Here is a 121,527-nt window from a genome sequence, read left to right as displayed (position 1 = left end):
ACAATTTGACGTCGCTAGTTCCACAGGGTATAAGAAAATTATCCCAGGCAAGAAGTTCTACCAACTAAATTGGTTCAACTTCTATAGGTGGTTCATCTTCTATAAACAACTAAGAGTGGTGAGTGGTGAACCACACATGAGATGGATTACACTTTTCAACAGCCAAGACACCCCAACAACCTAATCACTCTCTACCTATATTATATACTAATTATATCTTCATTAATATGTTTTCCAAGTTAAACATATATTCTCCCCCATGCCATCCATGTATTTGTTCCAACTCAATGACAACACACCCCACCTAAACTCTCCATCTCATCTTTACTCTCTCTCTCTCTCTCTCTCTCTCTTTTAATGATATCAGCTTTTTAATCTCTATTAGATATATTCCTTTCTCATGCATCATTCAATTTAAATCGGTTAAAATGATTTGAACATGTGAACCGACAACTTACGAATGTTCCGGTTAGAAAATGCGATTAGAAGACAAAGGCTCGAGGTTCAAGGGGTAGAGGAACACTTGGAATGAGACTTTAAGAAAATACATGGAGTAATTGGAGTAACGGAAGACTTGACGGAAACCTGAGCGCAATGACATTCTAGAATTCATGCAGCCGACCTTACTTAATAGGGTAAGACTTTGTTGTTGTTGTTGTTTATGCTTCATTAAATTTCAAGGTTTTTAGTAACACTTCAATTTCTTTGATCGCAGATTCATAAATATGTGTGTCAGTGTGTGTATATACGTAAGACGTTCTAAAGTGTGAGAATATTGAGATGGATTGTATGAAGCCATGATAGCAACCGTGGTGAGTAGATTTGACACATTTCTTCGCTTATTCTCTCTTTGTATCTTGGGTTTTAGTTTCATGCCTATAAATAGGTGTAACAGAGTACAAATAAATTCTGCACCAATACCAACTACAGAGCAAGCACGTTGTATCTCTTTTCCTGCATAATTAATTGGTTTGTTTCTGTAAGAAAAATAAGCACTGCTCCTTTCAAATATGTATTTACCAAATATCAATTTCTTAGGTTTTGTTTCCACAGAAAATTGAGACAGTTTTTTCTGACTGACAGAAAATCGAAGTTTGGTGAGATATGTAGGAACGTTCATTAACATAGACCTCTAGTGTATTTAAAAAAATTCGTTGTTTCCTCGACAGTGGGAGATCCAATATTTTTACTTTACAGGCTTAACACGTGAACATTTTTTTAAGAAAATTTTAATGAAAAGTTTTCTGTATTATTTATTATAACGAAAAATTATATTTTTACATTAGAAAATCAATCATAGTATCATTCACTTTATCCTTTATTTTGTCTTTATCGATAAAACTCAAAGTTTCCAAGCTATTTTCATTAATTTTTTTTAATTATCGATACACTAGAGTCCGCTTCTCATGGATGGCTATCCGAGAGGATCACAAGGTCATTTGAGATTCTCCCTAACCATCTTTTCAGCGTCTACGAGGTCAACTGACTCACATTAACCCCCTTGTGGATCCGTCATTGGTCTTGGTCATCTGAATACAATGTCTTGTGTCCACACCTTCAGGCATAAGGCAAGACATAACCAATTTGAATTCGGGGCCCCTACTTGAAATGTTAGTGAAAATAGTGCATTTGTTTTTCATGTTTGTTTTTTGTTGAAAATAGTATAAATTGAAGCGGAAGGTTTCTTCAACCAAAAAAAGCTTTGATCAAATGAAATGAGCCCAGTTTTCATCTGTTCTCGAGAAACAAGCGGAGTATGCAAATTGTTGGGTGATGAGTACTATAGACACAATTAGATATAGGAAACTTTAATGAAAAGCTTCCGATACTGTTCACTCTAACGAAAAACCATATTTTTACATTAAAAAGTCAATCTTGATATGATACTATTTATTTTATCCCTTATTTTGTCCTTATCGTTAAAACTCAAAGTTTTCAAACTCTTTTCATTAATTTTTCTTTAGATATATCCTCAGTCATAGGGCAGAAAGTCTTGATCGTGTGCATTGTTCCAGTTAGGGACTATATGTAATATATTTCCGTAACTATAATTAAGGTATTGGTCAAGAAAAAAAATCCAAACGTAACCAAAATGAATATAAACAATGGAAAATAATATATATACATCTGAGTTCAAATTTCCCACTATAAAAATACCGCCCCAATAAAACAAAAAAGTTACACAAGGATACATGCATTATTTTACAATCTATCATATAATAAACTTAGTTTAATATATTGCTAAAAGCATGTCTTTTTTTTATAACATGGAAGAAAAACAGAAAAGAAACAATAAGGGACAATTAGTCTAACTCTAACAACGCCAGAGCAATCATCAGAAAAAGTTTAAAATAAATAAGAAAAGGCTCCGTAAGCTCTTGAAAATTCATCTCACTATTTAAACCAACTCGAAGAGCCCGGCAGTTTAATATACTGCTAAATGCACTTCAATAATAATTGAGAGCACAAAACAAAAGGGTCTAAATTCTAAAAGAACTGGGACATAATAAAGAGATAAAAAGAGAGGATGGCTTTCAAGATTCTAATACAAGGGATTGACACATCTGGTCACATGCTGCCTTCCCCATTTGGTTGGCCATGCACAATCGTCATCGAACCTGTCTGTGATCATATTAACCACTTGATTTTATCAATTTTTTTTTTTTTTTTGTGATGCTTGATGGCTTGGTGGGGACCGATTAAATTCAGAGCAAAACGAACAACGCTTTCTTCAATATATTGGTATCTCACTCATTTTTTTTAGCCTACTGTAAGAGGCTGAATTAGAGCTCAAATCATGAGGATTTGTATTTTATTTTGAACTTTTCACGTATGAAACAATACAAAATAAATTTAAAAAATTAAAGTACAAAATAAAAGGAGAAAATATATTAGCTGGGGTAGCTGAGGGGAACAGTATGATTTATGCCATGTGGCTTCAGTGGCTGCCAAACATTATGATTTTGCTGGACTTGGTCTCTGCTGGCCTTATTTCTTATGCATGCGCTTTGCTGGTTTATTCTTCTTTCGGATTAATAAAATATTAACATATTTTAATTATCTTGGAAAAAAAATTATTCTCAACCATTTCTAAGTCAAATGAAATATTGAAATTATAATTCCTGGGAAGAAAAAAAAACAGAGAAAAGTCTTCTTTTTTTTTCTTTTTTTTTTTCCACGGGATAAATGCTGGCATTCTCTTAACTTTGTAATATAATTAATTATGCACTTATTTTAATCAGATTTCTGGCCTAATAACACCACAATCAGTGATATAAACTATTGTTTCACAAAGTAAGCCTATCACACGGCCGATTCTCTACTCGTCAGTAGTAGCGGATTTAGAATATGAACCTTTGGATTTTAGTGTTAAATGTCAAAGTTTTTTGGATGTAAATAGAGCGCATTTCGTCGAACACTTGTTAGACTTGTTGTTGTTAGCCAAATTATGTTGCACACATGTCAACATATATCGACGTATGCCGAAGCAATTTGATAAGTGATATTAAGAGAATTTATTGAGCGGTGTCGATACAATTTGTCGAGATATGCGTAACATGCATTACATCAAGACACTTGATAGACACAAAAAGAACTCGTACCAAGCATTCGAAGGTTCTCTGAAGATCTTCACATGTATATTTTTTTTACTCAAGGTGATCTTAGAACCACTTTAATTCCAATGTACATCCATCCCTGCTTGTGTGACGATAAGTTTTCTTTTGTCATTTGAAATGTAGCTTCATAAGGTCATAAGGTTACAACACTCACTACTTGTATTTGATTGGATATTGAAACTGTGCCTTATGCACAATCACTTGTTGAAAAAGCAGCTTCAGCAAATGCTCTGTTTTATCACTGCTTACTCTGCCCAATTTAGGGTTTACGTGGAAGCTTTATTTGTCATGATTTGTTTGATTTACACTGTACTGGAAAAATCTCCAGTTGTGTGTTTGGCAAGAAGTGATTAGTTAATACTTCACTTTACACAAAGCGAAACAACTTCTTTTTCCTGTTTCTAACTTTCTAATGTCCTTTTCCCTAGAATTCCTCCTCATGTTTGTTTTTCTTCCACAGAAGAGGAGCTTACATAAATTGAAAGATATCGTTAGGTATATCAAAATTTTAAACTAAATTTGTAAACTAGTTAAAAAATGTGTCACGAATATGAAATAAGTATTTTACTTAAAGGCTCATTTGGAAGTACTTTTAAATGACTGAAAGTATTGTTAGAGAACATATTTTTAAGTTTTTGCAAAAAACACTAGTTATGTTCCCCGTTACCATATCATGGAAGCATTTAAGTGTTTTTCTAATATTTATTTGCATTTTTACTAAAAACGACAATGTCCCCCGTTACCATATCGTGGAAGCTCCTGCCACTGACAGGGAAAGGGCCAGAAAGCGGCTTTCTATTCTAGGAGGGAAGTGGGCTTCATTCAACGTAATGCCTTGTTGGTTTAGCGAAAATGGTAGTTTACTTGCTTAGTGTTTGCGCTAAGAGCTTATACCCAAAAAGTATGACACGCATTTGATGTAATGGGACGGGCTTTAGCGTTTGCCATCTCCAACTGCAAAGGGGATATTCTATTTTGCAATTTCAACCATTTTAAAAGCACTTTCAAACGAGCCATAAGTAATTTCCCTAATTTACTCTAAATGAAAATGTCACAATTGTGATAAAAGTGTTACGAGTGAGTTGCTCTTCTTTTAAAAACTCCAATGGAAACAGGATTGATCAATATTAATTTATACCGTATTCATTTATCCAGCATTTCATACAGCCAAATGGTATGAATATTACTATATTACCTACCCATTTCATCTGTTTTTAATGCACATAACTACTTATTATTAGGTACATAATAAAAGTTTTGTTGCCCTTAGTTAAGAGTTTAACAATTGTTAATATTTTGCTTGGAAATTAGTTATAAAACGGGAGCTTAGTATGGTAAAAGGCATAGAGTGCCTGCCTTGAGTTGGTGAGCAGCATTGGCAGTTGAGATGGATGAATTATTTACTCGAGACTTGGAAGCATTATTATCAGATAAAAACGTTAGGGAAACCAAATGTTTAGAACATTTTTTATATATCACATGATGCAGCGTTTGATGGTTGGACTCATTTTTAATGATCTAACGAAAGAGTCCAACCATCAACTGCCACATCTTATTATATAAAAAAAATCTAAAAATTTAGTCTCTCTAGTATCACCTTCAATTAAAACGAGAAATTTTGCAGTGTATTTGAAATACGGGTTGTTACACCGCATGTCATTGTATAATTGGAGGAAAGTTGTTTTTTTTTAAGTATCCCTTCAATTGTATAATAAAATGCGGTGTACCGCTTTATGTTCTGAACACATTAAAAAATCTCTTGAATCAAACCACATGAAAGAGAAAAAGAAATGTTAAATTTAAGAATACAATCGATTGCCATACCAAACATACGTGAAATGGCAAATACTCTTAAAGGTGAAATACAAAGGATGGATAAAATCATGTAAAAATCCTAGTTCCTCCTCATCCGATAATTTATAAAAAGCAATATAATACACCGATCTGAATTTAGTTAAGTTGGTTAAAAGAGTTCAGCTCTTTGTAATTTTAATTAATTTAGTGACTAAAGATATACGTAGGAAACCACCAATTTTATAAGTTAACACAAAGTTGCAAATTGAGTTGGTTCAATTATATTGTGAATGTTTTTAGGTCATTGGAACAAAATATTGAACTGCATTGGATTTGTATTTCGATTAGTTAAAAGTGTTTAACTTTTATACGTAAAGTGTATTTAGGGTTGTCTTGCGATTATGAGCCTATCAAGTTTGCTTGAAAACTCGAATTCAAAAACTTTAAGTTAATCAAAACTTAAGCATCTTAATACTTAGCTTACATGATTAATGATTTGCATCCTCTCCACAATTCACCTTTTGCTTCCTCTCATCAATAAATAATCTACAATTATTCACTAATTTATTTTCTTACCAAATGCTAAACCCATATATGACAATTTATGATATTTTCAGTCCAAGAAAAAGAAAAGGAATGCGATGATATTTGATTACAAAATTATTAGAAGATGTGACACTTAACAGAAATCAAGAAAATACGACCGTCTGATAACACTATCACTCTCCTAACCTTTCCTCACATGCAATTTAGGAATCGAAATTTAGAGCAGACAAATTGAGTAATTCAGATAGCTCATTTTAAATTTTATGATCTCCATTAATCTATTTCATTGACCATGACAAAAATTAAGAATCCTAATCTACCTCTCCTTCTTTTGAACAGTTCGAATTACGCAATCTACCGGCTCCAGACGGCGAGATTTGAGAAGGATTTAAATTAATCTTAGCCTGTTTGCAGAGTCAATAATCTACGACCCGTCGTTTTACCTTCACGAATTTGCTCCTTGATCATAGAATACAACCCATAAACGGCGCGTGGCCGCCGTTCCTTCCTCATCATACGGTCAAGCAAAAATTGTCGTAGGCCTGACTGCATAAGACAGACGCCTACGACTTTCAACACTTTCATATTTTAAATCTCATTTAAAAATTCACGAAAAGTACATACTTGTGAAGAAAATTCAAATTATTCAAAGTTTCATAACTCGTCTTCCAAAAAAAAAATTCCTCATAACTTAAATCTATTTTAAATTGCATTTAAACAGTCAAAATATAATATAAAAAAGTTTCGTGAAATGAAAATTTATTTTTAAAGACTATATACTCAGGTCAAAATATAATATCAAACGAGACATATACATATTTGAAAAATATATATATATATACGTATGAGATGATACAATGCACTAAATTGATTTTTTTTGAGTAAACCTGATTTGTTATGAATTAGAGTTGGTTTGTTAAGCTCGCATACTTAATTCAATGTTTTTCCCTTTCTCATTTCTATGAGTAACGTACAAATATGCTTATCATACTAAGAACTTAAGGAGTTAAGTTACTTGATATTTAATTACTACCTTTTTAGAGATGACAAAAATAGGTAACAATTCTAAACTTGCAATTGTTTTCTCCGACTATTTTGAAAACTCTCATTCTCTTGCAATTTGATGCAAGAAACTCCAAAATTTTTGAAGAGTTTCATTATTAATAAGTCCATGTTCATCATTTTCGAGATCTTATTTGGAGGAATTTAAGTCATATCAAATGAGTCGAAGAAATGATTTTGTAACGAAATTAAAATAGTTTTGGTTAATTTAGAAGTGTGATTACTTTTATTTTTTTAATAAATACGAATTTTCAGCTGTCTTCCATATTTTGTTCTTCGGGCAGGCCAAGCTGAATACTGTCGCCAAAGCTGCCACTCGTGAGTGCCGCCAAAACCACGCGCCTACAGAAAACCGTAGCAAAAAACTCCAAAACCCTTAACGAAACGTTTTTATTGATAAATAATCCAATAAATTCAGCCCCATAAATTAGTAATAAAAACGTTTCCAGTCCCTGACAGCGCACCAATCCACACCACACCACACCATATGAGCTTCTGTTTTCTTCCAGCTTTACTTTCACTTTTCTCCCTCGTGATACCTCAAATCCCCCATCTCTCTCCTCCCTCACACCACTCACTGCTCTCTCTCTCTCATGGGTATTCGCCGGAAACCCATTCACCGCCGTCTACAGAACCGCCGGCAAACGACCTATTGCTTCGGTCCAAACCACTGTTGAAACAACGCCCACTTTTCTTCTTCCTTTTATGTGTATTTTATTTTTAGAAATATGATGGCAGTGAGTTTTAGTGCTGCTACTGTGGTGGGTTTTGTTCTGATTACGCTTCTGTCACTGAGTGGCGAGCGAGTCAACTCGGAGCCGATTCAGGACAAGCAAGCCCTCCTTGCGTTTCTGTCCCAGACTCCACATGCGAACCGGGTCCAATGGAACGCGTCGGTTTCGGCCTGCACCTGGGTCGGAATCAAATGCGACGACAACCAGTCCTACGTCTACTCCCTCCGCCTCCCGGGTGTCGGCCTCGTCGGGCCCGTCCCGCCCAACACGCTCGGCCGGCTGACTCAGCTTCGGGTTCTCAGTCTCCGTTCTAACCGACTCTCCGGTCCCATCCCTGCCGATTTCTCCAACCTAACTCTGCTCCGCAGTCTCTACCTCCAGGGGAATCAATTATCGGGTGAGTTTCCGACCGGGCTGACCCAGTTGGAGCGGTTGAACAGGCTCGTTCTCAGCTCCAACAACTTCACCGGTCCGATTCCATTTGCCGTCAGCAACCTGACCCACTTGACGGTACTCTTTGTTGAAAACAATGGTTTCTCAGGCAAGCTGCCGAACATCCAGGCTCCCAATCTAACCAACTTCAACGTTTCAAACAACAAACTCAACGGCTCGATCCCGCAATCGCTATCAAACTTCCCCGCCTCTGCATTCTCTGGAAACTTAGATCTTTGCGGTGGCCCGCTTAAGGCGTGCAACCCGTTTTTCCCTGCTCCCGCTCCGTCGCCCGAGTCCCCGCCCATAATCCCAGCCCACAAAAAGTCCAAGAAGCTCTCTACCGCCGCCATTGTCGCCATCGCCGTGGGGTCCGCTCTAGCCCTGTTCCTACTCCTCCTCGTACTCTTCCTCTGCCTCCGGAAACGGCGCCGACAGCAGCCGGCGAAGGCGCCAAAGCCACCTGTGGCCACACGGTCGGTAGAGACGGAGGCTGGAACATCATCCTCGAAAGACGACATCACGGGCGGGTCCACCGAGGCGGAGAGAAACAAACTTGTGTTCTTCAACGGCGGAGTTTACAGCTTCGATTTGGAGGACTTGTTGAGAGCGTCGGCTGAGGTTTTGGGGAAGGGAAGCGTGGGGACGTCGTACAAGGCGGTGCTGGAGGAAGGGACGACGGTGGTGGTGAAGCGGCTGAAGGACGTCGTGGTTACGAAGAGAGAGTTCGAGATGACAATGGAGGTTCTGGGGAAGATTAAGCACGACAATGTGGTGCCGCTGCGCGCGTTTTACTTCTCGAAGGACGAGAAATTGCTCGTCTCCGATTACATGTCCGCCGGCAGCTTGTCTGCCCTTCTCCACGGTACGATTTCGATTCCGAATTTCCTCTTAATTTTCCATTTGTCAATTATACAATTTAATGCTGATTATTTTTTATATAATTAAAACTTAATTGGTTTAATCCGAGGGAATAAATGTAGTTCTCGTAGGTATAATTTCATAGAAAATTAGCATCTGGGTTTTTTTTTTTTTTAAATTCTTCAGTTTCTGGATTTTCTAATCGGCGGTGAGTGCGCTGAATTCACTGGGATATAGCCGTTTCTGTACAAACATTCTTAGGCCGGTTTCCTATTTGTTTTTTTCACCAAAAACGGCTTTATAAATTAGCAATTAAAAAGGGTTTTGCAAAAATAAAATATGTGCTTATTTTAAAAATTATAATCTCTAGACATTAACTTTTAAATTTAGCAAAATTACTTTAATAAAAACCGGATAAAAAACGGAGTTAATTTTTGATAAATATTTTTAATTTCTATAATACGTTTTAAAAAATCATTACTTAATGCACGGCAGAAATAAGTTGTCGAACAAACCGCAGCAATTTAAAGCCATACGCATAAATGTTTTTATTTTTCGTTTTTAGAGCAAAATAATAAAAAAAAATGGATATAAAAAGAGAAACATGAAGTTGCCGTCATGATTCACCATGGACCATGGTGGTCTGGTCACCGACATTATTTCACTTTTCTCTTTTATTTTCTGTGCAAAGGCTTTTACTTCTTTTTAGGAAAGGTAAAAGATACCTAACAAAATAAAAAAATAAAATTAAAAATAAACAAGCAGTTCATTAAAGTTACGAACAATTCGATGCAAATATGCGTTAAATCAGTTAGTCATGCGAGTTTGCGCTTTTGCCCTCTAGATTTCATTCGCCTCTCATAAATTAAGAGAAAAATTTACCTATGCTTCACACGTCAATGTAGCGGTCTAAATCAATTTTGCGTGCATATGATAATATTTGAGAATTGTTATTAGTATTCTAAAAATTTCATTCATTACGTTTCTTTTTAATTATCAAAAACCTGGAATGCTAAATAAAATTTTCTTAATAATTTACAGGGAGTAGAGGCTCGGGCCGGACGCCACTAGACTGGGACAACCGTATGAAAATAGCGCTGAGCGCGGCAAGAGGAATAGCGCACCTCCACGTGTCAGGCAAGGTGGTCCACGGCAACATTAAATCCTCCAACATCCTCCTCCGGCCGGACAACGACGCTTCCGTTTCCGACTTCGGGCTCAACCCGCTCTTCGGGACTTCCACGCCGCCGAACCGGGTGGCGGGATACCGCGCGCCGGAGGTGGTGGAGACCCGGAAGGTCACGTTCAAATCCGACGTGTACAGTTTTGGCGTGTTGCTGCTGGAGCTGTTAACCGGGAAAGCGCCCAATCAGGCGTCGCTGGGTGAGGAGGGGATCGATTTGCCACGGTGGGTGCAGTCGGTGGTAAGGGAGGAGTGGACGGCGGAGGTCTTCGACGTGGAGCTGATGAGGTACCACAACATTGAGGAGGAGATGGTGCAGCTTTTACAGATCGCCATGGCGTGCGTGTCCACGGTACCCGATCAAAGACCCGCAATGCAGGAGGTGGTCCGGATGATCGAAGATATGAACCGGGCCGAGACCGATGACGGGTTACGACAGTCGTCCGATGATCCTTCGAAAGGATCGGACGGTCATACTCCTCCCGGTGGGTCGAGGACCCCACCCAGCGTCACACCCACGCCTTAGAGAATAATCTCGATTTAAAAAAGAAAAAAAAAAAAGAAGAAAAAATTGTAAAGGATCGGAAACGGAAGGACATAAGGCAATGTTGTGTATTTGTGGTGGGCCCAATATCTGTTTCTTTTTTTGGAATTTTTATTTTTTTAATTGTGGCAATTATTTTTACGGGTGGGACGTGGGAGGGAGGGTTTAAATTGTTTATGAAGTTTTCGGGGGTGGGGCCCGTGAGGGAGTTCCATGAGCTGATTGGAACTGACCATTCGATGGACTTTTGGTTTTTATTTTTATTGTTTTTAATTTTATGATTCAGAATTTCTGTCTCGTTACACATGGCTCCTTGTTGTTTTTATGTGTACTTTTTTATTGGTCCTTTTTTTGTTTTATTGGAATCCAGCTCCTGCAGCCAACTTTTTTTGAAAAATTCTCCTAAAAATATTCTTATTGAATTCTGGCCCATTACTCAAAACAAAAACGCCCTTATCTGATTAACAAAGTTCTCCGTTTTAAGAGGGATGGGAGATAAATATCTATCGTAAAGAGTCTTACGATTGTTTTAAGATATTTTCACGATTCCAATCTGTAATCATTAAGTCGCAAAGAAGTAATTTTTCTGTTGCGTCAATGTTCGCGCTGGAAAGAAAATTAAAGGACAGTATTTGGTTACAAATTACGGAGCTATTCTTCTTTTCTTGGTGACGTAAGACGCTTACGTCATAATTGGGATTGTTAATCATCTTTGTAGTGAGTTAATCAATTCTTATTCATTTTCAAATTTGTTTTGTTATCTATGTGTGTAAATTAAATCGTTGGTAACAAATAACACCTTCACAGTTGATCGTTAAATTGAATAAATTTTTTAGATATGACATTTGTACAGTAATAATGTGTCCTTGTAGAAAGATTAACTTTTTACATGTAAATAGTCAAGTAGTGTGCAAAAAAAAACAGGATAGTGCTATTCACACACCTTTTTTTTACTTCTCACATCTTTTTTTAAATTTTTTTTATTGATATTTTTCAATTCATTTTATCTGACGGTTATATATTAAGAGTGGTGTGTAAGAAGTGAAAATGGATGTGTGGATAGCACTACCAAAAAAAAACTTATAGGCCATTATGACTTATTTCAATTCAATAACATTACAATAGCGCATCCATCTTACAAAAGTGCTGATTAAGGAAGAGGCTCCATGATTGTATGATTAATTGAAAATAGGATTTTTATCTTACATAGTCATTAAATTTGGCTTAACTCCTCGTTTTAGTCTCTGAGATATAAAATCGATAGAAGTCGTCTTGAAATTAGTCACCGACAATCCTTTTGGCTTTTATGTGTGAAATCTCCATTAAATTAAGAATATTTGTGTCGAATTAACCCCACCTCTTGAACTAGTAGTTTCTTCAACTTAACTGATATTTTCACATAATGACCAAAATGATCGAAGGTGGACAATCTCAGAAATCATTTCTATCGATTTAAATCTCAAAGGTCAAAATGAAAAATTATATCAGTCGCAGTTACCATTTTTGAACTAAAAAAACCTTGAAAATGTTGTTATAATGGAATGCCGTAGCTCTATGAATACTCTCACAGCGGCATCGCATTCTCTTCATAATTGTATGCCACACCACCTACGGTGTGCCAAGTGGTTATTAATGAAGCAGCTCAATGATTGAAAATCAGCACCGTCGAGTCCGGAATCGGCGGTGTAGGAGGTCGCTGTGATGGTATATGGGGGGATAGTTTGCCACGTGGCTCAGCATTTGTCCCTTTATCTGTGGGTCGTGTGAAGGAATAGTGACAGCCTGGCCAGCTTTCTCTTTTTACTTCTTTTTATTGCCTGACCGACTGAGTAGAAGAAAAGAGTTAGTTTTGACCTCTAGGAAAAATCTCAGCCGTTGATTCGCATGATAAACAGAGGCCCCACCTCTCCCATGCGTCAATCTCCATCCGTCCATCGGGGTCGAGGGTCCTTTGGGACCCAACTTTGTTCATTAATCCTCCTTTCGTCTTTTTCTATCTTCCTCCAGAAGCCCCACGCCTTGCTCTTCACGCGCCCTTGTGTTTCGTCACTCGCCTACTCGCTAATGTAATATCTCTGTATAAAACGGGTGTATTTAAAAACGTTAGACCATTGCTTTCATTGGAAAAATTACTCTTAAATTAATGAAATTTCTAACTTCTATCTTTCATCAATATGTTTTATTGATCATACAAAATAAAAAATAATGATAGTACTTATGCAACTTACCACTGCGTGACATCATGTTTGTACAAAATGTGAGAGGTTTCAGATTTGATGTTCTGAGTTGGTGCGTTTCCTTGATTATGATCACAAGTAGGATGAAATTCTCTATAACATTTCCGAGCTACAAAATAATGAATAACCATAACTTGCTATTAATTGTTCATTTAAAAAAAAAGAAAAAAAAAGACATATTTTTCGTACTCAATGACGTGAATCTTGAACAAAAATTCTCCAATTTTAAATATCTTTGACAAATAAACATTAATTTACACGTTAAGAGACGTTTTTTATCATGTGCACTCACTACGACTTAAATTGAAAAGGCTCTACCAAAATCCTTTACACTATGTTTGAATGAGGGAAATAATCTTGGAATTTAGATTAAAGACAGAATTTATAAATTGACATCATCAATTTTCTTGTTTTGATTCATAAACATAGAAATTTAGAATTTCCGCATGGAAAAAAAACTTGGAATTTGGAACCTCCAATTCCCAAGTTTAAATTCCATATAAATAGGTGTCATTTTCCAATTTCTATGATTGAGAGTTTAAAAACAACAAATTCCGTATTCAATTCAATTGTTCTTTTAGGTTAACCAAACAAGAAAATTCACAAATTCTATAGAATAAAATTCCATCATTTAAATTTCCGTCATTTTAAAATTCCTTAGTAATCTTAAATTTTTTCATCCAAACATAGTGTTAGTTTTCGTACCAATTCGTTTCATATATATGATTATACCAATTTTACTTCGGCTATTGACTTAAAACAAATAAAAAATATTTACTTTGGCTATTGACCTAAAAAATACAAGAGAAATGCAAAGAAAACTCTCTCAAAGTTGAACTCTGTGTCACTCACTGTTTTACGTCAATTCCAGTGCCAACCTTATAATTCTTTGTGTCAAAAAACATGAATGATGGAAAGTTTATGAAGAACCCCACTTTTAACAGAGTCTCCTTAGCATTTCTCAAATACTATATGCCTACTCAACTCATCCATAATCCACTGATATTCTAAAGAATCCTCAACTGCTAATCTTCTTTGAGAATTGCTAATTGGTCAACTATTGAGAACTAAATATGATTACTCTAAGGGCTGGTTTGGTATTTTAAAAAAAAAACCGATTCTGCCGTCCTGTGAGAATAAGTTCATTTTTACTGCTTCACATTTTCAGCTTTTTTTCATTCAAAACAGTGAAAATAAGTTGTTTTTATGTGTTTACCAAACACATTTTTGAGCTCAGCTTTTTTTTATACTTTTTTTTTTAAATCACCTCAGTACCAAACTAGTACTAACTCAACCGTTAGAACAAAATTACCGTCCAAATATGTGTAGGTCAAAGCACGCACGTGCCTCCTTCGGAAAGCCACAATTTTCATGGTTTTGATGCACCGAAAGTTGGACGCCAGCAGCTTGTGGTCGCAAAAAAAAATTGACATTTTCCTTCTAATTTTGTCTGGTGTTAATGTAACGAATCAATCAGAAGATTAAGTTATCTAAGTGATAATTAACTTGATAATAACATGCATAATATACATCTCGTTTTAAAGTACTTTTAAAGTGGCTAAATGCGTTTTTGATGAAAATGTTTTTAGAACCAATCCTTAGTAAAAATGCAAATGAACCCTGAAAAAGCACTTTAGTGCTTCATGTAAGTGGCATATAACTGGTGCTCCTTGCAAGATTCACGTTAAGCGCTTTTAAAACTCCAATTATTTATTTTCTAAAAAAACACTTTCAATTATCTTAAAATTCAATTATTTCAAAGCAGTTTCAAATAAGCCCAAATGTGAACATATATGCATCAGTTCTTGGAGTTCCTTATGGGTGCGTTTGGTACGTGGGACGGGACGGGACAGAACGGGACGAGGCGTTCCGTCCCGCGTTTGGTGCGCCAAAAATGGGTGGAACGGGCTGTTCCACGGGACAGATTTTGGGTGTTTTTGCGTTCCACCTCTCCCCCCTGGAACGGGTTTGTTCCACGTCTGTGGAACACAATGTTTTACCATTTTAAGACAAATATACCCCATGTTTTTTTCAAAAATTACACCTTCGTTCCGTCCCGTTCCGTCCCGTCCCGTCCCGTCCCGTCTGCGTACCAAACGCACGACATTGACTTGCCACTTTTAATTATTAATTGGATTTTTAGGGGAAAGACTATTGACTGAGATTCTTCAAAGATTATATGCTTGTGTTATTGTGGATAAAGTTAAACAATATGGTTTAAGACATGACTCTTTGTTTAATTCCAACTGATTGTGAAGGTTGCAGTGAGGGAGTGTACCAATTGGGTAGCATGATATGACCCAATTTTTGTTTCATTTTCCTTGGATTTTCATTCATGTCAACACTTGCAAAATAAAAGGGATATCTCGCATTTTCTATATTCAAGCGACATGGGAGTTATACATGACACACATGTTTTACGACAAGTCTTTTTCTTTACTTAACCCTCGTTTGGTCTTTAAAATTATATTGGGATAGATAATCCAGGATATTAGAAGAATAAATAAGTTTATGAACAACTAACTCAAGCGATACTTAAGATGTGAGGAGGGGAAGTGTGACACCAGTTTTTTTTTTTTTTGGGAAACGTGTGACACCGGTTAATGAAGCTTGAAAATGATTAGCGACAGTGGAAAAAGCTTGGTCTTGTGTGGTCCATGCAAGATGGAGAGGGGTGTGTGTGTAGTTCACACAAGTGGTCATCTATTACAGTAGTGTAAAAGAGTGCTGTTCTTAACCATGGCGTGTGTTCAAACCTTGCTGACTTTCTAATCTAATATCTAATCTAACAAATCTATCGTTTGACAAAAAAAAAAGCGTGCAATTCACCAAACACTGTAGCCATAGACACAGATGAAGTACCTAGTTGGAGTTACAAGATATTGGATAATGCTCAATAGTGCAAGGAATGCATTACCATTCTTTGATCACACACGTGATATTCTGAATTATAGGAAGAGAATCTGGAACTTTGATGCCAAAGGCCAGCATACACGCTTATCAAATGACTTAACTCGCATCTGCAATATATGGAGAGAAAAGAGAAAACAAAAAAAACAATTGTTGACATATTTTTGCGGAGGCAGATTGTCTGCCCTCCTGTTTGGGTGTCATTCCCATCCCCTCCTATTTATGTGGTCACGATTAAGTCATGTCAACATTTTATATTCTTATTGATTTTTGTCTTATTATTTCTATAAAAAAAATTAATATAAAATATTGACGTGGCTTAACCATGACTGCACAAAATAAGAAGGGATAGAAAAGGCATCCAAACAGGAAGGTAGACAATCTGCCTCCTATTTTTGCTCCTCAAGGAAAGGAAATGTAGCAATTAAATACAAATGAGAAGTGGATGACAATGTATGATTGACCATTGCCTACCTACAAGTTCAACATTATATATATTTAGAGTGGGTGGTGTTATCCACACACGTTTTTTTTTTATTTCTCACACACTCCTATTAATTTTTGGCCATCAAAACTGATAAATTAAAGAAAATCAAGCGACATAAATTAATAAGGAATGTGTGGAAAGTAAAAATGTGTGTGTGGATAGTACCACCTTTACAGTTACTTGCCTTCAAAGTAATACTTTGAAGTTACTAAAAACAAATACATGGTTGTAACTTACAAGGTTTAAATTTGGGCTGTAGGAACAAAATTCAAATAAATAATCATCTTAACAGTTGAATTTAATATCAAGAGTACACTACCTATTTTGTGTCCACCTACAACATCAGATTGATGAACTATGAATGATATGCATGTTTAGGTCATCTATCAAGAAACAAGAATCTTCAAATTATTAGAAGTTGTTCTCAAGTCATATCCAACCCAACCAACCAAATTTAATAGCAAATTAAGGTAACGGCTAATATTCGGAGAGCGGGGAATTAAATACATATGTTCAAATGCGATAAAAATTGCTCTTAATCACTTTAGCTGTACGTCCCTAATTCTTATTCATGTACATGACGAAGCAAATAGTGAAACAACTTTGATCTGTTTGGAAAAATAGCATGACATCTTACCCATGTTCCCACAAGAAACAAGGTCCGTACTACTTCGATCTGTTTGGAAAAATAGCATGACATGTTACCCATGTTCCCACATGAAACAAGGTACGTACTAGTGACTGAGAAAGCACATGTTTTTCCCCTAAAAATTACACTTGGGGAGCGGAAATTCAAGTACACAAGTTCGGATGTATCTGCAAATGCGCTTAATCAGTTGAGGCATGAGCTACACGTTCTTGCTCATCTTCACGTACTTGAAGAAGTAAATAGTAAAACCCTGGAAAAAGTTAATCAACTGCTCAATTCTCTGCTTTGCTCTTCAGTTGTATTAGTTTCCTGCCTTTTTCTGCTCAATAATTAAAGAATAGTTACGTAAAAAGCAAGCATCACACCCAACTCATCACATTTTTTTATTGAATTGTGGGTCTCGTTGCTTCAACGATTCAAGCATTCCATCAGTTCTTTGTTCTTCTCAGTGCGGTGAAAGCGATAGCCAATACAGCGGACGATGATCAGATGGTTTAGCGGCCCTCGGTCTTTACTTGATAAGAGGTGGTCTCCGGTTTAATATTAAGTTAGGAGACATTGGGCTTGTTGTGGATAGATAATGACCTGTTGTAAAATTATCTTTCTCGTTCTCCTATCATTTGTTGAAGAAATACAGCATACAATCGGTCACAGAAACTGTATAGTTTTCAAACGAAATACACATAAGATTCAGTATTTTGTATTTACAGATCCCACCAACCCAGGGAAAACAGCAACGTTCAAAATGACGAGTGTAATTTGAAGGAAAACATCAGCGAAAAGACATTTCCATTAGCAACAATGCCAATGTCGTATAGATTTCTTCAGTTTCAGGGTGTGACTTGTCACCAGCAACAAACACATTAAGTTCTTCTCCGACTTGAATCCAGCTGCATCCGGGAATTTTTCGCAAGCCCCTTTCTTTCATTAACTGCCTCACCTTTTTTACCTCATCCCATTTTCCTGCAGCTGCATAGGCATTTGACATTGCTACATAGTTTCCGGAATTGTCTGGCTGTAATTTCAGTAGTTGATTGGATAGATATTCTTCGAGTTCGATCTTATTGTGTTCCCTACAAGCAGCAAGTAATGATCCCAATATCTGCACATCAGGCTTGTAAGGCATCGTGCTAATGAGCCTAAAAGCTTCATCCAGGTCTCCACACCGTGAAAGAAGACTAACCATACAGCCATAATGCTCTATACTCGGATTTATATTGTGATTGGACACCATATCAACGAAAAGCTCCAATCCTTCGCTAACCATCATGGCATGGCTACATGCGTATAACGCATTGGTAAAGGTTATGTTGTCGGGTTTCAAACCTTCTTCCCTTAAGCACCGATATAGTGCAAGAGCTTCCACAGCTTGACCGTGTAATGCAAAACCGGAAATCATTGCATTGTAGATAGGTAACTCCTTGTCTGGAATCATATCAAACACCCTCTTCGCTTGATCTCTGTTGCCACATTTAGCATACATATCTACCAAAGAGGTCGCGATTGGAATTGACAAGTAGAGTGAATGCCGTATCAAATATCCATGTAAGGCTCTTCCAATCTGTAATGATGCCACGTTTATGCAAGCCAAGAGTACACCAATAATGCTAACAACGTTCGGTTTAACTCCAGCTTCTTGCATCCGCTGGAATGTTAGAATCGCTTCATAGCCAAAACCATTCCTAGCCAGACCCGAGATCAGGGAAGTCCAAGTAACCAGGTTAGGTTGGACTCCAAGGGACTGCATTTGCAAAAACATATCTTTAGCCTCATTGACCTGGCCACTATTCAGAAACCCTAAAATCAGAGAGTTCCATGATATCACATTTGGCGGCACGCTTTCTAGCTGCATCTGATAGAACAAATTTAAGGCCTCACCACTGTGACCCAATTCTGCAAAAGCAGCCAGCATTGTGTTCCACAGAATAAGATCTTTTGTTATCGAAGAATTGAAAACTCGTCTTGCACAACCAATTTTCTCACATTTGGCATACATGTCTACAATGCTACTCACAACAACCACGTCAGATTCAAGGTTGTTCCTTATACAATAGCAATGTCCCTCCTTACCCAACTTTAAATTACGCATATCTGCAAAAGCAGACATTAAGGTTGCAAGAGTCACAGAGTCAAACCTCAAGTTTTCGAGTCTCATTAGATGGCACATATTCAGTGCTTTGTCAACCTCTCCAATTTGCACATATCCAGATATGAGCAAATTCCATGTGACCACATCTTTCTCAAGCATCCTACTAAAAACCGATTCTGCATCCTCAATCAAACCAACCTTGGAATAAAAGTTTATAAGAGAACTCCCCAAATTGGTCGTCATTTCTATTCCACATATCACGGCAATTGCATGACCTTGCTTACCGTCTTGTAACGCGCCTAAATTAGTGGAAGCCGAAAGAAAGCTCGATAGAGTAACTTGAGTGGGCTCAACACCCTCCTCCCTCATCTCATAAAACACCTCAATAGCTTCCTCATTCAAACCGTTTTGTACATAACCCACAATCATCGAATTCCAAGCCACTGCATTTCTTTGGGGCATACCATCAAACACCTTTCTTGCATCCTCCACCTCCCCACATTTTCCATACATATCCACAAGACTACTAGCAACAAACACACACCCACCACAACCCAACTTCACCACCAACCCATGAACCACTTTTCCAATCCGAATCCACTCCAAACCACCACAAGCCTTCAATACATTCGGAAGCACAAAATTATCCGGCAGCAGCCCATTTTCCTGCATTTCCTTAAACCCTAGCAAAGCCTCTTGATAAAAACCCTTCCTGCAATTCAACCCAATAACAGCAGCCCAAGAAAACACATTTTTCAACCTCACCCTCCTAAACAAACTATTTGAAGCCTCCGGATTATCGCATTTCGCGTAGAAAATCACTAACTTGGTTTCAATGTACTCATTCATCGCAAAGATGGCACCTTTCTTGACAATCTGAGCGTGAATTTGCCTACCCGTATGAAGAGCTCGCTCGTAGACGCACCCCTGGAGGAGCTCGCCGTAGACTTCAGGCCCGATGCGGAGATTTTTGAGCTCCATTTCGGCGACCAAGTCCACAGCCTGTTGAATTTGGCCTTGCTTGCAGAGAGATGACATGCGACTGAAGTACGATTGGTACAGAATTTGATTGCTTTTCGCATTTTCTGGAGCTTTTGTGAATTGGGTTTGTGAGATTTTGTGGGGTTCTGTGGGAAGAGAGTGTTTGGGGAGAGAGATATTTGGGTTTGGAATTGTGGTGTTTGGGAAGAGAGAAGCCATAGCCAAAAGCTTGAAGAAGAGAGAGCAGAGGAAGGAAAGGAGCAGGATATGGTTGGCCGTTAATGCCACATAAAGCGGGAAGGGTATTTTCGTCAATTTATATTTTGTTTGGGTCAGAAGTTCCAATTTGGGCCTTAGATTGAAACCTGGGCTACAAGCACGAAGATCCATCGGTCCATATAACTAAGGGCTAACTCTTGTTTTGTTGTATTGGGGCCTTGGGCTAGACGTTACAATACGTATATGTGTTTATGTATATATAAGATAAGAAAAATAATTTCCGCACATTCATCTTATCCTTTTGCCCCTTTCATTTATATTCCATGCCAAAATCCCTACTAATGTTTAAAAGTACTTCGTAAAGAAACTATAAAAAAACCATGATTTTCTTCAAAAATGCTAATCTTATCATTTTTTTCGTACCATATTTGTACCACCTCTCTAACAGATATATGACCCACATGTATTGATGGACCTTACCTCTATTAGAGAGGTGATATAGAAAATGTGGTAAGTGTAACACTACTCATTCTTATTTTCTTGGAAACCAAATACAACATAACACATCAAGAAAGTCTGAAGCGATCAATCAACTTACAGTGAAACCGACCAAAGTGAGAAAGAGATTATATCGATGATGTCGAGACAATATCAATAATGTTGGTGGTGGATCATGTTGGGCGTATAAAGTTGATCATAAACTAGATATTTTACGACTTGTCGTGATGCATGTACCTACATGATGAAGATATTTTTTTTCTCTCTCTCTAAGAAGAAGACTTGATTGGAGAATATATTTATTGTGTCCGGAAACATGGCCATGTATACTAAGTATCATAATATAAGTAGTTGGGTACCTAGAAAAAGAAATGTCTAACCACTTGTATTATGACACTAAGTGTACCAGACAGTGTTCCCAACAAACTGAAAAAAAAATCTATTGAATACCTTTTGTTGATTAAGCCAATAATAGGTCAACATCATAATATATATTTAAGATATATGTTCGCATTCGTTTCTTCATAAACACTCTAACTGTGCCTTCTTATAAGTATTATTAATTAAGTAGTTCATATCTTTTCATAAGAGGCCGACCAATGTGATTCTAATTCCATACTCCACTCTCTTGCTTATTCAGATTCTATGTGCACTCAGTTCTTAATGTTTTTGGTCAAAACTCCAATTCCTTCAAATTCCAAGAAAAGATAAGTGCCAGTCTTCCGGAAAGAAAAATCAGAATTTCATTTTTGACCAATTAAATCCCAAGATGGTTTTAATTTCTAGCTAGGAAATTCTTAAGAAGGCTTGAAAAAGTATAATTAATTTGCAAATTAAATACTTTATTTTTGTAATTTTTATACAAAAAATATTTTATTTTAAACTAATCTAAAGTGAAGGAATGCGGATTCAAACTCAAATGCATAGAAAAAAGAACATCCACTCTAGCTAATGTCTACGCTTACGTCCGCCACTGTCTTCTTCCCTCTTCTTTTCTATATTTGTTTGCTTTTTAAGGACTAAGGAAAAAAATTGTTCTCGTTCTTGAAGTAGTACTTTGTCATTTTACAATAAAAAGGGTAGTGCTATTCACACATCTCTTTTTACATTTTCTCACGTCCTTGTTATTTTTGTCCATTGACATTTTTCAACTTATTCAATCCGACAACCTAAAATTCAAAGAGTTGTGTGAGAGGTAAAAATGTACGTGTGGATAGCAGTACTCTATAAAAACAGATTGAGAGAGGGCACAACCTTTTTGTTGAAGATAGGAATAATGAAGTATATATCCAAATATAATTCAAATGATCTTCTCAACAGCTAGATTGCAATATTAATCATCAATAAAACATGAAATTCTGATGCCAAAGCGTGGAATCCATAAATCTGAAGTGAATTAGGGAATTTAGTAGAACAAATCGTCTTTCTCATCAACAATTCTTAGTTGATGATTCTCATTGACAAACTTACAGCCCTTAAATGTAGCTTTCATTTGCCTTTCCGCAAAGTTAATTACAGGAAATAAGAATATTTCATATAATGCTTCTTAAAGCTTCTTAGTATTCCCTTTTGTTATATTTCGGCCTTTAATTTGAAACCAGTTGCAGCAACTTTGACATTATAAATGCACATATATATAGGCCGAAAAGTGGTGGCCGGATACGTGACACCACTCTTTTTTATACAATTTTTAAAACATGTTTTTTGTGGGCCCATTCCGTATTGTATTTTAACGGTTCAAACCGTTTTCTTTGGGAACATCATTCATAGATGATTTTTGCAAAAAATTAGACAAACTCAAAACCATTAAAACATTCATTTGTACTAAGGAAAATCGACGAAGAGGTTCTATAAAGAAACCCTAATCCAATGGTTATATGGGGATTCAGATTAGGGTGATTTTTGGTGGACATGACTTTAAGGGAAGACCTAAAAGATAGACGGTTCGGATCGTTGAAATACATTTAAGTGGGCCACAAAAACATACGTCAAAAATTATGTAAAAAAAATTGGTGCCACCTATCCGCCTCAGACGACACACACACAAGTATATAATCAGTTCCAGCTGAAAGTAAATTTAGATAATCAATTAGTGGATATAGAATAGAATAGAATAGAATCTGACAATGTCGTATTCCTATTCAAAGCTTAACTATACTGAAGACTGGTACTGATCTTGAAGACTCCTTGTGGCGCATTTTAAAGCATATACTAAATCAGGTGGACTTTATATCTACAACTAGCTGGTATAATAATTTGCTGTGTGTGTATATACGTATATAGGACATATATATACCACCTTTCAGATAGTATTTAGAAAATTAGAATCAAACTCAGATTGTCCCGTCATTGTGAAAGACCTAACTAGCTGGTATAATAATTCGTATTCCTTCTTTGAACATATTATCTATACAAGCATTATGTCATGTTCAGTATGGTATGTAGTATGACATTTCCTGGCATAGATGATTTAAAAGTTAATTACGAATGGAATCAAAGAAACACCTTTCTGAACATCTACTTTTTTAACCTGAATTATCATCCAGCATCTGAGAGAGCGCTTTAAGTATGCATGGCATAGAGCATAGGAAAAGTTTAGCCTTGGAGTTAGTGGGGATTTCTGTTAAAAAATAGTGGTCCTTAACTAGTAACTACGGCTTTTGTTTATTCACAGTAAAGTTTATTTCCAAAGGCTAGCAAAAAATATAAGATAGGCTATTTGTGGTATCACACCTTTTTGCCCATGTGAAACCCATTAAAAAACCGGTGGCAACTATATATTATCTTTAGTTGGAGAAATTTTTTAGTGTTTCAAAAATATGACCCAGTATATCAAGTGTTATAATATAAGTGGTTGGAAATTTTTTATTCAAGTATCCAATCACTTATATTATGACATTTGATGTATAAACCGTGTTTCCGACACACTGAAAAGTTTCTTCTATAATTGAATTAGGGCATGCATGCATGCATAGAGAAAACGTTGCCCCGGCCCGCACCTTTCCAACTATATAATTAAGGGACCGTTTGAAAGAGAGAATTCTTTCTTGTAATTGAAATATAATTTTAATGACGTTAATTATATATTATTATGTGCTTAAAAGATGAACCACTCGTTTGAATGACGTTTACATTAATCTAACTTCAACTCAAAATATCAATCAATTACAAGCTACAAGTTGCTGTAGCCTGTAGTGTCCGCAGACAACCTCAACAGAGACTACGAAAGCCTAAAGCATTACATGGATTTCAGCAAAGGGCCAATTGGGGCGGGGCGGATAAGGATTGTCTGCCCTCCTAGTTATAGTGCCCTTTCATGCTCTCTTATTTTGTGCGGTCACGGTTAAGTCATGTTAATATTTTATATTTTTATTGTTTTTTGTCTTATTATCTTATTAAAAAATTAATATAAAATATTAACGTAACTTAACCGTGACCGCACAAAATAGGAGAACATGAAAGGACACCACAACTAGGAGAGCAGACAATCCTTATCCAATTGGGGCAGAGCCATCCCACCTCGGTTTCTGTTTATTACACAATTTTAATCTTCTAATATGAAGGCAATGCAATTTTAATCGTAAAACGGGAAAGTAAAAGATAATGAATATTCCTTAATTTTTGCGCCAGACAAAAGGGATATTCAGAGGGGACGATATGGGGGAATATCATGACAGTTGTCACCAGGAGAATCCCTTTGTTTTCCTTTGTTTTCCTTCTTTTCCTTTGCTTTGCTCTCCTTTGGAAAACCCTAAACAAAAACAAAACAAAGAAATTAAGAGAGAGAGAGAGAATCTGCAGAAAAGGTTAGGGTTGGAGGCTTGTACGAGAAGACTGATTTCAGAAAGCGACCAACCATCATTATTTGCACATCTCTATCTATCTTTCTCTTTGGAACAGATAAAAGAGAATTCGATGCAATGCTATCATGTCCCCTCCCTCTCTCTGCGACTTTGATCATTTTCTAGTAGAAAAAGTATCTGTCTCTCTTACTGCAAGCTTAGGTCTTTCCCTGATAATTCATGGACCTGCATTTGGACTGACCGTTTTTCATTTTTTTAGTTGCATGCCAAGCCATGCAGCAACCAGATTATTTATAACAAAAAGCTAATTAAATAGTGTACAAAGTTCATATGATGGATTGAAGAAAGCCTAGAAAGCGCATGCATTATACTGCAGTATCAATACTAAAAGCTTGTTGTGACCTGAGAGGGGGAGAGACTCAATCAGTATGTAATTCTTTATTGGTATGCATCATGATGAATGCCTATAACTCTTTGTATTATGCATTAATCTTGAGAGTTTAGTGGTATCTCTCCGTTTTCCACCCCTACTTAAAAAGTTAAATTCCCTTTTCACAAGTTGTAATCCATTCAGCAGTTGAGTGATCGACAATTTTTCGATCATCCTCGTCTTATTTAAGGATTAAAATATAATACACATTAGGGTGAGGATACAATACTCTATGAAGTACTGTAGAATTTTGCTAATTGAGTATTAAGATAACTGAGTCATTACATGTCCATTCATGTAATTGCTTGTGTCAAACTAACAAGCTATATATCGAAGTGGGTACCTCTAGATCTTATCCACAAACTATTTGATTTTTTTGCTACAGCCCTCAAACATTGGGAATATTTTTGCTCACCATCCTGTTTGTATAGCGGATAGACACAAAACTCAAAATTTGAACTCATCCAATAATAACAAATAGGGTGGTGTGAGCACTACCACCACTTGATGGCAGCGAACAAAAATGCACCCTCAAATATATTTCTTTTGGTTCAAATATATAAAATTCATTTCATTCAAAGGTGAATCGAGATTAATTGTTATGGAGGTTCAGAACCCTAGGAAAATCCCCTAATTTTTATAAAGAATCTTCTTACCTTCCAACCCACTTCATTAAAGTGAGTAGCAGAAGAAGATTCCCATCTCTTAGGCTCCTTTATTATTCTTTTTTGGGGTGGTAATGGTTTTCCTATTCCCTTTAAGCTTTGTGGGTTTTGTTCCCTCAATTTAGAGTCGTAGAATTGGAACGAAGATATTCCTTTTCCTTAGAGGCAAAATATTATGTTCTTTTAACATGAATGTTTCATCTTTTTATTAGATATTCCCCCTTCCTATCTCTGAATACACTCATTTGCACAGCACTTATGCAACTTTTGAAACCAAAAAGCAAGTTTCATGCAATTGCAGCATGGTGCTTGGAATATTGATGCTAAATATCCAGTTTGAATATGTCCTCTTTTTCTTCCTCCGATTCTTTCTAGCTCATATTCCATTTCGCTGGTAAAAAATTAATATATATGGATCATGGATGTGGATGATATATAGTATATGCTAGCTCCTCTCCCAAGGGCCTTTTTTTTTTAATATTTAATCATCATAGAATCATGAATACATATAATTATATGTAAATGATTGAATACTTTGGTAAGGGTACCCTCTGTCTCTAATACGTAATACTTGGCCGTACACGTGTCCAGTATCTACAATCTGCTGCTGCTTTGGACTTTGGTATGGTGTCATTGGTGTGAGAGCTTTTCCCTGGTTAGACTTTAATGTGATACACGTACATCACAACCATGGAATATATCCTACATTTCTAACAATATGTGATTTGATAGGTTATTTTATTTAACGTTTGCTAACTATATGTGTTTTCATCACATTTCTAACAACAGTGTATAAGATAAACTTTCTCCAAATAGTGGTTAATTTATTTAAGAGGTTGATTTTGTCAATTCAGTTGTGTATTTTAAGAGTTGTCCCATATTGAAAATAAAATTTTTGCCTTACTAGTTCAAATATTTTGACCTCTCTCAAGTTATTTATTGATTTTAGGTTGAATGTTCACGTTCTAATAGTGTGTAGTCATTGGAATTTGACGATTTAACGGATTTTAATTTTGTAAACCCTAATTACTGCGAGGCAATTCTTCAATTTGCAGTACCTAGTTTTGAACATTCCATTCCATGGTCATCATGTCAAATATCACGGGCGATGTGTGTATGCACATATGTTAGACTAAAACAAAACTAGGTGAAGTAGAGTACATGAATGGAAACAAGAACTAATTTTTGTAGGATGGCTTGAATATTAATACAAATATCTTAATTTTGGTTGAGTAGAGAATAAGAAGTTCATAGCAGAGTACGATTCGAAGGACCAAAGAAAAGTAAGGGAAATAATTACTAAAGAGAGAAAGGGAGAAAAAAAAAAAGTTAGAGCAGTAGTAGCAAGAAGAATCAACTTTTATTTTGGTGAATTTGAAATCGTACAGACTAGACGGACAGACTTAGAGAGAGAGAGAGAGAGAGAGAGAGAGAGAGAGTATCAAGTCCAAGCAAAGGCTCTTAGCACATGACCCTCTTCTGTCAGACGCCTTGATTCCTTCTCCAACACCCACAGCCAAAGACCAGTAGAGAGAGAGAGAGAGAGAGAGAGAGAATACTTATTTTTAGCTTTTGTTCATTTGCCTTTGTTCTTTGCAAGAAGTTACCATCCCTCTTTATCCCCTCTTTGCTTTATTTTCTCTTCCTCTCTCTCTCTCTCTCTCTCTCTCTCTCTCTCTCTCTCTCTCTTAAATCTCTTCCAGCAAAAAGCACTTTATTCCCTTGAACTCACCTTAAAAAGAAGACGATCCCACCTCGATCCTCCTTGTTTTCAGAAACCAACACCCCCTCACTTTATTTCTATATCTATCTCTCTCTCTCTCTCTCTCTCTCTCTCTCTCTCTTTCTCTCTAACCTTGTTTTGAAAAACTTCTCCATCCTATCTAGAGTTTCTTAGAAAGAGCCAAAGACCTTCTTTTGCTCTTGTTTGTTCCCGCATAACCCTGTTCTTGTTTTTGCTTGAGCATCGACATTTTCTTATAAAAACAGTAGTGAGTTTTCTGAGGAAGTTACAATATTTAAGTCAAATGGCATCGTCGCCTTCAGAGCTGAGCCTGGACTGCAAGCCCCATAGTTACTCCATGCTCCTCAAATCCTTTGGGGATCTGCAGGCGTCTCACCTCCACGACCAGCCTCAGACTCAGAAGCTTGAAGAATTCCTCTCCCGCCTCGAAGAAGAACGTCTCAAGATCGACGCTTTCAAGCGCGAACTCCCTCTTTCCATGCAACTCCTCACCACTGGTATGCATGCACCTAGATAGCTTTCCACCATCGTACTAGGTCTCAAGATTCATGTTCTTCTAACTTCCTTCAAGTTTTAATTAATTTTTTAGGTCCAGCTCCCATTCCCGACCCTTTTTCTTTATCCCTTTTTATTTATAGAAGGGAGAGCTATCTCAAAGTAGCCACTCACATACATATGAATATCCAACATATTTTCTAAAGAACTAAAGCAACCACAATTCGGAAAATAATAATACTAGAGATTTAATTTTTTTTCTTTGTTTTTCTTTTTAAAGCTGTGGAGGCTTCAAGGCAGCAGCTACAGGCGTACAGAACAAACAATATCCAAGGCCAAACCAGGCCAGTGCTTGAAGAATTCATACCCCTTAAACATTCAACCTCTGAAGGCTCAGAAAAACCTACCAACCCTACTTCTGATAAGGCAAACTGGATGACCTCCGCCCAACTCTGGAGTCAAGCAACTGATCATAACCCTAGTGCAACGTCCAAAACTCAATCAACTATAACATCTGGCCCGAAAGAAGCCGATATCGGCTTCAGCGTCAGCCCCAAGCTAGGGTTAGACACCAAGCAACCTAGGTCCTACGGTGGAGGAGCATTCCTTCCGTTTTCCAAAGACCGCAGCCCTACTTTGCGGCCTCTTCCGGAACTAGCTCTTGCCTCTCCGGAGAACAAGGCAGAGATTATCTTGGAGGACCATCATGAGAATGGAAATAATAATTCATCATCAGCTGCTGGGAACTGTAATGAACAAGGTAAATTATTAGGAGCTGGTGGAATTAATAATAACTCGGAGGGACAAAATGGACAAACAACTACAGCCGCCGCGGCCGCTCAAACCCATAGAAAGGCAAGGAGGTGTTGGTCTCCGGACTTACACCGTAGATTCGTCAATGCCCTTCAAATGCTTGGTGGTTCCCAAGGTAACCTAACCCTAGCTACGTCCTAATTAATAGCTCTCAATCGTTATTTATTTGTTACGATGATTAATTTTTGCTTGTTTTTTATTGCTATTACTATTTGTTGTGATTTCTGGTCAATTTCAATCTTATTTACATATGTTTTGTTTGTTATGGTCAAATTTGCAGTGGCGACCCCGAAACAGATCAGAGAGCTGATGAAGGTTGACGGTTTGACCAATGATGAAGTTAAAAGCCATTTGCAGGTACAATATATATGGGTCCATGGCTTGCTCTTTTTCTGATCCATGCAGGCACGAAAAACCTATGCCTACCCTTTGCTTCCTTACCCTTTGTCCTATTTACAAGTATATTGTCTATTGTTCTCCTGAACTTGTATTACGTTGTTGATTTTTTTATTTTATTTAGGCAAATTTTGCTATGAACTATTACAAACAACCAGTTTCCCCCCTTCAGTCATATTTTATGACATTTCATATAACTTTTTGTTATAAATCTCAAGAAATAAAAAGTAACAAATGATTATAATTAGAAGAAAAAATAACACTTAATGATGATGTTTGTTTTTCTTAAAAAAAATGGTGACTTTTCTGAATAAAAATTAGATGGGAAGTGCATAAACATGACTATAGAGGGAAATTGGCCATTTATAATAACTTAGAAAGAAAACTTAATTTAAATAAAAGTTTTAATTAAGGAGAAATCGACTATGAAGTACTAGTTTAGAAAGAAATCCGCAAAATACTCATATTTTAAACATATCCTTTTTTTTTTCTCTTTTCTCTTTCTTAATTGTTAATTTTGTTATATTATTGTGAAAATTACAGAAGTACAGGCTCCACACAAGACGACCGAGCCCAAGCCCCCAAGCAGGCGGAGGACCAGCGCCACAGCTGGTAGTCCTAGGCGGCATCTGGGTGCCGCAGGAGTACGCTACTGCAACCCACAACGGTCCCACGGCTCTTTACAGCCCGCACCCGGGCTCCCATGCACCAACGCACTATTGCGCCACCCCAATGCCACAAGATTTCTACGCCACGCAGCAGCACCAGCAGCAGCTGCACCACCACACTCTCCAACACCAGCTCCACGTGTACAGGACGTCGACCGCCTCCCACACCCAGAGCTCCCCCGAGTCTGATGGCCGAGGAGCCGGGGACAGGTCAGAGAGCATCGAAGACGGCAAGTCGGAGAGCAGCAGCTGGAAGGGTACTGAGAGCGGTGATCATGTCCATATGAACGGCGGAGATCAGAGAAACGGAGGAGTGTTGGCTGCTCGGAGATCGGAAGACGGCGGGGACAGTAACGGAAGTCAGATCACGCTCAAGTTCTGACCTTTTGATGATTAATTTTCATAGGGTGAATAGGAGACAGATTAGGCTACCCATATGTATGTTCTATGCGCTAATTATGTTTAATCTAATATTTGTCCATTATTTATGATGTGATATGTACCCATCGGGTTAGAATTAGAGGAGAAGATTTTCAGTGTATCGGAACACAGAGTCGTACGTTACGATCCTGTGTTCCGGAGATACGAAAAATCTCTCAGACAGTAGAAAGGGGTAAAAAGGTCATAACGGGAAAACTGAGTGTGTTATTTTCCCCTTTTCCTTTTTCTTTTGTAGATTGGATTCTATTTGAAGGAATAATTCACATCTATTTCCATTCAGATTTTTTTAATATTCATACGCATGAATTATAGAGACAAGGAGGTCCTTGAATTAATAATTAAAAATATTGAAGTATATGGTAAAAATTTAGTGACATGAACTTGTAATACCTCTTAATTATATCTTGAACGGCAAAGGTATATTTCGTCACCTTCTTCGACTAAACTCGCCTGACACATGGCAGCATCAAACAACGACTGTCACTGTTCCAGCAAGCAAGATAACAACGATTACGACGGTGTACCCGCTGACGCATCTCTTTTTTGTTCGTTCTCCACATAAATTTTTAAAAATTTCCCCCAATCATCAAATTGTTCACATTTTTTGTGACTTTTACCTATAGGAAAATTGACAAATTTAACTGTAAAAGACAGATTCGCACATTTTAAAAATACTTAGGATTCAAAACATATGAACAACAAACATTTTCCCATTAAATGGGGTCGGCTAGGGTTCAAAACATAATGCAATAAAAAATACATGGGCAATGTAGGAAACTTGTTGGTTGAACTCACTTAAACCATGTATCGTGGTGTTGTTACCCAGAAAGAAACTAAAAAGAGGAAGCACCGAAAGTGTGCGTGTGTGTGTGTTTTACTGCCTGACTAAGACTTCTTTCCACCCTGATGATCTCTCTCAAAGGCATTCACAAAAAACACACAACAGCCACTTTATGGCTCACCCTTTTTCTTTCTGTTCCTTTGCTTTATACAGTTCTGAGGAAGAAGGTTATTACATTTTACGTTTGCACAATCTTTCCATCTTCGGCGATAAAAGATGCATATTCGACACCCCAACAAAAATTCGATAATGAACCGCTTTCGTGGAGCTAGATAAATATCAGCAGATAAGACCTGTCCTGAATCACACACATGCAATTCTAACCCAAAAGAGTTCCACTTCTTAGGAATGAAGAAGCAATGAGTTAATAAAGCGTTAAAGTGAAAATGCATATCACAAGACGAGAGTGTTGTACCAACACGAGACAAACCACCAGCTTAATCGGGAAACATGATGTAGGATATATGTCTCAGATACAATCAGCTGAATCTCTACTTACTTTTAAGTAAATATCTACAGATGCTTCATAATCTCCCACCCAAAAAAGGGGGCAATAAATATACTTTGTTACATGTTACTCTTCTTCCAGATTTCATCACGATGTACATCATGCATTACCAATTGTCAAGATTTCATCCCCTAAGCCAACATCTTCACTACCATGTTCCAATAATTCTGTATCGACGAGTGACTGCAAGCAAAATGGTTTAATGTTAATTTCTCTCGCAACATTTACCCTACCACAATCTAACAGTGCAGAATGTAAAGATAAAAGTTTTCCACTTGGTACATATGCTAGAATAGACTTTTGTGGGAAAACGAGGGTACGAAGATCTTAAGAAGACCAAACTTAGGGGGTTTGATTGGACAAAAGCGTTAATATGCCAACTCCAATGAAATTTGAATTCAATTCAAGAAAGGCAAATTATATTCACAAGAAAGACAGACGAATGCAAACTAATTTGACTTCAATTCAAGGATGAAGAAAACTGTTCTTTCTCATTTGCAAATTTTCCAAATGGTTCATTTCTTTACGAATTTATGTGCATTAATCAAAAGGAAATGTATCAGCATTGTTTTCCTTTACAACTGTACAAGTTTCAGAGGAACGAAAACACCAACCTGAAGTTCGCGTTCACAGATTTTAAGTCTATCAGTGTAATCTTTTACTTGCATAAATGATTTATGTAGCTGCAAATAATTTAAACAACATGCATTAGCTCCATTTGATGGCTATTTGTCAAGCAGAGTTTACTAACAACAAATCCTAGAGATTGAAAATACCTTGGTTAGCTTCAACTTCTGGTGTGAAGAGTTCTTCTTTGCATTTATCAAGGCATCCTCCAATTTCTGCATGAACAGATTCTCAGTATGACGCACCGCGTTTAGCATGTAAAACCAAAAGAGTTGCAGTAAAATAACATTCAGATTACAGTCAAAGACCGCACAAGATAAAAAAATGACCTTTAACCAATAAGAAAAAGTACCTTAGATTTCTTCTGTAAATCCAAAACAAGTTTCTCCTTCTCCTCTAAGCTCTCCTCCATCTGAATAGTCTGACATCATGCAATAAAACTTACTCTCCTAAAAGGCAGTACAAGACTTCATGCATTTGAAAGTATGTTGAACAACCAGAAAATGTGCCTCTTGCTTATTGACATCTAAATGACTACTGGATGCTGCCTTGGGTGTTTCTGAATAATCAAAGAAATAAGGGTAAATTCTTATGGGGAGACAAACCTCATTTTTTATTTCTTCAATCTTTTGCATGGATCTCTCAAGCTGTTCTTTTACCTAATGTTTTTAACAGAACATATGAAAGCAAAGAAACTCCTTAGTTAAGATGACAAAAACTTACAAATGCATGGCACTATCCTAGCAAGAAAAGCTAAAAAAGCTGAACTTGCCTGAACATTGTAATCATCACTTGGATGAGATATGCGGTCCCGACTTTGTCGGTCAACTGTACTTGAACTGCAGGAAAGCAACGAAAACATAGTGAAGAAAGGTCTAGTTCTTATTGGAGCAATAAAAGTCTGTTTAATTGAATTTGCGTGATCATCTCCCAAGAAACACGATTGCTACTGAACTGATAACGTGATACTGTAATGATAACCAACAATTAGAAATAAGAAGGGTATCTTACCCGTTCCATCTCCTTGACTGGTCATCCCTATCCTTGTCACTGATGCTATCATGGCTTTTGGTTTTGTCCATCTCCCTATCTCGTTCAGACTCCAAAGCTCCATCTCTTTCCCAACCCTGATCGCGGTTCCTGCTCTGTCCTTGCTCGTTATCTTCCGCATCCCTGTCCCGATGATGATCTCTATGCAAAAAATGGTCCCCTGCGTGATCATAATCGTGTTCCCTCTCATACCGTCTGTCCCGCTCTTCACCATCATCATCAAGGGACCTGTCACGGTCACGCTCCCTGGACCGATCACTGAATCTATCCTTATACCGGTCCTCCCTATCCCGATCAAAATCCCTCTCATGGTATCTAACCCTATCCCAATTCCTCCCCCTCTCAGCATTCCACCGGAAACTCTCCCTCTCTCTCCCAAAACTCAATCTTCTACCTCTACTCCTCACTTCATTTACTCTGATCACTCTTCCATCAACAGTCTAATTCAAATAAAGCACCAAAATTCACTCAATAATATAAGATAACAAACCAATCAAAAAACCCCTAATTACAAACGTGTTCAATCAAATGGAAGAAGAAAGCAAAAATTACTTACCCTCCCATCCATCTCATTGATGGCGAGAATCGCTGACCGGGGATTCCTGAAAGTGACAAAGCCATAGCATTTTCCGCGCGTCGAAGCGTCGTTGATAATCTGCAACAAGAAGAAGCAGATGAGGGGGAGAAAATCCCAAATGCTAAAGAACCCTACAAAGTAAAATAAAAAATAAAAAATAGCGGCAAATGGAGGGAGGAGGAGGGATCTGACCTTAACGGCAATGACGTTTCCGTACAGCTCGAAGACTCTGAGGACGGTTTCCTCGGTGGCGTCGTACGGAAGGCCGCCGACGTAGACGGAGCTCTCGTCGTCTATCGTCATCTCTCTCAGTCTTCAAGTTCTAAATTCTTTTCTTTCAGCGGAGCTCTTAGAAGAAGGACGTGCCTTTTGGACTTTGGACCCGGAGGACACTCTCTCCCTTTGGGCCTGCCCATTCAAATTGTTGACTCAAAGTCCTGAAGCAAATTGGGTTTGAGGCCCGTTACTTTTATGGAATTTCGTAGCGTGTTTAATTACTTGGAATGAGAGAAGACGTAAATTGACGAATACAGGAATAGGGGAGAAACAGAATGAGAATTGGCTCAACTACGTCCCTTTAGTATATGTGTTAACGATCAAAACTTATTTGTTAGCAAATTAGAACAATTAGCTCTTGATGAGCCAGATTTTAAAGTTATGAAATAATGGAATCAAGATTTTAAGTGGTTCACCTCTCAAAACTAAGATACATCCACTGTAATGCTCGGAATATATAAATTCAAAGATTACAGTAGGGGATTGGCTATGGTCTTATCCTTTTTCTCACTGCTCGTCCGACCCATTATAAAAGGTACCTACCCTCTTATAGAGGCCCTTAGCGAGCCCAAAAAGTTTCGGACTCACCTACTTTACTACTACGGTATTAAATGAGATACCCACTAAACTGGCGAGCTGGCTATTTTTTCGTTCATAAGTCGATATGTGGCGGTGAAGCGGTAGTCGTTTAGTCGGGATTACATGTTTTATGGGCCAACGCGTATCAAGCACTAAGCATGCCCTTGACTAGTCAACTGTGTTGCTTTCGAGCAATGATCTCACAACCTTTATGTCCTGTTCTAGGCTCTTGTCTTTGATGGTGACCGACACTTAGCCTGGGTTGATGTTTGAGTAGACTTGTTCTTAGAGCCATGTGCTATAAAGCTGTCTGTTTGTCTACATACCTTTGTTAGTCGAATAGTGCTTTATGCTACTTAGTCAAGCCAGACTGGTGAACTATCGGCTATAGCGCTCAGAAATACTCTTCCTAATTCCATTAGGCTTTGAACTTCCATTCCTTCTTTGGACCTTGATCTTTCTTGGGCTTTACTCGGTCTTTTTCCATGCCTATACTTTTTTGAAGGTCGAAAAGGACCCTACGTTAACAATATGCTTCCTAGTTTTTCAAGTATTGAAATGATGAATTTTGAATGTGGGAGTGATATGTTTTAAAACGAACAGGAACTCATGAATCTGATCATAATCAGCACCTATGTGTTAGTAGATACAAGAAAATTCATCAATGGTAACATTTCAATACCCATTCCAATCAATTTTTTCCAAGTAAACGGTCATTATATGTTGTTAGATTTTTGATAATTTAGTCTAAAGTTGAGCATCCACATCATGGAAAATTCATTGTGGGACCCTAGTGTTGATAGCTCATGATCATAATCATGCAGGGAAATGCTAAAACGACTCTCTTAAATTAGAAATTTTTGTGGACTCTCTGTCACTTCACAGTTCAAATCGTACCAACATTAAAACATTGTTATAAAAACATGAGATGACAGAAAGTCCATAAATAGTCTCCTTAACACTTCTCAATCATATAATACGACTCTTAATACAACTTCTTAATCTATTCAACTCTTGATTTTGTAAACATTTAATAATAAACCATGATACGCGTTTTCGATAAATGAACGTACGATTAACAGGAGAATCAACCGTCGACATCGGGGCGAATTCAACGTGGGACCCACACGTCGATGGCACATGATCGTATGATGTGGTCCTTAACTCCAAGAGTCGTCCTCCTCGCCCAAAAGTATTGACCTCAGAAAGATGAGAAGATTATGGTTACACAGATAGGGAAGGTTATATCGTTGTCAACACGTGGGAGGTGACTGACACGTGAATATCCTGCCCCTCCCAACCCCCCTCCTGGTTTGGGTTACGTTTTGTGGTCCTTCTGAAAAGAAATATATAGTGTGGGCCCAACTTTGGCCCACTTTTTCCACAACTTGCTCTGAAGGTTCCGTAACGGGGATCACGTGAAGACATAAAAACAGGCCAAGTTGGTGGGCCTTTAAGGTTCTAGGACGACGCACCCGCCCGTTTTTAACGGTTCTCAACGACTCGGCCAACGGCTCTGCTATCCCAACTCCTCCAATTTTTCCTTTTTTCTTGAAATATTTAAAGATACAGTTAAACTTCTAAAATTCATGAATTTACTTACTTTTTTTCTGAAAAATAAATTGTAAATTATTCTAGTTTATGAGCAATTAAATCAAGCAAAAGCATTATCTATCAAGTAATTATTAATTTATATATTCGGGAGACCTATCTGCATTGTTTATAATATATTATCTAATTAATTTAGCAACTTTTTACTTTATCATGTATTCCCAAGTCGGGACCGGTTGAGAATTTTATCTAACCGAAGTTATTAATTTATCGGGTGTTAAATTATCGAGGTTCTAATGTATATATATTTTATCTTTGATTCTAACATTTTTGTTAGTTGACATAAGAGCATCTTCGATGGATTAATTACTCTCAATTTTTTTGTTGTACAAGTTTTATCTTAAATTATGCATAGAATCTAACTTGGATTTTAAAAAAGAGCATGTTATTTTAACTAACTTGACTAAGTTCGTGTCTACAACCACTCTCGATTATTCAAGAGAGAACGTTTTTGCCAAAAAATAAAAGGAAAACTAATGAAAAGGGCTTGAAAACTTTGAGTTTTAATTATAAGGACAAAATAAAGGGTAAAGTGAATAGTACCAAGATTGACTTTTTAGTGTAAAAATGTGGTTTTTCGTTAAAGTGAACAGTACCGGGTGTTTTTCGTTAAAGTTCCCAAAAATAAAAGGAAACTTTAACGAAAAGCTCTCGGTACTATTTATTTTAACGAAAAATCACATATTTACACTAAAAAATTCATCATGTTACTATTCATTTTACCCTTTATTTTGTACTTATCGTTAAAACTCAAAGTTTTCATGTCATTTTCATTAGTTTTCCTAAAATAAAATCTATTGCTAGAGTAGTGTAATGATTCATAACAATATTTACAATATCTCACGTTGAAAATGAAAGTATTTTGTACGTACTCAAGAACTTCCGCCTATCTACTCATTAACAATTCGTTTCGAGCTGAATGCTCACGTTTTAACACAACATTCAAATTCACACATGCAATAATGTTCATCTAATTGTTGGAGTACTCAAGAATATTATCTACCTAAACCTAATCAAAATATCAGAAGAATGAATTTAGGTCGTTGTATTTATGAGTCAGCAGAGAGGGGGCCATTAGTCTTTAAACATGGAGAGGTGGCAAAAGAGGCATATCGAGGAAATATTTTTCAGTATGCCAGAAACACGGTCATATACATCAAATGTCATCATATAACTGAAATGTATAATAATATATAATGTACTGCCACGTATTCTGAACACATTAAAAAATCTTTTCAAATCGAGGACACTGGTGTCGTGTGAGGCAGGCAATATTGAGCCCCTCTTGACAAATTATTACGTCCGGAGGGTCCCGTTTTGTGCCTTGTTTTCCCGTTCTTAGCAAACCCACATGCTGCCCATCTGCATTATTAATCAAAAAACCTCACAACTACGTCGTCCTTTGGAATGCCAATTGCAATTGGGGATCGATCATCGATCTCTCTCTATATATCCCTTGGTTTTGTGCATGCGTCGATCCATTTTTTTATTATCTTTTGATAAAAATCACAATCAACGGTTCAAATCAACCCCAACAACTCAATTGAGAAGGTAGAGATGGTGTTTCTGCATTTATGTTTCTATGCGTCAAAAGTTGGTTCCCCCCATGCTATTTTCATTTTATTGCACAACTTATTAGCTCAATTCAATGATGGGATTGTATCGTTCATGGCCCCATTGACGCTCCACCATGCTCCCCATTCCTATTTCCCTTTGCTTCGATGGAAGATCGAGTCATTCACAGGTTTAACGACACTCTATCGTTACTTTCTTAAAAGATATCTAAAATTCAAATCTAATGAATAAACAATAGTTGAAACCACTCAAATTGAATTCGCCGGTTCCCATCTACTCATTGCACTAGTTCACCTCACACAAACCAAGGGATCTTATTTCTCTTTCAAACAAACCAAGAACTCGAATTTGTTGACCCTTAAGCTCCGAACATTAAAATCCAGAAAAGATCCAATCTGGACAGTCGAGTGACAATAAGTCAATTATTAATTTGTTTAGTTTATCAACGCCCAATCTTTTTTTTTTCTTCAAAAAAAATCTTAAGTTCAAATCTAATAATGACCGTCATTAAAAAAAAAAAATTTCTCGATATAACATGAGATACCACTTTACTTAACTCATCCACCTCACTCTCTCCTTCCCTTTTCACTTTTTTGATAGGCATCGATCACATCTCGATCAATGATGGGAAAATGGCATCGAGAATTCCACTTGTGATTGTGGTTACTTCCTTTAAGTTTCGCATGTGCAAGTGTAAAGTAGACATCTCTATTCCATTTCCATTTCCATTCACGTGGGGATACCCAAAAAGAATTTGTCTCCACCCTTTCCACGTATTAGATAACGTGTTAAATCCTCTATTTACTATTAATAACCCTTGAAAACGACATCGTTTCATTTATTTTGCATATATATATATATATACAGGCCTTTTAACCATAGAGATTCTTATTTTATTTTTTTAAAATGAGGCATCATTTTAATTGTTGGATTGACTTTAATGAAATTGTGTGTTTGAAATTAAACCACATGCTACACAATCTCAACCACACAATTTCATTAAAATCAAATCCAACGGTTAAGAAGATTTTTCTATTTTTTGAGAAAAATGAGGATGTCTCTTGTTAAACGATTCTTTTATATATATATATATATATATATATATATATATATATGTATATATTTAGGGTTCGTTTGATTTGACAAAACATAAATACGACTTTCGTTTTTCTACAGCGTACTGCATATTACGCGTAAACCTTATCCAGTGATCAGTTCTGATGTAACCTTTGTACTCAATCCGAGCTAGTTGTACGTTGACGATTATATTAACAATGAAATAATAATGTGAATTAAGAAACAAAACTAGTTTATTCAGTGGCAGAGTGATGAGTACCAAAATTTCATATGAGGAGGGGACCCACAATATGAAAAATTGGAGTAAATTGCACAAACATTCAAAGACCCATCAAATTCGATACAGCGGACTAATAACATTGTACAAACTCAAACACTTCAATTCGAAGTAAGAGTGAAGCAAGAAAATTTTGAAAATATAACAAAAGGACTAAAGAAAATACAAAGAAAAGTTAATAGCAAAAGGAGGGAAATGGAAGTCAGCACTGAAATAAGAGAGATGAAGTGAAAAAAGAAGGCCTGCAAAGTAGACCTGGCATTTTGGACCCGATCTGACCCGTTAATATTAATATTTGGATGAATGCTTAACGGGTCAGGTCGTCAACGGGTCATTTTGGGTCAACGCGTTAACACCCGTTAGTTGATGATGTTTTAGTAATTTCAGTAAAGTCTTAACAACAAAATATAAACTCTATGCAAAATAATAATAATAATAATAGTTGTTAACGGGTGAAACAGGTGAAACGGGTGATACGTTAGCTTAACGGGTCGGATTCGGATGATCCGTTAACTTAACTGGTCGGGTTGAACCCGATCCAAACCTAATAAAACCGACCCATTTACAGATCTACTGTAAAGGAAAAGAGTTTGGATTGAAAAGAAACGTACTTGAATCTAATGGTATTCGAATAATAAGAACCAACAACAATATGTTATGGTAGTACGAAAACAAAAAAAGATGAGCCCGAGTCCATTGATGGACACAGATGCTTGAGATTCACAATGTTGATGATGACAGAAAGAGTTGGAATCTTAGACCAACCAATGCTATTGCGTTTTACGCGTAGAGGTCAAAGATATAAGGAAAAATGGTAATTTAAGGGATGTGATATCCACACATTTTTTTACTTCTCTCACATCTTTTTAACTTTCGACCGTCGGATCAGATGAATTAAAGAATATCAAATGATAGAAATTAAGAAGGGATGTGGGAGAAGTAAAAAAGGGTGTGTGGATAGCACACCCCTAATTTAATTGGAGGGCTAGGAATTGGACTAGAACTAGAAGGCATTTCAGCTATTAGTCTGACATTGCATTAAACATTTTATTAAATTAACTTAGTTTAGTATATGAAACTAATCTAATCTGTAATAATTTAATGCAACAAATGCACTCTTAATCGTTCCGCCTCTGGGTTTATTGAACAAATTGATAATGAAATTAGGTGGATATAGATGCAAAAATACATATTTGAATTCCATGTAATCAGTCATCACACCAAACATTGCGTACGTAGGCAGAATTATTAGTGCTTGGTTGCAGGTAGCAGTCATGAGGCTAGACCCTAAACCTAGCTAGCACAATATAGGCTGAGGGTGTCGTGAAAATCTGTACCCTCTGAAAAATGGTCCTAAATTTAGTAAAGGTCAGACACCACTCTGTTTTCCTTTTCCAATTTCCTTTTTGTATATATTTTTTTCATTTTTTATTTTTCCCTCGAAAATTCTACATCAATCTTGGAGAACACCAAGGGACACTTTCCAAGACCCCTTTCCTGCGTTGACTGCTAATAGACCATACAAACAACCATGCCATGTTTTTTCTAAATTGTAGGGGTAGCTTTTAACTTTAATTCAATTGAAACAATGATTATTTAATTAAAAAATCATTATTATTGATCATTCAGCTCATCAAAATATGTACCTATGGTTTTTTTTGTCAACTCCGTTAGAATTCTATCAAAATGAGTTATGTTGGAAGGATCATTGTTACAATTAGATTAAAGTTGGATCATTGCTCCAATTGAATTAAAGTTGAAGGACCATTTCTCCAGTTGGATTAAAGTTGAGGGACCGTTAATACAATTTTTCTTATTTGATTTTTCATATTTGCCTCTTGATTTAACCTTACGTGCATGACATTTAACTCATTTTGATGGAAGTTTGAAAGGAAACGAAAAAGATAATAGCTGCACGTTTTGATAAGTTGAAATACCAATAATAATAAATTTTTAATTGAGAGATCATTACTCTAATTGAGTTAAAATTAAAAGATAATTGCTACAATTTACTCTAATGTTTATGGTTATGTCTTTCCTACTCACCCCACAAGTTTTGTTTTGAAAAACTGATAATATAACATGTTAATAAGTTTAATGCGAGTCAAATTTCCTATAAGTTGCCCCTTCCATGAAATGACCTAGTTGTTATCTAGATTCCGATGTGAATTGTTAAGGGCTCATTGGTATAATTTATGAGAATTTTAACGAAAAACTTTAAATACTGTTTATTTTGTCTTATCCTTAAAACTTAAAATTTTCAAGTCATTTTCATTAGTTTTTCTATAATTTAATCCTAAAAACCGGCTTGTAAGAGCGTTAAAAGAGCTAATCGTTAGGATGTAACCCTAAAAACCGGCTTATAAGAGAATAATGCACAAGAGTTTTAAGCCGTCCCGAACTATGCTATTCTTGTATGTGGGATATTATCCTAATATAAAGGAATATGCATTCCAAGTTTGAAAATTTAGACCATTTGCATCCATATTATTTGCAGTAGGATTAATCATATTATAAGCATTTTCTTGATCATTAAGGTAGAAGTAACACAAAGAGCAAGAAACTCATGGTAAAATTAAGAACACTAAAAGAAGCTAATTAAGGTGGAAATTTAGACATGATTGGCATTATTATTCTGATTAAGAATCCCAACCGTTTGGTGGTTGATTGTGGCTTCGGCCACAGGCATTACTTGCCAGGCCGAAGCCGCAATAAGAGGACGGCTGTGCCAACCGAGAGTGAGGCAGCCTTGATTCTCCTCCACGCGGTACCCTTCAGCCGAGAAGAGAGTAAGAAGCATGCTCGCCTGCTTAAACGCATTCGACCCCAAATGCAGCGGGCTGAACCCGGCTTGACCGAGCCGGGTTCTCCACTTGCTCAGCGGTTCGTGCCTCTCAACTCGAGCCGCTCCCTCGCAGCACACAACGTTGCATATCTCCCTCTGTATGTACATCTCCGCCAACGTCTTCTCCGGCTGCATCGGGCAAGCCTCCAGCGAGTCGAACATGGTGGAGTAGTAGTACAGCGCTTCCGTGAACCGGTCCAGGAAACCAGGTTTGTTATGGTCCGCTTCCTGCTCCACAACCGTCACTATCTTCGGGTTGAGGTTCCGGATCCAGGACAGCATCATCTCGATTGGGGAATTCCGGTTCGGGTCAGATCCGAGAAGCCGGTGTAGCTGCATGATCGAATTCACTGCCACCGCCTCTTTCGGGCTCACCTGGAGCATCCACGGCTTCACGTCCTCGAGCCGCGAAGCTGCCACGCCGCGGAAGGCGAAGCGGACGTTCACGGACCGGGCCAACTCGGCAAGTCGGAGCCCGATTTCTCTCAGCGAGTCGCGGCCGTCTGGGGACGGCGGTCCAATGCCGGTCAACCGAAGCAAGGGGGGCCCGCCGGGGCGGAGAGCAAGGGCCTGAATAAGCGCGGGCCATTGTAAGCCGTGCATTAAGTTGAAGTCGATGACGTGGACACAATCGTGACCGTGGAATGCTTCCAGGATGGCCTGATTGGCTGTGAAATGCGCGAATTTGAGATAGGGGCAGGCCTCGTAGAAGTAGTGGTAGAGCAGCTCGTTCTCGTGTGTCGAGCCGGCAGCCGAGCCGACGCTCTGCGGCGAGAAGATTCGGCGGCTGAGGGCGTCGATGAAGTATCCAGCGACCTTCCCGATGCCGCAGCTGGTGTTCACACGTGTCATCAGAGCCTGCATGTTCTCGATCAGGGAGCCAGCCAATGCGAGTTCGCCACGCTGGACGGATTCGGCGCACGTGACGAGCAAGTGAACCAGCCTAATTCCCGAATCTTCCTCCATGGCGGTGACGACGGTGAGCTGGTGGTTCTGCTGCGGCACGGCGGAGGCGAAGGAGGAATTGTCGGTCCATGTTTCCCCGGAGAGGGCGGCGGGGTTATTGATGACGGCGCTGTCGGGGAAGTCGAGATCGGATGGGAGGGACATGAGGGGCTGGTGGTTGAACTCGGAGAGGAGGGAGTCGACCCAGGTGGCGATGTCGGAGGGGTTGTAGAGGACGGCATCGGAGGCGAGCTGGGAGAGGTCGCTGGGAGAGTTGACCATGACGGTTTCGAGGCGTTCGAGTCGCTGAGCGACGTGTCGTAGGTCGGAGGAGCGGACCTTGTATCCCGCATCCGCCAAATAGCCATCGATTTCGGCTGGGGATTTGGTGACGGAGGAAGAAGAAGAGGAGCTCGCGCTGCTGCTGACGCCTGAGCAGGTGGTGGAACCGTACGGCCCCATAGATAGGAATTCGAAATGGGTTTTTTTTTTGGGCGGGTGAGGATAAATATGGATTCAGATACGTGGTGGGAGTTTGCTGATGAATCTTCTTCTTCCCATGAGGAAGTTAGAGAGAGAAACTTGTGTAGAGGGGGAGAGAGTGAGAGTGAGGAAGTGAGAGAGTGGAAAGAGATGGATGAAATACTGAGTAGGAGAGAGAGAGGGAGAGTGACAACTGACAAGCTACAGTGGTCCACACTAGCACCAACTGTATAGTGAATAATACACGCCTCTCTTCTCTTTTATTTATTTTTTTCCAAATTTAAAATACGCATGATTTTTTTAATTTTTTTTATTATCGATCAATACGTGTTTATAAATTTATTTTTTTTTTGTTGAGAAAATGTAAACTTAACTTTTATTAGTTTTAGTTTCATAAACTTAATTTTGGAGCCACGAAAGACCGCATTTATTTTGTATGTAGAAAATTGAATCTCCTATTTTATGTATAATTTTTTGGATTAATTGTAAGCTGTAATCTACTAATCTCTTTGCTAATGGTTAGCGGGGCCAAGGGCCTATTTTTGGTCATCCACTAAATCATTGGTTCGTGTTTTTGTGAATTTGAATGTTGAATGTTGAATCTTCAAGTGAATGGAAGATATAAGTGAGAAAATGTTTGTGTGTTTGAGGGTCATATAATTGCAAAGATGATGGTGTTATAAATTCACGTACTATAATATGAAGTATGATTTTCACACATTAATTTTTCATTATGCATATCACTTCTTATATTTATCTTTTGATTTCTTAAATTTGAAATTTTATAAATGAGATGATAATGTGTAAGGAGGATAAAAAAAAAGATGTGTAAGAGCATCTCCTTTTGGAGATGCCAAATTTTAAACATCAAAATGATAGTTGATGACTTATGTGACAATTTGACATTTTATAAAATATTTTGTCCTGCCTGATATGTTAAATAATAATGTCATTTAATAATTTTTTTTAATCTTTTTGTGAAGTCAAATGATTAAGACAACCAATCAAATATTTGAAAAACATAACAACATTTATTATATATTATATTAATCTATTAAAAATCATTTAATAAATAAGACAACCAATCAAATATTTGGAAAGAGTTTGCTGCCATTTTTAATATTGTATGCATACATGGCAGTTTTGACATCTCCTTTAGACATGCTCTAAAGCACTTCTCCGTAGTATTTGCAAGCAAATTAGGTGATACTTCAGAGATTTAAGGTACAATAATAATAAAAAGATACGGGTGCTACAAGCAATAGTGGATCAATGTAGTTTACGGGTGCCACAAGCAATAGTGGATCAATGTAGTTTATTTTGTTCTTTGTCATGAAATTTTGTTTCTTTGTTGTTTTTATTTGTGTTATTCTCTTGTTCATCAAATGAGAATTTCATTATTTTCTATAAAATCAAAAGTTAACTCCATGAAATGACGTATGTAATAGTATGACAATCACATTGAAAAATTTCCCGTCAGTGTACGTAGTGTGTCACATTGAAAACTTTCTCATCCATATAATGATCCAACAGTGTGTCCAAATCTGCTGGCAGAAAATAAAGAGATTGGGTCAACTTGGCTTCAACGTTTGCTGATATGAAAATCTGCACTTCGATTGAAATTACTCTGCAACAGATGAATTATATTAGATAATAGATATACACTGAACCCTTCATCGGGAAACTTATATATATAATAATCACATGAACCCTGTCTATTAAAAAAATTATTACGATCTCTAATTTCTTTAATTATCTTTCTTTTGGTTTGATAAGATCTTTAATGACGTTCTTAAATCTGATATGATTCTCCCTCTTACATGTGCTGAGCAGAGAGAGAAGAGAATATAATTAAGCCCGATGAACCAAGATTCGTTGATCTTAATTTGGTACTAATCTCTGTTGCAGGTGATTAAACATTTAAATAAATAATATGCATCTAAGTAAATGATCGAAGCAAAGAAACGTAGAAATTATTTAGTACTTGGATTTACGTCAATAGTAATAGGGCATGTTAACGCTCAAAACTTGCATGCTAACAAATTAGAATCATTAACCCTGATGGGCTTGGGATTAAAACTTTGAAATAATGGACATTTAAGTGATTCACTCTTTCAAAACTGGGTTACATCAACTATGATGCTCGGAATCTATTGATTTAAAGATTACACAAGGCGCTCAACTATAGTCTAGAATCTCTCATTTCTCAATCGTTCGATCCGTTTACAAGAGGTGCTCACCCCTTTATAGGCTGTCAGTGAGCTTAAACAATCATAGATTCACCTACTTTACTATTCTAGCATTAAATGAGCTAATTACATAGACTAGCGTGTTGACGACTTTCTTGTCCATCAGGCAACATTTGGAAATGATGTGACATTTTCTCAATCGGGATTACATGTTTTTCTAGGCCAAGAAATACCGAGCAACATGCTTGGCCTTGACAAGTTAATGATATTCCTTTCGAGCAGCGACCCGACTGCCTTTATGTCCCGTCCTAGACTTCTGCTTTTGATTGGTGTTCGACACGTGGCCTGAGTTGGTGTATGAGTAGGCATGTTCCTAGAGCATTGTGCCATAAAGTTGTCAGTTTACTCATATGTTATTGTTGGTTGAAAAGTGCTTTATGTTGGTTTAGTCAAACCAGACTAGTGAGCGCTCGACAAATCCCTTTTATTATTCTATTGGCCTCGGATTTTCCTTTCCTTCTTTGGGCACTTATCTTCCTTGCGCCTCTCTCGGTCTTTTTCCCGACATGTACTATTTTGAGGGTAAAAAATGACACTGCGTTAACAAGGCCTTGACAATGTTATAAGTTTATAACAATGTTACACTTATACCTAGTTCATGACTTGTCATCGATCTATACTATATTACACATATATGACTATCACCATGTAGTAGTGTGACCGTGACTCTAAATTTTTTGTTATCCGTTTACCGTACAACTTTCTCTATATTAATTAATTGTATTAATTAATTGTATGAGATGAATCATGATTTACAGTGTAAATAGGTCATTTCATTATCTACTTGCTTATAATTAAAGGAAAACTAATGAAAATGGCTTGAAACCTTTGAGTTTTAATGATAAGGACAAAATAAAGAGTAAAATGAATAGTACCAGGATTGACTTTTTAGTGTAAAAATGTGGTTTTTCGTTAAAGTGAACAGTACCAGGTGCTTTTCGTTAAAGTTCCCATTAGCATTTGATCCTTTTTGCTGTTGATTAGTTAAATCCACTATTTGATCTTCAACCCTTAGCAATCGCTTTTAACCCATAATTAATTATTTGAATAGTGAGCTTAAAAAATGAATTATTTCTTAATCTCCATAGAGTTAACGGGTGTGTTGACAACAACAGTTAGTTAATTATTAAAACCCTAGCCTCTCATTAGGCTCTTCCCCCTCCCCAACATAAGATTACACAATAATTAAGGATCACCAATTCTCTCTTATGCACATAATTACATATATGATTGGCTCCCACCTGTAGAACCCATCAATGGGACCACATGACAGAGAAATTTTTCAATGTATCAAAAACATTGAGCGAGTATACAGGTGAAGGGAATTTTTTTTTTTAAAAAGTGTTTATCCACTTATATAATGATACATATGACATATATACCCGTGTTTCGAGTACAATGAAAAATCTCTCAACCTGAAGATGAATGTGAGAGAAGAAAGAAATAACTCTCTCTTCTCATTATAGTATGAATAAATTAAGGGATACTTTGGATGCGGTCCCTAGCTATCAATATTCTTTGATTGAAACCTTGTTAGTTTTTAGTTTTTGATTGAGGTCCCTGACATTAATGTAATAATGAAAGTTACTATATTTTTTAAATTAAAAATTAAAAATTGAAATTTGTAATTGTTTATATTAATGAGATTTTAAATAAAACCCATAATTTATGGGATTAAAAATAATAAAATATAAATTATACTCTCTATTATATATTGTGTGTGTGTGTATACATATATGTATGGGTACATTAACCAAAATTAACAAAAAAAGTTATTGTACCAAAACATGGATACATTCTCAAATCAATGAAAAAGAATGTACCCATATAAGTTTAAACATGGATTTAAAAATTTGAATGGATTTTATATTAAAAAAGGGTACATTTTACATATAACAAATTGATATATATGAGAATGGGTACATTGATGATTAAAAAAATTGAAAAATTATATGAATGGGTACATTTAAGATTAAAAAATTGAGAATCTTTATATATATATATATAACTAATAGGTACAAACTTAATTTAATTTAATTTTTTATTATTTTGAAAATGTTTGAATTGAAAATTAATTAGAAGTTTAATAGAGGTGTGAGTATTAAACCCTAAATTAATTACTAATTTTTATATTAAAAAATTATATAATAAACATGTAAATTCATTATCACATTAATGCTAGGGACTTGAATCAAAATTTGAGAACTAATAAGGTCTTAGTCAATGAACAGTAAAAACTAGGGATCAGATACTAATTTTTCCATAAATTAATTTATCATCTGAATAATTTTTCAACAGTTCGAGAAAAATCTCATAATCTAACCAAAAGGCCTACAATTACAAAGTTGATTATATCATATCATACTTTTAGTTGATCACATTAAATATTTGATTCATTCTTCTTACCAAATTTCTAATACTACACATTTTCTTATATATGATTTTTATTTAGCTAGTTATATAAATTCAGTCGCTTTTAAATGATGTTTCAAAACCTAAAAGTATCGTTACTTTGGTTTAAAAATTTGGATGTACCTAGGAACAACAAGATGATGACTTATAGGGAACATATTCATCATTGTTATAGTATCTCGGTCCAATAATGCAAGATCATGTGTATATTTCTCTCCACATAACGTTGCAATATTGAATTGAAAAGTTATGTGACGATAAACTCGTTCAATGCAAATTGCTCTCTATGAAAAATCTCAGGAGAGTTATTGAATTTACATAAAAAAAAAATTAAAAAAAACTCAATGCAACTTGTTTGGTTATAGGTAGCCTAATATTGACAGTATATGTTTGTGTATATTTTCCTTGTACATTATACTGCCGAATATTCCGCATAAATGGGACACGTGTCGTATGAAGACACTAGAAGGTGTCATTGTAATCAGTTTTATTTTATTTTTTTGTATTTTACTAATAGGTGTCGTTGTTAATGTGAATCATATTATAAATCCATGTCATGAACATATAATAGATTAAAATCAGGACAAGGAAAGATACAATTTTGATCCACAACTTGGGCTATTAATCTTTTTTTTGGGCTATTAATCTAAACATATATCAGCATGGCCTAAATATAGAAAAGTAAGATTAAATTATAGGGAATGCACATCCTTTTAGGATCTCGCTATTAGCAGATGGTCGAATAATTCGGACAACTTATTTTAAATCTTATGACCTTCGTTAGTTCATTTTATTGGCTCATCTCGTACAAACCAATGGTCTAGATCTCTTTCTCGTTCTCTTAAACGGTCCTAATTACTCAACCTGTGGTATCGAACTACGAGATCCAGAGAGGATCTGAATTCAATTATATGGAGAGGATACTTTAGTTTATTGATGGACCAACCGATCAAGATTCAAACTTAGTTAAACGAAAATCGAACAAGGCTAAGCTCTTGGGGTTTGCTCGTGTAGCAACGAGAGAGGAGGCGATATTAAGTTAAGATTAAAATAAGTTAAGAATTCGATTGCTTTTGGTATAAGGGAAAAAGTTTATGAAGTCTTATATTGTAAGTGGAGGATGTACGTGTGCTTTAGTCCAAAACCCTTTTAGAGTGGAGTGCAACATATCTGATCTGCGCACGCTCCGGCAAGAAAAATTTAAATGGGAACCAAGACAAAGCTCATGCAAATACGCAATGGCCATTGAAAAGCTCAACGAGTCAAATTCAAGACATGCGTCTCTTCATAATTCTCAGGACCTGTGAACTTCGTGGCCATCAAGGCAACACTGTACAGTATAATATATAATCAAAATTTACAAATACCATGCATGTATGTGCGTGCGTATATATATTTATGTATATAGATTATATTTTGTATGTTATCTCTCCCACAAAAGATGAAAGGTAAAAGAAAACGGGCAATTATTGGTAGAGAGAGAGAGAGGTCGATGGTTTTTATTTCGATCGATGATTCAATAATTTGCATGAAATACGTAAAAGTTCATTTTTCCTAGTATAGTTAGGGTTTTAGGTGGATCCTTAGATTATGGACAATATGGGGACCATTTCACAAGCCTAAATAAGGGTTTAACTAAGATTTACTATTACGGTTTGATTATAGTTAAGAGGAGTTCTTTTGCACAACATTTAAAAAATCAAAAGTTAAATCAGTTGATCAAAATAACGTGTTCTGCACTTTTCAAATTTAAGTTCGAGACTTGATCTTTATACAGTAGAAGTAAGAGTTGGGTTTGCATGCATGCTTAGACTTATTTATTACTTTTATATAAATTTTATAATAGTTAGGTCAGTTGACTACGACAATATACACCCTCTAAAGTCTGAGGTTGATTGAACCCTTAATATATTCTAAATGGAGCATAGGGGACACATAGATAATAAAAAAATGGAGTGGAACAACTGGATCTCCCGAATTAGAAGTAAGAGCCTAATAAGGAGGTGGTCCAGTAGGTAACATGGAATTTGGGACCAGAAAGCAATCACAGAGCCCTAAAAAGCATGAATTTAAGTGAAAACCGTGTGTAATGCTCGAGGACGTGGGACTCTGTAGAAGGAGGAGGAGGAGGACCCAAATTTTGAGTGGGAGGGAATGAGATGCCGACGCGTGTGGGACTGAGTCACTGTGGGAATCAAAAGTAAACTTCAATATCTCCTTCGCTGGCATTGGCCATTCAGAAGGCGAGGAGAGGAGGGGCGGCAGTTGCGGTGGTGGTGGGGTGAGAGACTTTCAGACTCACTGCTGCTAATCAGTGATCAGACTCTCTCTCTCACAGCAGATGATCGGTCTCAGAGAGAGGAGAGAGAGGGGGTTGGGGTCCGTTGGGACCAGAGCATTCCTGTGAGAACATGTTGTGTTTGGGACAGACATCTCAGGGTGTGTCCCATTCCGTTGTTTTTGCTGACACTATCACGTTATATATTGCACCCTCTCATGCATATCATAATCATATATCACACTTTTACACACACACACACACACATATATATATATATATATATATATATATATATATATATATATATATATATATATATATATCTGCACTTTCCCCTAGTGCGGTAAACTACGTTAACGTTGATACCGTAATTGTCCAGATATGTTTTTGACGTCGCTAGTATTGACACCGTAATTCTCTTGTCTAACGAGGCAGAGTTTTGCCAAAGTTAAGGGTTTGTTGCTATACGTAAGATTGGATTCAAATAGATGAGTTGAAGGTGAATTAGTTATGAAGGAACTGATATGTTCCAATCTTCTTCAAAATGGTAAGATCAGACATGAAGTAAACTTCTGCTTTCTAATTCTCTTTAGTAATTCACTTTCTACCTCCAAGTTGCCACAAAATTTTCATTATTTCCTTTCAATATACCATAAAAATAGTTGTTATCGGTTCCAATCCAATCGTCTCTATATCTCACTTGACGAGCCTTGGCCCCTGGCCCCTTCGCCAGCATTTTAAATTTTGGCCTCTCAATTTAAAAGTCATACTTCCTTTCTTAATTGTCGTTATGTTCTTCATATGATTATCTATATGCATGTCATTGAAGTGGCGTTAACTGTTTAAGAAACCTCAATATCTTGCTTTCCCATCTCAAAATTTCTGAGTTCTGAATCTCTGATTATCTAAGCAATATATATGTATATATGTTAATCAATATCTCAGCAATGTTAAACAGCAGGGAAAACACTGCGAAGTAATAATTGAAAGACACACATGGCACCACCCCTCTTTTTCGAACCAAATTTGGTCCAACCGATACATGTGAATAAAGCACATCACTTAGATTTTGGCGCAGCAATCAATCCAGCTCAGCAGGACCAACCAACCTTACCATATTTTGCAGAATGAGAGCCGAGCAATGCTATAATACTGGAACAGTTCAGTGTAATAGGTATGTAGCAACTGTAACACCACCTTCCACAATGTATTGAATGTTGGATGGCAGTACTATATATAGAGTATGGATCAGAAAAGGGTAAGGCCAGTGGAGTAGATAAGAAGACGTAAGAAGTTTCATGCAACGGAGATGCCACTGTAATGGTATTTCAAGTCAATTATGTACTATCACGTGAGAAAGTTAAAACACATGACAATACGTTATTGACTTGAAATACCGTCACAACGTCGTTTGAGTTGATGCCTTGTTCTATCAACCCTTTCACCTTGAAAATTAGGGACTAGACCTTATAGAGCAGCTCGAATTATGCTCCAAAAACCCTACAAGATTAGCCCCATTTGAACCGCCATGGTGAATCCATTTTTTCGTATAATGATGTAGGGCATGATTGGGGTCAGTTAAAGCGAAGAAAATTAAAGAAAATAGTGCGGCACAAAATAATGAAAAAATATTGCAGATGTAGGCCTAGGAAAAACTAGAAACATTCATATTTTCGAAGAACTCGTGTTGCAGTTGTTCAAGGGCGCTTCAAGCAAAGAGGTTTTGAGTTTCAAGATTTGGTAGAAAACTAGGTGAATCGTTTTCAAAATGCTTAAACAACTTGCAAGTCTCGACCAAATTCCAAAAACAAGTAAGTTGTATAGATTCTCTGCTGATTTCGAGATTGGCCACCAAATTAACGGCGAAAAACTGCCTGCTGGGTTTCGAGGCAAAGTGATGAACATTATCACCAGCACTACTCGCTGTCGAGAAAAACATATGAGTTGTGGTGTCCGACGGAACAAGGCATGCAGATGCACGCAGAATGGCCGACGCCATTTCTTTGGAATTTCGCTGTTGCTAATGTCATATTTATGAGTGACATGTCGCGTCACCGGTTATCGGACACCACGAGAAAATTTTAATTGGGACGGAAATATAAGTGGTATGCCACGTGTTTTTATGTAAGTAATGAGAAATTTTATTTTTTAAGTTATTAACTTTTTAATACACATATCCCACAATTTGTATAATGATACGTGATGTACCACCTCGTGTGATGGTCACACTGAAAAATATCTCAAACAACACGAAGATAATCATGTGGTGCTTCAGAGTATAATATATTTCGGAATTTTTAACGGCGAGATCAAAGTCATTATTTTCTTAATTAAGAATTTAGCTGTTAAAAATCCGGAATATAGGATAGCTGGAGCATCCGTAACCACAATTTGGTTTTGGAAAAAATAGCATTATCCACAGTGGAAGATATTCTACGTAAACAGTTAAAAGTAAAGCTTCTTCAACGGTAATAACTAACAAAACTGTCAGCCTCACAGTCACAAAGCAGCCAGCAACAATGGCGGCTCCTCTTTCCCTCCACCACATTAGACCGCCTTTCAATTCCGACATCCCAGTCTCGTACACCAAACCCACCACAGCCACCGCCATCGCCGCCACGGCCGCCGTCGCGACCGTCACCAAAAACCCAATTGAACCGCACCCATGTCTCACATTACTAGACAAATGCTCTACGATGTCCGAGCTCAAGCAAATCCACGCCCAACTTCTCCGAACCGGGCTCTTCTTCGACGCCTTCACCGCCAGCAAAGTCGTCGCCTTTTCGGCTCTGGAAGGCTCGGGGAGCCTCCGTTATGCCCGTTTAGTCCTAAACCAAATCCCCAATCCCACCACTTATACTTGTAACTCGGTTATCCGTGGTTATACTAACAAGGATTTGAACCGGGACGCCATTCTTTTCTACCAAGAAATGATTTTGCAAGGTTGGGTGCCTGACAGTTTCACATTCCCATCTCTGTTCAAGTCGTGCGGGGATTTGCGTGAGGGAAAACAACTGCATTGCCACTCTACGAAGTTCGGTTTCGCTTCGGATTCATACATTCAGAACACCCTGATGAACATGTATGCGAATTGTGGTTGTTTGGTCTCCGCTCGGAAGGTGTTCGACAAAATGACTGAGAAGAGTGTGGTTTCTTGGGCAACCATGATTGACGCGTATGCGAAATGGGATAAACCCGTTGAAGCTTTGAAGTTATTTGAGAGGATGGAGAGTGAAAATGTGGATCCTAATGAGGTTACTTTGGTTAACGTCTTGACTGCATGTGCGAGGGCGAGGGATTTAGACATGGCGAAAAGGGTGCACCGATACATTGATGATTACGGTTTTGGGAGCCATTTAAAGCTCAATACGGCTCTCTTGGATGTTTATTGCAAGTGTGGATGTGTATCGCTTGCTCGAAATTTGTTTGACACGATGCGGGAGAAGAACTTGTTCAGTTGGAACATCATGATCAACGGACATGTTGAGGACAGTAACTACGATGAAGCGTTCCTCCTCTTTCGTGAAATGCAGCTCAAAGGAGAAAAGGGAGATCAGGTGACTATGGTGAGTTTGTTGCTTGCTTGCAGCCATTTGGGTGCTTTAGAGCTTGGTAAGTGGTTGCATGCCTATATAGAAAAGGAGAAAATTAAGGTTGACGTTGCCCTTGGGACGACGCTTGTTGACATGTATGCAAAATGTGGGAGCATAGACGATGCATTGGAGGTTTTCCGAAAGCTGCCTGAGAAGGATGTTATGACTTGGACAGCGTTGATTTCCGGTTTTGCGATGTGTGGACAAGGAAGGAAGGCTTTGGAGCATTTCCATGAGATGCAGAAGAGTGGGGTGAAACCAGATGCAATAACATTTGTTGGGGTATTGGCTGCTTGTAGTCATGCTGGATTAGTAGACGAGGGGATTTCGCATTTTAACTCAATGTCTGAAGTGTATGGCATTCAACCTAGCATTGAACACTATGGTGGTATGGTTGACATATTAGGCCGAGCTGGTCGCATTGCCGAAGCAGAGGAGTTGATTCGGAAGATGCAAATGCCGCCGGATCGTTTTGTTTTGGGAGGGCTTCTTGGTGCCTGCAGAGTCCATGGCAACCTTGAGGCTGCAGAAAGAGTTGCTCGACAGCTTCTAGAACTTGACCCGAACGATGATGGGGCGTATGTGCTTCTATCAAACTTATATAGCTCTATGAAGAAGTGGGATGAGGCCAAAAGAATCAGGGCACTCATGGCAGAAAGAAATGTAAAGAAAGCTCCAGGTTGCAGTCTGATTGAGGTTGATGGCATTGTCCATGAATTTGTGAAGGGCGATTCATCTCACCCGCAAACAACAAGTATCTATGAAATGCTGGAAGATATGATCAGCCGGTTGAAGAAAGCCGGTTATGTTCCTGAGAGATCCGAGGTGTTGTTGGATATAGATGAGGAAGAGAAGGAGACTGCACTCAGCCTCCACAGTGAAAAGCTGGCAATTGCATTTGGGCTCATAAGCACAAAACCGAGGACAACAATACGAGTTGTGAAAAACCTCAGAGTATGCAGCGATTGCCACACTGCAACCAAGCTCATCTCGAAAGTTTACAACAGAGAAATAATCGTGCGGGACAGAAACCGCTTTCATCGGTTTAGGGACGGATCTTGTTCTTGTAAGGATTTCTGGTGATGCAGCTTTGAATATATTAACAAACTTCAAAATTCATGTTCATTGAAAAGTCACAAAGCTATGGTGTCTATTGTAATCCAAGAATCTCCCGAAAATATCGGATCAATTAACTATTAGAAAAACATGAAGTTCTACATGGAAATGTTTATAGAAATGAATCAGATACAACATAATTTTGAGATAAAAATTATGGCATTGTCATTAATCACAGGTGATAAGGTGAGCTGACGTGCTCCAAGATATCAAATTATAATAACATAATTTAACAAATCATTGTCGATATCAAACACAGAAAATTTCCTAATTTACTAATTGCTAAAGATAAAACTTCAAACATGCACTGCAGCTTCACCAGTAGCTACGAAATGACAAAGTAGAATGGAATTCTCACTTGGAAGCAAGTCTTCCGGAAATTACCTTCACTTGATTTTCTTCGGAAAAGTCATCACCATCACTCTCACTGAGAGCCTGCTTAGATGCTGTTGTTTCACGTGGTGATGGAGCACTGCTTACTCCAGTTACGGACTGCTGATAAAGAACACCCCCTACGATTGTTAAGAGGAGACAGAGCAAACCGAATGGACTAGCATGCTTATCCCAAATTAGCACATTGATTGCAACCGTAAGAAACTTGTTCACAACACCAGTCACGGTAAATGCAGTAGCAGAGATTGCCTTCCTTGCTGCAAACCCAAAGAAACTGATGAGCAATCCAAACACACACGACAATGAGACCGCGAAAAGTGCACCAGGTTCAAAGAAATCCGCAGCATTCGACCCCAAGGCAGCAAACACATCAGAATACTCTCCGGTAATTATCCAAAATGGTGGAGCCATCATCAGTGACAAAAGATTGTTGTACAACACAAACCCCCAAGTGTTCAACCCGAGATTCGTGACCATATGCTTAATATAAACCATCTCAGTGGTAATGGTCACCAAGTAAGCAAACGCCCATGAATACGCAGTTAAAGTAAAACCCGAATCTGTGGCCACATAACCAACAGCTCCACCCAAAATGATCAACAACGACACAAAGGTAAGCTTCGACGGGATAGGCTGTTTCCTAAACGCAGTATCCGCCAACGCAACCAAAAGGGGTGTGCAGGATCTAAACACTATAAAAGTATCCACATTGGCATGGCGAAGAAGATTGGTGTTGGTAAAGATGGCAAGGTAGAACACAAGTGCAGCAGGTAAAAACTTCTTCGCCGTCTGCCATGTGAAGGGATCGTGGTGCAAAAATCCCGACTTCCCCAAGACCCAAACTCCCAAAGCAGAAGTAAGGTACTGCAATGCAGTCAAAAGGCCAGGGTAGTTGAATTTGGTAATGGCAAACTTGTTTATCACGGCTAATAAGCTAGAACAGAGAGCATACCCAATCACTAGACTGCTCGTAGCGAAATACGGCTTAGCGGAATCGACTCTAATCGCAGACATTGTCACTAACTAGAATACCAATTCGAATTCAGAGCAAAAAATCCAGTAGATCTTCAAAATTTCAAGAGCTACACGGACGGTGAAAGGCTACACTAACAAAGGCAAGCGAGTAAAATCGAAGAGGTGAACACTTCATAGAGAAATCTGAGATATGGATTTTGAAAATTATGCCGATCTACTATTTGGGTATGAAATTAATGCATTAACGACGATTGATTCGACTGAAATTTAGAGTTATGGAAGAAATTGTACATCACCAACATACAGAAAAGCTCGGATCTTTGAAGCCAAAAGAGCAGAGGGCGGGCTTGCGGCGGAGGTTGAGATCTCGGAGGGAGCTCCGGCGAGCTCAGAGGAGGCAGAAGAAATTTCTACGGCCTTGAGATTTTGTTCATATAAGGGGAGGGAGAACGCGTTTTGAAGACTTTTTAGTCTTTTAATCGGGTAATTGTGAATGTAATATCCCACCAAAAATTGACAAAATTGTGAATATTATTTGCAGACTTTTCTCTCCTTTTTTATTGATTAAAAATATTTTGTTTCTACGTTTTGAAAAAGAGCTACCTGATATGGTAGTTGATTATTGTATTTTTTTTCTTTGAATTATTAAAAGAGTAATAGGAGACTAAATTTTTTAAACCAAATTTGCAAATCAAATGATGTGATCATAGATGATTAGATTATTAATTCAGTGCCGATTAACATGTTTATTTTTTATTTGTGACACATCATTTGAGTTGCAAATTTGATTTAAGAATTTAGTTTTCCTAGCATTACTCTTATTAAAATAGAATTCCACTACCAACAACTACATAATGTGGTTTACAAAATATGGTCTAAAACAACAGCCTCTTCAGTTTTTCCCTTCGGTCAGATTATATTTTGTAAACCGAATGATGTGACATTCGATGGTTGAATTCTTTATTTAGATTACTAAAGAAGGAATTCAATCATCAATTGCACATCATTTGATCTACAAAATATAGTTTAAGTAAATGGCATCTCTAGCATCACTCTATGCCTAATTAGTTTCTAGGGTACAAACGTTTGTTTAGTGCAACACTTATACGATCCATCGGATTGGGTATTCCTCCAATCAAATTGTGTACTTGACGTTAATTGAAGTTAGTGTGTCTGTGTTAATTGTAATTTATGGGTTGATTTTGTTGATTAAGATTCTAATTTTGTGTTTGACAGTTTCATGAGGCTAATGGAGGAGCAAACTCAGATTTGGGTCTCGCTTTGTTTGTCAATTTTCCTTCCGGTACTGTGTAAAGTAAACCATCAATTCTATGTTGTGGGGAGGGTCAAATATCTTTAAAGAATTAGACTACGTGCTTGTTTATGTTTTGAAAAAGAGCTACGTGATAAGTTTTCAAAAAAAAAAAAAAAAAAAAAACAGAGATACGTGATATGATGGTTGATTGTTGGATTCTTTCTTTAAATTATTAAAAGAGTAATGAGATATCAATTTTTTTTAAACCAAATTTGCAAATCAAATGATGTAGTGATAGATGATTGAATTATTAATTAAGTGACGATTAACATGTTTGTTTCTTCAAGATTGTTTTTTGCTCGTATGTATCAAATTAGCTGCTCACTCTTTGTTCTATGCACTGTGTCCTATTTCCAATAGTGATCAATTTCTATATCCCATGGTGGTTTATTCACTTTGTGGATCGCTTCTTCTCTCCAATCCATGCTCAACTTGGAATCGACATTTTTGGTATGAAGTATATTCTGAAATGCATTCCTTAAACCCCATTATTTGATTGGTACATTCTACCTTGCATTAGCTATTGGTCTTGGGGTATGACGTTGCTGAGCTAAGTATCTAGTCCATTTTCTCTCTTCATCAAATCCTAGACACAAATTTTGGTGCGATAATCCGAATTCAGTAAAGACAGTTTCTATCCTTAGAGAAAGGAAATCCAGATGCTGGCGAAGCTAGGGGTTTGATTTTCATTAACTTGGATGCTTAATTGTCTTATTCTTAAAGTGAACGTACTTCGTAAATAGTTCGATCCTTAACAAAAAATTTCGAAGAGATCAAGCAATCCTACTAGCACGTTATAATTCCTCAATTCATCAAAGCTAGTTAGCCTGCATAAAAACATGAAAAATAAACTACTAATTTCTTATGTAGCGGGTGCATAATCATAACCACCATCATCGTTGTTGCCGTCATCACCTTCTATAGATGCTGCTGGAGCATAATCATAATTTGAATCATCGTCATCGCCATCACCTTCTATGCATGTTGCTGGGGCATAATCGTATCCGTCATCACCATCGTGGTCATCATCCCCATGCTTCTTGCACCATGAGGCACCTATCAAAGGGGAAACAAATTGCCAACAAAGACCTCTCTTATCTCAATATTTCTTTGTTAGGGGTTGTTTGGGAGCACTTCTCTATATTTCATTATTATTAGGAAGCAATATATATAAATCTAGACGAATACTGGATTGTTTGAGAGCGCTTCTCTATAAAACATTTTCGTTAGTATCACGTTTACGAAGAAGTAGTTTGTTATTTGGCAAACAACCCAATATGTGCTTTTATGTTATAAAGAAGTGGCTTTTACAACGTAAAAGACGTATTTTGATATTGAGTAAAGTGTTTGGTGCGAGTATTTCTTAGTTTATGATGTTTGATTTATGTTATATGATGTTCAAAGTTCAACACACAAACTTTAAAATATACTTTTCAACTTCTTTAGGCTTGCTCAAACTTCAACTTTCAAAAATGTTGGAATCATAAGAAAATAAGATGTCCAAGTCTAGTCCCATGCCATTTTTTGTCTTTCCTTTCTCTTAACAAAAACCAACTTAAATTCTTTTTTTTTTCCTTCCCTTTGTCCATCTACAAATGCTGTCTCCAATAAGATGAGATCTTTTAATTTGTAAAAGTTATTTATGTATCTACATTGAGCTCCACTTTAAATTTAATGGTAGAAATAGGTGGGCATGGTGTTTAAAAAAGAGAGAAAATACAAAAATGATGTTAAAATTGGCAGCACTTATTGAAGCCATTGTTTCATGTGACTAAGGGCTGGTTTGGTATTGCTATGCTTTGAAAAAAAACTGCTGTGAGAATAAGCGGCTGTGAAATAAATCAGCAGAGTGTTTGGTAAACTTTTTTGTAAAAGTGCTTTTGGAAAAAAAAGCAGTCTAATAGTGGGTCTTTTCATTAAAGGAGCACTGTAGTTCTGTGTGCTTTGAAAAAAAACTAGTTTTCCAAAGCTACAAATTGCAGCTTCAGCTTTTTCCTTTGATTTCAGCTTATTCTCACAGCAGCTTCCAAAATAAGTCATTTTTTTTAAGTTTACCAAACACCAAAAACACTCCCAGCTTTTTTTCATATGAGTTTTTTTTAAAATCACCTCAATCCCAAACTGGGGCTAAAACATTTCAGTTAAAGCCAAACTCAATTGTGTTCTCTAAAAGTTAATGATGTTACTATAAATTTGACATGTCATTTAAAATGCTCTTATCATTTTTCACTTTAAGCTTGGTTCTCCTCATTCTAATCCGCTCTTAAGAATCCAAAACTGAGTTGAATAATTTAAAAGAGCATCCAAATTACATTCAAGAAGCGTGTATGTATAAATATTGAACAACTTTCTTATCTAAAGATTTCATTGCCAAAAAATTGAGAAACAATGAGATATTAAGCATTAATTAATCCGCCCCCTGTTTAATTAGCGATACAACAAAACACAACATTTCCTTCAACTCCTCACACGTAATAATCCGGCTAGCAGAGACAGAGAACCGCGATCGTGAGCTTCTCATTCCGGTGGCGGACTACGGCGACGAAGATGCATCGTCCAAACCCTCCTCGTCTTCCTCCTCCTCCTACCGCACCGGCCGCGAGGTGAGTTTCGATTGCTGTTTGTTTTCATTGCTTTGCGTGTTGTGTTGTGTTTGGTTGCTGAGAAAATGGAGGAAAATTCGAGGGAAAAGCTGAAAGTTTTTGCATAGATTGCGAATTTATGTTAGTATGTGTGTGTTAATTGTGATGTATGGGTTGATTGTGGCGATTAAATTTCTAATTTTGTGTTTGACATTGTCTGATTTAGTGTTTCCTGAGGCTAATGGAGGAGCAAACTCAGATTTTGGTCTTGTTTTGTTTGTCAATTTTGCATCAGTTCATTTGGACTTGTAATGTGCTAATTTGGATTTTCGGTATTACTTTCCGCTCTATTTCTCTGCTCGAGCTTCCAAGTAATGTGATAAGAAGATCAAACAATTGATTCGGGTATATCTAAACATTTCTACAAGAAATTTAGTGACATCGTTGCGTTCTACTTTTAGTCAGTTTAAAGGTGTTCCTGCTGCATTATATACTGGTACGCACGTAAAAATTTGTCTTGTAAGTCAGCAGTAATTTATCAAGAACCGGTTAGAGTGTGTCAAAGTTGGTTGCTTTTGGTGGCCTAAGTTGCTGCCGCATAAGTTCTCATACTTTTTGAGTGTTTGTGCTCCTTTTTCTTAATCTTCACAACAATCATTCTTATCTCTTTTATCTGTGCGCAGACGTTTTCCTAAGTTGTTAGATGTTGGTCATCAAAAAAGTTCATGATAGGATGATGGCCATTTCTTTCTTCTGGCTCCTATTTTGTTCAAATCATGTTCGTATGCAATACTATATCGATACTGTATGTGTCAACCATCAATCCTATGCTGTGGGGAGGGTCAAATATCTTTAAAGTTGTTGGATTTCTGATTATTCTTAAGATATAGAGCTGAGAGTAAAATTTATTAGCTTGAGCCATGAGGTATGCTGAAAGATGGAATGCTTTAGTGGTGACAGGAACTTAAACTTAGATTGTTGGCATGCATTTATAATCTATTTTTCTCTATTCTTTTCTCATTTGTTTGAACTCTAGGAGTTTTGTTACAGGCAAAGGAATAGTTGGATAAGATAAAGAAATAGCCTCTAGCTAGATGAATTCAAGAAATGCACAACTTAGCCTCTTATAAGTTTTAGACCGAGCCAATTTCATGTAATTTTACGCTAATCATGTTGTGTGCATGGATTTTTCTTGACGCATCCGTTTAATCTAGTAGCTAATGAGATCAAGGCTTCGTTCTCTTTCTTAGAGATTGCTTTTTGATCATATATATATATATATATATATATATATATATAAATATTAGCTGCTCACTCTTTGTTCTTTTGCAGTGTGATCCTATTTCCAGTAGCGATCACTATCTATATGGTGGTTATTCACTTTTTGGATAGCTTCTTCTCTCCAATATATGCTCAACTTGGATTCAACATTTTTGTTACGTCATATTCTGGAAAGCATTCCTTAAACCCCATTATTGGATTGGTATATTCTAACTTGCAGTAGTCGGTTTGATTTTCTTCAACTTGGATGCTTAATTGTCTTATTCTTAGAAAAAGGTTTTTGATTGCACGAGTGACCATATATCTTATCTAGAGTATGTAACAATAAGAAGAGATGGGAACAAAAGAGAGATCTGGAATCACTCTGGCCTTTGGCATCACACCAAAGGTGCACTGGAAATCAACTCAATAGAGCAATTAGATAAATTCAGGCACCACAGTGAAGGTGACGAAATTTGGAATCACTCCAAGTCATCCTGTGCCTCACACATAAGCAGGAAATCCAAAAGCTTACAAAGTAGTTCCTTTTTCATCTATGTAATCGGAGGAGCCTCATGCACCATTGGGTCGAGGAGAGGAAGCTTTCTACACCAAAAAGATGCCAAAAAGTTTGGAAGCAAAAGAAGGAGCTTTGAAGTCTTAAAAAATGCACTGAAAAATGGAAGCAGAAGAGATTCCAAGCAAAAGGTTTGACAAGGAAGAAAAAGCTAAAAAGTGGAAAGTGACAGCAGAGAAACCTGAAGAATGAGAGGCCAAGACGAAAGAAAAGGCTTTGAGATCTGCAGAATGAGAAGCTTTCAACTTTCTCGAAGATAGAAAGGAGGCAATTGACAAGAAGGTTGATAAGATCCAAAAGGTGACTTCGGTTATTAGGAACTCACCAGAGACAGATATAGTGAAATCTAAAAATGTGTCAAAGTGTCCAGAGGATCTCATAAGCTAAACCACACAATTGATTCCTGGTCGAAAGAGATGAGTTTCGAAGGGCAGCAGTAGAAGGACATTGTGAAAGACTACTTGGAAGGAGCTCTTGATCGGGAGAGTTCTCTTGTCATGCTTAGCAAGTTGCACAGGAAGCTTCAGAGTATGTCTCACTTGAACAAAAAAACACAAGTCTGTGATGGAATTTGAAAAACCGAGGCGTTCTGCTGATGGTTTTCGAGGAATGGAAATCAAGAGCTTAAGAAGGTGATCAGAGACAGCCTTGCGAGGCAGAAACTGATGGAAAATAATCTGTCGAAAAGGGTAAACTATTTTCGATATATGGATTCGTGCTTGGATACTCCCTCCACCGGCCCAACCCAGAGTTCTATGTTTCATACCACCAGTGACTCCACCATTGCAGCAACAACAGCTGCTTCGCAAAAGGAGGGGAAAGGGCCGAGTCTGATTGCCAAGCTCATGGGAATTGAAGAGTACCCCTCGAGACCTTTGCAGGCTGCTCTGAAGAAACAGTTTGAGGAAGGTGAGAAGACTGTTTCAAGTCAATATCTTGGCAACCAATTACTGCGACAATCACAATCTCGAAACGCTCATCTCAGAAATGTAGCATGTAACTCAACTGAGCGGAAAAGAAATCACTTAAAGAAGGAAAATCCAGCCAAAAATCCTGAAGTAACTAAATCAGTTGTAAGTCTTCCTTGTCTCAAAATCGTTTTAGAAAATTTCTGCTTTTTTTTTCACCTTACAAATATAACTTTACGAAGCTAAACGTAGTAATGTTCTTTATGCAGACCAAAAATGTTGTGAGTGAAGAAAGTGAGATGAGAATTATTACGGACTATAAAAGTGACGCTTCCCCAATCAAAGCTGGTCTTGCAGACGAAAACCCTAGGGAAGAAGAAACAGATGCCTTTGTATCTCAGAGTGAGTGGAGGTATGGCCTTCTTGAATTACAAGAACTTGATTATGTAGTGTCCAGTGTTGAACATTAAGTATGGTTGCACTCGTAAAATGAGAACGTGCATTTGACAAGAAAACGTTGGTGCATTTGTATTTCTGCGATTTCGAGTGCTATTTCTCGAACCATTAGATGCATTTTATATCGGTTCTTGTAATATTGAAATGTTTCTGAATGCAATATATCTTCAAAATTCAATACAACTACTCTTTGGAAAAACCATAGGAATCTGCATGCGCACAATAGGAAGGCAATTAGAACTTAGGGGAGAGAGGGGGAGGGGGGAGAGAGATACCTGTATGATGTTCTTGCCAAAATCAACTGTGAGATTGGTAAACCTTTGCATATCAGTCCATGTCATGGGGTTTAATAACTTATCCAAGCGTGGAGCCTCAATTGAGTTTGGGAGAATCACTTGCTTCCAGTTCTCTCATATTTGACATTTCCGAAAAATTGGGCATTGTTTCCAATGCAGGGCAATCAATGGCATACAGAATTTCAAACTTCTTGGTAAATCACGGATTGTATGAAGATATATGCATCCATTCCCTCCAAGCTTTGAAAGGCCACTGAGGCTAGGTAGGGTATGAACATCATTCCCTCCAAGATCCTTAGGGATTGCATCATCAGGTAATTTGGGCAAATGACCAGGCACAGTACGCAGAGATAAAAGTGAGATTCTTCAATCCTACTATGGAAGGTGGTACTTGTCTTATGGCTGTAGAATCTGCTTCAAGAGCCCCAAAGAACCTCAAACTCCAAAGTAAAAGCTTGAAAAGATAGTCTTCATATTGCACGCATCAACCTCAGGATATTACACAAGCTGAACTTCCACATTTGGTGGTATATCAGGGATTGTACGAAGGTTAAAGCAATTATGTAACCGCAGAGTTTCAAGCTTTGAAAGACCACTGAGGCTGGGTAGGGTATGAAAAACATTCCAAGAAAGATCCAAAACTTGTAAAGAAATTAGACTCCCAAGATCCTTAGGGATTGCGTCATCAGCTAATTTGCACCATGAGAGATTTAATTCCCTTAAAGAGTTTAATCCCAGTAACGAATGGGGCAATTGAATACCGCTCAAATTACACTCCAGAGATAAACGAGTGAGATTCTTCAATCCTACTATGGAAGGTGGTACTTCTTTTATGGCTGTTTGCTCTGCTTCAAGTGTTCTCAGCGATATCATCTCCCCTATATCCTCATGTAGTTCTCTGAATTTCCAACATCCATTAAGAAGAAGAGTCCCAACAGATTTCAATTTATAGAAATCCATTGGAAGAGAACGAAGATTGGAACAACTTTTAAGGTTCACCAAAGAAAGTCTTTTAAGATGACCAATGGAGGGGTGAATCTCGGACAAACTAATACAGTATTCCAATATCAACTCTTCAAGATTTGGGATTTGTGAAAAGTCCGGTGATTTCTGTAAGGAACGGCAACAGCGGAGATCAAGGATTTTCAAGTTATGTAGTGACTGTTGCAGAAAATCAAAAGAAAATTGAAATTAATATCCGAAATGAAGATGTTATAAAAATAAAAAAAGAGAAGAAATCCAATAAACAAATAGAAACAGAACATCATCAGGTGTAATTCATTGTACCTTGGAACCTTCCCAAACTTGTACCAGTTGGCTCCACCGCATATCTAAAACAACTAGTTTATCTTGATTAAAAAAGTCATCCGGTATGGACTTTAAAGGGCATCCAAACCAACGCAACCGTATTAACTCTTTGGGAAGATGTTTGTATTCTCCATTAAGCTCTACGTAGCTCATGCGGTCAAGGGATAATCGAATACCCGTAGTACCGTCCAGAGATAAACGAGTGAGATTCTTCAATCCTACTATGGAAGGTGGTACTTCTCTTATGACTGTACCATCTGCTTCAAGTGTTCTCAGTGATATCATCTCCCCTATATCCTCATGCAGTTCTATGAATTTTGAACACCTATTAAGAAGAAGAGTCTCAACAGATTTTAATTTATAGAAATCCCTTGGAAGAGAACGAAGATTGGAACAACTTTTAAGGTTCACCAAAGAAAGTCTTTTAAGATGACCAATGGAGGGGTGAATCTCGGTCAAACTCTCACACCCTTCCAATATCAACTCTTCAAGATTTGGGACTTGTGAAAAGTCCGGTGATTTCTGTAAGTCATAGGAACGGCTGAGATCAAGGGTTTTCAAGTTATGTAGCGACTGTTGCAGAAAATCAAAAGAAAATTGAAATTAATATCCGAAATGAAGATGTTATGAAAAAAAAGAAGAAATCTAAAAAACAAATAGAAACACAACATCATCAGGTATAATTCATTGTACCTTGGAACCCTCCCAAACTTGTACCAGATTGCTAAAACTCATATCTAAAACTACCAATTTATCTAGATTAAAAAAGTCATCTGGTATGGACTGCAAAGGGAAGGAACTCCAAGACAACCATAGTAACTCTTTGGGAAGATGTTTGTAATCTCCATTGAGCAGCACGTTGATGGGCTGAAGCAATCTCAGTTCCTTCATATTGGCAAATGCTTCGGTACTGAAACTAGTATTGTCATAAGGAAAATGTAGAGCAAGTCCTTCTTTAGTTCCCTGTTAACAAAAGGTTATACTACGTAAGAAAGGGATTGCATATGTTTACATGTATTATTATTTATTAGGCAAAATCACGTACGGTGAATATATGCAAGTACTATTGTTGCCTAATTAAGCTTTCCTTGCGCAACCGCATATATTTACACATGAATGTTGTTTAAAGTATAATAGACATATGCTTTTTCTTGTACGATGCAAAAATCCAAAATTTTATTGGGAGTGTACTTATAAATTTATATGTCAATACATCTTCACGATTCCATAACTTGCTCCATTTTCCAAGGTCACTAGGAGATTTTTCAGAAATGATTACTCTGGCCATTTCTCGAAGCAAATCATGCATATTCAACTTGTTGCCTTCAACAGTTATAAGGCATCGTTCACAGAGGACGTTGATTCCTACTGTTGCTGAAAATCCACATACATCTAACAATTTTGCAACACGGTCCTCTTCCTCTCCAATAAAGAAACAAGATATGTTAAGAAATGTAACCTTCTCCGTATCATCTAGCCCGTCAAAGCTCATTCTTAGTGGTTTTATTATTTTTCCATCAGGAGTTCTTTCTAATTTCTCCAATTGACCATTCCACACTTTTTGGGGTCTTTCACACAAAAAAGAACCTAAAACTTCAAGGGCTAGTGGCAAACTTCCACAATAAGAAACAACCTTTTTTGAGACTTCAAGATATTCTTCATTAGGGCAACTATTTCCAAATGCATGCCAACTAAACAGTTCTAGAGCTTCTCCTTTATTCAATATCTGAGCCTGATATACTTTGTCCACTTTTAGTAGTAGATGTTTATCTCGTGTCGTTATGATAATTCTACTTCCTGGACCAAACCACTTGTGATTTCCAGCTATTGCATTGAGTTGTTCCTCTCCATCTATGTTGTCCATAATGACAAGTACCTTTCTATGTGAAAATTGCTCTTCTATCCAAGAGATACCTTCATCAACAGTGCTTATTTTAATCTCTTGATCCATGATGTCAAAACTAAGTGTTTTTTGCAAATGAACCAGGCCATGTTTACTTGTAGCGTCGCTAACGTCGGCAAGGAAACTTTTGAGTTCAAACTCATGATGAATTTGGTTATAAATGGCTTTGGCAGCTGTTGTTTTACCCAATCCACCCATCCCCCAAATTCCAACCATGAGAACCTTATTTCCTTCACCACTTGAAAGATAAGTGATAATTTCTTGAACACGAGAATTGATTCCAACTGGGAACTTGGCCACATGTAATTTTTTTGTTCTGGGGAGCCATTTCCAAAGATTCTCATAAATAATTTTCTTAATAAGCTTTGCTTCATGCCTGAAAAAACAATTTGTAAGAAAATATAAATGGCGGTGCAAACTTGCAGTGACTAACTATTTGCAAGGATTAACTAATTAGAAGAAATATATCAACAAGTGACCTATTATTACTTAAGTTGTCACATAGAAAAATAAGTGACCTTATTATTAAAAATTATTTACAACTTATACCAGTAACACCTATTATCAAATTTGTTCTTACGCCATTAGATAACCTACACAATCTAGACAATAAAAGCTAATTATTTTCTTGGGTAAAAGACTGTTTATGACCTTCATGTTTTGTGGTTTTCAATATTTAGTACATCAAGTTTTTTTCGTCTCAGATTCATATCTAAAGTGTAAATTTTGAGACAGTCTCATACATCCATTAATCAAACTGTTAAATCTGTCGTTAATTGTGATGTGGCGCAATGACTGGGCACCACGTGTCATCCACGTTTTTTTTTTCTTTTTTTCTTTCTTCTTCTTCCTTCTTCTGCAACTTTTTTTTTTCTTCCTCCTTCCCCCTTCTTCTTCCTTCTCCTTCTCCTTCTTCTTCCTCCGAATCTGAGGAAGTTTTTTTTTTTTCTTCCTTCTTCTTCTTCTTCTTTCGAATCTGGGGAAGTTTTTTTTTTCTTCCTCCTTCTCCTTCTTCCTTCCTCCTTACTTCCCCTTCTTCTCCTTCTTCCTCAAATCTTGGGAAGATGAAGGTTTTTTTTTTTTTTTTTTTTTTACGGAAGAAGAAAAAGAAGAAGGAAGAAGGAGAAGAAGGGGAAGGAAGAAGGAGGAAGGAGAAGAAGGAGGAAGAAAAAAAATAAAGTTGCAGTCGGAGGGAGAAGAAGAAGAAGAAGGAAGAAGGAGGAATGAGAAGGAAGAAGAAAGAAGAAAGGAGAAAAAAAAAAAAAAACCTTCCATCTTCCCCAGATTCGGAGGAAGAAGAAGGAAGAAGGAGAAGGAGGAGGAAGAAAAAAAAAAAAAAACCTTCATCTTCCCCAGATTCGGAGGAAGAAGAAGAAGAAGAAGGAAGAAGAAGAAAAAAAACAAAAGTTGTAGTCGGAGGAAAAAGAAGAAGAAAAAGAAAGAGAAAAAAGGAGGAAGAAGAATAAAGAAGAAGAAGAAGAAGAAGAATAAAAAAAAAAAAAAAAAAAAACTTCCCCAGATTCGGAGGAAGAAGAAGAAGAAGGAGAAAGAAGAAGGTAGAAGGAGAAGAAGGAGAAAGGAAGAAGGAGAAAGGAAGAAGGAGAAGAAGGAAGAAAAGAAAAGAAAAAAAAAGTTGCAGAAGAAGGAAGAAGAAGAAAGAAGAAAAGAAAAAAAAAACGTGGATGCCATGTGGCGTCCAATCATGGCGCCACGTCACAATTAACGGCAAATTTAACAGTTTGACTAACAGATGTATGAGACTGTCCCAAAATTTACACTTTAGGTATGAATCTGAGACGAAAAAAACTTGATGTACTAAATGTTGAAAACCACAAAACATGAGGGTAGTAAATAGTCTTTTACCTTATTTTCTTTGTGTGTTTTAAATATTGTATTGCGTGTTCAATAACTATAATCTATGCATTTTGAGCTTCTCGTAATCTGCAAGACTGTATATTGTGTGTGTGTGTGTGTGTGTGTGTGTGTATATACATATATTCACTAATTTAATTAGATTGCATAGTCACTAATTTACCTTTTAAATTTGTGGATTGTGGGCTTATTGTAATTGTACAATTTGTTTTTTGAGTAATTTACCTATGAGAGGTGTTATTCCCATCCCAATGTCTTATCTTTGCACCCACCTTTTTATAAAATTTTTAATTACAAATTTGTCCATTTATAAAATGACTAATAAAGACCTTAATTACCCCTTTTTGCATTAATTTTTTTTATATAAAAAATAAAAGTTTGGGTGTGATAACTCTTACGCTATGTTTAGAAAATTTGTCTCCCTTAAACCCTAACTCATCATTTTCATCTCATTTCATTCAGAGAAAGCAAAATCATTCAGAGAAAACAAAAATAATAAACTTAGAAGATGACGTTTCTACGGAAGAAGTAGATGTTTATGTTTCCATAGAAGAGGTAAAAGATAATTTTATGTGGGTCATTTTGATTTGTCGACATTGTACAATTGAAGCATAGCTCTGTAACTTTTTATTTGAATTTGCATTAGATCAGGATGCAATTTGTTTCACGTTTTCCTATGAGAATTTTTGAAATTCGTTTTTATTAGGTTAGGGTAAATTTGTTTTTAATGAGTTTTCCCTTAATAACCGTTTCCCTCTTTTCCTTTCAACAGTATTGTTGAATTTTATATAATTAATTGCCCTTCGAATAACCAGAAGGTGAAACACAAATCTCATACCATTTGCTTCATATTGGGCACACATTGTTTGAAAGCCTTTTGATGGTGATGAACTCCATTTCTTCATCCTTGGTTCGTTTTCGAACATTTGGTTTCAGTTAATTATTCTAATTTTGAAACCGAAGTGAACTCTGAAAACAAATATATTCCTGTTTCTTTATTTTTGAACTTTTCCTTGGATGGCAAAAAATGGAAAATGCATATGAAAAAGAAAACAAAAGGGGAAAAGCAAAGAATGAAAACCCAGAATTCTTCATTCCCACCCCAATTGGAATTTGGAAAGGAAACGGTTATTTATTTATTATTATTTTCTGGTTTTTAGAAGAGAATAACATTATTTATCTCTAATTATATACGTATAGGGTTATTTTAGGGATAATAGTGGGTGAGAAAATACATTTAACTTTTTATAATAGATGTAAATATAACATAAGTGGAAAAATAAGACACCAGAATGAGTCTAATAGCTCTCTTTACCTATATATTGCATATTCACCTGGATAGTATGGGCAAGTTATTTACCTATAGGGCACGTTTGGTGGAGTGGTTAGGTTACGATTGCCTGGGATGGGTTGGGCTATTCATCTACTGTTTGGTGTAGACTATCCCAACTAGATTAGGATTGGATTGAAAAGTAGAAGTGCAAAGAAAACACAGAAAGATCGACCCCACGCACTAAACCCAATATTCCAGAAACGGAAACAAAGCAATTGAAATCAAGGAAAATGCAAAAAGGATAGCAGAAAATTACTGGACGGGGGAGGAGGCGAAGGAGAAGACAATCGAAGACAGGTGGGGATGGCAGTAATTGTCATCGTAATCGACGGTGGTAGAAGAGTCATTGGAGAAAGTTCATTTCTAGAATGTTGGGTCTGTGCTTACGACGACCCCACGCCGCTGCCCGCGACGACCATCCCCACCTTGACTCATATCCCATGTTAATGAACAGGTTAAGAAACCAGCCCTTTTCTGGACTTGTAACCAAAATTGGAATCCCATCATCCCTAATGCTCATTATTCGCATCAAACACCCGGCAATGGACTCTTGAGTCCATTTTAACGGTTGACAGCCTATCCCTATCCGACCCACAAAACAAGCCCATAGAGTATTATCATGTACAATTTACCTAGCATCAATAGGTAAATTATTATCATACAACTTTGAAAATCTCACCTACTAATGCTTATGCACGTTAAATTAACACGAAATTTTAATTCTTATGGAATTTAAAACAATAATTAATTAGTCAAATTTACAAACAAACATAACTAAATGTATCATCACATAATAAGGGGCTTTCGGACTACAAAATTATGTAATCAGAGTCATAAAGCAAATTTAATTAATTTTTCTAGTTAAAGCCCAGTCAATGACCAAGGGTCTGCTGTCCCTAGTTGCATGTGTCTTTTTACTATTTTTATTTACATATGTCATTTCACTTAATTTTAAAGTTAACATTGTTAACTATTAGTCGTCACTTATTATTACGATATAGTGATATTCTTCTTCAATTGTAAGTGACAGGTCTTAAGTTCGATTATCGCCAAAAGCAAATTTAAACAACATTATTGCTAGCCTATTATGAGACTAAGCCAAGATAAAATCGTTTAATCAACATAAAAATAAAACTACTAGTCATATGCCCACACGTTATACATGTGTAATTCAATTTGTCCATTAATTGTTATAAAAATATTTCTGTCACTTTTTTTTTCAAACAAAACTTTGTAATTAAATTCGTGTATTATTTTTATAAAAATATTTGTCACTGTTTTTTATGAACAAACGATATTATCTACACTGAAGAAGAAAGAATGAGCTTATCGTCACGATAGATTAGCAATAAAAACAATTTTAACCTTTACTTATCACTATTTACTATACTTTTAAAAAGACATTTTCGTTAAAAAGAGAAGTTATTTTGAAGTTTGACCATCTCTCTGCGATTTTCTCACTGAGAGACCCCAAACCCTAAACCCATTCCGTTTTTCATCTCCTTTTCAACCAAAAAAAATATTAATACACAGCACAAGCAGTCCCGAGCGCTAATCACTCCCAAATCGCCGTTACATCAGGTCTTGATAGACGGATTCGATGCCGAGCAGATATGGCAACAAATCGACCTTCAATCGCAGCCGCTCATCTCGACCCTTCACCGCGATTTGAAGCCGGAAATCATAGGCTTTGACGACGACGGTGAAGGGAGTGAGTGTGAGGAGAGAGATAGAAAGGATGAAGAGTAGAGGAAAATGAACGTGTGAAAGTGAAAGTGAAGGTGAAAGGGAAGGTAATAAAGCGATAGAGGATGGGTTTTCGGTGTTTGGGTGTGGTTGTCGGGTGTTCGTGTTTATTTACTTCAATTCCTAGGTTTTTTTTTTTTTTATTAGTTACATTATTTACTTCAATTATTATATGTAACTTACATATAATAATTGACAGTGTTAATTCTAGAGTTAAGTGGAGGGGAAGAGACACAAATACGACGTGCAGTCTGGAAAAATATATATGATGGGTTAATCGCAAAGAAAAAGGAGTTCTATGGGGGAAAGCTAAATTTTCAGTTAAATAATCAAAGTTGAATAAAAAAAATAGTTACCCGTTCTCAGTGTTTTTAAGATCGTGGCCAGACAAGTTTGCAGCTTCAGTAAGAGCCTCTCTCCATTGCTTTACCCTTTCTCTCTTGGCTTCCCGTTTTTTGTCATCTTCTTCTTTACAGATGTTGTCTTCGTGCTTCTGAAACATTGGGGCTAAACTACCTTCCTGCTTCCTGATGTCTGAAGCTTCAACATCATAGAATATTGGCAAAACATGTTGCTTCAGTTTGGATCTGCACTCCATGATCTTCACCAACTCGTCGAGACACCAACTCGAATCCGCGTACCTCTTTGAGAAGACAATCATAGAGATCCTTGACTCTTCGATGGCTCGCAACAGTTCGGGCTTTATTTCTTCCCCTCTTTTCAGATCGTCCTCATCAATAAAGGTCTTGTAGCACTTTCCTTCCAATGCTTGATGGAGATGGCCCGTGAAGCCCTTACGTGTGTCTTCGCCTCTAAAGCTCAAGAACACGTCGTACTTCCAGAGTTTTGAGGAGCATGATGAAGATGAGACTCCGTGGGCTGCCATGGCTATATCCACTGTATAGCACTGTAGTGGTTCAGATTACGACTGAAAAATGTAGCAGTGGTTGTGTTTGTGTTGCCAAACCGATGATACTGAAACACCTAAACCCAAGTCAAGATCTTTTAATCCACAAAAACAGAAGTTTATAATGTAATAATCTTTAGGTATTGACTTGAGAAACAACATACCGTTGGGCGAGAAGGTGAACAGAGGAAAAGAGGAAAGAAAGGAACACAAAAGGATAAAGACTTTCTTAAAAATTCTTGGAAACTCTGAAAGATGCTTTATTCACGTTAAAGAGAGAAGCTCCGCGTGTGCTTTTCAAGACAACGAGGGCAGAAACAATTAAGATCTACCTTATTATATTTCCTCTTACACTACTTCCCAACCAATGTTAGTCACATTCTATTAAGAAATAGGATTTGGATTGTCTGCCCTCCTAGTTGTGGTGTCCTTCCATGCCCTTCTATTTTGTGCGGTCACGGTTAAGCCACGTTAATATTTTATATTAATTTTTTAATAAGATAATAAGATAAAAAATAATAAAAATATAAAATATTGACGTGGCTTAACCGTGACCGCATAAAATAGGAGGGTATAGAAGGTCACCACAACTAGGAGGGCAGACAATCCTTATCCTAAGAAATATTTTGTAATATATTTACCTGTCAAATCCCACCAAGAGAGGGATACGATTTTCTAGGACATTGATGAAGGGTTAATTGTTTGCCCCAATTGTGTATATATTGTATTTGTACTGTAAAGATTATCAATGAGATACGAAAATTCATTCAGTCTGTTCTTTCAATTGCTTTGTCATTTAGCCATTTTAATATTCAAACTTTTTAAGACATTCTCATTTAAATTTTCTCTCTCTATGTTTTATTTTGTTTTTTATTTTGCAATGTTGTAATTTAAATCTTTTATTTTTGTTATTACTCTTTAAATATCAATTATGCTAAAGTTCAAACAAACTCAATAATCTAAATATTATATATAATAAAGAGAAATCCTAAGAAGATTCTTCAAAGTGAGACTCTTGATGAATTCTCCGCCACCTCATGTTTTTGGCAAAATTTTTATGTCAACATTATCAAAATATTGTGTAAAAAATATGAGGTGACAAAGAGTCCATAAAAAGTCTCATTTTTGAGCAAATCTCCTCAGCATTTCCTTATAATAAATAGACAAACCATATTATTAGAATAAAATTTGAAATTAATAACGTTAATCAATGATTAAACTAATTCTTATTCAAAGTAAAGCACCTTCAGCCTTAGGGAGACAAAAGTAGAGGTGGGCAAATGGGCCCTGGGCCCACGGGTAGGGGCAGGTAGTGTAGGTTTGGGCTGGGTACGGGCCGGGCCTTGTTTATTTTGGGAACAGACGGGGCGGGCCGGTTCCTAAACCTTAGAAAAATGAGGCCCCAGACCGGCCCATTTCTAATTATAATCAATGGTTGAGATTGATTGATAACATATCATGCAATCTGAACCATTAATTTCTAACCTAGGGTTTCACTTCCAGAGATTGTTGTTTCAGTTTCATGACTTTCACGACTTTCACTCTCTCTCACTCCCTCCCACCATCCCTCGACTCGACTTGACTCCGACGACAGAGAACGCCCATCACCACCGCTGCGACCAACATATCGACACCACCACCACCCATTCAACCATCCTCAGACCTCAACGACATCTGTTACTTCGTCGTCTATCGTAAGTCTAATTCTGTCTTCTCCGAATTTTATTTTTGTGGATGCGGAGGATCAGTAGCACTAGAAACTGTAGGTGGGAGTTGATGAATGCATGAACATTTGGGTGAATGATTGGATGGGAGTGGGATTTGGGATTTGAGATTTCGGATTTGTGTTGCGATTTGGTTATTGATTGGAATTTGGGATTGGGATTGGGATCGGGATTTCAATCTGTGTGTTTACTGCATTTTTTAGATTTGTGTTTACTGCGTTTTTCAATCTATGTGTTCCATATATGTGCAACTACCCTGGAAGTACACCATTTCACTTAGCTGCTTGTGGTGGATCAGAGAGTTGCTTGCTTGGAGAGCGGATTGGCTTAAAAAAAACTCTTCTTCTGGGTAACTTTCTTTAATAGGTGGTGTAATGCCTTTGAATGATGCCAAACTGCAATCTATGCAAATTGCAAGCTGCAATCTATGCAAATTGGAAACTGCAATATGTGCAAACTAGAAACTGCAATCTGTGTTCTGTGCAAACTGCAATCTGTGTTCTATGCAAAATGCAATATGTGCAGTTTGCAAACTGCAAACTGCAATCTGCAATCTGTGTTCTGTGCAAAATGCGATCTGTGCAGTTTGCAAACTGCAAACTTCAATCTGTGTTCTGTGCAAACTGCAATCTGTGCAGTTTGCAAACTACAATATTCTGTGCAATTTTTTTAAACAGTGAAAAAAAAAGAGGACCCGTGGGCCCGGACCGAACCGGCTCGTTTCAACCGGACCAGGTAAGGTCCGGTTCCTATTTTAAGATTTGTAATGCCTGGCCCGGCCCGACCCGACCCATCTCCCTTTATTTCGGGTCCGGTCCGATCCTTTCAAAAATAGGCCCGCCCCTACCCATGCCCACCCCTAGACAAAAGTGTACCGACACATAATAGGGGTGGGCACGGTTTGGTTTGGTGTGGTTTTGAGTGAAACCAAAACCAAAACCGCAAGTTTTTGCGGTTTGGTTCGGTGCGGTTTTGAGGCTAAAACCGAAATGAAACCAAACCATTTGATTCGGTTTGGTTTGGTTTCAAACGGTTTCGGTTTGGTTTCATTGTTTGAAAAAACTATTATGGTTACCTAATTGATGACAACAAAATTCACATCCATAAGGACCACAACAAAATAATTCAACTTGAGGCAACTAAGAGCACATCAAATCTCCAATGCCAGTACTGCAAACCCAAACATAAAAAAGATTATAATAAGTAATAACTCTGGTTTTGGTAGAACCTACCAATCAAACTATGTGAAATTTTTTTAACAACAAAAGGTGGTAGATGTGTTTTAGTAAAGTTGCAAACACACAGAAAGTGTAACATAAAGAAAGTCCATACTAAATGTACTTGAGAAAGATGAATAAACCTGAGAAACTTGAGAAAGAGAACACAAAGTCTTAGTCCACGGACTACGGGACTAGAAGAAAGAAAATAAAATGGTATGTTATGTGGCCATGTTATGATGTGGTTGAGTCCATACTAAATGTATGGACTCAATGAAAATAATCAATTAAAATTTAACATTTAATAAAGGTATGCGGTTTCGGAGGGCCGAAACCGAAACCAAACCGTTTTTCTCCTATTCGGTTTGGTTTCAAACCGAAACCGTTTTGAAACTGCAAAACCAAACCGTTCGGTTTGGTTCGATTTGGTTCGTGTTTCGGTTGCAGTTTTCGGTTTCAAGTGCCCACCCCTAACATATAATAGGACGGTGGAAACAAAAAACTAAAGTGGAAAAGCAGAGCTGCTTTTTGAAGTACAAAACAAAATGGAAAAGCATGAGTTGCTTTTTGAAAAAAATTATTAAGGGAAGGACGTTTCCAGTGAAACACCACGACGCCACAATCTGATCACTGGATGTTTAAGATTGAAAGTAGAACAGTAGAAATCTAACCATTGATACTTATAAGAAGTTATTGAATAGTTTGTAACGAACAGTTTCTTGACATGTTCATACTTTGGTAAATAATATTCATTAGCATATGTACAGACCAAACTAAATTTATTAATTAAAAAAATTATTTGCTTCCTCTGCCCAACCCAAATTAATTCAAACAAAATTTGCACAACACAAATTAAGAGATCAAACCAATCTACACAATCCAAATAAGTGATCAAACCAAGCTAATCTTTTCCTGTTGGAAAAAGCAGCAGACACTTGGTAGAAAAGTGAGGTAACTTGTAGTGTACCTGTAATCAAACCTCTGTAATTCAGGTTGCCGATCAAATCACACCTGCTTTCTGAAATTCTGAAATATCTATCAAAATGAAATCCCACAAAATCAAACTTGAAAAACAAAAATACAAACCCTACTAATTCAAATAAGAAAAATGCACAGTTCCCATATGAAGAGCATGGTTCAAGTTAATGATTTGATTTAGGCATAGAATGCGATGGAAAATGATCCCAGCGGGATCATTTTTCTGGGGATTTCGGGATCCCGTGATCGTGACCGTTCATCGTATATCGTGCAGTTAATTTTTGTTAAGTACTATTTATATTTAATTTTAAATTTTATATTTCAAATGATTTTTTACTACACGATGAACGGCCACGATCACAAAATTTCCGGCGAGGATCCCTTTCCGAATGCAATAGCAACCTATCGATTTATATAAATTAAAAATATTTAAATATAAACTTTACAATAATATTTATAGTTATTCTCTAATGTAAGCAATTATTTTTGTTTAACAGAGTTCATTATTTTGTAAGCAATTATTTGTTTACAAATTCGAAAACGATTTATTCACTTAAGTTCCTAATCAGAATAACATAATCATTCACATTAATAAAGAACTTGGAAAATGGTATGGACCTCCAACTGTTGTTGGATTTCTGATTATTCTTTAGATTTAGAGCTGAGAGTAGTTGTTAAATTTATTAGGTTGAGCCATGAGGTACGTTGAATGATGGAATGCTTTGGCGGTGATAGGAACTTAAATTTTAATCATTGGCATGTATTTATAATCTATTTTTCTCTCTTTCCGAAAGCAGAAGTATATAATTTGTTTGAACTCTAGGAGTTTTCTTACAGGCAAAGGAATAGTTGGATAAGATAGAGAAATATCCCTCGCTAGATGAATTCAACAAATGTACAACTTAGCCTCTTATAAGTTTTGGACTGAGCCTATTTCATGTACTTTTACGCTAATTTGTCCGTTGTGTGTGGATTTTTCTTGATGCATCTGTTTAATGCAGTAGCTAATGAGATCAAGGCTTCCTTCTCTTTCTTCGAGATTGCTTTTTGCTCATATATATCATATTAGCTGCTCACTCTTTGTTGGCAGCACCAAATTGTTTATTTGGCCTGTCTCTCTAGTCTCTCCCCAAAACAGAACCAACCAAGTGTATTTCATGTCCGATACCGGCGACTTTCGGAACAATTGACTAGAATATCCAAGACCATGCATTTACATGCTCACTTAATTGGATTTTAGAGATTTTCGTAGCATCTGACATGTTCCGACTTCTAGTGACTGTAATTTTGTGTCACAGAATATGCTTCAAGACAATCTGAGATCAGCTGTGTACGGATCATTTGTTACATGTGATGATCCAAAAGGAATTGTTGGTTGTGGGATGACTAGAAAATCGTAGTGGTTCCCTGAAAACAGAGCAGAAGATGGAAAGTCGAAGAACTCGATAACCAAGTTTGGATCACAAGGCGGAGAAGGATGTTGTGATCACAGGGGAGTATCAGATCCCTTCATCTTTTCAGCTCATGGAAGTGTCCAGAGGGGCTCAGAAGCTGAACCGCACGATTGATTCCTAGTCGAATGGGATGAGGTTCGAATGGCAGCAGCCGAAAGACATTGCCAAAGACTTGTTCAAAGGAGCTCTTGATCTGCATGCTCTCTTGTCATGCTTGGCAAGTTGCAGGAAGCTTCACAGTACGATTCACTTGAACAAAAAACACATTTCTGTGACGGAATTTGAAAAACTGAGGCGTTTTGCTGATGGGTTTTTGAAGAGTGGAAATGAAGAGCTTAAGAAGGTGATCAGAGACAGCCATGTGAGGCAGAACCTGGTGGAAAATACAGAATCTTTCGAAATCAGTTGTAAGTCTTATTTGTCCCAAAATCTTTTTAGAAAATTTGTGCTCTTTTTTTTTTCCTGCCGTACAAATGTAACTTTAAGAAGCTAATGTAGTAATGTTCTTTTTATGCAGACCAAAAATGTTGTGGGTGAAGAGAGTGAGAAAAGAATTATTATGGACGATAAGAGTGACGCTTCCCCATTCAAAGCTGGTCTTGCAGACGAAAACCCTAAGGAAGAAGAAACAGATGCCTATGTATCTCACAGTGGAGGTATGGCCTTCTTGAATTGCAAGTATCTTAGTTTAAGTAATGTCCAGTGTTGACTATTAAGTACGGTTACGCTAGTAAAATGAGAACATGCATTTGTAGGGCAAGTATTTCTGTGAATTCGAGTGGTATTTCTTGAATCATTGGATGCTTGACTTGTATGGGTTTTTGTAATGCTGAAATGTTTCTGAATGCAATATATCTTCAAAATTCAAAACAATTACTTACTGGAAAAATCACAAGAATCTGAAAGAAATATGAAATGTTGACTTGCTGATGACGAAGCTAGCTGTGATCTGTAGACCAAGAACTCAGATATGTGATGATGAGGATGAGCTTGATGATGACGATGCATCACCGCCTTGATAGTGCCTCACCCTAGAACCAATCTGATGAGACTTAACCTAGACAGGTGATGCTTTCACTTCACAATTTTTGCCCTTTTCCATTCTGTCATCTGTAGTAATTCCCATTTGATTACTGGGATGATTATTATCAGATGCGTCATGGCTTGGTGCTGCCTCACCATAGAACCGAGGTGGATATGGGTCAAAAACATAACCAGCACCATGCAAATCATGCATGTTTTACTTTACAGGTTTGTCCCATACTAGATTAACTCCTGTTCTCTCCATTCTATCAGGATAATCACTGTCTCCAAAAATTACATCAACTTTATCCCCGCTTTGCAAATTGAGCTTATCGTTCGGTATATGTCCCTGCCAAAGATAATCACGCACATGTAATCTGATTGTGATGGTCTCCCGCAACTTAGTATGCTTGGTATTATTTATAATAGTAATGGCAAGAGTGGAAGAAAATTGGGAAATGCAGAACAGAGTCAGTCCTTCAAAATTACGATCATCACTAGGGGGAATATCAAAACTGACTTTATTGCCATCATTGACAAACTCAAACCAATCAGGAACATAACTCCAATGGAGGAAAATTCCACCGAGTCCGCAGGAAGTCCATCCCTACATATACAATAACAAGTGTCATATATATACATGCACATATGCGTTTGTGTGTGCATGCGCTCGATAGGAAGGCAATTAACTTAGGGGAGAGGGAGAGAGGGGAACCTGTAGGATGTTCTTCTTAAAATCAGCTGTGAGATTGGTGCAGTTACTCATATGAATCAATGTCATGGAGTTTAATGACTTATCCAGGCCTGGAACCTCAGTGAGTTTGCATGAATCACTTACATGCAGTTCTCTCATATTTGTCATTTCTGAAAAATTAGGCATTGTTTCCAATGCAGGGCAACCATTGGCATCCAGAAATTTCAAATTTGTTGGTAAGTCGGGGATTGTATGAAGAAACTTGCATTTACTTAACCGTAGAGTTTCAAGCTTTGAAAGACCACTGAAGCTTGGTAGGGTATGAAAGTCATTCCCTCCAAGATCCAAATATTGTAAAGAAATTAGACTCCCAATATCCTTGGGGACTCCATCATCATTTAATGCGCCCATTGTGTGACGAATGATATGAATGTTGGTGATTTGATCACCACTGAAGCTTGGCAGACCGTAAGCATATGAACGCTCACCACAAGGCGCTGCCATTAAAGATAAATGAGTGAGTTTCTTCAATCTTACTGTGGTATGTGGTAGTTGACTTATGGATGTCTCATCTGCTTTAAGTACTCTCAATGATTCCATCTCCCCTAAATCCTCATGCAGTTCTCTGAATCTGAATTGATAACAACCATTAAGAAGAACAGTCTCCACAGATTTCCACCTATAGAAATCCCTTGGAAGAGAAACAAGCTTGTGACATCCTTCAAGGTTCACCAAAGAGAGTCTTGTAAGATTACCAATGGAGGGGTGAATCTCTAACAAACTTATACAGCTATCCAATATCAACTCTTCAAGATTTGGGACTTGTGAAAAGTCCGGTGATGTAATTAGGAAACTGGAACCACTGAGATTAATGATTTTCAAGTTCTGAAGCGACTGTTGCAGAAAAGCAAAGAAAAATTAAAATTAATATCCAAAAGAAAGATGACATGAAAAAGAGAAGGAAATCCAAAAACAAAATAGAAACACAACATCATTTTGTGTAATTGATTGTACCTTGGAACCCTCCCAAACATTTACCAGACTGCTGCCGATCATCTCTAAAAACACTAGTTTATCTTGATTAAAAAAGTCATCCGGTATGGACTGCAAATGGCATCTATGCCAGCGCAACCATATTAACTCTTTGGGAAGATGTTCATATTCTCCATTGAGCTCTACGTTCTCGAGGTCAAGCAGTCTCAGTTTATTCATATGGGCAAATGCTTCTGTACTGAAACAACTAGACTTGTTAGGGAAATGTAGAGCAAGTCCTTCAACTTCTTCAGTTCCCTGTTAACAGAAAAAGGTTATAGTGGTAAGAAACGGATTATTTGCATATGTTTACCTGTATTACTATTCATTACACAAATTCACATACGATGAATATATGAAAGTACTATTGTTGGCTAGTTTAACATTCTTTGTGCAACCGCACATATTTACACATGAATGTTATTTAATGTATAATAGACATATGCATGGTTACATATATGCTTTTCTTGTACAATGCATTATGTCAAAATTAAATTGGGAATGTACTTACAGATTTCTTTGTTAATACATTGGTGACATCTTGAGGATTCCACAACCTACTCCATTTTTCAGGCTGACGAGGAGATTTTTCAGAAATGATTACTCTGGCCATTTCTTGAAGCAAATCATGCATATTCAACTTGTTGCGTTCAACAGTTACAAGGCATCGTTCACAGAGGACACTGATTCCTATTGTTGCAAAAAATTCACATTCATCTAATACTTTTGTGACATAGTCCCTGTCCTCTCCAATAAAGAAACAACATATGTCAAGGAATATAGCCTTCTGTGTCTCATCTAGCCCTTCAAAGCTTATTCTTAGTGGTTTTATTATTTTTCCTTCAGGAGTTGTTTTCAATTTCTTCAATTCACATTCCCACTCTGCAATGGGTCTTTTAACCAAAAAAGAACCTAAAACTTCGAGGGCTAGTGGCAAACCATCACAGTAAGAAACAAACTTTTCTGAGAGTTCAAGAAATCCTTCGTTAGGCCGTCGATTTCCAAAGGCATGCCAACTCAAGAGCTTTAGAGCTTCTTCTTTATTCAATTCCTGGGCCGGATATGTCTTGTTCACTTTCCCTTGCTTTAGTAAATGTTCATCTCGTGTCGTTATGATAATTCTACTTCCAGGACCAAACCATTTGTGATCTCCAGCTATTGCATTTAGTTGTTCCACTTCATCTATGTTGTCTATGATGACAAGTACCTTTCTATGTGAAAATTGATCTTCTATCAGACTGATACCTTTATCAACACTGCTTATTTCAGACTTCTCTTTCAAGACGTCAAAAATAAGTTTTTCTTGCAAGTAAGCCAGGCCATGTTTACTTGTATTGTCGCGAACGTCGGCAAGGAAACATTTGAACTTGAACTTATGATGAATTTTGTTAAAAATGGCTTTCGCAGCTGTTGTTTTACCTAATCCACCCATCCCCCAAATTCCAACCATGAGAACATCATCTGATCCATCACTTGAAAGATAAGTGATAATATCTTTAATCCGAGAATCGATTCCAACTTGGTGCTTGGCCACTGGTAATATGTTTATGGTCGAAAGCCAGTTCGTAATAACCTTGTCAATAATTTCTCTTATAACCGTTGCTTCGTGCCTGAAAATTGAATTCGTATTCATTAGTGGGACTCAATGAAGGCAAAGCAGGAGTTATCAGTACATAAACAAATTTCTTTCCTACACACACACACGCACACACTACCTGGCTGCTACTAGCATGTGATTTTGTGACCTAACTGAATAAAAGAAACAGTCATTCATTGATTTATAAAAGTTAGTTGTATTAATTAAGGAAACTGTTATTAACACTCTAAAAATCTTATTCTACACTTCTCACAAACATATTTTTTTTTCTAATTATAGAAAGTTGGTAAGGCTAGCCGACATTCACCTCTCCCAGACCCTGCGTAAAGCGGGAGCCTTGTGCACTGGGTACGACCTTTTTTTATAGAAAGTTGGGAGTGTAAAATGAGAGGTTAAGGTGTATTAATTAAGCACACTAATAAATGTTTGGCTTCTGTAAAATATTAATTAAGCATGTTAATTATAGGGGCATTTAGACTTAAGGACCTAAATAAGATTATTTTTTCATTATAACTAGGATACATTTATAAATCTAACTTTAGTCCCTGATTCTAAAACTCATTATCACGTCACATTAAATACCCTTGCACACTTTTATAAAGTCAAAGGACCAAAATCAGTATATTTAATCTTACACTCAACTTTAACGAAAAATAGATCTTATTTAGGGCTTATAATCTAATTTTCTATTAATTATATTTTAATTAATTAATATTAGAATGTCAGAAGATTACTTTAGTATCTCAAGACTTCATAAAAAATATTTGGATGTAAAAGCCCCTAAAACAAAAACAATTCAAATCTGACTGAACCAAATTCGCAGGCGTAATTTTGTAAAATGAGGATCCCTGACTGAACCAAATTCGCAGGCGTAATTTTGTAAAATGAGGATCCCTCTTGTTGTTAAAGGATTCCTCTATATATATGTGTGTGTGTGATTAATTAAAAGAACGAAAGTCATTATTAATTAAACTCCATTTACGGTTTGGTTTTATATGAGAGATTAAGGTGTATTAATTAAGCATGATCAATTATATGAGAGATTAAGTCATTTACTATAAACTTTCAGAGAATCACTTAAAATTCTAATTGAATACACCTTATATTTCAGAGAATCACTTAAAATCCTGATTGAATACCCCTAAATTCATTAAAAGAATTAAAATCCCTCAAAATCCCAATTGAATACATCCCTTAAGTCATTCACTATAATGTTTGAAAAGCAGGTGAATGATTACCTATTGTCAGTGATTTTAAGATGGCAGCCAGACAAATTTGCAGCTTCTGTAAGAGCCCATCTCCACTGCTTTACCTTTTCACGTGTCTTGCCATCTTTTTCTTCATGGATGTCCTTTTCGTGCTTCTGAAATGCTTCGGCAAAATCTCCATTTTGCTTCCTGACATGTGAAGGATCAACATGATAGAATATTGGAAAAACATCTCGCCCCAGTTTGTCTCTGCACTCCATGATCTTAACCAGCTCGTCAAGACACCAACTCGAATCTGCATACATCTTTGAGAAGACAATGATAGAGATCCTCGACTCTTCAATTCCCTGGTACAGTTCCTCTTTTATTTTTTTTTGTTCTTTTTAGATCGTCCTCATCGATATAAGCCTGGTATCCCCGGTCTTTGAATTGCGCGTGGAGGTGGCCGGTGAAGCCATTGCGCGTTTCGCCGCTGAAGCTCAAAAACACAGTGTAATTCCAGAGTTTTGACTTGGAGGAGGATGAAGAGGAGACTTCGTGGGCTGTCATGGCGGAATCCACCGTGATGGCACTGCAGTTGTTCATATCACGACCGAAAAAAATAATGATGAGATAGGGACTCTTCAACTACTTCACTACCATTTATGCGAAAAGGAAATTGATGGTCTCAAGAGAAAATATATGAAAGTCCCAGGTGAATGAGGGAAGAAACAACCGAAGTTAGAGCCCACCAAACATTGCCACCCACTCCCATTCATCTTGTCAAACTCCAGAAAAAATCACACACAAGCATCCAATATTTACATAATGGTTTTTAATTATCCTGTATGGAAAATCATTGAAAGCTAAACCCCACAAAACCCAAGCCTCCGGAACCCTAAACCATGATTGCGGAAATCATTGAGCAAAAAATCCTACAATTTGAGATTTCAAAGACAACTCACAAATCCAAGCCTCCCATCCCAAACCAAACGCTACCCAATTTACAGAGTACCATTAAAACATCTGAAACTTTAGAGGTACCTGGCGGGTCTGTTGAGCAAAATACAAGACTGATCGGAGGAAGACAGAGCGACGGCAAGACCTTCAGTCCCACGGTGAGGGCCGAAGGAAGCTGAAGCGGAGCCCAATTTTGGGGGGTCTTTTGAGATTTTCCCAATCAACTTCTGCAAACCCTCCATAATTCGAATGCTTCGAGAGAAAACGCAGAGAACCCAACCCAGAACGCTTTATCCTGTTCACAATTCAGAAACCCAATTAGCAATTCCAATCTTAAGGAGCAGGAGGAGGAGGAGGTGGAAGATTGCTCGAGGTAGCCCTGAGGGAAGTAGTAAACGGTTGCGGGTGGGCTCGGGTGGGGAGAAGGGGTGTGTCTGATTTGGGTTGGGGTCTACTCGGGTGGGAACGAGAAGATGCAGGGAAAGAGCGAGGAAAAGATGAAAGAACCTAGAAAGGAACATGAAAGGACAAAGACTATCCAAAAGATTCTTGAAAACTAAAGATGTTTTATTCACGTTGAAGAGAAGGCTCTTGTTTGCTTGTCAAGAATAAGAGGGTAGAAACAATTAAGATCTACCTTATTATACTTCCTCCTACATTAATTCCGAATCAATGATAATAAGATTCTCATTTAAATTTTTTCGCTTTATGTTTTTATTCCGCAACGTTGCAATTTAAATTTTTATTTTCGATATTACTCTTTAAAAATCAATTATACTAAAGTTCGACCAAATTCAATAATCTAATGATTATATAATAAAAAGAAGTAATAAGAAGATTCTATCAAAGTATGATTCTTTATGGACTCTCCGTCACCTCATGTTTTGTGCATAATTCTCATTCCAACATTATAAAATATTGTCCAGAATATGACGTGGCATAGACTTCATAAAGAGTCTTATTTTTTAAAGAATCTCCTTAACATTTTTTTATAATAAATAAACAAATCATGTTATTTGAGTAAAATCTGAAATTAATAAATATTAATTAATAATTAAACTAATTATTATTCAAAATAAAGCACCTTCAGTCCAGGCCCTAGGATGCGAAAGTGTTCATGTAACTCTACCGACACATAATGAGGCGGTGGAAAAACATGAGCCGCCTTTTGGAAGAAAAATAATAATAATAATAAAAGTGAAAAAGCATGAGTTGCTTTTTGAAGTAAAAAAACAAAAAAAGCAAAATAGGACCTGCTTTCCGGAAGAAAAAAAAATGGAAAAGTAAAGCAAGAGCTGCTTTTTGAAAAAATAAAAAATAAAAAAACAAAGTGGAAAACCAAAGCAGGAGCTGCTTTTTGAAAAAAAAAAAGTGGAAAAGAAAAGCAGCTTTATGAAAGGGAATTGGATCCTCTCCTGAGCACAATAAGCGGATTCTCCTGACCAACATACGTAAACCATTGAATTTTTATCCAACGATTACAAACAAAAAGGTCTATTTAAAGTTATATTAATTTAAATTGTTAGATGAAAATCCAATGACCTATGTGTGTTGATCAAAAAGATCTGCTCCTTGTGCCCAGGAGAGAATCCAATTCCTTATGAAAAAAACCCAAAGGAAGGATGTTCAGTGAAACACCACGACACCACAATCTAATCACTGGACGATTAAGATTGAAAATAAATAATTAGAATTCTCTCCCTTTCTATTTTTATCCTCTTATTTTTTTCTTACATTCTCTATTTTATATTTTTCTTTATATATAAAATTAATATAAAATATTGACGTGACTTAATTATGATCATTCAAATAGAAGGAGAGGAAAGAGGAGGAAAAAAAAAAGAGGAGAGAATCCTATTCCGAAAGTAAAACGGTAAAAATTTAACCGTTGATACTTACGAGAAGTTATTGATATTCTTAGGATTGTCTGAAAGTGTTCTTAAAATAACTATAAGCGGTTAATCATAGTCAACACTGAAAGTTGAATGACAGGACCAGATCAATCTTCATGTAGAAATATTGAAGGTAGAGAAAGTAGCGTTAGACTGATATAGTTTTGGCCAAGGAAGAAAATATCGATAATATCGCCGATATTATCGATTTTTTGAAGGTCCGAAATTTTTTTAACTATCCAAATTATTTTTGTCAAAATATCGATAATATCGTGATATTTTCAATATTATCGCGTCATAATACTAAAATATACTTAAATATGTTGAGAAAACTCAACACATACTTCACTTGATCATAGCCCAAAGGCCGAACAAGCTTGGATTTTCTCAGCAGGGGGGATGTGGGTTTTATAGGAAAATTTGCTTGCTCACTGCCCTCACATGGGCGATGTGGGACTCGCCCAATGGGAGAGAAAATCAGAATTTTCGGTCGAAAATTTACACCCACTTTAAACAGCCATAACTTTGTCAAAACTCAACGAAATCAAGCAAGACAAAAACGAAAGTTGTAGCCCTCAAAGAGACAAAGAGAATGGTACCTCACACGACGTCTGAATCGTCGTGGTTTGGCCGGAAAATTCCTCGAAAGTCACTGAGGTCGCCGGAAACTGGGTAAGATTCAAATGAGTATAACTTTTTCAATACTCAACGAAATTGAGTGAAACAAAAAGGAAAGTTGTACTACTCGACGAGACGAAGATATTGATACCTTGAACGCCGGCCAACTCGCCGTGGTTTGGCCGGAAATTGTCTCGAAAGCCACTGAGGTCGCCGGAAACTGGGTAAGATTCAAATGAGTATAACTTTTTCAATAAGCAACGAAATTGAGTGAAACAAAAAGGAAAGTTGGTGCCCTCGAAGAGACGAAGAGAATGGTACCTCACACGACGTCTGACTCGTTGTGGTTTGGCCGGAAATTGCCTCTAAATCCACTGAGGTCGCCGGAAACTGGGTAAGATTCAAATGAGTATAACTTTTTCAATACTCAACGAAATTGAGTGAAACAAAAAGGAAAGTTGTACTACTCGACGAGACGAAGAGATTGATACCTTGCACGCCGGCCAAAATTCAATTGACACACTCCTGGCTTCCAAAATTCAATTCTTTTACTTTATATAAACTTGAAAAAACATAATCGGCATCCAAATTAAAGTTTAGTCTTATTCAATGTATTGATTTTCAATCGTTAATTGATATACTATAATTTGGAACTTCAACGCCTAGACGCATGCTTATGTGTAAGAAATTTAAAGTGTCAAATTCGGCACATTATTCTTCATCATTTTATTCACTTCCTTTTTTTTTTTTTTTAATATCCTAAATAAAACCTCCAAATATTGTACTAATTAATTATATATAAATGATTATGGTGTGTTTAAACTTCTTTCATTAATTACTACATATTTTCTACACTCACAATGTTTGCCAGCTCGCTATATAATCAACTTAAATCAGTTAAATCCATCATGCAATGCATTTCCTTCCAATTTTTTGTGATAAACTAATAGATAATTGACTAAATAAACATCCTACAAAGTTTCATTAAAAATTTCCAAGTTTTTCTTACAATTTCGATGGTTTCCATGTAATTTTTATCGATATCGATATTATTCCGATATTTCCATCGATATTTCCGTGTTTTCGGACTACCGATATTTCCGATATTACCAATATTTTCTTCCTTGGTTTTGGCACATGACTGGCAGGGCAAGGAAAAGATGGATGGAGCAATGCCAAGGCACTCAAGATAATATCTAGATATAAACAAGAACACCTACGTGTCCTCCACTCGCATCCCAATCCAATATCCCACCTTTTTGCTTTCTCCTTGCCTTTTGCTAGCAAGTGGCTACTTTCTTTCTTCTGAATTTTCTTATTAATTGGGGTTTAAACCCTCCAGAATAACTTATTAATTAGCACCACTTGCTTATAATACTCTTAATATGCCCATTTTTATGAGAAATTTTTCAATGTGCCAAAAACACAATCTGATACACTAAGTATTAACATAAGTGGTTGAAATTGTTTTTTCAAGTGTCAAACTAATTGTATTATGATATTTGTATAATAACATATGACGTTTCATGCCGTGCTTCGAACACATTGAAAACTTTCCATTATTGGTTCATATACAGTTGCAAAAAGAAAATAAAAATGTTAGAAAGACTATCTTTTTAGACTACTAGTAAAAAGACCTACGCGATGCTGCGGGTTTTAAAACTATTAGACATAACAAAACAGGTGGTGCAAAGTTGTAATGAATAATTTGTAACGAACAGTTTCTTGACATGATCATGCCTCGTAAATAATATTCAACAGCATATGTACAACTCAAACTAAATTTATTAATTTAAAAAATTATTTGCTCCCTCTGCCCAACAAAAATTAATTCAAACAAAATTTGCACAACACAAATTAAGAGATCAAACCAAATATACACAATCCAAATAAGAGATCAAACCAAGCTACACTTTTCCTTTCGGAAAAAGCAGCAGACTCCTGGTAGAAAGGTGAGGTGATTTGTAGTGTACCTGTAATCGGACCTCTATCAATCAGGTTGGCCTTAATTGATCAAACCTCTGAAATTCTGAATATCTATTAAAATGAAATCACACAAAATCAAATTTGAAAAACAAACATACAAGCCCTACTAATTCAAATAAGAAAAACGCACAGTTCCCAAATAAAGAGCATGGTTCAAGTTAGTGATTTGATTTAGGCACAGAATACAATTGTAACCTATCGATTTATATAAATTAAAAATATTTAAATATACACTTTACAATAATATTTATAGTTATTTTCTACTGTAAGCAATTCTTTTTGTTTAATAGAGTTCATTATTTTGAAAGCAATTATTTGTTTACAAATCGAATCAGAATAACATAAACATTCACATTAACAAAGAACTTGGAAAATGGTATGGACCTCCAACTGTTTACATCTTCCCATCTTGTCTAAAAATAAACACCACATATGGGTTCTTCCACTGGATGATATCCATTTTTAGACCTACCACTTCACCCAACAGATGGGTTCCTACACTAACAGTATAAATAAAAAAATGGAAGGACATATAACATACCCAAAAAATAACAGTGGTGTTCCAATTGCTGCCAAATCTGAGATTTATGAACTGGGGTAGCAAAACACAAAATGCCCTTTTAAACACGAAAGCCTTGACAAAGCACTGCAACTCACCACAAATCCAAAATAAAAACTTAAATACAGCTATTATAAAATGTACCTGAATTCCATAAAATTTGTTTCACAATGATCTGAAGACAGCCCGCTCCCAAACCGCGCTACAGATTCGCCAGAAATCCAGCGACAACTCCGGAATCCCAAACGGCAAAAGAAACAAATACTATGAAGTTTTGGCCCGCCAATTGCAAGTTTAAGAACCCTAGAAACGAATTTTATGACTTTCCACAAAACTCCCAGAACCCTAGTTCTACAGCTAGCTTTACAGAGGAACACAACTTCCCTCAAAACGGAGAGCGCAAACAAAATCCCTTAAAAACGAAAATCAGGTTCTGTTTGGTGAATATTTTATGAAATAAGGAACGAAAGATTCGAGAGCAATAGAGGATTCAAGAAAAACAGAGGGCGAAAGGAAGACATGAAAAGCACAGATGAAGCAAAAGGTAAAGCGAACAAGAAGGCACGGTCGAAGTACAGAGATGAATAATGAAAAACGCGAGGCCAACATGGGCAAAAATGACTTTCCACTGTAGAGAAACTGAAACATTGAGGTCAACAAAGAAGAAACCAAGGGCAGTTTTCTCCCCTTCATTGTTAATAAACTGTGGTGAGAAAACTGAGTTTTAGTTTATATAATTTAATAAATCAAATGAAATAATCGTTGATGGTTGAATTTTATTTTTAATGATTTAAAAAAATCTAATTCTTCACATTTCTCTTAATCTTAACGGACAATATTGCATGAAGGAATTACTTCTCTTCGTATACTGGTGAGTGAAGAGTCGTTCACATTAGGAAGCGATTATTAACAACATACTGCTGGGTGGGAGGGAGGATGCAGGGAAGAATTAGCACCACTTGTTTATAATACTTCCAGAATAAATATTAATTGGGGTTTAATCCTTCCAGAATAAATATTAATTAGCACCACTTGTTTATAATACTCATAATGTACCCACTTTTATGAGAAGTTTTTTAGTATGCCAAAAGTACGGTTTGATATACTAACTATCAAATAAGTGGATGAAATTGTTTTTTTTAAGTGTCAAACCAATTGTATTATGACACTTGTATGATAACATATGACGTTTCATGATGTGCTTCGAACACGTTGAAAAACTCTCCAGTGCTGGTTCATATACAATTGCAAAAAGAAAATCAAAATGTTATAGAGACCATCCTTTTAAATTAATAGCAAAAGGGCCCGCGTGATACCGTAAGTTTTAAAACTATAAGACATAACAAAAACAGTTGGTGCAAAGTTGTAATAAATACTTTGTAACAAACAGTTTCTTGAGATGTTCATGCTTCGGTAAATAATATTCAGCAGCACATGTATAAACCAAACTAAATTTATTAATTTAAAAAATTATTTGCTTCCTCGGCCCAACCCAAATTAATTAAAACAAAATTTGCACAGCAAAAATTAAGAGATCAAACCAAATCTGTACAATTCAAATACGAGATCAAACCAAGCTAATCTTTTCCTTTTGGAAAAAGCAGCAGACTCTTGCTAGAAAAGTGAGGTAATTTGCAGTGTATCCGTAATCAGACCTCTGTAATTCAGGTTGGCTTTAATTGATCAAATCACATCTGCTTTATGAAATTCTGAAATATCTTTCAAAATGAAATCACAAAAATCAAATTTGGAAAACAAAAATACAAACCCTACTAATTCAAATAAGAAAAACGAAGAGTTTCCAAATACAGAGCATGGTTCAAGTTAGTGATTTGATTTAGACACATAATGCAATAGCAACCTATCGATTTATATAAACTAAAAATATTTAAATACATACTTCAATAATGTTTATAGTTATTCTCTCTACCGTAAGCAATTATTTTTGTTTAACAAAGTTCATTATTTTGTAAGCAATTATTTGTTTACAAATTTGTATTGAACATGCCATTTATGAAATTCAAACTTAAAACTTCTCATTTTTTTAAACAATTGATATTTTCTACACAAACTGGTGGGGGATGGGGGTGGGGGTTGGGGGTTGGGGGTGGGGGTTGGGGGTTGGGGGTTGGGGGTGGGGTTAGCCTCATACTGAGCTAAAAATAATGTGGTTCAAATTCGCCTTTGGCGAAAATTGAACCTAAAACCTCACTTATCAGTACAGAGAAATATCACTAGATCATAATACTAAGGAGGGTGTATTCAATTGGGATTTTAAGGGATTTTAATTCTTTTAATGAATCTAGGGGTATTCAATCAGGATTTTAAGTGATTCTCTGAAATTCTAGGTGTATTCAATTAGAATTTTAAAATAGTTTATTAAAATCCTTAGAAATCCAGGTGTATTCAATTAAGATTTTAAAGAAGTTTATAACATTCCAGGTGTATTCAATTAGAAATTGATTTTAAAGAATTTGAGAAAGTTGAGGAATTAGAGGGAATTGGAGAGATTTCGTAGTGTATTTTAAGTATCCATAAATCTCACCTCTTTCCATGAGATTTCGAGGGAATTGAATCAAAATTTTATATGGAATCTCTACAAATCAATTAAACTCCATAAAAATCCATGGATTTATAAATCCATTAAAATCTCTCACATTCTCAATTGAATACACTCCCCTAAATGACAAAACCTTTCATTTATAAATGAAAAAAACTACCAATAGACGTTAATTTTGGTGCACTGGCCCTCATTCTCACAAAAGGAGGAACCAATACACCCTAAAAAAATTTAAAAAAACCCAACTACGACGCCGTTTCATGACCTATTGGGGAGTCTGGGACTGTACCGTACATTTGACGTTTTCTGTTGCAAAATTCAGAAAACCCCCAAAATCAAACTACGCGGCAAACTGGAACAAAAAATATGGAGGGGAGTTCCGGCGCCGCTTCCGACGCCGCAATCGAAACCCTAAGAACCAGAGGATGGTGCTTCGGCGACTTCGAACAAGTGGAGGAGAAGATCCTGATCCACCCCGCCTTGTCCTACGACACGCGTACGGTGGTGAACTCAGTGGAAGCCGAGCTCACCAACATGAACCTTAAATCCATCTCCGCCCATGCCCGACCCGCATACGCTCCTAAGGTCCTCTCACCTCCTCGGCCCCAAAGTCCTCCAGGTAAATCACAAAATAGATAAAGAGAAAGAAAAATGTGGCTTTCCTTTGTGTTTTGTTATCAAATGGCTTGGGTAAGGGACGTTGCTAAAAGCAGTATGGAGGATTTTTCGAGGAATTTGAGTCGTCGGCGGCTTTTGATGCCTGACGATCCCTGACGACGGCCACAGCTGTGGAGTACTCTCATACCCCGGCAATCCCTGACCACGTCGTTCCTGAAACTAAGGTACTTTCTGCTTCTTGATGCCTGCTCAATACTCATCTGGTGTTTTATATTGAATAAGCTAGAGATTTATTTGATTGTCACTTTTTGGATTTTGTATATGTTCAGTTTAGTATTCAAACTGGTACGAAATTGAGCTAGATTATGGAAAACAACGGAAACTCACACTTTCGTAGAACTTAGTGATGAACACTGTGTGCTCCGTCTTCGTTTATGCAATCTTGAAGTGAATCCACATCCAGTAGGAAAATTAATAATTTCGTTTATTTTGTATCCCATATGGGACATTAGCTCAACACTGCACTGGAAGACCCCGACAAAGTTTTTAATTTTGACAATTATTATGAGTACTTTTTTCATGAAACTCAAAATGAATTTCACAAGAAGTTTTATGGGTCTCTCTAGTCCCACTTTCTTAAGTGATTCAGGGAAAACAGGTGCATAGATAAAGGTCGCATTTTGAGTTAACTGAACATCTTTTGTTTGTCCTACTTTTTGATCGGGAGGTCTGTTTGGAAGGTAAAGTTACTGTACGTAACGGAATAGTTTGTTTGAGTCCTAAAGTTGTGACTGTGTTGGGAGGTGTTGTTCAATCACTTTACGAAGAATGGCAGATGAATACAAAATATTCCGAGTTTTCACGTTCATCTTTAAGGATTTCACAGGAAAGTGATGGTAACGGCCCCTCTCCATTTGAGAAGTTGCAAGTTGGGGCAGCTAAAAGTCGGTTTCCTGAGCAGGACAAGTTTTCACGTCAGTATTCTTGAGCTATTGATTTCATAATATTAGTTTATGTCTTTTAACATAATGTTAAACCACTCATTATTGCTATTGCATGCATATCTCATGGGCAAGATGCAATCATTGGCAGATTACTCTGATGTTAGCTCCAAGAGTAGTGAGCCTATTGCCAGAATTACTGAGGGTAGACCAGTTGGAAGACAGTGGAATCTTCAATTGAAAGCAAATGATGAGGATAAATTTTATAAAAAAAGTGAGACAGGTAACACTCGTAAGGCAGATTCCTTTGATGAAAGAACTCAAGATAAAAGAAGGTGGATTTTCATTCGTGTCCAAATTGTAGCTTTTTATTAAATTTTACTATTATCCTATGCTGCATCCGGGTTTTGTGTAGTTTTAAGCTTAATTTAAAAAAAAAGTGAGACAGATAACACTCGTAAGGCAGATTCTCTTGATGAAGAACCCAAGACAAAAGAAGGTGGATTTTCATTTGTGTCCAACTTGTAGCTTGTTATTAAATTTTACTATTATCCTATGCGGCATCCGGGTTTTGTGTAGTATTAAGCTTAATTTTATGTCATCTAGTTGTGGGGAAGGGGTCGAGAAGAGACTGGTGTTTTTACACTTCGATTTGTTCACTAATTATTTCCAGTGGTGCGTATATAGTTGTAGATGGGGCAGGTGTAAGGTGGCAGAATCAAACTTGAATCATTTGAATGGAGGGAAAACCAAATTTCTGCTAAGTTTTGTCTGTATCAACATCGACAATCATGTAAAATGGAATTATACTTGAATCATACAAGAAACACATTTAGTTAACTTATATATTATAAATGTTCTACATTTTTTACTTTGTAATTTAATGCTGATGTATTATGGCTTCCACAAAAATTGAAGCTGTCCCTGTTCAAAACCAAGCAGCCGCACAAAAGCTTCTTAAAAAAATGAGTCATCAAAACCGGGATGACATGCATTCAAGAGGCAGACAGTTTGGGGGAAAGAGGAGGATTACTTGACTTTTGTCATTTCTTTTATTCTCATCATGCTTTACTCTATTAGGTAAATTTTGTACTTGAGATGAATATGGTGATGGTGAAACCGTAGCTTCATTTTGAATTTTGGTGGTTTAGCTACATTTGCACTGATTTGCTGAACAAGAGTTTTTTCTCATTTTGTTGTAATTATAGATATTCTCTTTGTAAGCCAGATAGAGTTTGTTACCCCAACAAAGATCTGTCTCTTTTTTTTTTTTTTTTTTTTCAATTGAAATCCTACAAAGATATCAAAGCTATATTTGATGATTTCATGTTTTTTTTCAAAACTTTGTGACATCTTAATTTGATGGTGTTTACAGAAGGGCACAACATGGGCTGGGGTTTGATCTTAACAGAAACAGCTCTACGATGTTACAAACAACTTCCGTCTGCAGTTTTGGAGAATCCAACAAGACTATTTTTTGATCGTGCAAACGAGTTCATCAACTTCAAAGGTAGTAGAAAGGTAATAGATCTTCTACTAAAATGTAGAGTCAATTTTCTGCTAACATGTCAGGGCAAGTCCAGATTAATGAAAACGTAGTAGAAACTATAAATTGACTGGCATCTTGAGGCTGTCATTGATTTTCTGGAATATGTGGTGGAAGCAGGGCAAGTATTTGTGCGCATTCAAGTAGTATTTGTCAAATATTTGGATGAATGTCTATATTGATTGTTGTATTGTTAAAATGTTTTTTAGATGCAATATTTCTTCAAAATTCAGAACAACTACTTATTGAAAAAATCGTAGGAATCTAAAGAAGTATGAAATAAGGACTTGTCTTCATTATCGAACCAGTAAAGCGAAAAATGAAAGAGGCGTTTGATGAACTGGTTATGACCTTACTCAGATATGTGATGATGACGATGCATCACCGCCTTGATCGTGCTTCACCATAGAATCGATCTGGGTTTGACATAATCTAGACAGATGATGCTTCATTTCTTCTTGCCTTTTCCCATTTCAGTCATCTATGGTAATTCTCATTTGTTTCCTGGGACGATTATTATCAGATGCTTCATGGCTTGGTCCTCCCTCATCATAAAACCGAGTTGGATGTGTGTCAAAAACATATCCAGCTTTGTCCAAATCATACATATTTTCCTTCATAGGTTTGTCCCATACTAGATTAACCCCTGTTCTCGTTATTGAAATGGCTGGGTTTTCAAAAAGTATATCAACTTTATCCCCACCTTGCAAATTGAGCTTACTGTTCGAGAGTTGTCCCTGCAAAAGATAATCATCTCCATTTGGGTGGTAATCAGATGCTTCTCTGCCTATGTAAGCTTGCAACTCAGTACGCTGGATATTATTTATAACAATAATGGCAAGATGACTGCTTACGTATGAGCGGCGTAAGCAAAATAAAGTTAACCCTTCAAAATTATGACCATCACTTGGGGGAATATTAAAAGTGACTTTAGTGCCCTCATTGACGAACTCAAACCAATCAGGAACGTAGTTTCCATGAAGGAAAATTCCATCAAATCCGCAAGAAGTCCATCCCTACATACATATTACAAGTGTCATATATATATATATACATGTATATGCACAATAGGAAGGCAATGAGAGAGAGAGAGAGAGAGAGAGAGAGAGAGAGAGAGAGAGAGATACACGTAGGACGTTCTTCCTTAAATGAGCTGAGAGATTGGTGCACTTTCTCATATTAATCAATGTCATGGAGCTTAATGACTTATCCAAGCCTGGAACCTCAGTGAGTTTGGGTGAATCACTCACAACCAGTTCTTTCATATTCAACATTTTCGAAAAATTGGGCATTGTTTCCAATGCAAGGCATTGAAAAACATACAGAAATTTCAAAGTTGTTGGTAAATCAGGGATTGTACGAAGAGATCTGCATCCACTTAACCTCAATGTTACAAGCTTTGAAAGACCACTGAGGTTGGGTGGGGAATGAAGTTTATTCCCTTAAAGATGCAAAACTTGTAAAGAAATTAGACTCCCAAGATCCTTAGGGATTGCATCATCAGCTAATTTCACACCTGCTAGGGATAAACGAGTGAGATTCTTCAATCTCACTATGGAAGGTGGTACTTTTCTTATGGTTGTGTCCTCTGCTTCAAGTGTTCTCAATGATATCATCTCCCCTATATCCTCATGCACTTCTCTGAATTCTGAACATCTATTAAGAAGAGTCTCAACAGATTTCGGCTTGTAGAAATCCCCTGGAAGAGAAATGAGTTTGACACACCACTTAAGTTTCACCAAAGAAAGTCTTTTAAGATGATCAATGGAGGGGTGAATCTCGGACAACTTCTGACAGTAATTCAATATCAACTCTTCAAGATTTGGGACTTGTGAAAAGTCTGGTGATTTTTGTAAGGAATGGGAATAGCTGAGATCAAGGGTTTTCAAGTTATGAAGCGACTGTTGCAGAAAATAAAAAAAAATTGAAATTAATATCCAAAATGAAGATGTTATAAAAAATAAAAATAAAGAAATAAAAAAATAAAAAAGAGAAGAAATCCAAAAAACTAACAGAAACAGAACATCATCAGGTGTAATTCATTGTACCTTGGAACCCTCCCAAACTTGTACCAGATTGCTCCACCGCATGTCGAAAACAACTAGTTTATCTTGATTAAAAAAGTCATCTAGTATGGACTGCAAAGGGCATCCACACCAACACAACCATATTAACTCTTTGGGAAGATGTTTGTATTCTCCATTGAGCTCTACTCTGTCGAGCTGAAGCAATCTCAGTTTTTTCATATTGGCAAATGCTTCTGTGCTGAAACTAGCAGTGCCATAACCATAAGGCAAATGTAGAGCAAGTCCTTCAACTTCTTCAGTTCCCTGTTAACAAAAGGTTATATTCATGTGTAAGAAACCGATCATTTGCATATGTTTACATGTATTATTGTTCATTACGCAAAATCACCTACGGCGAATATATGCAAGTACTATTGTTGGCTATTTGAGCTTTCCTTGTGCAACCCCAATTACACATGAATTTTGTTTAAGGTATAATAGACATTACATATATGCTTTTCTTGTACGATTGATTAATCCAAAATTTTATTGTTCGCTCTTGGTTCATATATATATAAATATTAGCTGCTCACTCTTTGTTCTTTTGCAGTGTGATCCTATTTCCAGTAGCGATCACTTTCTATATTACGTGGTGGTTATTCACTTTTTGGATAGCTTCTTCTCTCCAATATATGCTCAACTTGGAATCAACGTTTTTGTTACGTCGTATTCTGAAATGCATTCCTTAAACCCCATTATTGGATTGGTATATTCTAACTTGCATTAGTCATTGGTCTTGGGGTTTGACGTTGCTGAGCCAAGTATGTAGTCCATTTTCTCTCTTCATCTCACCCTAGCTAGACACAAATTTTGGTGCGATAATCCAACTTCAGTAAGGACAGTTTCTATCCGACTTCAGTGAAGCTAGGGTTTGATTTTCTTCAACTTGGATGCTTAATTGTCTTATTCTTAGAAAAAGGTTTTTGATTGCACGAGTGACCATATATCTTATCTAGAGTATCTGAGTATGTAACAATAAGAAGAGATGGGAACAAAAGAGAGATCTGGAATCACTCTGACTTTTGGCATCACACCAAAGGTGCATTGGAAATCTGGAATCACTCCAAGTCAACCTGTGCCTCACAGTGAAGTTGACGAAATTTGGAATCACTACAAGTCAACCTGTGCCTCACACATAAGCAGGAAATCCAAAAGCTGATAAGATCTCAAACCACATAGAAAGGAGGCAATTGACAAGGTTGATAAGATCCAAAAGGTGACTTCGGTTATTAGGAACTCACCAGAGAAAGATATTGCGGAATTCCAAAAATTTGTCAAAGTGTCCAGAGAATCTCAGAAGCTAAACCGCACAATTGATTCCTGGTCGAAAGAGATGAGGTTCGAAGGGCAGCAGTCGAAGGACATTGTGAAAGACTACTTGGAAGGAGCTCTTGATCTGGAGGGTTCTCTAGTCATTCTTAGCAAGTTGCACAGGAAGCTTCAGAGTACGGCTCACTTAAACAAAAAAAACACAATTCTGTGACGGAATTTGAAAAACCAAGGCGTTCTGCTGATGGTTTTCAAGGAATGGAAATCAAGAGCTTAAGGAGGTGATCAGAGACAGCCTTGTGAGGCAGAAACTTGTGGAAAATACAGAATCTGTCGAAAAGGGTAAACTATTTTCGATATATGGATTTGTTCTTGGATACTCCCTCCACCAGCTCAACCCAAAGTTCTGTGTTTCATACCACCAGTGACTCCACCATTGCAGCAACAACAGCTGCTTCACAAAAGGCGGGAAAAGGGCCAAGTCTGATTGCCAAGCTCATGGGAATCGAAGAGTACCCGTCAAGACCTTTGCAGGCCGCTCTGAAGAAACAGTTTGAGGAAGGTGAGAAGACTGTTTCAAGTCAATATCTCGGCAACCAATTACAGCAACAATCACAATCTCGAAACGCTCATCTCAGAAATGTAGCATGTAACTCAACCGAGCGGAAAAGAAATCACTTAAAGAAGGAATATCCAGCCAAAGATCCTAAAGTAACTAAATCAGTTGCAAGTCTTCCTTGCCTCAAAATCATTTTAGAAAATTTCTGCTTTTTTTTTCACCTTACAAATATAACTTTAGGAAGCTAAATGTAGTAATGTTCTTTATGCAGACCAAAAATGTTGTGAGTGAAGAAAGTGAGAAGAGAATTATTATGGACTATAAAAGTGACGCTTCCCCAATCATAGCTGGTCTTGCAGACGAAAACCCTAAGGTAGAAGAAACAGATGCCTTTGTATCTCAGGGTGAGTGGAGGTATGGCCTTTTTGAATTACAAGAACTTGATTATGTAATGTCCAGTGTTGAATATTAAGTATGGTTACACTCATAAAATGAGAACGTGCATTTGACAAGAAAACGTTGGTGCATTTGTATTTCTGCGAATTCGAGTGCTATTTCTCGGATCATTGGATGCATTTTATATCGGTTCTTGTAGTATTGAAATGTTTCTGAATGCAATATATCTTCAAAATTCAAAACAACTACGTTTTGGAAAAGCCATAGGAATCTGCATGTGCACAATAGGAAGGCAATTAGAACTTTGGGGAGAGAGGGGGAGGGGGGAGAGAGATACCTATATGATGTTCTTGCCAAAATCAGCTGTGAGATTGGTAAACCTTTTCATATCAGTCCATGTCATGGGGTTTAATAACTTATCCAAGCGTGGAGCCTCAAGTGAGTTTGAGAGAATCACTTGCTTCCAGTTCTCTCATATTTGACATTTCCGAAAAATTGGGCAATGGCATACAGAAATTTCAAACTTCTTGGTAAATCACGGATTGTATGAAGATATATGCATCCATTCCCTCCAAGCTTTGAAAGGCCACTGAGGCTGGGTAGGGTATGAACATCATTCCCTCCAAGATCCTTAGGGATTGCATCATCAGGTAATTTGGGCAAATGACTAGGCACAGTACTCAGAGATAAAAGTGAGATTCTTCAATGCTACTATGGAAGGTGCTACTTGTCTTATGGCTGTAGAATCTGCTTCAAGAGCCCCAAGGAACCTCCAACTCCAAAGTAAAAGCTTGAAAAGATAGTCTTCATATAGTAGCTCCTCCCAATCTTCTCTGCCTACATAACATTGCACACATCGACCTCAGGATATTACTCATGCTGAACTTTCACATTTGGTGGTATATCATGGATTGTACGAAGGTTAAAGCATCCATCTAACCGCAGAGTTTCAAGCTTTGAAAGACCACTGAGACTGGGTAGGGTATGAAAATCATTCCCTTGAAGATTCAAATCTTGTAAAGAAATTAGACTCCCAAGATCCTTAGGGATTGCATCATCAGCTAATTTGCACACCATGAGAGATTTAATTCCCTTAAAAGTGTTTAAGCCGTGTAACGAATGTGGCAAATGAATACTTTTCACAGCTAATAGGGATAAACGAGTGAGATTCTTCAATTTTACTATGGAAGGTGGTACTTCTCTTATGGATGTACACTCTGCTTCAACAGATTTCAATTTATAGAAATCCCTTGGAAGAGAAATAAGTTTGAAACACCACTTAAGGTTCACCAAAGAAAGTCTTTTAAGATGACCAATGGAGGGGTGAATCTCGGACAAACTCTTACACCATACCAATATCAACTCTTCAAGATTTGGGACTTGTGAAAAGTCCGGTGATTTCTGTAAGGAGTAGGAATGGCTGAGATCAAGGGTTTTCAAGTTATGTAGCGACTGTTGCAGAAAATCAAAAGAAAATTGAAATTAATATCCGAAATGAAGATGTTATAAAAATAAAACAATTAAAAAAGAGAAGAAATCCAAAAAACAAATAGAAACAGAACATCATCAGGTGAAATTCATTGTACCTTGGAACCCACCCAAACTTGTACCAGTTCGCTTTGCTGCATCTCTAAAAGAACTAGTTTATCTTGATTAAAAAAGTCATCTGGTATGGAATTTAAAGGGCATCCAAACCAACACAACCGTATTAACTCTTTGGGAAGATGTTTGTATTCTTCATTAAGCTCTACGCAGCTGATGCGGTCAAGGGAAAAACTTCTTCAATCCTACTATGGAAGGTGGTACTTCTCTTATGGCTGTTTGCTCTGCTTCAAGTGTTCTTAGTGATATCATCTCCCCTATATCCTCATGCAGTTCTCTGAATTTCCAACATCCATTAAGAAGAAGAGTCTCAACAGATTTCGACTTGTAGAAATCCCTTGGAAGAGAAATAAGATTACGACAGTCTCTAAGGTTCACCAAAGAAAGTCTTTTAAGATGACCAATGGAGGGGTGAATCCCGGACAAACTCTTACACCATACCAATATCAACTCTTCAAGATTTGGGACTTGTGAAAAGTCCGGTGATTTTTGTAAGGAACAGGAATAGCTGAGATCAAGGGTTCTCAAGTTATGTAGCGACTGTTGCAGAAAATCAAAAGAAAATTGAAATTAATATCCGAAATGAAGATGTTATAAAAAAAGAGAAGAAATCCAAAAAACAAATAGAAACAGAACATCATCAGGTGTAATTCATTGTACCTTGGAACCCTCCCAAACTTGTACCAGTTTGCTATACTGCATCTGTAAAACAACTAGTTTATCTTGATTAAAAAAGTCATCTGGTATGGACTTTAAAGGGCATCCAAACCAACGCAACCATATTAACTCTTTGGGAAGATGTTTGTATTCTTCATTAAGCTCTATGCAGCTGATGCGGTCAAGGGATAAACGAGTGAGATTCTTCAATCCTACTATGGAAGGCGGTACTTCTCTTATGGCTGTTTGCTCTGCTTCAAGTGTTCTCAGTGATATCATATCCCCTATATCCTCATGCAATTCTCTGAATTTCCAACATCCATTAAGAAGAAGAGTCTCAACAGATTTCAACTTATAGAAATCCCTTGGAAGAGAAATAAGCTTACGACAGTCTCTAAGGTTCACCAAAGAAAGTCCTTTAAGATGACCAATGGAGGGGTGAATCTCAGACAAACTATAACAATCTTCCAATATCAACTCTTCAAGATTTGGGACTTGTGAAAAGTCCGGTGATTTCTGTAAGGACCAGGAATAGCTGAGATCAAGGGTTTTCAAGTAACGAAGCGACTGTTGCAGAAAATCAAAATAAATTAAAATTAATATCCGAAATGAAGATGTTATAAAAAAAAGAAAGAGAAGAAATCCAAAAAACAAATAGAAACAGAACATCATCACGTGTAATTCATTGTACCTTGGAACCCTCCCAAACTTGTACCAGTTTGCTATACTGCATCTGTAAAACAACTAGTTTATCTTGATTAAAAAAGTCATCTGGTATGGACTTTAAAGGGCATAGGTCCCAACACAGATATTTGTATTCTCCTTTGAGCTTTACACTGATGCCGTACTTATCAAGGGATAAACCAGTGAGATTCTTCAATCTTACTATGGAAGGTGGTACTTCTCTTATGGATGTTCGCTCTGCTTCAAGTGTTCTCAGTGATATCATCTCCCCTATATCCTCATGCAGTTCTATGAATTTTGAACATCCATTAAGAAGAAGAGTCTCAACAGATTTCAATTTATAGAAATCCCTTGGAAGAGAAATAAGTTCCCAACATTGGGTAAGGTTCACCAAAGAAAGTTTTTTAAGATGACCAATGGAGGGGTGAATCTCGGACAAACTAGAACACCCTTCCAATATCAACTCTTCAAGATTTGGGACTTGTGAAAAGTCCGGTGATTTCTGTAAGGAATCGGAACAGCTGAGATCCAGGGTTTTCAAGTTATATAGTGACTGTTGCAGAAAATCAAAAGAAAATTGAAATTAATATCCGAAATGAAGCTGTTATAAAAAAAAGAAAGAGAAACAGAACATCATCACGTGTAATTCATTGTACCTTGGAACCCTCCCAAACTTGTACCAGTTTGCTATACTGCATCTGTAAAACAACTAGTTTATCTTGATTAAAAAAGTCATCTGGTATGGACTTTAAAGGGCATAGGTCCCAACACAGATATTTGTATTCTCCTTTGAGCTTTACACTGATGCGGTACTTATCAAGGGATAAACCAGTGAGATTCTTCAATCTTACTATGGAAGGTGGTACTTCTCTTATGGATGTTCGCTCTGCTTCAAGTGTTCTCAGTGATATCATCTCCCCTATATCCTCATGCAGTTCTATGAATTTTGAACATCCATTAAGAAGAAGAGTCTTAACAGATTTCAATTTATAGAAATCCCTTGGAAGAGAAATAAGTTCCCAACATTGGGTAAGGTTCACCAAAGAAAGTTTTTTAAGATGACCAATGGAGGGGTGAATCTCGGACAAACTAGAACACCCTTCCAATATCAACTCTTCAAGATTTGGGATTTGTGAAAAGTCCGGTGATTTCTGTAAGGAATCGGAACAGCTGAGATCAAGGGTTTTCAAGTTATATAGTGACTGTTGCAGAAAATCAAAAGAAAATTGAAATTAATATCCGAAATGAAGATGTTATAAAAAATAAAATAAAAGAGAAGAAATCCAAAAAACATATAGAAACAGAACATCATCATGTGTAATTCATTGTACCTTGGAACCATCCCTAGCTTGTACCAGTTTGCTACCCTGCATGTCTAAAACAACTAGTTTATCTTGATTAAAAATGTCATCTGGTATGGACTTTAAAGGGAATTCTTCCCAATGCAACCATATTAACTCTTTAGGAAGATGTTTGTATACTCCATTGAGCTCTACGCCACTGAGGTTGGGTAGGATGTGAAAATTATTCCGTGAAAGATCCAAAACTTGTAAAGAAATTAGACTCCCAAGATCCCCAGGGATTTCATTATCGGCTAATCCGCAACATGAGATGTCTAATTCCCTTAAAGAGTTTAAGCCGTGTAACGAATGTGGCAAATGAATACTTCCCACACCTGATAGGGACAAACAAGTGAGATTCTTCAATCTTACTATGGAAGGTGGTACTTCTCTTATGACTGTTTTATATGCTGCAAGTGTTCTCAGTGATATCATCTGCCCTATATCCTCATGCAGTTCTATGAATTTTGAACATCCATTAAGAAGAAGAGTCTCAACAGATTTCAATTTATAGAAATCCTTTGGAAGAGAAATAAGCTCATTACATCGACTAAGGTTCACCAAAGAAAGTCTTTTAAGATGACCAATGGAGGGGTGAATCTCGGACAGACTAATACACTCTTCCAATATCAACTCTTCAAGATTTGGGACTTGTGAAAAGTCCGGTGATTTCTCTAAGGAACGGGAATAGGTGAGATCAAGGGTTTTCAAGTTATGTAGCGACTGTTGCAGAAAATCAAAAGAAAATTGAAATTAATATCCGAAATGAAGATGTCATTAATAAAAAATAAAAGGAAATCCAAAAAACAAACAGAAACATAACATCATCAGGTGTATTCATTGTACCTTGGAACCCTTCCAAACTTGTACCAGTTCGCTAAACTGCATCCCTAAAACAACTAGTTTATCTTGATTAAAAAAGTCATCTGGTATGGACTTTAAAGGGCATCCTTCCCACCACAACGTTATTAGCTCTTTGGGAAGATATTTGTATTCTCCATTGAGCTCTACGCTGATGCGGTCAAGGGATAAACGAGTGAGATTCTTCAATCCTACTATGGAAGGTGGTACTTCTCTTATGGCTGTTTTCTCTGCTTCAAGTGTTCTCAGTGATAACATCTCCCCTATATCCTCATGCAGTTCTCTGAATTCATAACAATCATTAAGAAGAAGAGTCTCAACAGATTTTGACTTATAGAAATCCCTTGGAAGAGAAATAAGCTTGCAACATCTTGTAAGGTTCACCAAAGAAAGTCTTTCAAGATGACCAATGGAGTGGTGAATCTCGGACAAACTCTTACACCATTTCAATATCAACTCTTCAAGATTTGGGACTTGTGAAAAGTCCGGTGATTTCTGTAGGGAATAGGAATGGCTGAGATCAAGGGTTTTCAGGTTACGAAACGACTGTTGCAGAAAATCAAAAGAAAATTGAAATTAATATCCGAAATGAAGCTGTTATAAAAATAAAAATAAAAAAGAGAGAAGAAATCCAAAAAACAAATAGAAACAGAACATCATCAGGTGTAATTCATTGTACCTTGGAACCCTCCCAAACTTGTACCAGTCTACTATAGTTCATCTCTAAAACAACTAGTTTATCTTGATTAAAAAAGTCATCTGGTATGGACTTTAAAGGGCATAGGTCCCAACCTATATATTTGTATTCTCCTTTGAGCTCTACGCTGATGCAGTACTTATCAAGGGATAAACGAGTGAGATTCTTCATTCTTACTATGGAAGGTGGTACTTCTCTTATGGCTGTTTTATATGCTTCAAGTGTTCTCAGTGATATCATCTGCCCTATATCCTCATGCAGTTCTATGAATTTTGAACATCCATTAAGAAGAAGAGTCTCAACAGATTTTGACTTATAGAAATCCCTTGGAAGAGAAATAAGCTTGCAACATCTTGTAAGGTTCACCAAAGTCAGTCTTTCAAGATGACCAATGGAGGGGTGAATCTCGGACAAACTCTTACACCATACCAATATCAACTCTTCAAGATTTGGGACTTGTGAAAAGTCCGGTGATTTCTGTAAGGAATCGGAATAGGTGAGATCAAGGGTTTTCAAGTTATGTAGCGACTGTTGCAGAAAATCAAAAGAAAATTGAAATTAATATCCGACATGAAGATGTTATAAAAAATAAAAAATAAATAAAAAAATGAAATCTAAAAAACAAATATAAACAAAACATCATCAGGTGTAATTCATTGTACCTTGGAACCCTCCCAAACTTGTACCAGTTTGCTATACTGCATCTCTAAAACAATTAGTTTATCTTGATTAAAAAAGTCATCTGGTATGGACTTTAAAGGGCATCCAATCCAACACAACCATATTAACTTTTTGGGAAGATGTTTGTATTCTCCTTTGAGCTCTACGCAGCTGAGCTGAAGCAATCTCAGTTTTTTCATATTGGCAAATGCTTCTGTACTGTAAGCATTGCCATAACCATAACCCCAAGGTACAGCAAGTCCTTCAATTTCTTCAGTTCCCTGTTAACAAAAGGTCATATTCATGTATATTATTATTCATTACGCAAAATCACCTACGGCGAATATATGCAAGTACTATTGTTGGCTATTTGAGCTTTCCTTGTGCAACCCCAATTACACATGAATTTTGTTTAAGGTATAATAGACATTATATATATGCTTTTCTTGTATGATTGATTAATACAAAATTTTACTGGGAATGGACTTACAGATTTATTTGTCAATACATCGATGACCTCTCGATCATCCCACAACCTACTCCATTTTCCAGGGTGACCAAGGGATTTTTCAGAAATGATTACTCTGGCCATTTCTCGAAACAAGTCATGCATATTCAACACGTTCTGCTCAACAGTTACAAGACATAGTTCACGAAGGACACTGATTCCTATTGTTGCAGAAAATCCACATCCATCTAATACTTTTGCAACATAGTCCTTGTCCCTTCCAATAAAGAAACAAGATATGTCAAGAAATATAGCCTTTTGCGTATCATCTAGCCCTTCGAAGCTTATTCTTAGGGATTTTATTATTTTTCCTTCAGGAGTTCTTTTCAATTTCTCCAATTGACTTTTCCACTCTGCTATGGGTCTTTTAAATAGAAAAGAACCTAAAACTTCGAGGCCTAGTGGCAAACCTCCACAATAAGAAACAACTTTTTCTGAGAGTTCAAGATATTCTTCATTAGGCCAATTATTTCCAAAGGCATGCCAACTAAAGAGCTCCAAAGCTTCTCGTTCATTCAATTTTTGAGCCGGATATGTCTTATCCACTTGCTTTAGTAAATGTTTATCTCTTGTTGTTATGATAATTCTACTTCCTGGACCAAACCAATTATGATTTCCAACAATTGCATCCAATTGGCCCACTTCATCTATGTTGTCCATGATGACAAGTACCCTTCTATGTTGAAATTGATCTTCTATCAGACCGATACCTTCATCAACACTGCTTATTTTAGACTTCATTGTTAAGATGTCAGAAATAAGTTTTTCTTGCAAATAAACTAGACCATGTTTACTTGCAGTGTTGCTAATGTCGGGCATGAAACTTTTGAATTGGAACTTATGATGAATTTGATTATAAATGGCTTTGGCAGTTGTTGTTTTACCCAATCCACCCATCCCCCAAACTCCAACCATGACAACATTTGATCCGCCACTTGAAAGATAACTGATAATATCTTGAATGCGAGAATCGATACCAACTGGGTGCTTGGCCACATTTAGTTTGTTTGTGCTCATAAGCCATTTCGTAATACTATTGTCAACAATTTCTCTAATAAGATTTGCTTCGTGCCTGAAAATTGGATTCGTAAGCATTAGTGGGAATCAATGAAGCTTCCGTAGTACATAAACAATTTTCTTTCCTTCTTTCCTTCGTATAATACACACACACACACACACACTAACTAGCTCCTAGCTAGTATGTGATTTTGTGACCAACTTGAATAAAAGAACGAATGTCATTCATTAATTAAACTCCAATTACGGTTTGGTTTTATATGAGAAATTAAGGTGTATTAATTAAGCATGCTAATTAATGTTTAGCTTCTGTAAAATGTTAATTAAACATGTTAATTATATGAGAGATTTAACTCATTCACTAAAATGTTTCAATCTTGGAAAACAGTTGAATGATTACCCATTGTCAGTGATTTGAAGGTGGTGGCCAGACAAGTTTGCAGCTTTTGTAAGAGCCTCTCTCCACTGCCCTACCTTTTTTTGTTTAGCTTCACGTTTCTTGCCATCTTTTTCTTCACCGATGCCCTCTTTGTGCTTCTGAAATGCTTCGGCTAAATCTCCGTCCTGCTTCCTGACATGTGAAGGATCAACATGATAGAATATTGGCAAAACATGTCGATCCAGTTTGGATCTGCACTCCATGATCTTCACCAGCTCGTCAAGACACCAACTCGAATCCGCATACCTCTTTGAGAAGACAATGATAGAGATCCGCGACTCTTCGATTGCCCGGAACAGTTCGTCTTTTATTTCTTCCCCTCTTTTCAGATCGTCCTCATCCATATAAGCCTGGTATCCCCTGTCTTTGAATGCCGCGTGGAGGTGGCCTGTGAAGCCCTTGCGCGTGTCTTCGCCTCGGAAGCTCAAGAACACGTCGTAATTCCAAAGTTTTGACTTGGAGGAGGATGAAGAGGAGGCTTCGTGGGCTGTCATGGCGGTATCCACTGTTATGGCACTGCAGTGGTTCAGATCACGACTGAAAAATGGCAGTGATTATGTTTGTATTGCCGAACCGATGATACTGACAAAAGCTAAAGTCATCCGCGTCCATTAAAATGAGATGGAATGGACCAAAATGCTCTATGGATCCCTCTCCGCAGACCTGTCCGGTGATTCAATTATTGACTTGAAATTGTTTTGATTAGTGAAATACTCTTTTAAGTCTCCTCTGAAAGCAAAGCACCTTCAATTGAGGCCCTACCGACACGTAATAGGACGGTGGAAAAGTTGGAGCTGCTTTTTGAAAAAAAACCAAGGGAAGGACGTTTCCAGTGGAAAACCATGATGCCACTATCTGATCACTGGACGGCTAGATTCAAGTTCTGCAAAAGATCCACATTAAAGAAAAAGCTATATTGGCTTTTCAATATTATGGTAGAAACAATTAATTGTCAGCTTTCCTCTTTGGAACACATGCTAGCAACTTTCACATTTAAATTTTCTCCCTCTATCTTTTTTATTTTGTTTCTTATTCCGCAATGTTGTAACCATGATTTAAACTTTTTATTTTTAAGGCCACTCTTTAAACATGAAGTATACTAAAATTCAACCAAATCCGAAACGTGTAGTAATAGACAAACCATGTTATTCGATAAACACTGAAATTTTGTCAATTTTAATAAGTGGTTAAACTATTACTCGTGTAATCATACAATAAACATCATTTCAATTTTCATATACACTAGTCGCCTACGATAAACATCATTTAAAAGAATGAATGCAACCTTCTCATATATTTGATGGAAGCAAAATATCTTTGTACACAACATTTCTTGTGAAGACTCCCATAAATTAACAAACACATAAAACACACACTAATTATGAACAAACCACCGAAATTAGGACTTTAATTTAAACACAATTAAGGCTAAAAGGAATACCAAAGTTTATTCAAACTTAAAAAACAGAACGAAAACAGATAATTAAAATTTGATGTTAACAATTGCCAAATTTTAGATCACTCACCCTTCGTGCAGAAATCCTTGAAACATAAACAGAAAGACGCCAAGACGTGAAAGCACAGTATTTCGAAACCCTTTTTTTCACAACTTGCAGAGTTGAAATTTTTCAAATACCTGCATTTGTCAAAGGAACTGATCACATTATATCCATTTAAAAAATTGTTTTTCAAATACCAACACTATTAGTAACCCAAAAAAATTGCAGAAAAATCCACGTCACGTTTTTTCCAAATCAAGTTCTATTTTTCTTTTGGGCTTAAAACGTGAAGAAATTCATGGGATCATCGCACTTTCAGATTGTAGTATTTACCTGGGTTTCTATGTTCAGCAAGTTCCCTTGTGCATCGACCAGCACAGCCATATCCAGAAATATCTGTGCATAAGAGAGTGTTTAACATATATCATATACCCATGGCGAAACACAAACAGAAAGTTTTCCTTTTAGTTTGCAGCTATTCTCCCGGTTGGCCTCAATGAATCGTGGCATTAAAAGTGGACCATAACTTGGTTTTCTTATGAGCTACATGACGGACACAGATTAACACATCATGACACAACTTAATGATCTAACCGATCCTTCACTTTCTTGTAGAATGCCAGGCAGCAAGATTCAATAGATTAATGTTATTATATTCAATACGGCAATGCGAAATTGTAAAGTGAACTCTAAAAAGTAAGGCCTATGCTAGACATCTATATTATATAGCAACTTCATTTCCATCAGAGAGTACACATCATTGAACAAACTAAGAAGATACTTGTTGTAAATCGAGAAGCCTTCTCTCAAGATCTCTAACAACATCATGTCGCTCTTGAATTTCGGCTAGAGTGTTTATTATCTACATTTTGAATTTGATACACAATTTTGGAAATGATCAATCTTAATCAGAAAATTCAGTGTTTCAACAACACAAAGTAGAAGAGTTGGGAGCTTAAAATTAATTTTTCAAGATCCCAAATAATGTGTCAAGTTCGTGAGAGAATGCACAATTTTGATAGTGAAAAGTGCTTATTTTGGGGCAGAGAATAAAAAAGGAAATTTGACAAACCTGGCCTTGCCCTTGTTCTTGGATTGCCTTCTGGAATTCACTGTCTCCTGTCTCGATTAATCTTTCAATTGTCTGTACAATGTTAAATAATTAGAAAATGAGCTTTCACAGTGGTATAGATATACCGTAATTTCAACAGTGCAATAAGTTTTACCTCTTAAAGCTCTTGCGCCCGTCACTGACATTGACAAAATGCAAAAGAAATAAACTATAAAATCAGATCATGGAAATTCAAGTAGAAGCTCCAAAAATAGCAACCACTGATGAGTGGCACGTAAGGGGTTCAAACCTGTAAAAACTCGCCTCTCAACAACATCACGATATTCTTGATGGATGGCGTCCCTTAGAGTCTACATGTTTTAAGTTCAAAATTTAGCGATGAAAGAAACAAAGATTACGAGATTAAAACAAAACTCACCAAAAAGGATACAGACCCAGCGACTTAAAAATCGATTTTAAAATCGAAAACCCAGTAATTCTAGCAGTCACCGTACCACTGAGAAAACATCAAAAAATAAACACCAAAGAAATCAATCACTGAAAAAAACATCCAAAACCAAAATCAGACGCCAAAAATCCATAAAAATTAAAATATTAGTTTTATTAATCAGGTAGTGAATTACTAAAATACCATAAATGCTGCTGAGAACTAAATCAAACAACAGTAAAAATTAAACCCTACTTTATTTATTCTTTTTAATTCGAAAAAAGAAAGAGGGTACCGGTTTTTAGGTACACATAAAAGTAAAAGGAACAGGACAGACATTAGTTGAGGAGAAGCTAATGTCACCTTCAATTGACTACAAATTCCCATACTACTAAAAAACACAAATAATTCTATCATCATCATTGTTACAGACCAAATAATATGTGCAACTTTATGCTACAATGGTAGAATAAGATGGTTGTATGAATGCATCTTTGTTCTTTCCCCTTCAATATGCTTGGAACAGCTTTTCATTCCAAATAGCCATTTTTATAGGCTTTCCTAATTTTGCTGAAAAGCAAAGATTTTTGTTGGGTTGAGTGCTTATCAATCACTCATACCACTAATTAATTCTTCAAAGCATGAATATCCCAATATGAATCCGAATTAACAGACAGTTGACAAAATTTAGTACCCACAACACTTGTGAGTCCCCAACATTCTAAAATGCACATATTTCCCTACACATCCAGGCAAACGAAAAATAAGAAACTAAATTTGTAGCAAAAAAATTTAAAAACAAATCATATTTGATAATATCAACCCAAATCAGCAAAGAAGAGCAAAGCTTCAGTCTTTCACCATATGTCTGTGAAGTCCCGGATATCCAAATATGTACTTTCCAATGGGAGCCTCGTCTGTTCAAAACCCACAAACCTAATAGTTAAATTCTACCATTTTTTCACTGAGAGAGAGCTTAATCCCATAAAAAAATTAACATATAAATACAATTGAATTCTTTTATATCCTTCCTACGTTTCTCATACTGCTTGAAAAAGTGCAGTTAAAAACATGTAAAAACATTATTACAAAAAAGATGTGCTTAGTCAAACACCTGGTCTCCCTCTAGTAGATAAGTTCGGCCAAAAATTGAAAACGTCCAATTTTCCTGTATCTTATCCCCATTGTTGGAAACACCAGGTGCCAAAACTCCCAAATATTACCTCCCACCTACCATGCAATGCATAATACAATTAGTATCCTATAAATACCAAAAAAATGTCTATGAATAACCATATCGGCATTCAAATTCCAGCAAGAAACACAATCGGAAAACAGAAATTTTTCAGAGACCAAGTCTCCCACCTAAGATGCAAATTACATAGAAAGAAATTTGATTTCAGAAAAAGCGAAAAGGCTTACACAAATAGAAAAACATATTTGAGAGGCGGTCGCGGCGCCTGCGTCCAGCCAAAGACAGTTCAAACATGAATTAAACAGCCAAGTTATGGGTATATTCAAGACTGCTTAAAATACTACAAATATTTTCAAGATAACTCTAAATTTAACTTGTGCCAATTTTAAAAGATAGATAGTCATTGGCACAATATCTTGCCAATACGGCAAAATATATCATGCAGCAATTGGTATGCAATTAAAAGCCTGGACGTGCATCCAAGTCTTATCTTGTTCTTCTTTGCCGGCACCAACCCAAACCAAAACCAATTTTAAAAACTAATTCAACTTGTATATTAATTAAACAAAAGATTTGTATATTAAAATATTATTGTAATTCCGGAATAAATAAATAATAAAACTCTAATTTTTAAGGCAATAAAAAACAAAGCATCACAATGCAATTCTCCTCCTCTCACAAACAAAAACAAAAAAACAAAAAAAACAAAAAACAGAGTTAGAGTGATCGGAAATCTTCAGAAATGGTGAAGAAGGCAGTGCTGATAGGATGCAACTACCAAGGAACGAAGGCAGAGCTCAAATGCTGCATAAACGACGTCAGGCAAATGCACAGATGCCTCGTCGACCGTTACGGCTTCTCCGAGGACGACATCCAAGTTCTGATGGACAAATTTTCTAATCCCTAAATAAATAAAAAACCCCAAATCCAGAAAAATAATGAAAAAAAATTCTAATCCTCCCCCCAACCCACGAATCTAGAAAATTAGTGAAAATTTTTCTAACCGTTAAATTGGATCCCTCAAAATCATCAAGTTTTTTCTAAAGTCCAATTATATCAAATCACAAATTTGAAGCAGATTTTGACATGTAATAGGTGTAGAAGGTACCTGTGGTGATGAGGAATAGATGATGATGATCCGGGCTTTTTCAATTGGAAATCTGGAGCAAAGTTGCTAGTGGAAGATAGCTGCAGAAAAAAAGAAAAAAAGAAATCACGGAGGAAGCAGAGATCGAAGAGAGCAGAGATGGAAAAGAGATGGCGAAGCTGAATGCTTAAATTTCTGGGGTTCACACTGATCAGCGCGAGTACAGAGATGCGATCAGAAAGAGAGAAAATTAGGATTTGAGAGATAAACCTAATCCGAAATTAGGATTAAAAAATAAAATAAATTTACAAAATTACCCTTGGATTATTTTGTGCATTCATTTTTCCTGCTTTTGAATTTTTTTTTTCGGCTGAGGGACAGTTTTGTTCAATTCATTTTGTCGTAGCCGATGACACCAGACTCTGGCTTTATATATAAAAGATTAGTACCACGTGCTTACGTACTATTAAGGTGCCTTTTTTTATGAGAAATTTTTCATTATGCTGGTAAATCAAATGTTCTAATATAAGTGATTTAAATTTGTTCTTTTAAATTTCAAACCAATTGTATTATGATATTTTATGTAACAAGCTGTGTTTCAGATAAACAGACAAACATCTGCACTCCCGTGACCACTAATTAGTCTCTAAGTATTCCATTATCTGCCTCTCATATATATTATGATACTTTTTAGTATGCTAAGAAAGAAACAGTATATCCTAATAATAACTAGTTAACCATGCACAATTTTACTTGTTAATTAAAGTATAAGCATCCTCCATTTAACCATATATTAATGTCATAAAAGACAACAACTGATTTGCTTAAATTGAAGGTACATTGTAAATCGTTCGATCCTTGACAAAAAATTTCGAAGGGGTTGAGCAATCCTACTGATTTGTTTAGGTATTGACTTGAGAAACAACATGGAAGGTGCTGGGAAAAAGAGAGAAAAAGAGGAAATAAAGGAACACGAGCTTTGAATTGACTATCGAGCTTTGAATGCAGCTACCATCAAGGACCGTTTCCCAATCCCAATTGTGGATGAGTTACTGGACGAATTACATGGGGCAGCCATATTAACAATATTCACTATCAACCATAACAATTAGAAAATTATATATAAGATTGTTTATATAATAATGTTTAGGTATTGACTTGAGAAACAACTGGGCGGGAAGGTGCAAGTGGAAAAGAGAGGAAAAGAGGAAATAAAGGAACAAGAAAAGACAAAGACTATCCCAAAGATTATTGGAAATTCTGAAAGATGTTTTATTCACGTTAAAGAGAAGGTTCATATTTGCTTTTCAAGAATATGAGGGTAGAAACAGTTAAGATCTACCTCATTATATTTCCTCTTACATTAATTCCTAACCAATGTTAGTCACATTCTCATTTAAATTTTTTCGCTATATGTTTTATTTTGTTTTTTTATTTTGCAATGTCGTAATTTAAATCTTTTATTTTTGATATTACTCTTTAAATATCAATTATGCTAAAGTTCAACCAAATTCAATAATCTAGATATTATATAATAAAGAGAAATGCTAAGAAGACTCTTCAAAGTGAGATATGCTAGAAATTCTCCGCCACCTCATGTTTTTAGCAAAATTTTAGTGTCCACATTATCAAAATATTGTGCTACAAAAATATGAGGTGACGGAGAGTCTATAAAGATTCTCATTTTTGAGCGAGTCTCCTTAGCATTTCCTTATAATAAATAGACAAATCATATTAGCCGTGTAAAATCTAAAATTAATAAATAGACGGAGAGTCTATAGAAATTCTCATTTTTGAGCGAGTATCCGCACATCATTTTTTACTTCTCACACATCCTTGTGTGAGAAGTAAAAAGAGATATGTAGATATCACACTCCTATATTAATATCACCTGAGACCACAACCGATTGACTTAAACTAAAGGTACATCGTAATTAGTTCGACCCTTAACAAAAAATTTCTAAGGGATCGAGCAATCCTTCCTACCAGCACTTCATAATTCCTAAATGAGAAATGTTAATGAGACTCTCACATAAGTGAGATTTTCTATGGATTCTCTGCCCTCTTTTTTTTTGCATAATATTTTATAATGTTGGCACAAAAATTAAAATTAAACTGTGAGGTAACAGAGAGTTCATAAAAAGTCTCACTTTAAATACTCCTCTTAACATTTACCTTCCTTCGTTCATCAAAGCTAGTTAGCCTGCATCAAAGCATCGTCTCTACCATATCTTCATGCTTCCTTGCACCACGAGCCTGCCATATCTTCATGCTTACTTGCACCATGAGTCTACCATATCTTCATGCTTCCTTGCACCACAAGGCAATGCTAATATTTGAAATGGGACACATTTTTGTTTTTCTATTAAAAAAGTGAAAAAGAGAGTTAAGACTGTTGGATAAATATGAACAATTAATGATAAATGTATATGCGCTAATAAATAATAAATGCGAACAAATAATTTAAAAGAGTATGAACAAAACGAAATAATATTAAACAGACAAACTGAGGATCGAGGCTTGCGTACCCTAATGTCCTTGAAATAGAACTCCGTCCCTACTATGTGCTTGTAGTTCTACGGACATCTGCTTCACAAGGATTCAACTATCTAGGTCGAGATTCCAGCACCGAAAAACTAGACTTCTGGCGAATTTCTTTGTGCTTCTCTTAGTAAGAAGGTTTGGGGTTGTAGAAGAAGAGTTTGATTTTTCTGTATTCTAAATGTCATGCAGATGGTTGTATATATAATATATTTAATTTATGCATGTTTGCAACATGTATGAGTATGTGATGCGTTTGTTGGGAGACATCTTCTCATAGAGGTGATTTGCTCTTTGGTGTTCTTTCATCGCTTCAGACTTCATTTGAAGAAATAAAGATGAGTATGTTGATATAAAAATTAATTAATTAATTAAATCTGAAATTAGTTAAAAAATAATTAATTAAAGAATTTAATTATTAGAGCCTGGCCCAAACCCAAGACCCATCTTTTGATAATTAATTATATATTAAGTATATATTAATTAGCACATCCCAAAACTCATACTTAAGGTTGAGTCCAATTTTATTTTCTGTGGTCCATCACTCCAACTTTCTAAAAGGAATAAAGCTTTATAAAGTGAATGAACTTTTTGGATATGATCAATATGAGACAATGAAATATCTATTCAAAATTTCCAACAAAGACTGAGTCTAAATGGTGGCTAAAACGCTAGCAGATGTCGAATCAAGAGGATCAAATCAACTGCTGCTGAACAACATGATGAGAAACCTCATCAGCCAACAGAGTTTGCTTTTCATGTTCCAAATAACAAAAACAACTTGTCAATATCATAAATTAATTGTTTGTAAAATGAGGACCAAATCATCTGATGCTACTGGACACTTTGAAGGATGCATGCAAAGGAAATATCCGAATAGTCGAGCTGGGAAGATGAGAAAGAGGTTGATGACGACGTTGAGGGTGGTCTTGGGCGAGAGTGCAATGCTTTGTCTTCAAAGTACTTTTTGCCTTTTCCATTTCGGTTCATTTGTAGTAATACTCATTTGTGTGCTGGGGACGATGAGAAGCGTCATGGCTTGCATGGTCATGAAGAAAGTTGAGGTTCTACATATTTTCTTTCAGAAGTTTGTCCCATGCTAGATTAGCCCCCATTTTCTCTACTCTCACAAAACCATAGTTTCTTGGACATGAGTTTACTAGAATAACGATTTTGTCCCCGCCTACCAAATTGAGTTTATGTTTGATAATTGCATGCCTATATTGAGAATGAATCTCACATTGATGGAAATATGAACTTTGCATATGCTTATAAGTAATTGGGCTATTTTCCATGAAACTAATTGACAATATAGATAGTAGTCCAACTACTTATAAACACGTGCAAAGTTTCTCTTGTCATAAATATAGGCTCTTAGCATTTCTCATATTTTATTGCCAAAAAATAAACCTTAGCATTTCTCATATTTTATTGCCAAAAAAGATCACCAAATTGCAGGGGCAAAAATGCTGGCATCCAATCATTGGAAGACAGCCCATCAAACATCAATATACAATAAAAATTGAGAAACGAAGAGAGATTAAGCGAATCTGGATCCTTGCCAGATTCTCTTTACCGTGATCCGTGAATCGTGCTCGTTTATCATACATTGTACGGTCAGAAATCATTTTAAATATTTTTATTTAAAATTAAACACAAACAGTACCTAACAAAAACAGACCGCACAATATATGATGAACGGACACGATTCACAAATTTTCAAGATCAACGCCAAAAGGATCATGAAAGGACTCTGTTGGAGATTAAGTGTTAATTAATCGGCGCCTTGTTTAATTAGCGGTACAACAAAACATAACATTTCCTTGAAGTCCACACATGCACGTAATAATCTCCACTATATTATTTTATTTTTAAATAATTGAAAAAACAGGATTATGTTGTAAATTTCTAATAATTGAAAAAACAGGATTATGTTGTAAATTTCTAATAATTGAAAAAACAGGATTATGTTGTAAATTTCTAGTTTAAGTGTGATTGTGTAAATTTTAGATTAGATTTTATTCTAATTATTCTTTCCTATATAGACCCTGCGTAAAGTGGGAGCCTTGTGCACTGGGTACGACCTTTTTTTATTCTTTCCTATATAGACTTGTATTCCTTAGAGGAGAAAGATTTATTCTCTCTCTTATTACTGTAAATAAGGGCAATGTGTTGGAGGATAATAACATTCTTCTACACAACACTACAAATACATATCTTTCTCTATTCTCTCTCTGTGTCGCCGGCCCCTTCCCCAGTCAGTTAAATATAAACCACAACACGTTATCAACACACTCCTACCGCTACGCTTAATAATCTGACGTGGAAGCTTTCTGAATCAAACCAGTTCACCAATATCATCACGCAATCAGGTTCTTCCAAAACAACGGTTTTTATCTCGATATTTTTGCAGCCCTAATAACATGAACATTCACCATAATGCATGACCTGACTTTACGTTTTTCGAATTTTAGATTCTACATAAATTGTGTATGCATTATATCCATAATTGTTGAATTATGTGAATTTGATATTGCCATGAATTGCATCAAATATATATCCATGCATTAATTTATTTGAATAAATATGCCTAATTGAAAAAAAAAAAAAAAAAACTTTTAGGTTTCTTCAAACCCATAACCTGGGTCGCTAGCCCAGGCTTGCAGCCTGTGTGGCTGAGCCGAGCCGTGTGTCCACGAAGCTGAAGCCATGGGTTCCTGGTTTGAAACCTAAAAACAAACCTAACGTCATCAATGGCGTCTCCACCATCACAAGTGGCTCTGCAACCCAACCTTGACCTTGGCTCCCCGTCCCGACGGCCTGAAGCTCGTCCACCAATGTAGATGATGGTTAATTGACCATTTCGCCCCTATCTTTGCTTGCCTATAACTACTTTGTTATAACTTCAAATTACATTCCGTTTGTGCCCACGCGTTCATAACGACGAGTACTATCAGAATACGCCAAGAAAACAAATCTTACGTCACACGACAATACGGTCAACAAAAGTCAACGTTTTTGCCTCGAATGGCATTTTTGTATATCCACGTTTTAAAATTATAAAAACCGTAATATTTGGGGACAGGTTGTTACAATCCCTATGCATGTTGAAGTGTACAAGAATCTCACATAAATTTCACATATGATGTGCTGCATGTGCATGTGTAAGATTTAAGTTGCGAAAAGTATCGATGTGATTAATGGTGGGTTGTTGATTAGTATGTATGAATCTTTACAATATTTGCATATGTTAAGTGTGTGTGGTAAGATACGTGGATAATACCGTACCGAAACAAATACCTAAGTCTAAAGTCCATAATAATATAGTCTTCACGTCTAAAACTTGAGAAATGACCGAGTCCTGGGAACAGAGAGTTGCGCGAAATTTCAGAGACAATCCATTTTAGTATATAATATTGGGAAGAGATCCTATTCGGATCTATGCATCCGGAGCATAGGGATCAAATGATCCGGACCTTTAAAATTTGATCTTACGGCAAAAAATTATTGTAGCTTTAAAAAGTTTTTACTAATTTCTCTGCTTTTAGCCGTTGGATTAAATTTAAAAAATCTAGATCATTTGATTCCTAGAAAACGTATGTATATTATATATCCAAAGAGGATCTCTTTCCTATAATCTTCACGTACATATAAACTAGCGTAGAGTCAAAGTCATGCAGCTTTGTCGTTTTGAGATTTTAATTAAAAATGTAAAGTCCTATTTTTGTTGTTTTCATTTTTCAAAGCAGTTTGTAAAAAGTTACCATGAGCCTTTAATTTATATTAGTCATAATTATTTAGTAAAATCACTATACCAACAAGTACAAGCCACCGATTAGATGAATGACATGTGTCCTATCAGCCACCAAAGTCTACGGGCTCGTTTGGATGTACTTTTAAATTTACTAAAAACACTTTTAGAGAAAATGTTTTTGGGTTCTAAAAGCACTTTAAATGCTTTCTGCAAGAAACACCATTTATGTGCTTCTTCCAGGAAGCACCAGTATTTTGCTTATTCCAAGAAGCACTTTAAGTGTTTTTTCAAGATTTGTTAGCATTTTTACTAAGGATGGTTTTCAAAAATATTTTCACAAAAGCGTTTTCAGTCATTTTAAAAGCACATCCAAATAATGAAAAAAACACTTTACAAAAACGGATAAGCGCTTTACTAAAATCACTTTAGAAACCACCTATGTTTGTCACTTTTGTTCTTTAGAAGCTATTTTTGTATATAGGCACTTTATTAGAAGCTCATCAAAAAATTTAGTAAAATTCTATCCATTAAAAACACTTCTATCCTTTAAAAGCACTAATCATTTTTCATACCAACATCGTCACAAATGCTTGAAAATATTGTCTGAAAACGCTTTTAACAACTCTAAAACACTTAAATGAATTAGCCAAACCAAGAGAAAGATGACAAATTAAAAGTTTTAAAATCATCCATTTGGAATAGAAAAGGGATTATGAGGATGGACTCCAATAATGCATATAACCACAGATCAAAAAAATTATTAACAAAGTAAAGAAATAAAAAAGGATTATACAACGAGCATGTCTATGAGGCTCCACTAATTGATGAGATAGGGCCCCTTCAACTACTTCACTACCATTTATGCGAAATCTCCTCCCTCTCTCTCTCTCTCTCTCTCTCTCTCTCTCTCTCTCTCTCTCTCTCAAGAAGAGGCAGCCTTGAAGAAAAGGAAATTGATGGTCTCCAGATAAAATATATGGAAGTCCCAGATGAATGGGGGAAGAAACAACCGAAGTTAGGGTCCACTAAACACTGCCACCAACTGCCAATTCATCTTGTCAAACTCCTGAAAAAATCAAACGTAAGCACCCTTTATTTAAGGAATTAACTTGGCTGCTGAACAATTCAGCAGCCATTCCTATTTATACCCAATCCTGTGTGAACATATGTTCAAGTTTTGATTAAAAAAATCAAAACTTGGATACGTGTTTACCTGAGATTGGATGTAAGCAGGAGTAGTTGCTGAAAATTCATCAGCCAAGTCTTTTTCTTTATTTAAACGGAAAATTAGAATCTCTTACAGTTTTTCTATATCATTTAGATTAAATATCTAAGCCTTTTTAAAATTTGATTAAAGTGCTTTCACCAATAGTCACCTTTATTTTTTTAAATTAAAATAAATTTTAAATTTATCATTTTACCTGCATGATGCGCTTTTCCTTATTTAGTGGAGATAGTAGTAATTAAACTATATTTTATCTTCTTCCAAATATGTTTTTTCGATCACAGTTTTTTATTTTTTTTATGCAAGCATTTAATATTATTTCTTTTCCCAAATGG

The 121,527-nt window shown here is 36.6% G+C and overlaps 14 protein-coding genes, 2 long non-coding RNA genes, 1 other non-coding gene and 1 pseudogene across 23 annotated transcripts; 8 read left to right on the top strand and 10 right to left on the bottom strand.

The window, feature by feature from the left end:
• The first annotated feature begins 7,405 nt into the window (after positions 1–7,405).
• On the top strand, positions 7,406–11,079 carry LOC103448542 (probable inactive receptor kinase At2g26730). The gene is made up of 2 exons (XM_008387809.4): positions 7,406–9,050; positions 10,088–11,079. The coding sequence occupies exons 1-2, from the start codon at positions 7,748–7,750 to the stop codon at positions 10,753–10,755; spliced, it is 1,971 nt and encodes a 656-aa protein (XP_008386031.2). The 5' UTR covers positions 7,406–7,747; the 3' UTR covers positions 10,756–11,079.
• Positions 11,080–17,718: 6,639 nt separating this feature from the next.
• Positions 17,719–20,392, bottom strand: LOC103452431 (pentatricopeptide repeat-containing protein At5g55740, chloroplastic). Its single transcript, XM_008391917.4, has one exon. The coding sequence runs from the start codon at positions 20,343–20,345 to the stop codon at positions 17,829–17,831; it is 2,517 nt and encodes an 838-aa protein (XP_008390139.2). The 5' UTR covers positions 20,346–20,392; the 3' UTR covers positions 17,719–17,828.
• Positions 20,393–27,508: 7,116 nt separating this feature from the next.
• LOC103406742 (myb family transcription factor EFM-like) lies at positions 27,509–30,577 on the top strand. Its single transcript, XM_008345739.4, has 4 exons — positions 27,509–27,982; positions 28,261–28,908; positions 29,074–29,150; positions 29,733–30,577. Exons 1-4 carry the CDS (start codon positions 27,769–27,771, stop codon positions 30,237–30,239), a joined length of 1,446 nt encoding a protein of 481 aa, XP_008343961.2. The 5' UTR covers positions 27,509–27,768; the 3' UTR covers positions 30,240–30,577.
• A 999-nt stretch (positions 30,578–31,576) lies between these two features.
• Positions 31,577–34,846, bottom strand: LOC103448513 (uncharacterized). Of its 4 annotated transcripts, none has more exons than XM_008387775.4 (9): positions 34,094–34,846; positions 33,881–33,979; positions 33,286–33,764; positions 33,047–33,113; positions 32,880–32,933; positions 32,627–32,695; positions 32,424–32,489; positions 32,262–32,330; positions 31,577–31,830 (listed from the first exon to the last, which is right to left on the bottom strand). In XM_008387775.4, exons 1-9 carry the CDS (start codon positions 34,202–34,204, stop codon positions 31,747–31,749), a joined length of 1,098 nt encoding a protein of 365 aa, XP_008385997.2. In that variant the 5' UTR covers positions 34,205–34,846; the 3' UTR covers positions 31,577–31,746. The 4 variants fall into 4 exon arrangements, with proteins under 4 accessions (XP_008385997.2, XP_008386005.2, XP_008386014.2 ...); XM_008387783.4 differs by having other exon boundaries at positions 32,627–32,686; positions 34,094–34,697; XM_008387792.4 differs by lacking the exon at positions 32,880–32,933 and having other exon boundaries at positions 34,094–34,697.
• Positions 34,847–41,907: 7,061 nt separating this feature from the next.
• LOC103406741 (DELLA protein GAI-like) lies at positions 41,908–43,548 on the bottom strand. Its single transcript, NM_001328747.1, is given in 1 exon segment — positions 41,908–43,548. A coding segment is annotated over 1 exon segment (1,641 nt).
• A 9,263-nt stretch (positions 43,549–52,811) lies between these two features.
• LOC103452421 (pentatricopeptide repeat-containing protein At1g08070, chloroplastic-like) lies at positions 52,812–55,329 on the top strand. Its single transcript, XM_008391911.4, has one exon. The coding sequence runs from the start codon at positions 53,031–53,033 to the stop codon at positions 55,185–55,187; it is 2,157 nt and encodes a 718-aa protein (XP_008390133.3). The 5' UTR covers positions 52,812–53,030; the 3' UTR covers positions 55,188–55,329.
• A 31-nt stretch (positions 55,330–55,360) lies between these two features.
• On the bottom strand, positions 55,361–56,627 carry LOC103448499 (GDP-fucose transporter 1-like). The gene has a single exon (XM_008387758.4). The coding sequence runs from the start codon at positions 56,625–56,627 to the stop codon at positions 55,575–55,577; it is 1,053 nt and encodes a 350-aa protein (XP_008385980.1). The 3' UTR covers positions 55,361–55,574.
• A 3,547-nt stretch (positions 56,628–60,174) lies between these two features.
• On the top strand, positions 60,175–65,186 carry LOC103406737 (uncharacterized). 3 transcript variants are annotated; one of them, XR_003776630.2, is made up of 4 exons: positions 60,175–60,506; positions 61,818–61,968; positions 62,082–63,395; positions 63,500–63,869. XR_003776630.2 is itself a non-coding variant. In XM_029109532.2 (4 exons), exons 2-4 carry the CDS (start codon positions 62,988–62,990, stop codon positions 64,194–64,196), a joined length of 606 nt encoding a protein of 201 aa, XP_028965365.1. In that variant the 5' UTR covers positions 60,184–60,506; positions 61,818–62,987; the 3' UTR covers positions 64,197–65,186. The 3 variants fall into 3 exon arrangements, 1 of the variants encoding a protein (XP_028965365.1); XM_029109532.2 differs by adding an exon at positions 64,142–65,186 and having other exon boundaries at positions 60,184–60,506; positions 61,818–63,395; positions 63,500–63,642; XR_011571811.1 differs by lacking the exon at positions 61,818–61,968 and having other exon boundaries at positions 60,177–60,506.
• On the bottom strand, positions 63,815–66,181 carry LOC103406739 (disease resistance protein RPV1-like). Its single transcript, XM_029109515.2, has 3 exons — positions 65,984–66,181; positions 65,270–65,863; positions 63,815–65,143 (listed from the first exon to the last, which is right to left on the bottom strand). Exons 1-3 carry the CDS (start codon positions 66,179–66,181, stop codon positions 64,481–64,483), a joined length of 1,455 nt encoding a protein of 484 aa, XP_028965348.2. The 3' UTR covers positions 63,815–64,480.
• Positions 65,867–73,376, bottom strand: LOC108175068 (disease resistance protein RUN1-like). The gene is made up of 3 exons (XM_070805700.1): positions 73,216–73,376; positions 72,501–73,119; positions 65,867–67,569 (listed from the first exon to the last, which is right to left on the bottom strand). The coding sequence occupies exons 2-3, from the start codon at positions 73,028–73,030 to the stop codon at positions 66,414–66,416; spliced, it is 1,686 nt and encodes a 561-aa protein (XP_070661801.1). The 5' UTR covers positions 73,031–73,119; positions 73,216–73,376; the 3' UTR covers positions 65,867–66,413.
• LOC114823827 (small nucleolar RNA snoR138) lies at positions 69,861–69,993 on the top strand. The gene has a single exon (XR_003771774.1). It is a non-coding gene; the product is annotated as a small nucleolar RNA snoR138 (small nucleolar RNA).
• Positions 73,377–77,755: 4,379 nt separating the features above from the next.
• LOC139188411 (uncharacterized) lies at positions 77,756–79,509 on the top strand. The gene is made up of 2 exons (XR_011571820.1): positions 77,756–78,831; positions 78,942–79,509. It is a non-coding gene; the product is annotated as an uncharacterized lncRNA (long non-coding RNA).
• LOC103406735 (disease resistance protein RPV1-like) lies at positions 79,243–90,638 on the bottom strand (annotated as a pseudogene).
• Positions 90,639–93,821: 3,183 nt separating this feature from the next.
• LOC114827537 (uncharacterized) lies at positions 93,822–95,741 on the top strand. Its single transcript, XM_070805735.1, has 3 exons — positions 93,822–94,124; positions 94,243–94,374; positions 95,467–95,741. Exons 1-3 carry the CDS (start codon positions 93,986–93,988, stop codon positions 95,688–95,690), a joined length of 495 nt encoding a protein of 164 aa, XP_070661836.1. The 5' UTR covers positions 93,822–93,985; the 3' UTR covers positions 95,691–95,741.
• Positions 95,742–95,910: 169 nt separating this feature from the next.
• LOC114827532 (uncharacterized) lies at positions 95,911–96,929 on the bottom strand. The gene is made up of 2 exons (XM_029109520.2): positions 96,765–96,929; positions 95,911–96,653 (listed from the first exon to the last, which is right to left on the bottom strand). Exons 1-2 carry the CDS (start codon positions 96,927–96,929, stop codon positions 96,111–96,113), a joined length of 708 nt encoding a protein of 235 aa, XP_028965353.2. The 3' UTR covers positions 95,911–96,110.
• LOC139187688 (disease resistance protein RPV1-like) lies at positions 96,870–100,405 on the bottom strand. Its single transcript, XM_070805712.1, has 5 exons — positions 100,265–100,405; positions 98,945–99,512; positions 98,724–98,825; positions 97,686–97,967; positions 96,870–97,538 (listed from the first exon to the last, which is right to left on the bottom strand). Exons 3-5 carry the CDS (start codon positions 98,730–98,732, stop codon positions 97,080–97,082), a joined length of 750 nt encoding a protein of 249 aa, XP_070661813.1. The 5' UTR covers positions 98,733–98,825; positions 98,945–99,512; positions 100,265–100,405; the 3' UTR covers positions 96,870–97,079.
• LOC139188406 (uncharacterized) lies at positions 99,511–100,144 on the top strand. The gene is made up of 2 exons (XR_011571814.1): positions 99,511–99,698; positions 99,803–100,144. It is a non-coding gene; the product is annotated as an uncharacterized lncRNA (long non-coding RNA).
• LOC103452402 (disease resistance protein RPV1-like) lies at positions 100,127–113,940 on the bottom strand. Of its 2 annotated transcripts, XM_070805677.1 has the most exons (19): positions 113,694–113,940; positions 112,505–112,620; positions 112,252–112,307; positions 111,398–111,459; positions 111,253–111,313; positions 111,118–111,141; positions 110,964–111,035; positions 110,225–110,287; positions 109,919–110,028; positions 108,354–109,275; positions 106,919–108,008; positions 106,431–106,709; positions 105,751–106,296; positions 105,057–105,617; positions 104,202–104,933; positions 103,527–104,072; positions 102,878–103,423; positions 102,190–102,753; positions 101,554–102,069 (listed from the first exon to the last, which is right to left on the bottom strand). In XM_070805677.1, exons 10-19 carry the CDS (start codon positions 108,884–108,886, stop codon positions 101,692–101,694), a joined length of 5,775 nt encoding a protein of 1,924 aa, XP_070661778.1. In that variant the 5' UTR covers positions 108,887–109,275; positions 109,919–110,028; positions 110,225–110,287; positions 110,964–111,035; positions 111,118–111,141; positions 111,253–111,313; positions 111,398–111,459; positions 112,252–112,307; positions 112,505–112,620; positions 113,694–113,940; the 3' UTR covers positions 101,554–101,691. The 2 variants fall into 2 exon arrangements, with proteins under 2 accessions (XP_070661780.1, XP_070661778.1); XM_070805679.1 differs by lacking the exons at positions 101,554–102,069; positions 105,057–105,617; positions 105,751–106,296 and adding an exon at positions 100,127–101,379.
• Between the last annotated feature and the right edge of the window lie 7,587 nt (positions 113,941–121,527).

Source organism: Malus domestica, chromosome 02, assembly GCF_042453785.1.
Source record: "Malus domestica chromosome 02, GDT2T_hap1".
In the NCBI taxonomy this organism is placed as follows: domain Eukaryota; kingdom Viridiplantae; phylum Streptophyta; class Magnoliopsida; order Rosales; family Rosaceae; genus Malus; species Malus domestica.
Note: the sequence above shows the minus strand (reverse complement) of the source record. Positions and strands in the feature narration are given on the sequence as shown.

Excerpts from the sequence above, each read along its gene's own strand:
- LOC103452431 (XM_008391917.4), bottom strand. The coding sequence starts at position 20,345 with ATGGCTTCTCTCTTCCCAAACACCACAATTCCAAACCCAAATATCTCT.
- LOC103448513 (XM_008387775.4), bottom strand. The coding sequence starts at position 34,204 with ATGACGATAGACGACGAGAGCTCCGTCTACGTCGGCGGCCTTCCGTAC. Across the intron at positions 33,114-33,285 it reads CAGTCAAGGAGATGGAACGG|TTCAAGTACAGTTGACCGAC; the intron begins GTAAGATACCCT and ends GCTTTCCTGCAG. Across the intron at positions 32,490-32,626 it reads ATTTACAGAAGAAATCTAAG|AAATTGGAGGATGCCTTGAT; the intron begins GTACTTTTTCTT and ends CTGTTCATGCAG.
- LOC103448499 (XM_008387758.4), bottom strand. The coding sequence starts at position 56,627 with ATGTCTGCGATTAGAGTCGATTCCGCTAAGCCGTATTTCGCTACGAGC.
- LOC103448542 (XM_008387809.4), top strand. The coding sequence starts at position 7,748 with ATGATGGCAGTGAGTTTTAGTGCTGCTACTGTGGTGGGTTTTGTTCTG. Across the intron at positions 9,051-10,087 it reads CTTGTCTGCCCTTCTCCACG|GGAGTAGAGGCTCGGGCCGG; the intron begins GTACGATTTCGA and ends AATAATTTACAG.
- LOC103452402 (XM_070805677.1), bottom strand. The coding sequence starts at position 108,886 with ATGACAGCCCACGAAGCCTCCTCTTCATCCTCCTCCAAGTCAAAACTT. Across the intron at positions 105,618-105,750 it reads AAGTTTGGGAGGGTTCCAAG|TCGTTTCGTAACCTGAAAAC; the intron begins GTACAATGAATT and ends TTTCTGCAACAG. Across the intron at positions 104,934-105,056 it reads AAGTTTGGAAGGGTTCCAAG|TCGCTACATAACTTGAAAAC; the intron begins GTACAATGAATA and ends TTTCTGCAACAG.
- LOC103406737 (XM_029109532.2), top strand. The coding sequence starts at position 62,988 with ATGGAAAATAATCTGTCGAAAAGGGTAAACTATTTTCGATATATGGAT. Across the intron at positions 63,396-63,499 it reads CTGAAGTAACTAAATCAGTT|ACCAAAAATGTTGTGAGTGA; the intron begins GTAAGTCTTCCT and ends TTCTTTATGCAG. Across the intron at positions 63,643-64,141 it reads GTATCTCAGAGTGAGTGGAG|GGCAATCAATGGCATACAGA; the intron begins GTATGGCCTTCT and ends TTTCCAATGCAG.
- LOC103406742 (XM_008345739.4), top strand. The coding sequence starts at position 27,769 with ATGGCATCGTCGCCTTCAGAGCTGAGCCTGGACTGCAAGCCCCATAGT. Across the intron at positions 27,983-28,260 it reads CATGCAACTCCTCACCACTG|CTGTGGAGGCTTCAAGGCAG; the intron begins GTATGCATGCAC and ends TTCTTTTTAAAG. Across the intron at positions 29,151-29,732 it reads AAGTTAAAAGCCATTTGCAG|AAGTACAGGCTCCACACAAG; the intron begins GTACAATATATA and ends TGAAAATTACAG.
- LOC114827537 (XM_070805735.1), top strand. The coding sequence starts at position 93,986 with ATGAATACAAAATATTCCGAGTTTTCACGTTCATCTTTAAGGATTTCA. Across the intron at positions 94,125-94,242 it reads TGAGCAGGACAAGTTTTCAC|ATTACTCTGATGTTAGCTCC; the intron begins GTCAGTATTCTT and ends AATCATTGGCAG. Across the intron at positions 94,375-95,466 it reads TTATAAAAAAAGTGAGACAG|AAGGGCACAACATGGGCTGG; the intron begins GTAACACTCGTA and ends TGGTGTTTACAG.
- LOC108175068 (XM_070805700.1), bottom strand. The coding sequence starts at position 73,030 with ATGGCAGCCCACGGAGTCTCATCTTCATCATGCTCCTCAAAACTCTGG. Across the intron at positions 67,570-72,500 it reads CTTAAAAACACTGAGAACGG|GCATGAAGCAAAGCTTATTA; the intron begins GTAACTATTTTT and ends TTGTTTTTTCAG.
- LOC114827532 (XM_029109520.2), bottom strand. The coding sequence starts at position 96,929 with ATGCCCAATTTTTCGAAAATGTTGAATATGAAAGAACTGGTTGTGAGT. Across the intron at positions 96,654-96,764 it reads TAAGGAAGAACGTCCTACGT|GGATGGACTTCTTGCGGATT; the intron begins GTATCTCTCTCT and ends ATATGTATGTAG.
- LOC103452421 (XM_008391911.4), top strand. The coding sequence starts at position 53,031 with ATGGCGGCTCCTCTTTCCCTCCACCACATTAGACCGCCTTTCAATTCC.
- LOC103406739 (XM_029109515.2), bottom strand. The coding sequence starts at position 66,181 with ATGAAGGAACTGAGATTGCTTCAGCCCATCAACGTGCTGCTCAATGGA. Across the intron at positions 65,864-65,983 it reads AAGTTTGGGAGGGTTCCAAG|TCGCTACATAACTTGAAAAC; the intron begins GTACAATGAATT and ends TTTCTGCAACAG. Across the intron at positions 65,144-65,269 it reads AAGTTTGGGAAGGTTCCAAG|TCACTACATAACTTGAAAAT; the intron begins GTACAATGAATT and ends TTTCTGCAACAG.
- LOC139187688 (XM_070805712.1), bottom strand. Across the intron at positions 97,539-97,685 it reads AAGTTTGGGAGGGTTCCAAG|TCGCTTCATAACTTGAAAAC; the intron begins GTACAATGAATT and ends TTTCTGCAACAG.